This window comes from Oryctolagus cuniculus, chromosome 18, assembly GCF_051225735.1.
Source record: "Oryctolagus cuniculus isolate XC-2025 breed Fujian yellow rabbit chromosome 18, ASM5122573v1, whole genome shotgun sequence".
NCBI classification, from domain to species: Eukaryota; Metazoa; Chordata; class Mammalia; order Lagomorpha; family Leporidae; genus Oryctolagus; species Oryctolagus cuniculus.
Window position 1 is genome coordinate 46,172,570 of NC_142884.1, and position 144,179 is coordinate 46,316,748.

At 41.7% G+C, this 144,179-nt stretch overlaps 1 long non-coding RNA gene and 1 other non-coding gene across 7 annotated transcripts; one reads left to right on the forward strand and one right to left on the reverse strand.

The window, feature by feature from the left end:
* Positions 1–20,765: 20,765 nt before the first annotated feature.
* LOC149120950 (uncharacterized) lies at positions 20,766–100,499 on the reverse strand. 6 transcript variants are annotated; one of them, XR_016225491.1, is made up of 4 exons: positions 100,333–100,499; positions 86,924–87,021; positions 22,491–22,609; positions 20,766–21,379 (listed from the first exon to the last, which is right to left on the reverse strand). It is a non-coding gene; the product is annotated as an uncharacterized LOC149120950 (long non-coding RNA). The 6 variants fall into 6 exon arrangements; XR_016225495.1 differs by lacking the exons at positions 20,766–21,379; positions 22,491–22,609 and adding exons at positions 78,644–78,724; positions 85,768–85,838; XR_016225494.1 differs by lacking the exons at positions 20,766–21,379; positions 22,491–22,609 and adding exons at positions 78,830–79,464; positions 85,768–85,838.
* On the forward strand, positions 77,128–77,259 carry LOC127491425 (small nucleolar RNA SNORA1). Its single transcript, XR_007920085.3, has one exon. It is a non-coding gene; the product is annotated as a small nucleolar RNA SNORA1 (small nucleolar RNA).
* Positions 100,500–144,179: the final 43,680 nt, after the last annotated feature.

The window sequence follows — 144,179 nt, forward strand, 5'->3', positions numbered from 1 at the left end:
CAGTGCGCCAGCCACAGCGCACTGGTCGTGGTGGCCATTGGAGGGTGAACCAACGGCAAAGGAAGACCTTTCTCTCTGTCTCTCTCTCTCTTACTGTCCACTCTGCCTGTCCAAAAACAAACAAACAAAAAAAACAACAAAAAAAAAGTTCACAAGACTTCAGCTACAGCTGTATCCAGTACCTTGAACAATGTCTTTATGACGCTAAGCGTCAACTGCTCTTCTTTCCTCTAGAGTCGTTTCACTCTCAGATAACTTCTGATGGTGGCAAGAAATCAGCAGCTCCAGGCTTCTGTCCCATCTTACTGACTACCCTGGAAGAAAGAGAATGCTTTACCCCTGACAGCTTCAGTTAACAGTCCCAGGATGCAGTCAGCATTTGCTCTGGTTGGTCCAGCCCAGGTTTTATGCCCTTCCCTGTACTACAAGAGTCTCCTGAGGATATCAAGCTCTGAGTCATGATTTACATGCCAGGAGTGGTTTGAATTCCAAGTCCCAAAGACAGAAATTCTGATTCAGATGCAAGGAGTAAGGTGTGAATGCTAACCAGGCAAAAACAAAAATCCACTAAAGGTATAGTCATTGGTCTTCTTATAAATTCCAGACTAAGGGAAGAATAGTTTCTATAGTTACACACACACAAACACACACACACACACACACACACACCTACCTTACATTAGTGTCACTCTTAGATATTGAATAAGGAACCCTACCTCCTTTGGTCTCACCATCCACCACAGGCCCTCTCTGAAGTCTCGGGTAATGCAAATAGTGACAGATTAACACTTAATAAATGCAATATAAAAGCTGCTAGCAAAAGATCTGGGAGACAGGATTAGCCAAAACTAATGTCCCTAAGTAAAGAAGGTTCTTGAAGACTGGTGTTAGGGAGGAGTCTACAAAAGATTCCTTTAGGAGCAGCAGGCACACCTTTCCATGGATGGGGGTAGGTGGCCATCTTTGACTCTGCTGCCACTCAGTGTGACAGTCCCCCTTGGCAGAGTCTTTTATTTCCCTGTAGTTCACAGAGGAATTTATTTTGCAGAGGAATAAAGAACACATGTACATGATTTAGCTTTCATCTTCAAACCACGGCTGAAACTTTGAGCTGTCATAGCTGTGCCATCTCAGCAGCCCAAATCCAGTGTTTTACAAAAGAGAGGGAAGAAAGAAAACTTTATCCACTCCTTGTACTGTTGTCTCTACCCATAACAAGAAAATGTTTTTCTATTTTGGAACAAATGAAAATGCTCAGTGAGGAATCCCATTCTTACTTCAGAATTATTATCAAGAACAAACGTCTCATCAAATGCCTCTTGTATGTCTTTTCTATTCAGTAGTGCATTGTTCAAATGGGCTCCACCCCCCATATTGTTACCTCCCCCAAAGGCAGGCTTGTATTTAATTCCTTCCTGTGTGGCTGCATCTAAAAGCAGCGGGTAAAACTACTGCCTGCTATGCCAGCATCCCATATGGGCACCAGTTCAAGCCCCAGCTGCTCCACTTTCAATCCCGCTCCCTGCTGATGTGCCTGGAAAAGCAGTGGGATACGGCCTGTGTCCTTGGGCCCCCGCACCCACGTGGGAGACCCGGAAGAAGCTTATGGCTCCTGGCTTCAGCCTGACCCAGTCCTAGCCATTGCAGCAATTTGGGGAGTGACCCAGAGGATGGAAGATTGATCTCTCTCTTTCTCTCTCTCTCTCTCTCTCTCCCTCCCTCCCTCCCTTTCAAGTAAATAAAAATAAATCTTTAAAAAAATAATTCCTCCATGTATCCCCAATGCTGACACAAAAGATGGCAGTTGGTGAATATGAGTTGCACTGAATTATGGGAAAGCTGTCATGCTTCCAATCATTTTTTCTATTAGCCCCATGTTGTTGCAGTTTGGCTGTTCTCCAGTTTCTCTGAAAGAGCATTTGTTCCCCCACCACTATGCAGGTTACTGAAAAGATAGGCAGCTTCAAGGTACACCTGATGCCACCTTTTACTCTTCTACAATTTAGCTATGTAAAGATGACCTTGAGACATATTTATACCTAAATCTCTCATGTGACCACTAGAGGGGAGCAGAGAACACAATGATGGCAGCATGGCCATTTTGTCCAGCCTTTGTCTTCAGCAATCTGAGTCCTTCAATTTTCCCAGCTTTCATCCTTTTGTTAACTTTGCTGTAAGGGTACAAGTTTCAGTACAGGAAAGCCTGGGTTGTTTCAGACCCAGGAAAGCCATTCCTTTCTGTTGTTTGATGCGATTCCTCAGAAAAATAATTTCATCAATGAGCCAAATCACTGAAAGTTCACAAAATACAACTGTTTGGTTTAGTTCTGTTTTGTTTAGAAAAGAAATAAATGAAATCTTATCTACCTGCATTAGGTGAGAGCTTTCCATTCTGAGCGCCCTTTCTGTAATATCTTTAACTGAGTTGTTCAATGATTCCCTCTAGCCTCCATTCTTCTTCTGATCCAAAATCCAGTCTGGGAAAAAGCTCTCATTGGGAGGATAATTAAAGTAGATGAACGAGTCCCTCAGTCCCAGTTAATCCCAGTAAGCCTGATTCAGCTCCTATAGATCGTGGGATAAAAATGTTCCCCCATCAGGGTAACTTACAGCTAGACTACAGCCTACACCAAGAAATCACTTACCAGAGAAACACAAGGTCATGGAGACCAAGTTTCTACATAAGTCAGATTTAATTTGGTCTAAGTTTGAACCAATTGCACAGGTCAAGGAATCATTGCCACCCCCCCCCCAAAAAAAAAAGAAAGAAAGAAAAATAGGCAGGGCTACTTAGAACCATTTCATGTTCAACTAACACCTGAATCCATGACTTCACATAGAATTCTTCTTCAAGGTCCAGAAAAGTGCCCTCAATTTGGTATGCAAGTTGGAAGAGCTTTTTAAAATAACAATGTAATAATAACTATTAAGATGAACTATTCCATTTCTAGAAATCTACCCTCCATACATATAAATATGTGTGCATAATTATATTAGAATACTTACTGCAAGCATTGCTTATTATAGTGGATAACTGGAAACAATCTAAATATCCAACAATAAGAAGTTATTTCTATGTATTTTGGTAGTTTCATAGTATGAATTACTGTACAGCTAAAAAGGAAAAGAATCAGATCTATATTTAAGGAAAGGGAAAGACAGCTAAGAAATATTGTAGTAATGTACTAAAAATTCATACTTACCATTTTAAAACATATATGTATATTTGTGTATATATATATATATATATATATATAAAAATGAATGTAAATACATCTTGTATTTACAAGATCTGAAAGGATTCACATAAAACTGGCTTGGGGCAACACCACGGATCTGAAAGAGGAATAGAAAGATGGCAATCTTATCATATTTGGGTACACTTGTACAGCTGAATTTTTTTTTTAATTCTAGTGGGTTCTTTAATTCTAGTGCCCAAGTTCCCTATCAGTGTGTCTAGGTTTAATTCCTGGCTCTGGCTCCAGATTCCAGTTTCCTGCCAATGCAGATCCTAAAAGGCAGTAGTGATGCCTCAAGTAGTTGGGCTCCTGCCACCCATGTGGGAGATTTGGATTGAGTTTCTAGCTCCTAGCTCCAGCCCCTCCCTAACCCCAGCGACTCGTGGGCATTTGAGAAGTGAATCGGCAGATGAGGGGAGCTCTCTCTCCTTTCTTCTCTCTCTCTCTTTCACTCACTCCCTCTTGAATAAATAAATTAAAAAATAAAAGAAAAGTCTAGAACTTACTTAAGTAACTAGTTCCAAATTACCTAATGTCATGCTTGGTTACTTGTGCTTTTTTTATTCCCCAAAACTATATTTATTTTACACACTATCTAGCATTTGGTCTTCTTATCCCAAGAACAAAACAACAGCTTTAAGTTTTCACTCTTTGAAGATTTTTGGAAATTAAAATAACTCTGCTAGCAAGAATAAGCACAGCACATAGAGAAACTGAATACACTACTGTTCTCAAACTGAAAGTGAACAAACGTCCTCTCACTACTAGATCTGCTGAGACACACACATAAAATTAAACTCTTGAAACTGGGAAGAGAGCTTAGGGTTTTGCTCAATGCTACCTCATTCACAAATGAAGCAAAGGAGGCCCAATAAGGTCATGTGACATCCCCGGTCTAGAAAAAGCACAGCCCAGATCTCTGGATTAACTGGCTGCATTGTGAAGTGACCACATCACTTACCATCCAAAACCAGAATATTTTGAGAGTGAAAGGCAACATCAATTGTAAGTCAAGACTGTCCTGGGCCAGGTGAACACATGGTCACTCTATCAGCTCCTCTTCAATCACACTAAACTCAAAAGGAACTAATCTATGATATTTGTACCCACATCTCTGTCCAATGTGAGACCTCAATGAGATGCCTTTCCGTGCAGAAGCTGTCTAAAGCATAGTGACTCCTCATTATTCTAGTTAAACAGTCATTAACAATCATCTCCCTGGCCCCTCAGAAGAAAGAAACTATCTAGCAAATAATTTAATCAGTCCTGGGAGAAATAAAACTGTAATAGAACTAGTGTTCTTCTCTGACATTCTCTCAATTAATCTCAGGGCCCTTGCAAGATGACACGGGCATGCGGCTCTGGCATTCCAGTCTACCCTGATGGAGTCTACCAGATCTAGCAAGTGAAAACAGAACAGCGAGCTGAATTTGCCTTTCATATTTAAGATATATTTATAATAAAAATTTACTGCATCTTCACCTTAAAGCCAAGTTTAACAGGGCATCCTATATTTCGTTGGATGACCCTGTCACAGAACTAACTTTTGTCCTGCTCATTTAGAACTACACAATGGTGTCAGGGGCAGAGAAGTCACAATGGAACCATATTTTTAAAAAACTATGGGAACTGGGGCCAGCGCCGCGGCTCACTAGGCTAATCCTCCGCCTTGCGGTGCCAGCATACCGGGTTCTAGTTCCGGTCGGGGTGCCAGATTCTGTCCTGGTTGCCCCTCTTCCAGCCCAGCTCTCTGCTGTGTCCCGGGAGTGCAGTGGAGGATGGCCCAAATGCTTGGGCCCTGCACCCCATGGGAGACCAGGAGAAGCACCTGGCTCCTGCCATTGGATCAGCACGGTGCGCCGGCCGCAGTGCGCCGGCCATGGCGGCCACTGGAGGGTGAACCAACAGCAAAAGGAAGACCTTTCTCTCTGTCTCTCTCTCTCACTGTCCACTCTGCCTGTAAAAAAAAAAAAAAAAGAAAAGAAACTATGGGAACTATCACCTCATACTTGGCTGTTCAAAGTTCTGTAGAGGGGCCGGCATTGTGATGTAGCAGATTAAGCCACCATCTACAGTGCCTGCATCCCATATTGGTGCCGGTTCGAGTCCCAGATGCTCCACTTCCCATCCAGCTCTCTGCTATGGCCTGGGAAAGTAGCACAAGATGGCTCAAGTCCTTGGGATCCTGCACCCACATAGGAGACCAGGAAGAAGCTCCAGTTCTGGGGCTGGCACTGTGGCACAGCAGGCTAACACCATGGCCTACAGTGCCAGCATCCCATATGAGTGCAGGTTCGAAACCCAGCTGCTCCACTTCTGATCCAGCTCTCTGCTTTGGTCTGGGAAAACAGTGGAAGATGGCCCATGTCCTTGGGTCCATGCACCCATGTGGGAGACTCGGAGGAAGCTCCTGGCTCCTGGCTTTGGATCGGCACAGCTCCGGCCATTGCAGCCAACTGGGGGGTGAATCAATGGATGGAAGACCTCTCTCTTTCTCTCTGCCTCTCCTCTTTCTGTGTTACTCTGACTTTCAAATAAATAAATAAATCTTAAATAAAAAAAAAAAGTTGTGTAGGAGGCACCTTGGGCCAGTAAACAAGTAAAGTTTCCCTTTGTCCCGCAAACTGCTCCCACAGGAAACCAAAAAGGGCCGATTTCACTGATCAGTTTGTCAGCTACAGAGCGCTTCCTTACAAATCCTTCCCCACCTGACCTTTACATTCCAACCTCCCTATGCAATCTGCAGCCCACCCTACTCTTACCATGGGATCCCCAGGCCCGTGGACCCACCTGTGACTTTGTTCAGGCTCTCAGACCTTCACAGATAGCTTTCTCATCTCAATCTGACAATACTCAACTCACCTATCTTGGAAGCCAGCTGGAGGAGCAGCTCACTACCACAGCCTCTCTCATCCCCTACCCTTCCTTATTTTCCGCCCATTACTGTTTTAGCCTGACCTTGCTTTCCATTGTTTTTGTTTCTTCGCTTTCTGTGTGTGTTGGTGGTCTTTCCCTCTCCAGTATGGATGCTCTCTGAGGTCAAAAACTAGTTGGCCTTTCCACCATTGTGTTTCCAGTGCCTAGAATACTTTCCAGTGTTCATGAACAGAGAACCAATGGATGGCAAGTCACCTCCACTGGCGAGCCTTTCCTGACCACCCTTGGCAAAAATTCAGGAATTTCTCTTTGGCAATCCCACAGTCAGCTGCCACTCTTCATCAAGGTACTTATTCACCAATGTTATATGAAGAATTAAGCAGACCATGTAACTAAGTGACATATTTATCTAGCTCCTCTAATGAATGAAATTCTTCAAGGGTAGAAAATGACTTACTCATCTATTTAATGGTCCCAACAATTAGGATAGTGTCAAAAGGTGCTTATTAAATAAGTTCCTCTAAATTATTGGATTGTTTGGGGACACATAATTTGTCCCCTTAGTTTACTACAATTGAGACAACATGTTTTTAAGTTGCTTTTGTAATTGATTTTTGGACAATTAAAAGATCTACTTTGGGTACATTTGTAGACAACAGGAGTATTTTTATACTTTGCACATGAGTGGAGTTTTCAGGAGGCAAACTGGGTCGTTTAGTGAATCTGATGATGTGGCACCCACTGACATCACACTTTCTCCCCTAAGAATTTGTCCTAAGGGAAGAAAAAGTACACAGAAGAGATTCATGCCATCCAAGCTTGTAATGGTTTATGGATTGACATTACACAGTCACATATTCAATGCAGAAATATGCAGGCATAACAAATCATCTTTTACAATATTTAAGAATATGAAAAGACATTCAAGATCACATATTAACTGGAAATAATATTGAAGTAGTATTCTTAGGATAAATTTATTTTGATAAAACACACACATGCACATGCGTGAGTGAAATATACAGCAAAATTTATGTGTGATTAAATTTTGGGACAGGATTATAGGTGATTTTAATTTTCTTCAGTTCTTGAATGTATTACTTTCAATACTAAGAGTGAACTTTGATGTAACCTATGGACTTTGGCTGATAATGACATGTCAATGCAGGTTCATCAATTAAAACAACTAAACTAGTCACATACAGGATATCAATAACTGGGGAGGCCGGCGCCATGGCTCAATAAGCTCATCCTCCGCCCGTGGCGCTGGCACCCTGGGTTCTAGTCCCGGTCGGGGCACCGGATTCTGTCCCAATTGCCATGTTGGAAGATTCTCTCCTTTTTAACTCTATTTATTATTATTACCAGACATCTGATCCTGTTTATACGATCACTTGAACATTTAATCCTATCTATACGTTCATGTTAACACTTGATATGATCACTTTAACATTTAAGATGGCATTTTTACCAACCATCTTAATGGGATTTTGGGTCCCATGGCAAGTCTATAGGAATGTATGCAGAATTATACAGCTTTACTGTTACAAACTTCCTCCTCTTTCTCTTATTTCTGCTCTTATCTTTTAATAAGATCCATCCACAATTGACTTTATACACTATCATGAACTCTATGTTAAATAAAGATTTCAACAAAGAGTATGAAGAAAAAAAAAGAAGAAAAACAACAACAACAACAAACTGTTCCACCTGTTCCATAACAGTCAAGACAAGGGCAGTTCAAGTCAGCCCTTCTCAAAGTGTCAATTTCACTTCTACAGATGTCATTTTAGGTGCTATATTAGTTCTCACAGATCAGGGAGAACATATGGTATTTGTCTCTTTGATACTGGCTTATTTCACTAAGTATGATGTCTCCCAGAGTCATCTATTTGGTGCAAATGACCGTATTTCATTTTTTACCACTGCATAGTATTCCATAGTGTACATGGCACATAATTTCTTTATCCAGTCTTCGGTTGATGGGCATTTAGTTGATTCCATGTCTTAGCTATTGTGAATTAAGCTGCAGTAAACATGGGGGGTCAAGATAACTCTTCTATTTACAGATTTAATTTCCCTTGGATAAATTCTCAGGAGTGGGATGGCTGCATCATATGCTAGGTCTATATTTAGATTTCTGAGGTATCTCCATACTGTCTTCCATAGTGGCTTTATCAGTTTACATCCCCACCAACATCCTACATCCTCACTAGCATTTGTTGTTTGTTTATTTCTGTATGAAAGCCTTTCTGAGGTGAGGTGAAACCTCACTTGCATTTCCCTGATAGCTATTGATATTGAACATTTTTTCATGTGTCTGTTGGCCGCTTGGATTTACTCATTTGAAAATGTTTAAGTCCTTTGCCCATCTATTAACTGGGTTGTTTCTTGTGGCATTTCTTGATCTGTTTGTATATTCTAGTTATTAATCCTTTATCAGTTGCATAGTTTGCAAATTATTTCTCCCATTCTGTCAGTTGCCTCTTCACTTTCCTGAGTGTTTCTTTTTGCAGTACAGAAACTCTTCAATTTGATGCAATCCAATTTGTTAAGTTTGGCTTTGACTATCTGTGCCTCTGGGGTCATTTCCAAGAACTCTTTGCCTGTGCCAATGTCTTGCAGGTTTTCCCAATGCTCTCCAACAATTTGATGGTGTCAGGTCATAGATTTAGATCTTTAACTCATCTTGAGTGGATTTTTGTGTAAGGTGTGATGTAGGGGTCTTGTTTCATACTTCTGGGTGTGGAAATCCAGTTTTCCCAGCACCATCTTTTGAAGGGACTATCTTTGCTCCAGGGATTGGTTTTAGGTCCTGGGTCAAATGTAAGTTGGTTATAGATTATTAGATTGATTTCTGGCATTTCAATTTTGTTCCATTGGTCTATCCATTTGTTTTTCTAACAGTACCAGGCTGCCTTGGTTATAACTGCCTTCTAATACGTCTTGAAATCTGGTGTTGTGATGCCTCTGGCTTTGTTTTTGTTGTATATGATTGCTTTAGCTATTCGAGGTCTCCTGTGTTTCCATATGAATTTCAGCAACATTTTTTTCTAGCTCTCAAAGGAATGTCTTTGGTTTTTTGATTGGTATCACATTGAATCTGTAAATTGTTTTCAGAAGAATGGACATCTTGATGATATTGATTCTTCTAATCTGTGAACATGGAAGATTTTTCCATTTTTTTGTATCTTCTTCTATTTCTCTCTTTAATGTTTTGTAATTATCATCATAGAGATCTTTGACATCCTTAGTTAAATTTATTCCAAGGTATTTGATTTTTTTGTAGCTATTGTAAATGGGATTGATCTTAGAAGTTCATTCTCAGCATCGGCATTCTCTGTGTATATAAAGGTTGTTGTTATTTGTGTATTTCTTTTATACCCTGCTACTTTACCAAGCTCTTCTATGAGTTCCAATAGTCTCTTGGTAGAGTCTTTTGGATCCCCTATATATAGAATCATGTCTTCTGCAAAGAGGGATAGTTTGACTTCTTTCATAACTTTGTGTCCCTTTGATTTCTTTTTCTTGCCTAATGGCTTGGGCTTAAACTTCTAGGACTATATTGAATAGCAATGGTGACAGTGGGCATCCTTGTCTGGTATTGGATCTCAGTGGGAATGCTTCCAACTTTTCCCCATTCAATAGGATGCTGGCAGTGGGTTTGTCATAAATTGCCTTGATTGTGTTGAGGAATGTTCCTCTATACCCAATTTGCTTAGAGTTTTCATCATGAAAGGGTGTTGTATTTTATCAAATGCTTTCCCTGCATTGATTGAAATAATCATATGGTTTTTGTACTTCAGTTTGTTAATGTGATGTATCACATTGATTGAAATGCAAATGCTGAACCATCCCTGCATACAAGGAGAAATCCCACTTGGTCTGCATGGATAATCTTTCTGATGTGTTGTTGGATTCGATTGGCTAGAATTTTGTTGAGGAATTTTGTGTCTATGTTCATCAGGGAAATTCGTCTCTAGTTCTCTTTCTATGTTACATCTTTTTCATCTTTAGGAATTAAGGTGATGCTGGCTTTATAGAATGAATTTGGGAGGATTCCCTCTCTTTCAATTGTTTTTAATAACTTGAAAAGAATTAGAGTTAGTTCTTCTTTAAATGTATGGTAGAATTCAGCAGTGAAGCCATCCAGTCCTGGACTTTTCATTGTTGGGAGGGTCTTTATTTCAATTTCCAACTTGGTAACGTGTCTGTTTAGGTTTTCTATGTCTTCATGGTTCAATTTAGGTAGGTTGTATGTGTCCAGGAATCTATCCATTACTTCTTAGTTTCCCAGGTTGTCGGCATGCAGCTCTTTGTAGTAATTTCTGATGATTCTTTTTATCTCTCTGGTGTCTGTTGTTACATTTCCTTTTTCATTTCTAATTTTATTGATTTGAGTCTTTTTTTGGTTAGTTGGGCCACTGGTGTGTTAATTTTGTATATTTTTCAAAAAAATCAGCTCAGCTTTGCTGATCTTTTTTATTTTTCATTTCAATTTCATTGATTTCCGCTCTAACTTTGTTTCTTTTCTCCTACTAGTTTTGGGTGTGTTTTGCTGTTGTTTTTCTAGAGCCTTGAGAAGCATTGATAGCTCATTTATTTGGTGCCTTTCCAATTCTTGATGTAGGCACCAATTGCTATAAACTTTTAACACTGCTTTTACTGTATCCCATAAATTTTAATATGTTGTATTGTTGTCTTCTTTTGTTTCCAGGAATTTTTTGATTTCTCTTTTAATTTCTTCTGTGACCCACTGCTCATTCAGGAGCATGTTGTTCAGTACCCATGTGTTTGCATACGTTCTAGATGCTCCTGAATTGTTGATTTCCAGTTTCATTCCACTGTGGTCCAAAAATATGCATTGTATGATTTCAATATTTTTTAATTTGCTGAGACTTGCTTTATGGCCTAGCATGTGGTCAATCTTAAGACAAATATACATGCACTGGAGAAAACTATGTATATTATGCAACTTTATGATGAAAAACTCTGTAGATATCTGTTACATCCATTTGGTCTATAGTGTCGATGAACTCCATTTTTCCTTGTTGTTTTTTGGTCTGGTTGATCTGTCCACAGCTGAAAGTTGGGTACTGAAGTCTCCCATTACTATTGTATTTGAATCTACATCTCCCTTTAGATCCCTTAACATTTCTTGTAAATAGCTTGGTGCCTTGTAATTAGGTGCCTATACATTTATAATAGTGACATCTTCCTGTTGAATTGATCCCTTAATGATTATTTAGTGTCTTTCTTTGTCTCTTTTAACAGTTTTTGTGTTAAATTCTATTTTGTCTGATATTAGGATGGCTATAACAGTTTTTCTTTGGTTTCCATTGGCATAGAATATCTTTTTCCATCCTTTCACTTTCAGTCTGCATGCATCTTTGCTGGTAAGATGTGTTTCCTGTATGTAGCAAATAGATGGTTTGATTTTTTAATCCATTCAGCCAGTCTGCATCTTTCAACTGGAGAGTTGAGGCCATTTACCTTGAAGGTGACTATTAATAAGTAACAAATTTACCCTCCCATTTTTCTGAAAATATTCCTATTTTTTACTTTGAATTTTTTGACGTTTTACTGGAAGACTTCCTTCCTTTACTTTCTTTCGTAGCAATGACTATGTTTCTGTGTTTCTGTATGCAGCAGATCCTTAAGCATCTTTTGTAGGGCTGGATAGGTGGTGGTAAATTCAATTTCTGTTTGTTATGGAAGGTCTTTCTTTCACCTTCATTCATAAATGTGAACTTTGCAGGGTACAGTATTCTGGGTTGACAGTTTTTTTCCTCTTTTTTTTAACTTTTATTTAATGAATATAAATTTCCAAAGTACAGCTTATGGATTACAATGGCTTCCCCCCCATAACGTCCCTCCCACCCACAACCCTCTCCTTTCCCACTCCCTCTCCCCTTCCATTCACATCAAGATTCATTTTCGATTCTCTTTATATACAAAAGATCAGTTTAGCATACATTAAGTAAAGATTTCAACAGTTTGCTGCCACACAGAAACATAAAGTGAAAAATACTGTTTGAGTACTAGTTATAGCATTAAATCTCAATGTACAGCACACTAAGGACAGAGATCCTACATGAGGAGTAAGTGCACAGTGACTCCTGTTGTTGACTTAACAATTTGACACTCTTGTTTATGGCACCAGTAACCACCCTAGGCTCTTGTCATGAGCTGCCAAGGCTATGGAAGCCCCCTGAGTTCACCGACTCTGATCATATTTAGACAAGGCCATGGTCAAAGTGGAAGTTCTCTCCTCCCTTCAGAGAAAGATACCTCCTTCTTTGATGACCTGTTCTTTCTTTCTTTCCACTGGGATGTCACTCGCGGAGATCTTTCATTTAGTTTTTTTTTTTTTTCCCCCCAGAGTGTCTTGGCTTTCCATGCCTGAAATACTCTCATGGGCATTTCAGCCAGATCCGCATGCCTTAAGGGCTGATTCTGAGGCCAGAGTGCTGTTTAGGACATCTGCCATTCTATGGGTCTGCTGTGTATCTCACTTCCCATGTTGGATCATTCTCTCCCTTTTTTATTCTATCAGCTAGTATTTGCAGACACTATTCTTGTTTATGTGATCCCTTTGGTTCTTAGTCCTATCATTATGATCAATTGTGAACAGAAATTGATCACTTGGACTAGTGAGATGGCATTGGTACATGCCACCTTGATGGGATTGAATTGGAGTCCCCTGGTATGTTTCTAACTCTACCGTTTGAGGTAAGTCAGCTTGAGCATGTCCTGAATTGCACATCTCTTCCCTCTCTTATTCCCACTCTTATATTTAACAGTTATCACTTTTCAGTTAGGTTTCAGCACTTAAGAATAATTGTGTATTGATTACAGTATTCAACCAAAAGTATTAAATAGAACAAACAAAAAAAAAATACTAAGAGGGATAACATATTAAGTTGCTCATCAACAGTCAGGGTGAGGGCTGATCAAGTCACCGTTTCTCCTAGTGTTCATTTCACTTTAACAGGTTTCCTTTTTGGTGCTCAGTTAGTTGTCACCTATCAGGGAGAACAAGTGGTATTTGTCCCTTTGGGATTGGCTTATTTCACTCAGCATAATGTTTTCCAAATTCCTAACAGCGCTGTGGCATAGTAGGTAAAGCTGCTGCTTGCAGAGCTGGCATCCCATACAGGCACTGGTTCAAGTCCTGGCTGCTCCACTTCCAATCCAACTCTCTGCTGTGGCCTGGGAAAGCATTACAAGATGGCCCAAGTCCTTAGGCCCCTACACCCATGTGGGAGACAAGGAAGAGGCTCCTGGCTCCTGGTTTCAGATCAGCACAGCTCCAACCATTGCAGCCAACTGGGGAGTGAACCACTGGATGGAAGATATATCTCTCTCTCTCTTCTCCTCTCCTTCTCTCTGTGTAACTCTTTCAAATAAATAAATAAATGTTTTTTTTTTAAAAAAAAAAAGACTGGGAATATATCTCACCATTCTTAGCCTGTAGGGTTTCTGATGAGAAGTCTTTGTGAGTCTAATTGGAGATCCTATGAAAGTAATCTGGCATTTCTCTCACGCACATTTCAGAATCTTTTCTTTATGTTTTACTGTGGTGAATTTGATTACAGTGTGTCATAGTGAAGATCTTTTCTGGTCATTGCTATTAGGAGTTCTATGTGCTTCCTGTACTTGGATGTCCCTTTCTTTCTCCAAATTAAGGATATTTTCCGTTATTATTTCACAAAAAAAAAAAAGGCCTTCTAATTCTTTCTCTTTCCAAGCCTTCAGGAACTCCTAGAACCCATATGTTGGGGCATTTGATAGTATCCTGTAGATGACCAACAGTGTTTTTCAGTTTCCTAATTTCCTCTTCTTGTTTTTGATTTGACTGTATAATTTCCTGTGCTTTGTCTTCTAAGTCAGATATTCTTTCTTCTGCTTCACAGATCCTGTTGTTAAGATTTTCCACTGCATTTTTATTTGTTCTATTGAATTCTTCATTTCATTTTGATTTCTCTTTAAGATCTCAATATTGTGGGAGCAATTTTCTTTCGTGTCTTGCATGGATTTCAGTAATCCATGCATTTGCTTCTGATTACTTCTATGTAATCTTATGATCAATTTTTTGATTTCCATATCTGGCATTTCTTTAATCTTATCATCTTCACAATCTAGTATTGAAGTGTTGTGTTCTTTTGGGGGCGTCATGTTGTCTTACTTATTCTTGTTTCTTGAATTGGTGCATTTGCTGTTTGGCATTTGTGGAGATACTCGTTGGTTTCTTCTTTGTTTCTTCACTGTGGTGGTTTTTATCTTTGTACTATGCCTCTATAGATTAGTGGAGTGTCTGCTTTCAGTGAATATAGAAGTGTGTAGTGGGTGTGGCCTGGGAGCTCTGTTCAGTTCTTTGGGGTGAATGGCATGTCTAAGGTGACATACCCAGGTTTGGTGTGGTAAATATCCTCCTCTTTTTTTTTATCAGAGGGGAAGTTTATTCTACTCAGCTAAACTCCTCTCCCTCTTCTCAAAGGAGACTAGTGCCTGAGTGCTAGCCCCAATAGGAATAATATTCATCCACTCTGCCACAAGCACCACACAAAGGATCTGTGCAGTCCTCAGTGTAAACAGATTCCCCAGCAATGTCTCTCACCAGGTAATCAGGGAGCCATTGGCATGTGTAGTCTCCCACAGTGTCTACCCAAAGTCCTAGCCACACATGAGCCCTCCCACACAGCCTCAGTTTTTTTCACAGTCCTGGCACACAAGTTTCCCATAATCACAAGTGCCCAGCCCATCAGAGTCAGGAGTCTCTACCCAGCTGATTATTGGGCATAGACATGAGCTGGCACAACTATTATGTATGTCCAAAATGGAGCCTGCTCTATTGGCTTGTTACAGGACACTGTTGCAGGGTGATCAGGGAAAGAGAAATGGGCCTCTATTTATTTTTTCTCCTCTTCTTTGGCAGGTACACTATCCCCCATGGAGCTCTAAGCCGGGTTCCCTCTAGACTCTTCCTGCAGCTTTATCAAAACCAGCTTTATCACCCTAACCCTAACCCTAATCCTAACCCTAGGGTATACGGGCTGCTGCAGTCTGGTCTCAATTTACTCTCCAATACTGGTGCATAAGCTCTCAGCAGCTAGGGTCCTGAGTTGTGGGTGTCTATGCCCTCCACGTAGGTCCACTATGTCTCTCTAATTTGTGTAGAGTTTCCTCTGCCATTTCTCCATAACTCTTCCTTGAGCCCACCAGTTTTTTTAACTATCTTCTAGACTAGAGCAGTAAGCTCCCTCCCTACTCAGTCATCTTGGAAGCCTCCCCAACAATTAAGTCATGGCTCCTCTTCTGATACATCTCCCTGCTAATGCACCTGGGAAACAACAAGTGATGGCCCAAGTGCTTGGGGCACAGCCACCCATGTGGTAGACCCAAATGAAGTCCCTGGCTCCTGGGTTTAGCTTGACCTAGATCCTGGCTGTTGAGGGCATTTGGAGAGTGAACCAGCAGATGCAAGATTCTCTCTCCTTCTCCCCCCATTCTTTCAAATAAATGATTTTTTTAAATATTACTTTGATGAAACAATATAACCTAAATGTCTGAGATTTGGGAAAGATCAAGCAAAATTAGAATGAGTTACGTGGGAACACCACAAAGAATTCCACAAGAGCTGAGAAGAGGTAGCCTAAGTCTCCAAGCTGTAAAGTCCTGCGAGGATCTGCTGTTTGACTCTCCTACTGGAGAGTAGCCCTCTGTGTTCCTGAAAGGAGGGGAAGGTCTTTGAGATTACACAATGTGCACACACACATATGCATACACATGTGTAGCCATGTTCTCCCCCACCTCCACTTCTATTCTCTCTCCCTCTCTCTCTCTCTCTCTCTCTCACACACACACACACACACACACACATCTCAACATACTTTTCTCAGGTTCACAAAGGAAAAGCTATCCTAGAACACTCCTCCAGATATCTTATTAGAAAACCCACAATTCTGCAGGTTAACACCCTGACCTGAAGTGCCTGCATCCCATATGAGCGCCAGTTCGAGTCCTGGCGGCTCCTCTTCCAATCCAGCTGTCTGCTATGGCCTGGAAAAGCAGTAGAAGATGGCCCAAGTCCTTGGGCCCCTGTACCCACGTGGGAGACCCAGAAGAAGCTCCTGGTTCCTGGCTTCGGATCAGTGCATCTCTGGCCGTTGTGACCAATTGGGGAGTGAACCATTGGATGGAAGACCTCTCTCTCTCTCTCTGCCTCTCCTCTCTGTGTAACTCTGACTTTCAAATAAATGAAGAAATCTTAAAAAAGAAAAAGAAAAATAGTTTGGGGAGTTGCAGGTCCCAATTTTATGAGTCTACAGCCTACTTCCCTATTAACTGTTGAGATTTTGGAGGTAGGGGTTGTTTCGATTGGTCATGGAAGTTATTTTATCACTGAGAATTTCTCCCCTTTAGAGTGACCAATGAAGTTTCATCTTCTGATTAAAATAAAGTAGCAATGATGGTCAATCCTGGAGACCCAGAACAAAGATGACTTTTTTGTAACCATTAGCTTATACTCCTAAAAATGCCCTTTTGGGGGATGGCATTGTGGTGCAGGGGATTAGGCTGCCACTTGGGACACTGGCATCCCACATCAGAGTGATGGTTTGAGTTCCAGCCCCTCTGCTTTCAATCCAGCTTCCTGCTAATACAGCTGGGAAAGCAGCAGAAGATGGCTCAAGTGGTTGAGACTCTGCCACCCATGTAAGAGACCTGGATGGAGTCCCTAGCTTCTGGCTTTTGGTGTGATCCAAACCTGGCTGCTGTGGTCATTTGGGGAATGAATCAGCAGATGGAAGATCTCTTTGTCTCCTTATCTCTCTGCCTCTCTGCCTTCCAAATAATTAGGTATTAGGTAAGGTAAATCTTTCTTCAAAATACCCTTTCTCTTCCTGTTTATGCATGTTATATTCTTGCTTCAAATCACGGACAGCGCAACTTTCTGGTCAGTTTCCTGGTGAAAAGTATTAACAATCTCCTGACCTAATTGCTCACATACTTCTCAGAAAATGCACAGAAATATCACTGGAGGCAAAGGGTTACCTAAGGAGGTACTTTGAGACCTGGTTATTCTGGGAAGTAGAGAAAGGCATATCTCACCAGAGTTATTAGAAGGATGAAAGAAGACCATGCATGTGAGACATTGGGGAAGTACAAAAGAGGTACACGGTAGTGCACCTATTGAGTGGCAGCTGGAGACAGAAGTGTTATTATTACATTGCTATTGTGATTTCAGAATGCTGATGAGGTCAGGATGAAAAGATTTAAAAGACGGGATGTATCAGTACTTGGCTTTTGAGGGTCTCAATTTACTGTCTTTAAAAGCAGGGTGTTGTGTTAGAGATCTGTTCTCAAATCCAGCTGTGCACAAAATTTTTAAAAGTATAGATTCCACGACGAGACTCCACCCTCCTAAATATGAAGTTGGGGGTAAGGGGATGCTCTAGAATCTATATATAAAATGCTTAGGTGTTTTGACTTGGACACAGTCAGTCAACAAAAAAAATTGTTTGTGCACTGCTGCATTATACATCTCTCTGGCCTTTTCTACTTCCAACAGCTCCTAATTCAAAAGAATCAAAGTGATGCCCAAAGGAGCACTGTGTGCAGAGATGTGATCATCCAAAACCTTATGGATCTTAAGTGAGGAAAAACTGAATATGGCCTGAGGTGATAGAGAAAGTAGACATTGGGAGTGCACCATTATGAGGCTCAGATCTAGGGTTCAGAGAAAATAAATCCATAACTAGATAGCTGGATGAGAACAGTGCCCTTTCTGTAATATTTACAACACACTACAGTTCTTTGGTTGGTTAAAAAAATACCTGCTTGCACTTGAAACTTGTCTGATATATTTAAAATTGCAATCACTAGAATATCAAAATTATCCAGCTATGTTAATGTCAAATATATGAGAGAAAGGGCTTGCCTGGAATTTGCATAAAAATACAAAACTTCAGTCCATAATCAACACCTTTGAACCAAGTTATTCTGATCAGCTATTCTTATTCAAGATGATATTGCAATAAAGAGTCAGAGACAGTCTTTGAATGGCATTATGAATAATTCTATTCAAGAAGAATTTTGCATGAATATAGAAGTTACCACCATAACTAACTGCAAACTGAAAATTAATGTAATAGTACTGAACACAAATCTTCAAGAAAGACTCCATTGGTCCCAAGGGTGAAAGGCCTAGGGGTTACTGGGGAACTGAAGGTGAAGATCCTTGCCTGAAAGGCCCCACCTCTACGGAGTTTAATAAGTGTACATTTCAGCTCATAGTCCATACAATGCAGGTGGCAGAAAACTTAACATGCTCCACACAGTTTGTCCTCAATGGGGAAAGAGTCAACTCTTTCACAAGCCATTCATTATACTCTAGAGGGGACATGCTCTACTGAAAAGACAACCAGGAAATTAAGATTGCTTCAAGTAACCACATTCCAGATGAGAAGGTAGGCTGAATTCCTTTTCACACTTTCAAGAGCTGGGATATTATCTTAGGATTGTTCTTGCTAAATAATTTTTGCAGGTGAGAATCACTGATCTTATAGCTCTACTATGCTAGTTGCCTTTTTCCAGATAAATAAACATGAAATACTCAAGTGTCTACTCTTGCATCTAAGGGGAATCATACTTGGTATAAAAGAAGAAGTGAACAATTGCATTTATCTTTTTATAATTTCAAGTGCAGGAGCTGCATTCACTCATGAATTCATTAATTTAAGATGTTTCTTTCTCACCCTCATGTGCCTGGAATTATTCTAGGTTTCAGGTGCAAACTCTAAAAGGGTCCTACTCTCATCAGCCTTACCTTCTAATATATGGAAGATAACCAGAAAAATAAGCTAATAAAGTCACTTAAAATCAGTGTAAATGATACAAAAGAACTGGTCAGGATGATGCTGTAGAGGATGCCTGGGAGAGTGCTCCTTCTCCTTTAGATTGGTGGTCAAAACACCTGTCTCTGAAATTAGGGCAAAACCTCAGCTTTCTCATCTAATAAGCACCTACTTGTGATGGCCAATTCTGGAAATTAGTTTTGCCTTCAAGATTCAATGTTGAAAAATGCCCAGAGGGCCGGCGCCGCAGCTCACTAGGCTAATCCTCCGCCTAGCGGCGCCGGCACACCGGGTTCTAGTCCCGGTCAGGACGCCGGATTCTGTCCCGGTTGCCCCTCTTCCAGGCCAGCTCTCTGCTGTGGCCAGGGAGTGCAGTGGAGGATGGCCCAGGTGCTTGGGCCCTGCACCCCATGGGAGACCAGGAAAAGCACCTGGCTCCTGGCTCCTGCCATCGGATCATCGCGGTGCGCCGGCCGCAGAGCGCTGGCCGCGGCGGCCATTGGAGGGTGAACCAACGGCAAAGGAAGACCTTTCTCTCTGTCTCTCTCTCACTGTCCACTCTGCCTGTCAAAAAAATAAAAAAAAAGAAAAAAAAAAAGAAAAAAAAAAAAGAAAAAAAAAAAGAAAAATGCCCAGAACTCATTGATGCCCAACATCACATACAACCCAGATGTTCTCATGAAGCAAACAAAACTGCCTGAATTTGGACTTTGGTAGAAATGTGGGAAATATTCATTTGGAGACCAGCTGAGGAATAACCAACAAAACGCCCACTGTGTCATCTAACCAGATACTGAAGGGAAGAGGAAATATGAGCTGGAAAAATTAAGCATTGTAGATACTGCTATCGAGGAAATTAGGAAACACAGAATTGCTTGAAAAATTTCTACACCAAATAGACTATCAGAACAGAACTGCACATTTTAGAGTGTAATGTTCATTAAAATCCTATGAGGTTGGTAGAATATTCCAGTTTTACACAGAAGGAAAATGAGGTATAGAGGGGTTATGCTACTTATCTGAGGACTGTACCAAGACGCCTGGTCTAGACATGAATTCACGTTTTCAAAGGTTACGACGCTCCCTTCACTTCCCCACATTATACTTAATATAATAGGAGGAAAGGAGGGCTAATCCTTCACATGTTCCTTGGGGAATAAAGCATGATGGGAATACAGAAGAGACCTACCAGCTCAGGATGAGCTGTAGTCTGTACAGAAAGAGGTGAAGCCCACAGCACTGCTGCAGGGATTGCAGGTGATGTATGCCACCTTGGTCTCACAGCATCCACTGAGGTTCAGGAGTCAGTTCAAGCCTCTCTTTCAGAACAACCTAGGCTAGTGACAAAGAGCACTCAGTTCTGATCTCAGACTCTTCTACTCTGACTTAGCCTTGTGGCTGGAGTCTCACATTGTTCTTCACCTGTCCACACTGCCTCTTCCCCACTGGAGCACAGTTGACACGGGGGCAAAGCCGTGCCTCCAGTCCTAATGTAGAGCACAGGATCAACTAGAATCTGTTCATAAGAAATGAGAAGCACTAGTGTCATCACCCCCATTTTAGAGTAGAAAAGAGGTCAACAGACACAATGCAGCTTCCATGGTGATTCAAGTTCCCAGAGCAAGAAACACTTCTAGAAGTAACTACCCAGCATATACCCATTTCTCGGAATGCTCCATTGCTATAAATTCCCTCTCCTCCCAAACAGCCTACAGGCACACCAGGTATTGAGCATAAACCAAAGAAGTAAAACATCTCAAACTGAGAGTCAGGATGCCTGGGTTGAGGATCTGGTTCTATAATTGGTTTATTCATGAAACCTAATTTGTTCAGTCAAAATTTATTTATTCAGTGCCTATTACATGAGCTCAAGAGCACACACATGAACACACACATTGCACAAAGCTCTTTAGGAAAATATATTCTAATTATTAAATACATTTCATGAACCTGGTACTATGCTAAGCATTTCACATGTTTATTATTCATCTTCATAACAAGATTTTGTAACCTCATGTAACATAAAACAGAGTGGCTTGCCCAAGGTCACACAGGTGGCAACCGGCTGAGCCAAGACTGCTTCATTTCTTCAGTGAATATCTGCTCATGCCAGGCACTGGCCCAGCCCTGGGAATACAATGACTGAATGAGACAAGGTGAAATCCCTCCTCTCCTGGAGCTCACGTTTCAGGGAAGGAAACAGATAATAAACCAGTAAACCAATAAGTTAACAAGACAATTACCATCAGCTATACCTGTTATACAATCACATAAAACGGAATGAATAGTCAGGGATATCTCTTCATGTAACTGCACAGACCTGGGATCAGAACAACAGAAGACCATCGTGCCAAGATCTGGCAGAATAACTTTCCAGGCAGAGGGGACTGCCAAGTGAAAAAGGCCCTAGGAAGAAAACAAAGACGGCATATTGAGTAGACAGGAAGAAGACAAAGAGGTCTGCCTAGCAACAAATAAAGGAAGACAGAGCAGGTGAGTGTGAGGGGTAGACTGCAACAAAATCATGAGGAATAAGGGAAGAAATCTGGATTTTGCTCCAAGTTCAGCAGTATATCACTGTAAGCTTCAGATTTATATAATTATCTTTAAAACTGCCCTGGTCCTATTTTTTCTTCCTTTTCAATAAGTAAGTTATCCAAATCTGGAGTCAGTGTTCAAAGAGTAAAACAGAACAAACAAATTTCAAAGAGACCAAGATTCTACATGCCACAATTAGGCTCATTTGGTTTAGGCTTGACTTGGAATGACTTAAAGAAAAATAGCTCTTATCCTTTGCATCTTTTGACCTACAATAATGATTTGCCTTAGTTACTTCCAGAAGCAGAAGTCTGGCAATACAATTAAAAAATCATATATACAACTTAAACTTTCAGTATTTTTGGTAGACTAATATTTACTTTATCGTTGTAGACATATCAATAACTTGATAGCAGGGTTTTAAGCTGTGTGGTAGTATGAACTGGATGACACTAAAGAGGGGTCCCTCGCTGCTTGTGGTGAAATGGTCTGTAGGGCCAATAGTAGGTACAGGGTTGTCACTCCAAATCCTAGGATCTCCCCCTCAGAAACCATAAGCTCCTCCTTACACCAAGGAGATGCCAGTTCAGCAAGGCCATGTGCTACCATGAATGTCTACAGGCTGGAAAGGGACAAGCAGGGAAGCAAGCAGAGACCAAGTCCACCTGTTTTCCTATCTCAAAAGTGAGGGAACTGGATTGGGTGCCTCCCAACTCTCCAATGCCTGTTTACATTCCACACAGCTGGGAGCTCCTGAGCCTTCATGAGCATGGTGGCCATCTGCCGACCCTCTGTTACATGCTCAACTCTTGTATCCCATCATGCTTCACCTGGATCACCTCCATCCTTCCATGTTCATGATTCTGATGACCTGCCCTGTTCTTCCTATTTCCATGGGCTCATTCAGAGAAACATTGAGTTCTTCCTTCCTCACAGTCACTTGCTCTCAGACATCCAGGCACTCCTGACAAAGCCTCACCTCAGTGGCCAGTAGTATGATGTAGCAGATCAAGCTGCTGCTTGCAATACCAGCATCCCACACGGGCACCAGTTTGTGTCCCAGCTGTTCCACTTCAGATCCAGCTCCCCGCTAATGCCCTGAGAAAAGCAGCAGAATATGAGCCAATCACTTGGACCCTGTCACCCACATGGGCGATCTGGATGAAGCTCCTGGCTTCAGCATGGTCCAGCCCCAGTCATTGCAGCCAGTTGGGGAGTAAACCAGCAGATGAAAGATCTGTGTGTGTGTGTCTCCCTCTCGAACTCTTTCAAATAAATAAATACATAAATATTTAAAAAAAAAAAAACCCTCACCTCAGAACCTAAGTGGGCAGGACCCACCCAGGTGGGCTTCCTCTGCAGTCGAGAGGAGGCCATGGCACCCTTTGGTGGCCTAGACTCTGAACAGGACTGTGATCACATTGGGAAGGAAAGAGTGACAATCAGATACGGGGCTATGGCAAGTCAATGGGTAAACCCCACAATGTCTGCTTCCCAGTTGTGCCTCACAAAGCCAAATTTATCAAAATTAGAGGACCAGGGAAAAGGAAAACAAAAACAAAACCCACTAGAAAATAAGCAGGCAAAATACCTTCCTGTACAGACTCTAAAATCCTAGTAAGCTAAAGTTATCACTCAAGAGGTCAAACTCTTCTCAAATAGGATGGCCAGGGGCCATAGGAAGGATCTGAGATCCTAATCAGATGGAACTGAATGTAAATCTTCCACTGCTGTGAGCCATCTGACCTAAGACTTTCATCCTTAGTGGGGAGGTTGGAAGGCAAAGGGGCTGGATTGGGTAAAATGGAAGAAAGAGAAGTGCAGAGGATAATTATCATTACTGAATGGCATGGCAGACATTGAGACTCTGGCACATAAGAGACACTCAATAAATACCAGTCTTTATCGTTCCTCACAGACAGGCCTGACACAGGCCTCTTATCTTTCAACACAACTTCTCTAAGATTCAACATGGTATGTCATTTAGAACTTGCCCAAATTGAAAAGATAATCTCAGGGCCGGTGCTGTGGCACAGCAGGTAAAGCCACCATCTGCAGTGCCAGCATCCCATTTGGGCACCGGTTCGAGTCCCGGCGGCTCCACTTCCCATCCAGCTCTCTGCTATGGCCTTGGAAAGCAGTAGAAGATGGCCCATCACCTTGGATCCCTGCACCACCATGAGAGACCCAGAAGAAGCTCCTGACTCCTAGCTTTGGATCAACGCAGCTCCAGCCATTGCGGTCATTTGGGGAGTGAACCAGCAGATGGAAGATCTCTCTCTCTCTTTCTCTCGCTTGCTAGCTCTCCCCTGCCTCTGCCTCTCTGACATTATGTCTTTCAAATAAATAAATAAATTTTTATTTGAAAGAGTTACAGAGAGAGGTAGAGCCAACAGATGGAAGACCTTTATCTCTCTCTCTCTCTCTTGCTCTCGCTCTCTCTCTACCTCTCCTCTCTATGTAACTCTGACTTTCAAATAAATCTTTACAAAAAATACAATCTCTTCTCTCTTTACTTATACTTGTAAATGAGAAAACAAATTTAGGAAGTCATAGAAATCTGGTACAAGCTCTGGATCTTACACACCAGGAAAACTGAGGCTAGGAAAAGGAGAAACTTGCTCAGTGCCTCAGACTAGAAGCTGATAAGACAAGCACCCAAGTCAATCTATCCAACGTAACAAAGGGCAAGTAAAATAATTATAAACAGCAGCAATGATGGAGTAAGAATGCCTACAATTTATGGAACTCTTCCTACACCTTCAACATGCATGAATTCATTACATCTTCACAATAGGTTCATGAGTTATACTGTGAGACAGTCTGTGTGTAACAGCTTTCCCATGGTACAGTCAGAGGCGGACCTAGGATCCCCAGGCTCCAAAGCCCTTCTCTCAGCCACCACCTCCCTTTACAGCCTCCTGCTCTTACATAATGAGCACCAGTTATCTTCCCAACATGGAATGGCCTCTAAAGAAGATAAAGTCATAGACACCTAAGATTTTACTGTAAAGAAATATACTCATGCAATAATAACTCATAGCCAACAAAGACAACATACTCAAAGTGGTGAGACGCTAAGTTACCTAGCTTTGAGACAAGGAAGAAGAAGTGTCTGAGAAGAAAAGGAAGTCTTTTAAGACAGGGTTCCAGTTGAGCAGGCCTAGAAAAGATAGATGCCCTGGGAGTACATGCTGATGTGCCCTGTTTAGGATGTGGTAGTTTCGAAATACATTAAGTTCTTTGATACTCTTCCCTTCTAGAGGAAGAGTTTGGTGTTCCCCTTCAATATGAGTAGGATTGAGTGACTCATTTCCAACCACATGAACTTATGAGCCATAACAGTGAATGACCTCTCAGAATGGTTATAAAAGACAATGCGGTTTTCTTCCTTCTTGGATCAATTGTTCTGGGGGAAGGCAGGTGCCATGTAGGGACATGCATGCAGCCAGATGGCAAGGCCCACAAGGTGGTAAACACAGCCTCCTGTCAATCATCTGCAGAGAATGAGAACTGTTGCCAAAAGAAGAGAGTCTCCATTCCCAGTTTGACATCAAGATTTCTGCCTTTCAACTTGGGGTGGGGCCAAACCATCTATACTATTTTTTAAATTTTTACTTATTTTCATTATATTTGAAAGGCAGAGAGGGAAAGACATACAGAGAAAGCTCTTGCACCTGCTGATTAATTCCCCAGAGGTTCACAACAGCCACGGCTGGCCCAGGCCAAATCCAAGAGCCAGGAATTCAGTCTGGGTCATTCAGGTGGGTGGCAGAGACTCAATTACTTGAGCCATTACCTCTCAGGATGCACATTGGCATGCAGTTGGATTCAGAAGCAGAGCTGGGTTCCAAGCCAGTTCCTGCTGTCAAAGGATACAGGCATCCCAAGCCGTATATCAATCAATATCTCAACTACTGTGTCTAAGGTCCAACCCCCATAAAGTCTCTAGTTTACCACAGCCCTAGCCAACGTCTTGACTGCAACCTCATGAGAGAATCCAGAACCACTCATCTAAGCTGTTCCTCAATTCTTGACTACTCCTTGTCCCCACCTCAAACTCTGAGGTAATAAACATGTGCTACTTTAAGCTGCTCAATATGGGAGTAATTGGTTACTCAGCAACAGATGGACATTCTTACATAAGAGAGTATTTCAAAAATTCATAGAAATGTGTATTATGAAATAAAGATGCATGGATTTCAAAAAAGATGTTTGCACCAAAATAAACTCATCTTTCAATTCCATTGTCCCATGACTTTTTTGAGGCAACACTGAAGGGGTGTGAAAAATAAGGAGAATGAGGCAGGGAAAAGCAAATGGCAGAGTCCACATTTTCAAACTCATTCTAATGCTCCAAGACCTCAGAGGATGCAGGTTAAGCTGGAGTTAAGTGCAAAAAAACCATTTCTCCAAGTTAATAGCCAGCAGCCAATTTCCTAAAAGCTCAGTTAGTAAATCTACCAAGCAACTATCCAGGGTCACTCGGTACCATCAAGAGTGGTGAATACTAATTAATCTTTCTCCTAAGGTGAGTCAGTGGCCCCAGAATAGAAATATTTCTCTCCAACATACCCAAGGGCAGTGGGAAAAAAACCAGGCTTCTCAACGTGTGATCCGACTTTGTAATTACAATTTCAGGTAGCAATCATTAAGCACACACCACACCCCTCAATTTACAGATAAGCATCTACCTATTCACACACATACTAGCCAACAGAACAGGATTCATTGCCAGTGCCATGTCCTTCCACTGGGTCACACATCACAGAAACATCCACAACACCATGATCTTAAAGAAATTATTACCATTTGTGTTCTAAACAGGATGCATTATTTTCCACAAGTGTCAACTTTCCCTTGCAATATTACATTTCCAACATTTAGTTTTCTAGCATTTTGCCATGACTATCTGTGTAGATTAGAAAGGTTCTTAACTGTTATCTGTAATAGATTTTGCCTGTAGCAAAATTCATGCAGGCATAATAGAAGAACAAAGTGTACTCTGATGAAATTGCAACCATAATTTCCAGATGCCTGACATTTATTGCTTATTGCTATTAGAATTCAAGTGCCTATTTGTTTTGTACTTTGCTTTTATTCTTGCATCACAACATATAATGGAAAAAAGATATTTTAAATGTTGGGTTAAGTATCACAGATCAACACAAGGCACCAACATAATCAATACTACTTAAACATACTCCCAGGCAATTAATTTTTAAAGAATCAAATTGTTGTACCACATCAAAATTTATAATGATAATGTAAAGGGTGCTACATTCTTTATTGTTTAATTAAAAGCAACATTTAGCACTCATGCAGCTAACAGTTAAGACATCACAATATAAAAGGTTTGGCTTATCATTATGGTAAAGAAGGTACAATTGACTCTTCACAGTACACTTCTGATTACTAAATGTTAATTGTACTTTCTTTGCCAGTATGCACTTATCAAATTATTGGAAACCATCATATGGAAGGCTGTAAGTATCACAGTCAAATGCAGTCATCCTATAGTGACTGCTGCAGAGATGACACCTGGTAGCCAGATAAATACCAGCATCTTAAAAGAAGAAAACAAGTGAGTTTTATGACTACTCCTCTGTGGATAAAGTTGAATCCAGAAAATGGCAGCAAGTAAAACATGTGTAGCTTCAGGGAAAGATGCAAGAAAATGCACACACAGAACAGAGTGAAGAGACCTAGGAAATAAAAACAAACAGAAAATTCTGCTGACAAGACAGATTCAAACTTTTGAAAAATTTTAAAAGGAAAGAGGCATTTTTCCAATCTTGTGCACTTAGATACAAAGGGCTAAAAAATCCAAGATGGGTGGATGAAGCTATTACACTCAGTTCAGGGTGTTTGCCTAACACAGAGGCACTGCCCAAATAATAAGGCTCTCAAGAGATAGAATGGCAGGTGGACTCAGTCTGTCAAGTTCATGGACCAGCTGGGCTGAAATAAAGACAATCAAGGGAGCCTGGAAAGGACAGAGACTAACTAGGCTTCACCATATACCTCTTATTATTTTTTTTCTACAAGTTCCGTATTTGGAAAAGTGTTGTCAAACACTCTGCATTTACTCCAGAATTACCAATAAAGTGCTACTGTAGCCAAGTATACAATTTCTATTAAGTGTTTTATGCTACTAAAAGTAGCTTTTGTTCCCCATGGCTGCCACTCAGATCTCAAGCTAATCTTTTTATTTTATGGTTGGAAAAATAGTATGACATGGATGACAGTTGAAACTGAGTCCAAAGGTGGTAGTTACACCTTGGAAACAGTTGAACTTGGTCTGTAACATCTCTCCCCAACTATGTACTTTCTATGGGGAAAGCACCACTGCCCTTTAAGCTCACACTAACTCTGCCCCATTGGTCAGGATATTGCAAACGAGCTGAATGACCACAGAGTGGGAAACTAGATGTCCAGGAATCTGTTCTCAAAGGCACATTTAGGACTGAAGAACTCCAAAGAAACAGCACATTTACAAAGTTCTATAGTCACCCTCATCTTGATGACATCTGAGTCCTACTTTAAAAGAGAGGTAAAGGACTTAAACATGCCTTTTATGAGTGTTTTAATCTCTTCTGATTCAAACAGTCCCTTTTAGGTAACCGAGTCTCTTTTTTGGCAAACAAATCTTGGAAATGTCTTTGTGTACTCTATGAGTGTGTGTGTATAAACTTATACCACATCATTTAGATAACCATTAAAAATGGCTGATGACAGCATTCGAGAGACCATGAAATTCAGCTTTCTAGTGAGGACTGGACCCAATAACCATCTGAGTGTGTGAATGTGTGTGTGGAATGCATGTGTGAACGCACAAAGTAGGATTGTTTGGCTTAATCAAAAATGACTTCTTAGGCCTAGGAAAAATTTCAATCCAGGCTAAGGAAGGTGGGTTCAATTTCATAAGCAGCACCTAATGACAAAGAAACAGAATAGCATTTTACGGAAAATATTTTAGTACTTTGTGTAGAAAGGATTAATAGGAAACAAACAAACAAACAAACAAACCTTCTTATTTCCTAGTCCAGGAATAGATTAATACAAGGCCAGGATGGTGGCAGTGAGGATGGAAACAGAACAAGGGTATAGGGAACACTCATGTGGAGGCCACAGTGTAGGAAAAAAAAATATTTGGCCTGGAGTTTGGGGGAAGAAATAAGGTTGGTGTTAGAGATGAACAGCCTAGTTGGTGTGTTTCTCTGACGTAATACATTTCCAGAGCCAATAGGACATACACGTAAAAGTCTGTGTATTTTTCCTCTAGGTGTCTGGGTGTTTGTGATAAAGACTGCAATTAAAACTATGAGAAGGATGCTAACACTAAGCCACTCTATTTGATATTTTCCTTAAACTTCCAATATATGGAGAGTAGGAGAAAAAGGGACAGGAGAGAAAAAGTCTGTTCACAAATACTAACTTCTATTTCCCTAATCAGTAAGCAACTTTGCCCAGCAGGAAGGTAATTTTGTTTAAGGAAATGCTTTAGACATATATGTGTACACACACACACACACACACACACACGGAAGAAAACAGATTAATTCATTTACACACAAGAGATAATCACTACTTTTTTTTTTAAAGATTTATTTATTTATTTGAAAGGCAGATTTACAGTGGAGGTGGGAGGTATGGAGATAGAGATCTTCTGTCCACTGGTTATCTCTACAAATGTTACTATGTCCAGAGCTAGGCCAGGCTGAAGCCAGGAACTCCATCCAAGTCTGCCACATGGATACAGGGCCTTAAGCACTCCAGCCACCTTCAGCTGCTTTCCCAGACACATTAGCAGAGAGCTAGACTGTAAGTGGAGCAGCCAGGATTCAAACCAGCAATGCTCATATTTGATATCAGCATCACAAGCAGCAGTTTATCCCACTGTGCAACAATGTGGGCCCTAAGAATCACTTTCAAAGCATATACTTTGAAGGATAATTAATTCAAGAAGAAACAATGTGTCAGACCAATTAATATCAAACCTTTCAAACATCATCAACCTCTCCAAAATATCTGTAAAGCATTTTTGTGATTGCTTTACTCTTTTAAACAAAACAATGAATCAACAGACCCTAGAACTGCCATGTTTTTACTTAAATTTTAAAGGAAATAATACATATATTTGATTCACAGATAAAAAGGTGCATAAAGGTATAAAATTTAAAAGTACAGCCTCTGTTCTTCCCCAACTTGACATTTCAAAGATAGCTATAATCAAGTTTGTCATTTATCCTCCCACATTTATGTTTTTATTTTTCAAATGAAATCATAGAGACCATTCTATAGCTTATCTCATGTAATTATGCATCATGGGAGTCTTTCCATGCCTGCACACACTACTCTAACACACTATTTTCAGTAGCTGCATTGCTGTGTCTTATCCATAGGAGAAGATTTCAAAAGGGTCACAGAAAAAAATGGATTAAAAAGTAAGGGGTTTTGGTATAAAAAATATTTTAGAATCCATGCATAGTTTGTCCACAATATGCACTCTGCATCAGCTGGTTGTTACCAATGTTTTGATATTATAGTCAGTGCTAAAATGTACAATCACTTATAAATATTTATAAGAATATCTGGGATGGGCATTTGGTGAAGCATTTTTGATGCTGCTTGTGACACCTGCATCCCATACCAGAGCGTCTATGTTTAAGTTCCAGCTTTGCTCCCTATTCCAGCTACTTGCTAATGCAGACCCTGGGAGGCAACTGGTGATGGATCAAATATCTGGGTCCTGCCACCCATGTTGGATACTTGGATTGTGGTTCTGTTTCCTGGCTTTGATCCAGCCCAGCTGCTGCTAACATCTGGGGAGTACATCAATAGGTAGGCGATCTCTCTCCCTCTCTTTCCGTCTCTCTGTATCTTTCTCTGAGTCTTTGAGTTTCAAATAAACAAAACAATTTTTAAAAACAATATCTATAATGTAAGTCCCTGGGTATGGAATTATTTGGGTCAAAGGGGATATTTTTAATTTTATAAATATTGCCAGATTGTTTTTAAAATGGTTTTACCAACTTAAATTTTCACCAGAAGTTTTGAACTTATCTATTCTCTCATACCCTTGTTATTCTGTAGGTAAAACTAAGTTGTTCTCAATTTGGTTTACATCTTTAATTATAGAGTATGATAAATACCTTTTGGTGGGGAGTTCAACTCTTTATATTTCTTTTTTAATAGACTTAACAAAACTCTGAAACACGCTGTTGCAAAGCATTTTCATCAAATGCTTCCCTACTTTTATATTAAGAGTCATCACTTAGGAGGTTTCCCATAGCTTGTAAAATTCCAGAAGAGTTAAGTCTCTGGTTCAGTGAGCCCTGTCAAGAATTCACATTTCCAACAAATATGACCAGTTCTGGAATTATCTTATAAAAAGCAACAAAACAGAACCAATGACATTTACATCACCTTCAACTTATGAAACATGATAGTAGGAGGAATCACCTGAAAGGGGAGATATTTAGTATCTTGAAGGAGAAATCTGATCAAAGAAAGATGACTGATGGCCTAGCAGGAAGATTGATGTTGGAATGCTGTCTACAGCACAACTGAAAGAGAAAAGTATATACCAAATATATCTCACCTGAGCTTCCAGATAGTGTCAATTTGAGGGGGTGTAGTTTTTTTGTATTCATAAAGGAAAAAAAGAGTGACTACATGGTGGCACCAAGAGAACATCTATCTCCAGCAGGTGTAAGGAAAGACACATGCTGAAATTAGGTAGTCTCACCTGTAATTAAGGGAATTCAATCCACTAATGTCTTCAGCCCATACTGCATATCAGAATCATGTAGGTAGCATAATCATTTAAATGCCTGGACCCTAACTCAGACACTCTGAATCAGAACCCAAGCACTGGTATTTTTCTGAAGTTTCCTCTGGAGATACTAATGTGCAGCCAAATTTGAGATCCTCTCCATTAAGAGTATCCTCTCTTAGCAGTATTAGCAATATTCTCAAAGCCTGAAGGTATTCTACTAAACTAGGGATGCGTTTCCTGAAATCTCATGACTGTATCTTGCTATAACAGTCTGAAAACCAGAATTTGACACAATATCCACTGAAAAATAGATGAGGAAAAGTCAGCCATATCAGACACAATGGAATCAAGAGAATGGTAAGAATGCGTGATTGCTCAAAGGAATAGATGTAAAACACAACAGAACGAAACTATTTGCTGTACTGATGGGAATATATAACCTGGAAGTCAACTTAGATATTTAATAGTCTTAAAAATGTGCATACCCTAGCCCACCTTGTCCACAGCAGATATGTTCTAAGAACCCCCAGTGGATGCCTGGAACTTAGGGTAGTACTAAACCCAACACATACATAGATTTAATGCCCTTTCTATCTGAACTAACCACTTCAAACACCCATGGCTGTAACTTTAGCAGCTGAAGGCGAAAGAGCAAAACTATAACAAAATTATTCATCCTTCTTCACAATTTCACCAATAAAATATTTTGTTTCTTACTATAGATCTCAGCTTATTACTTTTTTTCTTTCCTTAAGTAGATAAATTTCACCTTTTCAGTTTAATGGCAGGGGTAGGGAACATTTTTTTCTGCCAAGGGCCATTTGGATATTTATAACATCATTTGTGCCATACAAAATTGTCAATTTAAAAATTAGCCTGCCTTAAATTTATTGAATTTTTGAGTCCTGCCTGCAAATGCCTTTGTCAGGGCCAGACCAAATGATTTTGTAAGCCTTATACGGCCCTTAGGCAAGACATTCCCCACCCCTAATTTAAAGAAAGCACTCAACAGTCTCTCTTTCGCATATCCAAATTGCCAGTATCAACTACACTTGTGCTTTTGAGGGTGCTAGAAAGTAAAACAACGGTTACTTTAACCCAAGCACGACAGCAGATCTAATCACTAAGATGATTACTAAGTGACTAATGGGTGGGTAACATATACACTGTGGATACATTGGACAAAGGGATGATTCACATACCAGGTGGGATGGAGTGAGATGACATAAGATCTCAACATGCCACTCAAAATGGGGACAATTTAAAACTTACAAATTGTTTATTTCTCAAATTTTCCATTTAACATTTTCTAACCACGGCAGACTACAATTGACAAATTTCAAGAAGAAAAACCACCAATAAGGAAGCACTATTATAACTCATGACCCATGAGTAGGCAGAAAGACATAGGCATGGACTGGGATATTCATTACTTCATTGTTTATAGAAGAAAACTGGAAACCATTCACCTAATGAACATTAAATAAGCTCAAATGCAGCTACACAACGGAACCATGTACAGTGATTTAAAACAATATGCTGAGGCCAGCGCTGTGGCGTAGTGTGTAAAACCACCACCTGCAGTGCTAGCATCCCATACAGGCACCGGTTCTAGCCCTGGCTGCTCCACTTCCAATCCAGCTCTCTGCTATGGCCTGGGAAAGCAATAGAAGATGGCCCAAGTCCTTGGGCCCCTGTACCTGTGTGGGAGACCTGGAAGAAGCTCCTAGCTCCTGGCTTTGGAGCAAACAGCTCCAGCCATTGCGGCCATCTGGGGAGTGAACCAGCTGATGGAAGACCTCTCTCTGTCTCTCTCTCTCTCTACCTCTCCTTCTCAATCTGTAACTCTGACTTTCAAAAAATAAATAAAATCTTTAAAAAAATTCTTAAAATATGATGATCAGTTTAATTACTTATTCATATAAAATGAATTGTATGAAAAAGTTCCAAAATGCATTTTAAGTTTGTAAAATTACATACATAGCATGATTTCATTTCTTTATAAATGACAGAACAGTGCACTTATCAAGGCTTTCCTTCTTTCTAGGTATAGTTCTAAACACTTTTTATAAAAAAAAAATATTTATTTATTTGAAAGGCAGAGTTAGAGAGAAGGAGTGACTAAGAGAGAGAAATGTTCCATCCCCAAATGGCCACAACAGCCTGGCCAAAGCCAGAAGCTTCATCTGGGTCTCCCACATGGTGGCAGGGATCCAAACACTTGGGCCACCTTCTGCTGCTTTCCTGCTTATTATCAGGGAGCTGAACTGGTACCCATTAGGGATGCCAGTGTCTCAAGCAAAGACTTAATCCAATAAGCCGCAACGCCAGCCTGATTTCAATCATTAACTCATCTATCCTTAGAACCCTAGTGATGATATTATTGTTGATGAAACCACTTGAGACACAGAGAAGTTACTAATGTGCCTCAGGTCACACAGCTAGTAAATGAAAGGTAGCCTTTCTTTCTTTTTTATAGAAAGTTTTTATTTAATAAATATAAATTTCAAAAGTACAACTTTTGGATTATAGAGGTTTTTCCCCCCATACTTGCTCTCCCACCCCCAAACCATCCCACCTCCTATTCCCTCTCCCATCTCATTCTTCATTAAGATTCATTTTTAATTATATTTATACACAGAAGATCAACTCTATACTAAGTAAAGATTTCAACAGTTTGTACCCACACAGAAACACAAAGTATAAAGTACTATTTGAAGACTAGTTTTACCGTTAATTCTCATAGTACAATAAGGACAGAGGTCCTAAGTCTGGCCCAGAACCCTTACTAATTTTTGTTTGTTTTGAAAGGCAGAAAGAGAGAGACAGACAGACACTGATCTCCCATTTTGCGGGGCCAATGCTGAAATCCCCACAACAATTAGAGCTGGGTCAGACTGAAGCCAGGAGCCTGGAACTCAATCCAGGACTCCCCTGTGAGTGGCAGGGACCCAGCTACTTGAGTCATCACTACTGCCTCCCAGGGTATCCATTTGCAGAAAGCTGGAATGGAGAATGGAGATGGGACTCAAACGCAGTCTCTTCAACACTGGATGTGGGCATGTCTAATTGCGTCATAACTGCTATACCAAACACCCACCCCAGGATCCATCCCCTGAACTGCCACACCATACTGCCAATGTATTAATGTGCACACATTGTCTGGAAAGACAGAAGGGGAGTTTTATTTTCTACCCTTTGTTAATGAATACTTTTCTGTAAAAGACTATAAGTCATATATGTGACTCACAGTTTTAAAACAGTGTATTTTTAAAGCGATGACAAATCCTTGGACAATGCTTAAAAAAATCAAATCAAAACAAACAAAAGCCTACAGGATTAGGGAATGGAATTACTAGAGGGTGACCTGCATCTGGCCAGTAGGGAAAGCTAGAGTCTGGGTGGGCATTTCCACAACCAAAGATACAAATGTGCAAAATGAGGAAGATGACAGCTTTTTGTGAATTCTACAGAGCAAAAGTTTTCTCAGCATGGGGGAAAACTGTGAATAGAGCAGAATAAGGCATAGTAGCCAGTTACGGAATATCTACATACAAAATGAAGAAACTGGGTAAGTAAGCACGTGAGCTAGCCTTAGATGGAAGGAAGGAGAGATTCCACTTATTGGAGTGGGGCAGAGTTGGGGAACTATGAAAAATCTAACTCTTGCCTCCACTCCCATCCTCTGTGAATTTTGAAGAGCAGTTAGGGCCAGTTAAATGTTGAGAGCAGTCCACTAATTGATGAAGAGATGGAGTTAGTCGGAGACAAGTGAGACTTCAGAGCAGTAATCTAGACTGCATCAGAAGCTAGACACCAGAAGTCCCTGGTGCTGCAACATAGCCCCATTACTCGCCTTCAAGGATCATTGGTTGAATTAGAATACAGCACGCATGCCTTTGGTAGTGTGCTCTCCTACTGGCCTATCCACCTGGCCTTCCAGCTCCCTGTAGCCATCAGTATCCACCAGCCAACAATGCTGGGCTGGGATTTCCCCACTTCACCCAAAGGTTCAGTGGGTAGAACTGCTAAGGAAAGCAGGGCATTCACTCTGGGTCAGGGAAACTTCGAGAATGTATTTCAAGAAACACAGCTGGCTGTGTTCCTCTCAGGAACATATGGTCATTCAAACTATAAAAACAAGTTCAAACTATTGCCTAATAAAAATACTTTTGGAATAAGCTGATGATTTATGACTGATATGCAAATTTGTGCTTCTAAAGTTCTTGAAGGTGCTAGAAAACAGAAATTAAAACAGGTTCTTCTCAGTATTTTAAGTACATCCCTTCATTTTTATTCCCACTTCTAGCTTCTATTTTAAGTAAGACTCCCTTTCTTCATAGATCCCCCATCCTTACTACTGACAAGATAAGGTTAAATAAAGTCTCACTCTACATTTTGCTTCTCTTAGCAGATGCACTCAATATTTTCACAAGTTCACACTTAGATTTACAGCACAAGACCACATTCAAGCCAAGAAAATGATTGTCTTTCACAATCGTTCTCCAACCAGAACTCTGAAATTAATGAGTTTAATAGGAGATTTTTCCTCCTTTGGACACTAACCCCTTTCTGTCTCTAGATATAACATATGATACCTGTGAAGTATATGGAAATTATGCACAGGCATGCACTCATAATAGAAAAAGCTCGTTGTGGAAATAGCTATCCCTACAGTAAGTACTCATAACTTTTTTTGCCTCTTCATTATTGCAGTACATAATTCACTCCTCTGTAAGTTCAAATTGCATATTACAGCACATTAATGTTGGTCTTCTTTTATAGCAACCTATCATATGGTTAGCATTCTCATTTATAACCTAAATTACTTTTATTTCTCCAGTCATTTCACCTAACTACTTCGAATCAAACAGGAAAATGATCACATATCACAATTTGCTAAAACATGCAGTAGTAAGAGTTGGCAGGAGTACATTTCCCATTTGTGTGGACACATCCATCTCTGAGGATGGTGGCCCTTGTGAACCTGAAGGTGTCAGGTGTTCATGAAGGACCAGCCATGCCTTTACAATAAATACCCTGGCCAAACATATTTTGGAAGGGGAGGGGAGGGGCTGGTGCCATGGCTCACTTGGTTAATACTCCACCTGCAGCGTCAGCATCCCATATGGGCACCAGGTTCTAGTCCCGGTTGCTCCTCTTCCAGTCCAGCTCTCTGCTGTGACCCGGGAGGGCAGTGGAGGATGGCCCAAGTGTTTGGGCCCCTGCACCCACATGGGAGAGACTGGGAGGAAGCACCTGGCTCAAGGCTTCAGATAAGCGCAGCACCGGCCATAGCAGCCATTTAGGGAGTGAACCAATGGAAGGAAGACCTTTCTCTCTGTCTCTTTCACTGTCTATAACTCTACCTGTCAAAAAAAGGGGGAGGGGGAGAAAAGGCAAGTATTTGGGTCCCAATAACCTGAAGATAAGGAACTCTTGGCCTTTCCCAGTCTGGCCCTCCCTGGTCTTGTCACGTACTCCTCTGCATTGTTCACTACACAGCAGCACCATTGGCCTCCCTTCAGTTCCTTGGATAAAAGATGCTCCTCTTCACCACAGGACCTTTACATGTGCTGTCCTACTTTTGAAGCATTCCTCCCTTACCTAGTCAATTCCACCCCTTCTTCCTTAAATCTAATCCAATTAGTTCCTCAGAGAAATATTTCCCTGGCTTTCTTCACTAAACCGCTTTGCTGTAGTGGTTTGCTCTATAATCTTGGATTAGATAATTTACTGAAATATTTTTGTTATGTATACAAATGAGAGTACTTCAAAAAATTCATGGGAAGATGAAATTCAGAGATAATTTTGGTGCAAAAATGTTGAAGCTCATGCATACTTTTTTAATAATACACACTTCCCAAGAACTTTCAGAATACCCTGTATGAAGTGTGTGTCTGCCTTTCTAGCTCACACTGCAGGCTTCTAGTTGGCCCTTTTTGTTCTTCTTTGCTTTCCTAGGCCTTACAAAGCAAAAAGCAAAGGTTTTCTGTCTCTGCAAGCAGTTTAAACCCATGAAGAGATCATGGCAGACATCCAGAGAGTAGAGAGCAAGAGAGAATGAGAAACCCTACAAGCAGCAGAGATCTCTGCTCTAGACAGTCCCTTCAAAGCATAGCCACACAGTGTTTCTACAGAATCCTTATGAGGCCAATATCAGCATGTCTCTGACCTTCAATGACACTTCTGCATTGGCCAAAAGAGACCAAGATCAGCGATGACCACAAGAGCTTGGAACCTAGAAGCTTCCATTACACTCTCCAGAGATCACCAGAGCACCCTGGATCTAGAGTGACCCAAGAGGAAGAGGCATAGACAGAGACGGAACTTTCCACCTACCCAAATGAGAGAGAACTAAGATGATCTAAAAGGAAGGAATGTGATAGTTCTAGCACATTTGGGTTTAGGGATGCTTTTTAATGCTTACTATACTCTCTTCCTACTCAAACTTTTCGGTCATCTTTACTTTTCATAATTTCCTGGATTTTTTTTTCTCTTCCTTTGTTCTTTAAGTTCCATGAGGGCAACACCCCATTCCCAGGATCTAGTCACAGCTTGACACACAGTGAACATATATTTGGACACTGCTCTCTTAGATATACAGTCATGCATCATTTAACAACAGGGACACTGTACTGATAAATACATCCTCAGGCAATTTTGTCATTGTACAAACATCAGAGTATGCTTAAACAAGCTAAGATGGCTACAATTTCACCAGGCAATATAATCTCATGGGACCATCTTTGTTTATGTAGACCCTTGTTGACCAAAATGTCATTAAGCAGCATACAACTGTAACTGCATGAAGTAAGATTCTGAGGTTCCACATGTACATTATGATGAATTTTGGCAAACGCAAACAACCATTTCAGCAACACCTCAATCAACCATCAGTCTAGAAATTTCCTTTCTACCCCTGTTCAGTGTTCTCTCTCTCTTCCCATCACAGGCAACCATTATTCTGATTTCTATCCTCATCAATTAGTTCTGCTTGCCCTTTACTTTCATATAAATGGAACTGTACAGTATGAACTCTTTCCTATCTTGTCTGATTCATTCATCATTATGTTTTGAGACATACCCATGCTTTTGTGTAAACAATTTTTTGCTTTTTTGTTGCATACTATTGCATGGCATGGATTTACCGTAATTTGTTTGTCTATTTTCTCATTGATGGTCACTCAAGTTGTTTTGGATTTTAACTGCTACAAATAAACCCTCAAAGAGCATTCTTTCACAACTCACTTTCCAGGAATATGCTTCAAATTTCTTTTAAGTAAGTAGATAAAAGTCAAACTGCTTGATCACAATGGTTAGTGTTTCACTTTATAAGTTAGTGCCAGTGGGTTTACCTAGCATAATACCACATGAAGAATCCAGTTGCTCTGCTTCTCTGACATTAGGTATTTTTAAATCTTACCAATTTGAGTGATATATACCTAATAAAATAGTTTATTATGATTTTAATTTATATTTTGTAGAATTACAATGTACAGCATTTTTTATTGTACTTAGTGGTTATTGATATTAATAGTTGATATTGATAGCCCCTTCTGTGACTTGCCTAAGTATTTTGCCCATTTTCTACTGGGTTGATTCCCCTATTGCCATTTACTTGTAGAAACTTTGATATATTCTTTTTATGAGTTTTTGTGGATATATATGAAGTACTTTATGGAAAACATTGTGAATGCTTTCCCCATTCTGTGTTTTAGCTTTTTGATTTCTGTAATAATGGCTATTAAGGAGCAGAAATTTTTAATTTTTATGAGGTGAAGCATATTATTTTTCTCTTATGTTTTTTGTTTTTAGCATTCTGTCTTTAAAAAAAGTTTCCTATTCACAAAGAGAGTTGTTTTTTCATGGAAGACCTTTACAGTTTTAGTTACTACATTTTCACCTGCAATCTATTTCCAGTCAATGTTTATGTATATGCTGTAAGGTATGAGTTGAAGTTCAATTTTCCTCACCATACACATAGCCAGTTATCCAGCATCATTTGCTAGAAAGATTTTCTAGTCTCCATTGAATTCTACTTGTTTTTTCTTCAAAAATATATTATATAAACTGTAGTCAACTATACCTGCAGATATTTTTCTCAATTTTCTTCTTTATTCCACCTGTTTCTCTATCCTTACATCAGTACTACAATGTCTTGATAACTGTAGCTTTACAGTAAGTCTTAAAAACAGGTAGTGTTAAGTCTTTCAAATTTTTCTTTTTTTATATTGTTTTAGATATTTTAGGTTCTTTATATAACTGTAAATTTTAGTGCCAATTAGTCTCTTTCTACCAAGCCTGGTGGGATTTTGATTGGAGATACATTAAACCAACCAATAAATTTTGGTGAAATCTGACATCTTTAATATTGAGCATTCCATGTATGAGCATTGTAACACTGTTTATTTTGATCTCCTTTTTCCACAAAGTATTTTATAGATCTTAGCATAGAGGATTGTTGACATCTTTTGTTAAATTTATTTCTAGATAGTTATTGGTTTTAATGCTATTGTGAATAGTGTCTTTAAAATTTTACATCCAATTGTTTGTTGCTAATATTTGAATGTATAGTTGAATTTTATGCATTGATTCTTTATACTTAGACCTTGCTGGTTTCACAGTTCTAGTAATTTTTGATGCCTTAATATACACAATTATGTCATGAATAGTATTATTTCATAATTCTTTATGTTTTATTGCATTGAACTCCAGTACAATGTTCAAGAGAAATAGTTTGGGGCAGAAATATTTGCCTGTTACCAATCGTAGAATGAATGTTTTCAACATATTACCATTTTAAAAATGATGTTAACAGATGAGTTAATGTTTTCAATATTTAACCATTAGGAATGGTGATTTTTCTTTCAGAAAGATTTAGGAAATATTTTCCCATTCCTAATATGCTCAAAGGTTATTTTTCCTTTTTTTATAAACAAGTTGGTGGATTTTGTCATACACTTTTTCTGCACCTCTTTGAGATCATATGATTTTTCTCTTTTACTCTACAAATGTGGTGAATTACATTGGTTTTTAAATGTCAAAACAACTACACATTCCTGGAATTAAGCCCATTTGGGTCATGAAGTACTATTTTTATATATATGATTATACTAATTGCTAATACTACATTAAGGATTTTTTTATCTATTTAATGAAAGATTATGACCTGAAGTTTTCTTGTTTTGTAATGTCTTGTCAGGTTTTGGTATGCTAGCTTTATGAACTGAGTTTGAAAATCTTTCCTCCTTTTTTTTTTTTTTTTTTTTTTTTTTTTTTTTTTTTTGACAGGCAGAGTGGACAGTGAGAGAGAGAGAGAGAGAGAAAGGTCTTCCTTTGCCGTTGGTTCACCCTCCAATGGCTGCCGCGGCCGGCACACCGCGGCCGGCGCAACGCGCTGATCCAATGGCAGGAGCCAGGTGCTTCTCCTGGTCTCCCATGGGGTGCAGGGCCCAAGCACTTGGGCCATCCTCCACTGCACTCCCGGGACACAGCAGAGAGCTGGCCTGGAAGAGGGGCAACCGAGACAGAATCCGGCGCCCCGACCGGGACTAGAACCCGGTGTGCCGGCGCCGCAAGGTGGAGGATTAGCCTAGTGAGCCACGGCGCCAGCCCCCTCCTCTATTTTTTAAATGAGTTTGCATAAGATTAGAATTACATCTTCTGGCCAGCCCCCTCCTCTATTTTTTAAATGAGTTTGCATAAGATTAGAATTACATCTTCTGGCTGGCGCCGCGGCTCACTAGGCTAATCCTCCGCCTAGCGGCGCCGGCACACCGGGTTCTAGTTCCGGTCGGGGCGCCGGATTCTGTCCCGGTTGCCCCTCTTCCAGGCCAGCTCTCTGCTGTGGCCAGGGAGTGCAGTGGAGGATGGCCCAAGTGCTTGGGCCCTGCACCCCATGGGAGACCAGGAGAAGCACCTGGCTCCTGCCATCGGATCAGCGCGGTGCGCCGGCCGCGGTGTGCCGGCCGCGGCAGCCATTGGAGGGTGAACCAACGGCAAAGGAAGACCTTTCTCTCTCTCTCTCTCTCTCACTGTCCACTCTGCCTGTCAAAAAAAAAAAAAAAAGAAAAAGAAAAAGAATTACATCTTCCTTAAACAAGTAACAAAATTCACCAGTCAAGTTGTTGGGGACAGAAGCTTTCTTTTAATTAAGACTTAAATTTTTACTTAATATTTAAAGTTATTCATTTTCTCTTATTTTAAAAAGTCTACTTGTCTACTTTGTCTGATATTAACATATTTATATACCAATTTTTTAAATTAATTTGTTTGAGAAGCAGAGAGAAAAAGACAGCTCCACTGCTTCACTTCCCAATTGCCTGCAATGGCTGGAGCCAAAGTTGAGCGCCTAGAACTCAATCCAGATCTTCCACGTGGGTAGCAAGAGCCAGTAACTTAAGCCACCACCTTCTTCCTCCCAGGATCTGTGTTAGCAAAGAGCTGAAATCAGGAGTGGAGCCACAGCTCGAATCTAGCCACTACAGTGTGGGATACGAGCACCGCTAGGGCAAATGCCCTGTCCCTAATTTTCTTATTTGTAGTGTAACAGCCAAAGCCCTGAGAACTGGTGGCAGAAGGCTGAGGGGGAATTGGACAGTGAGTTCCAGAGTCTGAGGACCAGAGATCCTGCATGTCCAGTGTTGCAGGCCACAAGAAGATCATCTTCATAATTCAAGAATAGAAAGCGAATTCACCCTTCCTCAACAGCACGCCAGTGAAAGCAGAATTCTTCGGGTTCACATTGTGATCCAAAGAATTCTTGTCTTGAGTGCAATACAACCACTTCTTAATCTAGTTGCACTTTGGTGCCTTCCTGTAATTAACTGTCTTTCTGACCAACATACTTTTCCTTCTTTTGCTATGTGTCAGAACCATCCTTGAACATCTGAAAAAACGACAGAGGCCTAGACCTTATCTAAGACCCAGTGAAAGAAGATCGTCAGAGAACTTAAAAAAAAAAAAGATTTTTTATTTATTTATCTGAGAGGTAGAGTTACAGACAGTGAGAGGGAGAGACAGAGAGGAAGGTCTTCCATCTGTTGGTTCACTCCCCAAACGGCCGCAACGGCCAGAGCTGTGCCAATCCGAAGCCAGGAGCCAGGTGCTTCTTCCTGGTCTCCCATGTGGGTGCAGGGGCTCATACACAAAGTAGGGGGCCACTCTATGACTGAATAGCCACTTGATTGCAGATCTAGACTCCCAGCACTAATCCTTTAATGCCTCCCCCTACATTACACAGAGCAGATTCCCGAACAGCAGGATCAATGTACCCAAGTTCCTTGTCTCCCTATCTCTACTTATTATGCAAAAGCCAGAAAAGGCGGCGGGGGGGCGGGGGGTGTCAGAAACTAAAATGGCTCATCAGGTTTCTAATAGTTGTTTTTTTCTTTCCATTCCTTTTCCTTTTTAGAGATAGGCCCCCTTGAGGTGCATCAGAACTCAGAAAAACTCCCATGAGAGACTGGAGAAGTACACTGGAACTTCAATGGCAGAACCTAATACCAGCAAATAAAAATAAGGAAACACAAAAAAGAAGAAATAAAGACTTACCAATAAAGTACTAGGAAAGATTGAAAGGTTTGTTTGAAAGGGTAGGATTACTTCACATGTTTGTTCTCCTGTGTGTTCTGTGGATACAGCAGGCTATGGCTTGTGATTCTTGGAATGCCTAAATTATTTCTAAGTCATTCTCGACCCAGTATAAGCTTCATTTGGTCATCAAGACCAGCTAGTAAAGGCCAGTTAACATACCCCACAAGGCTATGAGGCAGCTCTGCAGCCACAATCATACTCTTCTGTTGGGAGAATGCCTTCTTCCTTTCCAAGGGGCAGAAGGTTGCTTCAGGGCTTATACCATGCACTCTGAAAAAACGGGTTTGATTACATCTCTCAGAGGCCCTACGCTAGGGGAAGAATGCAAGTTTGTTGCTCTGGTCGGGAAACCCACAACATTTTCCTACTCATTTTCTGTGGCCCTGAGAGTTGGACAACCCAAGAGAAGGAAAGAAAAACAGAAAACTACATCCAGGAGTGTTTCGTGGAATGAGTAACTGGTATGTGAAACCATACTCGAGAAATGTATCAGTGCCTCTAATGATAGCTTAGGCACTTGCTCCTTTCCAAATTACTAGCATTCTGTGTGCAGTGCAGAGAGTGTTCATAATGTGTAATTTTACCCTGCTTTTGCTTTTGTTCCATCCTTTGGGTTAACAAGAATCATGTGAATTGATCTGCATGGCCTCCTGGAAAATGTTGCAGTTCATGAAAACAGGTACCAGGTAAATAGCACCTGTTTAGAAGTACCCAAAGCCAGAATTCAAAATGCCCACCAACAGCTTCCTCATCCCCTGTTGGCCTGAATGCTGAGATTAAGAGGAGCAGAGCTTCACACCCAGGAGAGAGAGCTGATTGTCTTGAACTGGGTGTGCCTTGTGAGTTGTTCACACCAGGTTACCCAAAAAACGCCTACTGGGAGCAGAGAAAAGAAGCTGCTCCGAAGCCAAGCTTCACGCTGGGTGGATATGGTCTCATGGGGCTTCTGCAGCTCTCGGTGCACCTTGGCAGGAATCTCTTCCTCTGGGCAGACCTGCTCAGGACTCCCAGTCACAACACGACTTCCCAAATGTACATCATGGCTCTGTGCAAGTGCCAGCTGCTGTGCTTCTGTCTGTTTCTTCTTTCTTAACTCACACTATTTTATAAAACACACACACACACACACACATTTACATTTTCCCTTTAAAAAAATGGAATTGGAATTGTAGAACAGTGACCCCACATTCCTACATGACAGCTGTCAGTTAGGATGAGTGGCAGCTGCCCATATGAGATGGGCCACGTGCTCTTCACCACAGTCCACCTCCACATCTTACTGTCCTTCACCTGGCTCACTTAGCTAACTGGACATCAACAAATTCCAGTCAGCACTGGGTTTCCACCTTTCCTCCCTAAAACAGTGAAAAGCCATTACCTTGAATTTTAAATGGCAGGATCTGGAATAAGATAATCCCAAGTTTAAAGACCTCTTCTGCCACTCCTTATCCAAATAACCTCCACCTGAAATATGATTCCAACTCTCTTCTGATTTTCATTTAAGGTTTAGCCTAAATATCACCTCCTCCAAGAAGCTCTTTCAGGCAACTTCCACCCCTATGGATCAACTGGGGCCCAGTAAAGGTTCATCCCCTGAACACTAAGGCCACATAGCAGCTGCTGGTGAAAATGAGTATCAGCTTCCTACTTGAGATGGGCCATGGAATATACACAGACTTGAAGGAATCCACGTACCCAAGTAAAATGGAACATGAAATATTGTGTATATTCTGCATTTGGGTAGGAAAAAGGTTGTGGTGTTCATCAGATCTCTAAATGGATTCGTGAACACAAATAACATCAAAATCCATGATTCACAGCATTTATCCACACTACTAATTTTCCCCATAGGACATGCTAGAGTCTACATTTTTATATTTTGTCATCCTTAATTATTATGTTTATGTATCAGGCAATATCACAGCCATCCTGCAATAGCAAAAAACTCCAAAAACTTATGCATTTAAAACAATAAAGGTTGGGGCCAGCGCCTTGGCTCACTTGGTTAATCCCCTGCCTGTGGTGCCAGCATCCCAAATGGGTGCTGAGTTCGAGTCCCAGTTGCTCCTCCTCCGGTCCAGCTCTCTGCTGTGGCCCGGGAGGGCAGTGGAGGATGGCCCAAGTGCTTGGACCCCTGCACCTCTGTGGGAGACCAGGAGGAGGCACCTGGCTCCTGGCTTTGGATCGGCGCAGTGTCGGCCATGGCTGCCATTTGGGGGGTGAACCAACGGAGGGAAGACCTTTCTGTCTCTTTCTCTCTCTTTCTCTCACTTCTGTAACTCTACCTGTCAAATAAAAAAAATAAAATAAAACAATAAAGGTTTAATTTTCACATTAAACTCTCTATGGGCCTAGATGATTCTCCCATGCTGCTGTCTTCCATGTAATGAGTCAGCTCACACTTTTTATAATAACTTATGCTTCAATAATTGACAAGTCAGAAAAAGATTAGGATAAAAAAGCCTCACACAAAACAATCAAAACTTACTAGAAACAACACGTGTCACCTTCTCTTGCATTTCTCTGGGCAAATCAAGTAACTCTTTTCTATCCTTGTGATAGCCAGTAAGTTCAAACCTCCCACAAACCTGAGAACTTAAAATATCAGTGAAGAGCACTAATATCAACCATAATGGATGTGCTTCCTAGTTTAGCTTTATTCACCCCTTTAAAGAAAATAGTGTTGACCTTATTATGTATGATAATGGTGATTTGATTGGAAACTCTAAGGTTAACAACAAATGAAAACTGTAGTTTTATCTGCTATGCCACAATACTGCCCCTGTCCATGAACTTTTAAAAGTCTGTCTATGTACTAAAGTTGAACAAATATAAAAATATGGAGCCTAGATTCCTTACTCGTGGAGAAAGAAGTCTGCAAATAAACAACGGAGGAAAACCAGAATTAAATCTATGGTGCTGACTTAGCACAGCGGCAGTAAAAACTCATGTAAATATAACATGTTCAGATAGAGAGATTCAGAAATAATTATAAATACGTCTGCATACATTGGTTGGTAGACATAGATGTATTTCCCAGCTCTGTCCACCAAGAGGGCCTAGAGGCAGGAACATGCCAGTTAATGACGAACACACCTAAAACCCGGATTTGGGTTTCTAAATATCATTCGTCATTAGAAGGAAACAGAGCTGCTTGGAGAAATGGTTGATTCTAAGGATGGGGCACAGAAAATAAAAGTTGAGTTTGATCATCTTGTGGTACCAGAGAGCCAGGAATTTCTCAAAAAAAAAAAAAAAAAAAAAGTTGCGAACATGTCAGAACACAAACCCAAAAACACTCTCATGACCTAACTCTGAGGAATCTGAGTTACAAAATAATGTGTTGAATTATAACACAATGCATAAAAAATAAATATACATGACTCTATTAAGGTATAAAGAAATGCTTGCATAAATAAATGGGGAAGAGTAAAAAATATTGCCTAGTAAACATTTACAAATTTGATAGATAGATACTACACCCTCATCCAGGAGGTGGAGCTTAATTACCCACTATTTGTGTATGGGCAGGATTTAATGATTCAGTTCCAAAGAACCGACTACGGAAACTGAAAACCAGTGTAGAAACCTAGCAAACACAGCCTTAAACAAGTGATCTACATCAATATCACCAGCAATAAGTCATGTTGGTACCATACACCAATATGATATACGTGAAATGACACAGAATATGATGTAAGAAAAGACTTGGGATTGAATGCGAAACCTACCACTTATTACTTGTGAGGCTCTGAATCTCTCTAAGTATCGTTTTCTCACCTGTAGCATGGGAGAAATAATAGATCTTTTCTCAGAGGATTACTATGAGAAATGTGGTAAGTAGGAACTTTAGAACAGTGTTTAACACAGAGCAAATGCTCAATACACACTGGATATCACCATAGTTCATTACAGTTTTTAGCACGGAGAAACCCTCAATACCTTTTTTGCATCTGATGGAGTGGTTACTAAGAGTGGTTACTCTAAGCCAATCATTTCAGAGATTAAGAATTGCATTTCACAACTCCCAGTGTAGGACTTTTTTCCAGGAAATCTCATCACATTAGGTAAAAGAAGTATCTATTTTGGCATTAAGGTGTGAGGGTCAGCATTTGGGGTACAGAGAAGGTGTAACAAGAGGGTGGTTAGAAGCACTAGCTCTGAACTTCAGATACTAACTGCCCCTACCACAGCTGGGCAATTATTTAACCCCTTTGAACTTCTTCATGGGCCAAATGAGTATACTGGCAAGTCTCAATGATAATTCAATAATCCACTCTTCATAAACTGCCTGGTGCATAACTGGTATTCAACAAATAGCATCCAAGATTTTAAAATGTGGAATCCTGCTATATGTATGGGCAAACTGCCTTTGTGCAATCAAAAGTCTTCTTCCATTTTAGCTGGGAGGTTTTCCGAGGGTCCTGACAGTCCCTGTAGATAAAGGGAGAGACAAAGGTTGCTTCTTCCTCCACCTTATATTAAGGAAGAGGGTGGGGAGCTAGGGCCTGAGTCCCAGCCTTGGGTTCTGGGTCCCTTGCCTCGCAGAAACAGCTGCTCCCCCGGCCCCTGCCACTCACAGGCTGGAAGGGTTAGGGGAGGTGGGTCTGAGCCCATGACCCCTGGGACCCACAGGTCAAACACAGGCCGGGAAACAGAGGGACTCAAAGAGCAGCAGCTGCTGCTAGTGGGCTGGGTCCTCCGGGGATTGTTCAAGTTTCAATGAAATGATTTTAATTTAGTGCATCTATATTTTATGTTTAGTTTTTTCAAGAAAAGATTTTCAATCTGCAATGTATTTCAGGAAAACCCAGACCTCCCTTGAGGTTGTTGATAGTAATTTAAGTACTCAATTATTTGGTCTGAGATGAGAACCATTGTTAGAGGTCACAGGCCTGACCAGGGAATCTCAGCATCAGCTATCAAGATTACTGCCTTCTGCTTCTGTTATTATTTTACTTGATTCTTTTAAACAAACACTGTAATTACAGGATTTAAAATTCTAAACCTACCAAAGAATTGTCTCCTACTTATCCCTGCCCCTTAGTGCATTCCATAAAGGCAGTGACTTGATCAGTTTCCAGGTTTGCTTTTTTGATCCTTCCAAAGACTTTTATGCCCAGCCAGATAAATATGTTGAATATACACACTTTGTTTATTGTCCCTCTCATTAATAGGAAATATTTCATAGGTCCCTGTGATAGCTGCTGTTTTATATCTATATGCCAAAATACATACTGAATTTAGTGAAATTTTAAATGAACTAGTGTTTTATTAATAATAACATCTGCATTCATTTTAAAATGCACTTATACATGTTTAAGGATGCCTATTCATCAGCTAAAAGAAATGATATAGCTCTACCTGCATTTGTATTGAAAGATCTACAAAAAGGAAACAAGTTTTAGAGTAACCACTTATACTCTCATACCACTTTATAAAAGCCCAATATACTCCAAAGTCACCGGGTACCTACATAAAGCAAACAATGTTCTCCAGAATATGCCAAATAAAGAACAATGGGAAAGGTAAGCAGATGGATGGGAGTCAGCAGTAGGTAGTCAAAGGGCTCATTAGCAGATTACACAATGCACTGGGACAGACCATTAGGCCACACCATGAGATGAGTCAGTGCACATGCTGAACTGTTTGTTGGGTATTTTGAATATCATCCCTGGTCACTAGCCTTATCTTTACTGTTCAAATACTTTTGGCTAATGAATTTGTGTATTTATTTTGAAATGAAAAGAGTTTAAATTAAAACAAATGCTTTCATTATACATAAGAAGAGATTATTATATGCAAAGATATTCATTACATTCACAAAAAGAACTTAGAAGATATGGCTTTATGAGCCCAGGGATGGCTGCCCACTGATCCATTCCACAAATCATAATTTCCCAAAAGCAAAGGCTGCTTCAACACTTTCAGTTATACTCAAAATATATTAGGAATCCCACCTGCAGCCTGGGATGGCCTCTCAATGTACTAAGGTGGACAAGCTCCCTGGTGTTCAAGCCCCAAACCCAAACTTCCTTCTCAACCCAACCCACTTGGGCCCTGACAAACAGGGGAAGAGGTTCTTTCTGGAGTCATTCCCAACTCACAGGGTGCAAAGCAAGCTCATTAGAAGTCTTCTCTGACAACTTACAGAAGTCAGCATACTTACTTATAAATAGCCAGCTCTTAAATGTTCCAGGTTTGTGGGCCAGAAGGTCTCCATAGAAACCATTCACCTCCACCATTGTAGCAAAATATGGACATAAACAGGTCTGGCCGTGTTCCAGTAAGACATTCTTGACAAAAGCAGACCTTCAAGCGGGCCATGGTTTTCACATGTATGAGGCTGACAACTGGCATGGCTAATACTTTGCGTACTCATCACTGGCCTGAGGCTCCAAACATGCAAGGTCAGATGGAGACTCTGAATCCCAGATAACCTTATTCAGTAAGAGATCTATGCAGAACAAGACTCCAAAGTGATTCCATGTCAGCACTGCCCAGAGACCCTAGAGATAAAGGACTCTTCTGTATGTGATGCTCAACTTTCTGTACTCAAAGAAATTTGAGTCCTCAGCATGCACAAATTCACCCCCCGATTCTTGACTGAAGAAGGAGGACACAGGACCTAGATGGAGAAGTTTCCATTTTGGTTCTCAAATCTTTATTTCCCTCTCTCTGCGGTGAACTCTTGTCTTCTTAATTTAAGTAGAAGTATAGAGAAGTGAAATGTAGAAGTCAGTCACAAATCCTACCTGGGTTAGGCAGACTTTCCCTGATAAGACCCTATCTATTGTAAAGCTTCCACATCACACAAGAGATCTATCTTTATCTTAAGTAATAAGCATCATGCCAGTCAATCTTTCCGTGGCAGCTTGACACATCATTAAACCAAGGCGTGAGGATTAAAAAAAAAAAAAAAAAAAAGCCCGATGAACCATCACACCACCTATTTCTTTTACATGTAACTACACAATAAAGTCAACCCCTAAAATTACTGGATGTCTTACATTCAACCTCACCAGGTTGGGAGGTTGGGATTATTTCAGGCTTGTCCAAAGTTGCCACACAAATTGGAGGTGCCCATTCCAAAGACCAGACTGAGTATATAGTTCAAGGAACAGCAGAAACAAAGCAAGAAAACATAACAGAATCAATCATTTCAAGTCCTCCCAGCAATTGCTGAAAGGTGTGTTGTTTTTTACCCAATTAGATATTAGGGGAGGCGGGAAAAGATCTAAAAAATGTGATTAGTGTGTTATTTTTTCCTCCTTGCTCCCAATTAAAGAGAGGTTTCTTCTTTCACTAGAGATGCACAGTTATTAAATCATGATGTCTTTCTTTAAAAAACCAATTTATAGCAGAGGGCTCCATACTGCTGCCACTTCTGCAAGGTTGCTTATAATTGCTCCATGCAATGCTTTGACTAATTAAATCACACAAGAGATTGTTTCTTAGTAACACACCTGGTCCACGCTTTGTTGTTGGCTTTCATTAAAACACTGTGTCTCATGCTGCCTTGTAGCATGAAAGGATATTAATCAGGTAAATGGCCATTAAAAGTCATATCAATGTTTGCTGTGCAGTGATTGTTTTCTTAAATCTTGAACAAAGGAGGTTTCTTTGAAATCTCAGGGCTGGCCTCCAAACACAGGAGAGAATAGCCACATTGAAACTCTTTGCTTTTCAACCTTACCAAGAAGAGAAAAGAAGCAAAATGCAAGGTGTGGCGAGAAGTAAGATTATATTCTCTCTGTTCCACTGGGCTTTTGGGGCAATGAGGGACAAGCTGAACAAGCTGACATCAGTGTACAGCAAGTAGGGGGAAACGGGCAGGAAGAGCTCTCAGTGGCCCCCATTCCCTGAGAGACAAAGCTCCTCTTTGGAGGCAATATTGCTAATTAGGTTGCATTTCAGAGCTACAGTTAAAAATGCCCAGGGAATCAAATGCTACTTGCGGATGAAATTGAAAAGGAAAAATGTTACTCAATGTTTCCTTCTGTCAACAAAGCACCTTTTATGGTTTCACTGATCAGGTACTGCATCAGGAGTGTTCATACCAGTTTCAATCCTGAGATCCTCTGTTCCTCACCCTTCCACCCCCAGAGCAGCCCCTTCAAATCAATATATATATATATATACATATACACACACATATGTATATATATGTGTGTGTATATATACAAACATATACATATATATATGTGTGTGTGTGTATATATATATATATATTTATGTAACCCAGTGCAAGTCCAGCAGAGAAAACATCCCATCCAGGAGGGTTGGGAAATACCTAGACACTGTAGCTAAAGAAATGACCAGCTTGCCAAAAGCATCCATGTATAACCCTGTATCCCTTAACTTTTTCTTTTTTCTGCAATAAATGACTATTAGTCCTGGGTCGAGCAAGTGGCCTCATTGAGGCTGTGACAGAGTTTTGCTTCAAGCACTCAGACTGAGGAATACAAATTCTAGCACAGGAATACCACACCTACAACATCATGACACTGACCATGAGCAAATTACTTAAATTTGGGCACAGAATAGCAGTAATTACCTCCTCCAGTTGTTATGAAAATAAAGTGATTTTATTCTATGTTATATATAGTCTTATATACATAACTACATAAATAAACACACATATATGAGTATATAGTTTCTGGAGCACAATAAGTCTTCCCAATGTGTTAGCTACAACACCCTCGGTGGCTGCCAAAGGGCTGACATGAGATAAGTATATGCTTTTGTTCCAAATATAGCACCAAAATGAAAACTTAGTAACTAGATACTCTTCCCAGGAGGCCCTTTGTGACACTGTACCATGAGAGAGGAACGTGAATCTAAATTGGTTCTCACTGAATCAACAGGATCACTAAACCAAAGCTACGTGTTCTATGACTCTCCCCAGCGGGTTCCCTTGGGAGATGCCTCTGTCCACAGCCAGACTGCTAGAGACATTCATCCACGCTGTGCCATGCACCCGAGCACCGGAGGAGAAACGGGGACTACAATCCAGCCAGCACCCCAGTAGGCATGCAAATAGACTGACTGCAACCGATTTGTCCAATGTAGGGGACCTCTGCCCTCGCAAGGGACTTAACACCTCGCATAGGACGGAACCGGCAAGTCAGTCAGGACGCTCAGCTGTGACAGGCCAAGGTCAGACAAAAACAGGTGCAGGGCTTCCAAACTAGGGAAGCGCCGAGGTGGCTCCAACCTGAATACAGCGTCCTCCGTGGGACTGCGTGGTCTCCGGCTGCCTGGTGTCTCTCCCCTGGCAAGGTCTCCTTGTGCAACACCAGCTCCGCGGCCACACGGGCTCGACAGGAAACTACAGCTCCACTGCGCAAAAGCGCGCCTGCGCAGCTTTCGGCGCTCCAAGGAACTTGGCCGTTTATTGGCTGGGATTCCGTCATGTGCCAACTTCTGGCCCAATCAATCGGGGCGAAGGGAATTCGAATTCTGATTGGCCAAGTCGGGGTTCCCATGATACACCAGGCTCCTTCGGTGGACCCACAGCCTCCTCACCTTAATGGCTCAGATTTGGAGAGAGACAGTGAGAGGACAGGTTAGACGGAGAGCTCAGGTACTAATGCTAGACATAGTCTGGATGGGTGCCGGCACAGTGAAATGGCACATGTTCACTTGAATGGCGGAAAGAAGGCAAGGCTGTTCAGGACCAGGCTAAGGATTTCAGGAAAGCAAGAGGGCAGCTGTTTGGTCTGAAGTGGGCTGCTGACCACTGAGTTGACATGGACACCCCTGAAAGGCCCCATTATGGGACCTGAAACTGACATGAATCTCGATGGCTGGAATTTTCGCATTGACTGCACATTAAAATCACCTGAGAAGCTTTCAAACATCTTGAGCCCTGACCTCCAATTTCCAGAAATTGATTTAGGTGTGGTGAGGGATAGAAGGAAGCTGGCTATGAATTTTTTTTAATTTATGTGTTTCCATTTTATTTGAAAGAGAGACAGGGATAGACAAAGATCTTCCATCCCCTAGTGTACTTTCCAAATACCCACAATAGCCAAGGCTGAGTCAGCCCTCAAGCTAGCTGCTGAGAATTCAGTTCAGGTCTCCTACACGGGTGACAAGGACCCAAATACTTGAGCCATTACCTGCTGCTTTCCAGGGTGCTCATAAACAGAAAGTGAGAAGTGGGAGCAAAGACAGGACTGGAACCCAGGCATTCCTACGTGGGATGTGGTTATCCCAACTGGTGTTTAACCACTGTGCCAAAGACCCACTCCCTAAATATTTTTTTAAAAGCTTCCCCTAAATGATTCTCCTAGCTGTGATTGTTAACCACTGTTCTGGAGCATCTGCCTTCCATTTTTAGTAAACCTAAATTTTAAAAACAACTCAACTTTTGAGCAGCCTCATCCTGATTAACCAAGCTGATTTTCCCCCACCCCAGGTAAATTCTAAGCTTGGACGAATTGAGCCAGGGGCGCTTGGGAGGAGGCTGAACAACTTCTCTGTTGGATGGTGAGACAGTACGTGTATTAAAAGGTGCCACACTTTATCTTCTCACTGTTTTGCTTTCATACTGCTCCCTCTGATATATTTTTATCCTGGTCTCAACAGCCAAGATATCATCGTACAAGTTTACAAAACAAATTGCTGAAAAAAATGGAACCTTTCTCCCTCTCTCTAATTCTGCCTTTCAAATAAATAAATCTTTAAAAACTGTTTACATTTATAAAGAGTATGTCTATACAGGTTTGTTAACAGAAAGTTAAGAATGCCTCAGATATGTGTCTTGGAATCACCACCAGTGTGGGCAACTGTTATATTCACCCACACTGATCATCCCTTAATATTGAATGAAGTGCTAGAACATTGTCTGGGGGCCCCCTTCCCCCCAATACCCCAATTTTCTCTGTACAATCTTTGTACAATGTATTAAAATGTACTGGATTCCTTTAGAGGCAACTCTTTCCCCTGTTTTCAAGGGGCAATTTTGCTCAAATTTAATCTGTCATTAAAATTTTACTGCATGTATTGTTTTGTTCTTCACATCCTCTTTGTATTTGTGAACCACATTCCTTTGACATAATATTTTTATATCTGTTACCGTATTTTGATCCCCACAGCCACCCTGGAATAATTAAGAACACAAGTGCTGCTAATGACTCCCCTCTTTAAGGTTATGTCTTAATTAATCTGTATATGCACAATTCCAAAGCAGATTTTTAATACTTTGGCATATGACCACGTGTTAATGGTCTTCCCTAATAGGTACATAACATTTTGATATAACCCAAAAACAGAGATTGTTATTACGGAGGAGTGTGTTGCAGACATGCTCAGCTGGTCATTGACCCACCATCCCATTAAATAAAGATCAAATTCAAATCCACACAGGGGCCAGGAGAGAACAGTTGCATGACCAGGGCTGGATAGGGATTATAGTGAACCAAAAACACAATCTACTTGTTGCCATGAAAAGAAGGCCAGGTGTTGGTAGATCTTTCACTGTCTCAAGAGATGCTGTTAATCCAGACCTTTTTGTAACATCCCTAATTTTAAATTGTAACTCCTCTTTTTTTACTCTTTTTAACTCTGTGGATCAAATTGATCATATTTGTCTGGCTCGATTCAACCCACAAGCTGTCCCTTACTTATTCCCTTTTGATTAACTCAGGATTGGCAATAACAACATCACTATCCAAATTACTATGTCCCAGGGTACCAAGTGGCCATAGGAAATGATCTTTATTTATGCCTGACCATCCCTGTATCAAACAGTTTGGATCATCATTTCCATCCTCGTTCCTCCTGTTCCTTAAATGTGAGTCATCTTTGAAAAGTTCATGGAAAATGTGGGTTATGAAAAATCTACACATGGATTCAAAATTTCTTTGTGCCCAAATAAACTTACCTTTTAATTTCATTTTCCACAAACTTCTTGAGGCATACTCATAGAGGTCTGACTCCATACATATTTCATTGGTTGATATTTTTATAAATGTTTCTCTCCCATTACATAGTAAGCTCTTTAAAAGCTACATTTTTTTTCCTCTGTCACCAGTTCCTAGTTCACAATGGGCACTCAATTTTTACTTGATAAATGTAGAAAGAGTGTACCTCTATTTCTAAAAGTAATGAATCCAGTAATTTTAGAGAAGTGAGTAAACATTACTATGATGGTTTGTGCTTGCACGTGAACATACACACATTCCCCAGCCCCAACAGTGTCAGCATCACAATAAACAAATTCTATGGTTGGCACATCAGGAAAGGGAAGGTCAAGGTTCTTTATATTCAACAGTAACAATGAACGTTGTTCTGGGAACAGAAGAGGTAGGCAGAGAATGGGAACTAGATGCTATTCCAGGTACTTAAACATCGTTATTGAGGGAATGAAGAACAGGCATTTAGCTCACTGGTTAAGACACCAGCATCCCCTATTGAAGTACCTGGGTTTTGATTCCCAGCTCAAACTCCTGGTTCCAACTTCCTGCTAAAGAAAACCTGGAGAAGCAGCAGGTGATGGCTCAAGTAGGTGGGTCCCTGCTACCCATGTGGGAGACCTGTATTATACTCTCCACACACAGCCTTGGGCTTGGCCCATCCTTGGCTATAGCAAGCACCTGTGGAGGGAACCAATGGATGGGACCTCTTTCTCTCTGCTGCTCTGCCTCTCAAAATTAGAAAAAGAAATCTCTGCTGGGCTCTTTGGAATGCATTTCCTCTTCCTTCTCCTGTCATGTCTGATCCCAGCCATGACATGCTCAGCCAGAGGGGTATGGACACAGCTCCTGTTCTGGGTTTCTCTGTTACTTCCTTCACCTGAACACCTGGTTCCTCCTCACATTCTATTTGTCCCTCACAGCAGCTCAAACTCCACCTTCCTTGGGAAATTTCCCCGGATGCTTCGGCCCCAGAGGAACTCTTCCTTCTCCAGATTTTTATTGTATCTATAATCTAGTTTTTCCCCCTCTCCACTTTATTATCTTAATTCTTCCCTACTTTCATGAGTAGTTGCATTCCTAAGAAATAATCCTTATGAAAAATACCATTTGAAAAATTATCGTTTTAATAGAAGAAAATAGAAATTAGGGAATAGAGAGCTTCACATTCACAATAATAAAGTCACATTCTCTACAGTGTTTTAAGAATGATAGATGTTCATGCAATGACAAGAAATATAAATATTATCAAATCCAGTTTGAAATAAGTTTAACTTCTACTAAAACAAATGCCTTTGTCTTTTTGTCATGTATACTCTTGATACCTTTTCCTTGTTCATTCACCAAATATTTATTGAGCATCTACTATGTGCCAGTTTCTTATCTAGGATCAAGGAATACAGCAGTAAACAAGAGAAGATCCCTGCTCTAACTCAGTTGCTATTACATTAGGACAAGTGAACTATTTCAAGTAGCAGTTAGTACCCTGAGGAAAACAGGCTGCCAGGCTAGAGACTACCTGGGCATGGAAGTGAAGGAACAAGGCTGGTATGTCAACAGAACATACAAAAGGCAATGCACCCTTGGAAGCCCACAGCAAGAGCCTCGCGTGATCACTGATGTCATGAATAAGAGTGTCAATTGTTAAAGGAACAACGAAGTCACTGTGCACTTGCTCCCCACATAGGACCTCTGTCCCTAATGAGCCATACTATGAGAATCGACTGCAAATTTTGTCCCCAAACGTTGCTCTATATATTGTGTGTGTGCATGGGTGCAAACTGTTGAAATTTATGCTAAACATGGAGTTGGTCCTCTGTATATGAAATCAAACTAAAAATGAACCATATTGAAGAAGGAAATGGGATGGGGAGAGGGAGATGGTATGGGATTTGGGTGGGGAAAGGATGGGTTTGGAGGAAAGAACCACTATATTCCTAAAGTTTTATCTATGAAAACATGTATTCTTTGGGGCCAGAGCTGTGGCACAGAAGGTTAAAGCTCTGGCCTGAAGTGCCAGCATCCCATATGGTCGCCGGTTCAAGTCCCGCTGCTCCTCTTCTGATCCAGCTCTCTGCTATGGCCCCTGGGAAAGCAATAGAAGATGGCTGAAGTCCTTGGGCCCCTGCACCCATGTGGGAGACCTGGAAGAAGCTCCTGGCTCCTGGCTTTGGATCAGCGCAGCTCAGGCCGTTGAGACCATCTGGGGAGTAAACTAGTGGATGGGAGACCTCTCTCTGTCTCTACCTCTCTGTAACTCTGTCTTTCAAATAAATAAAATTAATATTTAAAAAAAGAAAAATGCATTCATTAAATAAAAACTAAAAAAAAAGGTGTGGGGAGCAACTGAGACTAAATTACTGGAACTAGGACTAATTCTATGCATCTGCTCTCCCACAATATGGCGCTGGGGAGGAGCAAACAACTTTTTTTTTTTTTTTTTGACAGGCAGAGTGGACAGTGAGAGAGAGAGACAGAGAGAAAGGTCTTCCTTTTGCTGTTGGTTCACCCTCCAATGGCCGCCGCTGCAGCCGGCACACCGCGCTGATCTGATGGCAGGAGCCAGGATCCAGGTGCTTTTTCCTGGTCTCCCATGGGGTGCAGGGCCCAAGCACCTGGGCCATCCTCCACTGCACTCCCTGGCCATAGCAGAGAGCTGGCCTGGAAGAGGGGCAACCGGGACAGAATCCGGCGCCCCAACTGGGACTAGAACCCGGTGTGCCGGTGCCACAAGGTGGAGGATTAGCCTATTGAGCCACGGCGCCGGCTTGGAGCAAACAACTTCTACGCAGCTGCCTCATCAGTTTGACTGATAAGCTGCAGGAGCTGATCCTGCTCCTGATTGGAGGAGAGCAGCGTGCTCGGCGTGTGGGTATCAGAGCATGGATTGGTGGAAGAGGACTATAAAGGAGGAGAGAGACAACATGCACCAGGAACATCTGAGGAACATCTGAGCAGCCCCCAAGAGAGCGGGCCGGTGGTGTGCCGCTCCTCCGTGGAAGCGGGGAAAGCGGCGGAGGGTGCCGCCCCTCCGCGGAGGCGGGGGGGGGGGGGGGGCAGCTAACCCGGGACGGCATTGTTCCTCCGCGAGTGAGGGAACAGCAGCAAACCCGGGAAGAGCCGGGCAGAAAGAACAGCACAGGGTTTAGTGTCATTCCTCCGCGAATGGGGGAGCGACTAAAGGCAATGCAGAAAGTCACTCAAAAATATTATATCACAGATACAGCCACATTTTGTCTTTCTATGTGCAGGTTCCAGGTTCTGCTGGTTGCCTAAATTTTTGCTTAACATTTTACCTGAAGTATATACACAGGCAAGTCACAGGAAAGTGCATGATAATAATTATACAATTATACAATAATTATATAGTTACTGAATTTTGTCCAAGTCAACACACCCACCTAACTACCAGATCAAGAACCTGAATGTCACTGGACACCAGCAACACCTAGAAGTCCCTCTGGGGGCCGGCACTGTGGTGTAGCAGGCAAAGCCGCCTGCAGTGCTAGCATCCCATATGGGCGCCAGTTCTATTCCCGACTGCTCCTCTTCTGATCCGGCTCTCTGCTATGGCCTGGGAAAGCAGTAGAAGATGATCTGAGTCATTGGCCCCCTGCACCTGCATGGGAGACCCAGAAGAAACTCTTGGCTCCTGGCTTCAGATTGGCGCAGCTCCAGCTGTTGCAGCCAATGTGGGAGTAAACCAGTGGATGGAAGACCTCTCTCTCTCTCTCTCTCTCTCTCTCTCTCTGATTCTCCTCTCTCTGTATAACTCCGACTTTCAAATAAATAAATAAATCTTGAAGAAGAAGAAGGAGGAGGAGGAGGAGGAAAGAAGAAAAAGTTGTTCCCGCTGGCAGCCCTTTTCATTGACTAACTTCCTCCTTGTATCACCAAAGATTAGTTTGCCCGCTTTTTAAGTTTATATGGAATCGTGAAGAATTACTTTCTAGTTCTTTATTGATTTTCTCCAGTTTATTTCTTCATTCTATTTGAGTTATTTCTATTCATGAATAATTTTGTATAAGCTTTTGCTTTTGATGTATATGTGTATTTATATGTGTGGACATATATTTAAGTTTGTTTTTATATATTTATATATTACATATAAATATATATTTAAGTTTTTTTTTTTATTTATTTGAAAGTCAGAGTTACACAAAGAGAGAAGGAGAGGCAGAGGGAGAGAGAGACAGAGAGGTCTTCCATCCAGTTCACTCCCCAGATGTCCACAGCGCTGGAGCTGTGCCAATCCAAAGCCAGGAGACAGGAGCTTCTTCCGGGTCTCCCCTGTGGCTGCATGGACCCAAGGACTTTGGCCATCTTCTTTTTTTTTATTGACAGGCAGAGTTAGACAGTGAGAGAGATAGACAGAGAGAAAGGTCTTCCTTCCATTGGTTCACCCCCAAAATGGCCGCTATGGCTGGCGTGTTGCACCGATCCGAAGCCAGGAGCAAGGTTCCTCCTCATGGTCTCCCATGCGGGTGCAGGGCCCAAGCACTTGGGCCATCCTCCACTGCCTTCCCTGGCCACAGCAAAGAGCGGACTGGAAGAGGAGCAATTGGGGCGCCCCAACTGGGACTAGAACCCAGAGTGCCGGCGCCGCAGGCGGAGGTTTAGTCTAGTGAGCCACGGCACCGGCCCAACTTTGGCCATCTTCTACTGCTTTCCCAGGCCGTAACAGAGAGTTGGATCAGAAGTGGAGCAGCTGGGACTCGAACTGGTGCCCATATGAGATGCAAGCAATGCAGGCAGCAGCGTTACCTGCTATGCCACAGCGCTGGCCCCATGTTTATTTTTACTTATTTGAAAAGCAGAGTTCAGGACAGAGAGACAAAAAGATAGTCTATTGAGTAGTTTACTCCCCAAATGCCTGCAACAGCAAGGGTTGTGAGCAGTGGAAGCCAGGAATTCCATCTGGATCGCCACATAGGCAGCAGGGACACAAGTACTTGAGCCACCATCTGCTGCCTCTCAGGGTCCTCATCAGTAGGAAGCTGAAGAGAAGCAGAAGGAGGACTTGATCCCAGGTGGGTATCCCAAGTGGCAGCTTAACCCACTGTGCCACAACACCCAGCCCCACATGCGTCTATTTCTGCTTAATATATAGTGTGTATGTTCAGCTCTAGTGAAGAGATGTAGTTGGACTAACTTATACTTGCAAACCAGCAGGTTATGATAATTCAATCATTCTTCATCTACCTTAACCCTTGGTGTTTTCTACTGCATTTTAGTCTCTTATGGCTGATGCATTGCAGCTTTCCTTCTGCTTTTTAGTCACTTGGATCTTCTCTGTGTAAAGTTTACCTTTAAGTATTCTGCCCATTTGCAGTTGAGTTTTTTTCTTCTATGTGGTTTGCAGAATTTATTTATATATTCTTCCTATTTATCAGATGTCTTAAAAATCAATTATCTCACTCACTGATTATTTTTCCATTCTCTTGAAGTTGTCTTTTGATCTGCAAAAACACTTAATTTTTATATAATTAAAATATATCAGTTTCTTTCTGTTAGAGTTGCTTTGCATGACAGAACTCTTTGTCTACCCAAATCTCACGAGAAAGCAGAGTTGTGGTTATACAATGACAACCATGAGTAATATATTTGGTACCAGGTATGCACTTCAATGATGCTTGTTGGTCTCCCTTGACTGATTTTATTTATAAATCCAACAGGGTGTGGCCATGGCTTGGGAAGACATGGTGACCAGGATATTGGACTGCCCAGTTGTAAAGATCTGGGCCACACCACCAGCTAAACCACTGAGTCCAGCAAAGTTGCTAGCTAAGGTGGTGGGGAGGGGACAGAATGGCAGTGTAACAGGGAAGTGTATTAGTTACAGCCCTGAGACCAAATGCAAGAGACAGTTGCTGCAAGTGACCTCAGTAACCTTCTTTGAAGTTTTTCTCAGGGAAGGTTGTCTGCAAGGATTCTAGGGGAGTTTGAGAAGCTCTAAGGGCACTTCCAAAAGTTTGTGGAAAAATTAAGTTAAAGGAAAGTTTATTTTGGCGTAAAAAGCAACAGTTGAAATGCATAGTTTTTTCAAAATATACTTTTCCACAAACTTTTGGAAGATGTCATGTAGAAGAAGAAGAAAATCTGAGTGGTATGTGGAGTGGACTGTAGCAGATGTTAAGATCTGCCTCATTTGGTAAATGGTACATCCACTAGGCCTTGTCTTACCCTGGGACCACAGAGAGAAGATTGATTTCCTGGCCTTGTATCTTAAAGTCACCCGAAATACCCAATTCTTTCTGAGACTTTTGTTCCATCCTTTGCCTGTCATGGTGATTCTTTACTGGCATTTGTAGCTCTTTCACAGTGGGCCATTGCTACATGTACTTCTATCCTAGTAAAATTCACCCTGCCAGTGTGTTTTGTGCCATTGTACCAGGAGACTCCACTCTGTGCCTTAGTAGAGTGTTCCCCAGTCACTAAATTCTGTCTCCCAGAACAGCATCCTCTCCTGGATCCAGAACCTGAGAATAGAGGCCCACCTGCATCTTCTGGTTTCTGCTGGACGTTGACTCGATGTATTGCCCTTCTAGGCTAGCCCCTTTCCTCCATGATCAGGCCCAGCACAACCCTACCCAGGGTGTCCTGGACTCAACCTTTGTTATTTATAGGCTTATCCGCCAGGATGAAACTGGGACACATCCTGGGGAAGGGCTGGCAGGTGTCTTACATGGGAAAGATGCCTGCAATCCTCAAACAAGGAGCAGCAGTGGCCTATTAAGGGAGCAGTGCACCATTTCTATAGATTGAGAAGTTGAGGGAACCTAGATACCCAGGTTTTAGTCTGCTTTAATTCTCCTATTTCCTAATAAGGCCCAGTCATACCTGCATTCAGAGCTTAACATATGGAGCTCTGTCATTATTATTAGAAAGGGCTGGGCCCCAGCTTTCTCTGTCCTTAAACTCTGCTTGCTGCCAAGAATGACCCCTGGATTTCCTCTTTACCTTTTCATTATCAATTAATCACTCTTAGCCTTTGGTATCTTTTTCCAGAGTAACAGCAGAACTTAGCGACAGCTGTCCAAGTCCACTCTCCCTCATGTTGGGATCACCATCATCTTTCTCAAATGCCTACTCTCACACCAGCTTATGAATTCCCTTCTGCCAGTAAACTGTCCCAAGACATCATTAGTAAAAACTCTGGAAGTGCATTGTTAGCTCATGCCAGGAGCTGTTTCCCACTTACTACTGCTATTGAGTCCTCGTTGCCACTTAGGGAGCAGGTGACTCACCTCCAAAATCCCACGCAAGTATCTGCTTCCTCTCCCACGTCTGGTTCCGAGTACTGCAGGTTTGAGTGTGCAATGGAGATGGTTGTGAAGGAGGTTTATCAGGCAGTTCAGGGATCATCACTCATGGAAGGGATGTAAATGAAGGGACTGAGGGGGAGGAGGAGGTGGCCTGTGAGGTAGCCTCGCAAAGGCTTCAGCCAACTCTATATGGAACCTTGAGGCTAGGACACTCAAGTTGGAGGGAAAGAGCTAGGGATTCTACAACCCACATTCACGAGTATTTGGAGGAGGGTGTTCCAGCAAGGGAACATAGGCTGGGACCAGGTGACTTCCCCTGAATGAGGCCGCCATGTACAGCACTGAGAGTGCTGCCCGCAGAGAGCTTCAGCCGCCAGCCCGCTTTAGAATGAGACGTCATTTATCCCATGAACCGAAGAGACTAAACTGACACTTGTATTTCTACTTCTGTCCAGATTCTTTTATATTTTCTGTCTCTTATTACCTAGGACCTCTGATATGGTATTAAATACAAAGGACCATAGTGAACAGTTTCATCTCATTTTTTTTTTTTTTACAGGCAGAATTAGACAGTGAGAGAGAGAGAGAGAGACAGAGAGAAAGGTCTTCCTTTTTCCGTTGGTTCACCCCCCAAGTGGCCGCTATGGCCGGTGCGTTGCGGCTGGTGCACTGCGCCGATCTGAAGCCAGGAGCTAGGTGCTTCCTCCTGGTCTCCCATGCGAGTGTAGGGCCCAAGGACTTGGGCCATCCTCCACTGCACTCCCGTGCCACAGCAGAGAGCTGGCCTGGAAGAGGAGCAACCGGGACAGAATCCGGCACCCCAACCGGGACTAGAACCCAAGGTGCCGGCGCTGCAGGCGGAGGATTAGCCTATTGAGTCATGGCACCAGTCTCATCTCATTCTTGATCTCAGGGAAAACATGTTTTACATTTTACCCTTAAATATCATATTTACTGACATGTGATCCATGTGGGTTTTTTTTTCTGTATGTATATATTTATATATAAATATTAATTTCTCTTTTCTTCTTAGTTCTTAGAGAATAGATGGTGAACTTAATCAGATACATTCTCTGTACCTGATGAGATAATGACATTATCTATTGAGATTATCCCGTTTTGTTGTATTCATATGGTGAATTATACTTACTGGAAACTGTAAAACAGATTCCTGGAACAAAGCCAACTTAGTTTTTTATTCTCTTTATAATCTTCTGAAATTATTTATTATAATTTTGAATTAAGATTTTTGCATCTATGTTTTTGAGAAATTGCTCTGCAAATGTCCTTTCTTGTAATGCTTTGTTAGATTTTGGCTTTCAAAGTCATGGACACTTCATAAAATGAATCTGGAAGTATTCTGTTTGCATAAGACTCATATTATTTATTCCTTAACTGCTTGGATCAATTCACCAGTGAGCTCATCTGGGGCCAGAGTTTCTTTATGGGAAGGTTTTCATTGAGGACTCCTTTATTTACTAGATACCTATGTGAGACTATCCACATTTCTTTCTCCTAAGTCAATGTTAGTAGGTTCTATTTTTATGAATTTATCCATTTCAACTAAATGGTCAAGAGTTTCTATTTAGATGCTCATCCTTCAAGAGGCTTCCTCTGCCACTTTCCACTTGGTTTTATCTCCTTTTTGTCTTGAACTCCTTCTGAATTGAAAATTGCCTTGAGTGCAACAATGGCTTAGATGTTGGACTCAGTACCCTGTATTTCCTTTCTCTCCAGGATCTTGACCCTTCACATCCTACCTTGATATCTATCCAATGCCTTTAAAAGGATTTTTTTAACTTTATTCAACTTTTCTAGTTGTTCTTAGGAGGATTGATCTGCTCATACATGATACCTGAAAATGGAAATACATTGTTAAATACCTGATTAATAAATATAAATTATACTCTATACTTAAACTATTTAATATCTAAATATTGTTATGAATATCAATGCCAAAGGTAAAATGCCATATATTGTACTGTATTTCTCTTGTACTATGTAGTAATCTCCAAAAAGGAGGAGTCATGTATCTTTGAATAAAGGAATTAATTTGATTCCAGGTACTGAATGCTGTTCAAGAAATTCACAAAATGCTAAAATTCTGATCACTTTCAGCATATGAAATGCTCTCAATTAATACAACAATTATTGTCACTATTATTATAAATATATTATATTTCTCCAAGCAAATTGTCAAAACTATGAAACGAAATTGTCTCAGTAATAAAACTGGCTAAGAGTGCCTTAGCTGTTTACAAAATTCAGCAAACAATTTAATGGACAATGCAATTATCATGTAAACAAAATGTTCAATGCTTTCTTGCCTAAAAAAATTAAGCTATAATTATCACCACTTATCTTAATTTCCTTAGATCAGGAATAATTCAGTTTAGACCACACACACATAAAACAGGATGACACTGTCATAAAATACATAGGGTAGCAGAGGAAAGTACAAGAAGAGGCTTGAAAAATTATCTGACCAATTCAAAATGTAACTAAATTGTCCACCTAGTTAGTATTTTAGAGAAGAGTAAATTTGAAAGATGTAAACTCTGGTTGTTTGTCTGAATATAAGCCAACTCCATCAAAGGGTTTCCTTTCAGTTTGCCTTGAGAATCTATAGTATGAAGGAGATGTACTAACCAAAATGGCACATGTCGTTTAGAGAGAAATTAATTCATATGGACCAGACTTTTTAGAACAGTCATTCTTTCAGGAACTAGGGTAGATTCTGGCTATAGGTAGAAATGATAGCGATAGCAAAATTCAGCTGCCAGATAGCCTGGTTGAACTCTGCTCTGCAATATCTTTTGTTAACCTTGTCTCTATTTAGAACTCCATTATCCGGTGTTTAAAACAAAGGCACCCCATTCAAAGCAGGCTATAATTGCAGTCTTCCAGCAAAACAGCATTTACCACAACATGCCTTTTAGAATGTGGTACAATTTATCACCCCCATGGTGCATGACACACAAGTACATTTGTCACTGCTTTAATTGGATGTTACATGTCAGTAATGACTCATCAGCCCCAGAAGTTATGAACGATGGATTCTTGACTGCATACTTCAGAATTTGCTCCAAAAATAAAACTAAAGAATAGTTTATTTCTCACTCAGACTAGAAGCTACATTGGGGAGAAACACTAATCCCTGTTTTAGAAAAATAATGATGTAGTTCATTTATTGGCAGCCAGATGATTGTGTGCAATGTTTCTCATTACCGCTGGATGACAAATGAGTAAATCACTGTCAGACAAACCAAGGTTAACATGGAGTGTGTACATTTTAACAAAGTGCAACTAAAAAAAAAATTTAAACTCCATCGCTTGGAGAGAATTGTTAATTCAGAGAATTTTTCAGATTCTATGATCTGATAAACTCTGCAACCCAGTCATCGCTGAAATTAAATTAGGTTCCAGAAAATGAATATTTCATTTTTAAGATTCTGTTGCTTGGAGACCTGGGAAAAGAAGGCTGGTTTAGCCCAAGACAGGGGAGATGTTCTGATGGGCAACATTTTCTACTGCTGGAAACTGGCGGAGAATGCCTAGGAAAGATTACACGAGGGAAGCAAAACAATGATGATGGTACAAGGAAATTCATTTAAAAAGCCACAATGCAGGTAATTCCTCCCAAGCTATGCAGGTCTGTCTCCACACTTCAGCCCTGTTACTCAGACTTACATTGGACAAAATATCTTGATATCATAGATCCAATCTACCTTTGGTTTTAACAGACATATTAAAAACAAAAGCAGAAAAATAAATGTAACCTCAGTAGCAAAGCAAAAGATGTTTTTCCTACCAAGGAAGTTGGGTGAGTACTAGGGATATACAAATTCATATCTGCATGTTGGCAAAATCTATACCCACTGGCCACATGTATTTTAATCAGCAACATAAATATTGAATACATTTTCCTTTTAGCATCATTGAAGCTACAGTGATTTAAGAGATCTTCCGCATTTTGGGTGTAGTAGGATGCTAATTGTCTCCAGAATAATAACAGATAATAACAGAACTCCTGAGCTTTACCTAGGCACATGATTGCCCATCTAAAGATTATTTTTCCCAGTCTTGTAGGCAGGTGTGGCTGTGTGACTACGTTCTGACTAATGAGATGCAGAAAGAAGCCATGTGTGTAACTTGCAGATCATGGTGTTTATCAGAATGCTTTCCCTCTACCCCTTTTTTTCCCTTCCTGTGGGTTGGAGTGTTAAGGCAATGGTGTGAGCCAGCTTTAACCATGTGGAGCTGGTGTAGTCAGGATAGCAGTGAGGAGGAGCTGAGGACTGCACCTCCCAAACCCCACCTCCTTCCATGCCAATCCAGTATGTTTACAAGCTCAGCACACCCACTCCCCATCATACAACATATTCCATTGCACTTCCTAGACTCCAAGTCTTATTGTGAGGCTACACGTGCACCAGATGCCATCAAAATCCTAGAGATCACCACATGCAAGGCAACCCTGTCCCAAACTCTGCCTCCTTTTGGTATTCAACCAGGCCTTGCCCTGGGCACCATCCCTATCCTATAAAATGACGACCATGATCCTGTAGATTACAACTCTCATTTTCTCCTAGGGTTGCCTCCCCTCCCATCTAAGTGTGTATTTTGCCTTTTTCTTTAAATAAATCTTATGTTCCTGATCCCTTATCTATATCTCCTCTTTGAATTCTTACATGCATGGAGACAAGAGCCTTGAACAAGTCTAGCAGGGGGTCTCCCTACTCTGCAACAGAGCTATATCTAGAACATGACAGAGCAGCAAGATAGAAGTGACCTGGGCTCTTAGATGTTCTCATGAAACAATGTAAACTAGCCTACCTGAATCTTCTACCCAACTCTAATATGCGATAAAAATAGATTTCTATCTTATGAATCTGTATGGGGTGGAGGGGATCTCTTTCTTATCACAATATAGCCTTTACCCCAGGTAACACATTAGATGCTGGTAGACACAGACTCAAGGATAGTTTTTTCCTCCTATCATTTCTTCAGCTTCATCACCATTCTAACTTGCCCCTGATTCTGCTTCCTTTCTCAGTTTTGTTGTACATACAAGTTGGGGTGGTAGCCTAAGTTTCCAAGGCCTGTTTAGGCCATCTCTGTCTTTTTATTCCTACTATCCCCTACTCAATCTGCAACAAGAAGTCTAACGTGTTCTAAGTGTGAAATGCATCAATATATTCTACCTTGATTCTATGACCACAGTGATTGTCCAAAAAATAGACATGTGGCACAAGCTGGGACAAAGTTCTTTGCTAGGATCTTCCTAGAAGAATGGCCACATTCTCTCTTGTGAAACAGATTCCCTGATTTATGATTACATTTTTTAAAGAATTATTTATTTAGGGTCCAGCACTGTGGCAGAGCAGATTAAAGCCCTGGCCTACAGCGCTGGCATTCCATATGTGTGTTGGTTCCAGTCTCAGCTGCTCCACTACTGATCCAGCTCTCTGCTATATCCAGCGAAAGCAGTGGAAGATGGCCCAAGTCCTTAGGCCCCTGCACCCATGTGGGAAAGCCAGAAGAAGCTCTGTCTCCTGGCTTTGGATCAGCCCAGCTCCAGACGTTGTGGCCATTTGGAGAGTGAACCAGAGGTTGGAAGACCTCTCTCTCTGGCTCTTTAAAAAAAAAAAAAAGAATTATTTATTTATTTGAAAGACAGAATGACAGAGAGGCAGAGGCAGGGAGAGAGAGAGGTCTTCCATCTGTTGATTCACTCCCCAAATGGCCACAATGGCAGGAGCTGGACTGATCCAAACCCAGAAGCCAGGAGCTTCTTCTGGCTTTCCCACATGGGTGCAGGGGCCCAAGGGCTTGGGCCATCCTCTACTGCTTTCCCATGTCATAAGCAGAGAGCTGGATCAGAAGAGGAGCAGCCGGGACTCGAACCAGTGCCCATATAGAATACCAGCACTGCAGGCAGATGCTTAACCTACTATGCCACAGCGCTGGCCCCTTATGAATACTTTTGCAATGGGAAAGAATGAGAACAATTCATAGACAGGAAGAAGAGAAACTGCAATGCTTTTCTCCGACTTCATAGACCATAGGGAAACACACATACACACACACACAGTTATTTTGGTATAGGCTAATTTGAGTGGTGATCTGCCGTTAGCCATTAAAATAATGCTGATTGATAACAACCTCATTTTCACAGCACTGTCCGCCTACTCTTAAAATGGATCTTTGGGTTTCTTTTGCCCCAGAAACATCAAGAATCAAGCAGTAAAAGATTAAGAAAGCCCAATGCTATATAATATCTGATGATATGTTCATATCCCATCTCTGGACAAATTTCACTCTTCAAAGCACGATTTTCTTCTTCTAGGCTAAACATAAGTTGCTGGAATCCATCAATGCTGCTCTCATTTTGTTTCTGCCATGCTACACCAAATGGTTAGTTCAAAGCAGCAGCAAGATCATAAGAGAAAAGTATTTTTCTGTTATACTACTCAGCACATGACATGGAGGTTAACCACCTTGAAAAAGAAAGAAATAATATTAAACCTAAAAGCATGCAGCACACTACAGAGATGACAGGTCTTTTCAGTGTATCTGAATATTAGAAAACAAAGAGACTGATCGGCTATCTGTTCATAAAGTGAGGGCCATCTTACAGGCCAGTTTTGATTAAAGAATCAATCTCAGTGATCTAACTACATCATTTTAAAAAGAAATTGAAGGGGGAAGAGGCAGACCCTTCTAACTTTAGAGAGAGGCACTCCAGGAAGCTTCCAGAGAGGGATGTGACTTGCCTGCATTCATGACGAATGGGTGTTTCTATATTGCCAATGCAGTATGATCATGTAAGAAAAGGAACTCTCTTTGAACAATTGATGAACAGTAATTCTTCCTGACTGATTGAGACTCAATTTTAACCAAATAGAACTACTTTCTGGAGAGGGTGCATAAGCCACTTCTAAGGTGTGAGAGTATATGGGCAACATACATTTAAAGAGGAATTTCTTTCATGTTCTTTGGCACCAGAGCTACTCCCAAGAATCAAAGTACAGAATAAGTTCTATGATGAATAGGGACTGACAATGGCCACCACATCAAAATTCTCCTTTGTGTAGCTGCCATTCATCACTGATTGACAGAGTAGACATTCCCTGTTGGTAGAGACTCAAAGATGACCTTATTTTTAATCTAATATCCAGTGGGAATGTGTTCTAGGCTTTCCCATGATTTCCAGGCTCAAAGTATCATTGTATTACCAGCAAGGCCTAACAGATTCCTGTAAGGAAGAAAAGTATCAGTAGCTGAGTCATGTTGCTCATTTTTATGATGATTCTTAATTGTTTACTACATAACTATTTTCCTTCGGATCATATTTCCAAAGCTAGGTCAAGAAATAAGTCACTCTTTTCCTCAATCAAGTAATGAGTAGCTAGTGTGCAAATGAAGCTGCAGACTCTTAGAATCACAAATAGAAAGAGTCCCAGAAATTCTCTTCTAAGAAGTTCACAATCCATTTGAGAAGAAGGGACTCAGAGTTGGAAATGACCTGAAAATTTGCAGGAGAGCTGCCCACTTGAATGGACTTCTGCATAAGCAGAACGGATTGATTTTTCTTAAATTTCAGTAGCATGCATGATAATCTTACGTGGTTGTTCTTAGGCCATTTTTACATGCCACTGGAACTATTGTTATTTACTCAACAGCTTTTGTGCAAATGAAATCAATTATCCTTAAATAACCCCATAGTCGAAAGAAACTCTAGATCATTACCATAAAAAGAAGCACAGCATAATTTTCTATAACTTAGAAAGTATAAAATCAAACACACTAAAAATAAGCCAATGTCATAAAATTCCAGGTAGATACATTTGCTTGGTGAAGGCTGAGAACTGTCTGCATCTATACATTCTCAACTCATTCTTCTTTCACCCAAAGTCATCCTGGCACCACCAGTAGCATGTGTCCTATATGAGAGAACTTCAAACAGTTTATAGAAAAGTGGAATTAAAAGATAGGCCAATTTTGGTGCCAAAAAAAACCCCTTGAAATCCATGCATAGCTTTTCATAATATGTGTTTTTCCAAGAACTTTTTGACGTACTCTCACTAAATAGATACATGTTAGAAATAACAGTGAAAAAGAATCAGAGGAGGGAGAAATCTGCAGGACTGGTGATCTGCTAAAGCTTCATGGAGAATGCAAAATTTGAGTGGAATCTGAACCCATGCTGGATTTTCCAAATATTGGGCCCAGGGACAGAAATGATCTGGGCATCTACAGGGAAGAGTTGAGACACAGGAAGAGTGTAAGTGCTGCAAATTCTCCTTCTTAATGAGCCAGATCTCACCTAGGATTTCAATAACAGAAGACAATTAACACTTACTAATGGCTTCCATGTTCCAAACACTAAACTAGGATTTTCACGAAAGTTGCCTCTTTGGATTCTAGTAACACAAAGAAGCTGCTATTATTCCCATTTTATAGATGAGAAAATTGAGGCATGATTCCAATTAAAGGTTACATAGCTTTGAAAGGGGCAGAACTGGGGATTCTAATCTAGTTCATTCTGTGTCCAAAGCCCTTGTTTCTATTTCATATTACAAGTCCACTGAAACTGTGGCGTGACAGCTGCCGGCCATCCTGGGCAGTTCTCATAAAAAGGCTTGGAAGCGGGAGCTGAAAATTAGGGAGACAAGGGTGGGGAAGCTTCTCCTATGTGAAAGCCTGGAATGACAAAAGCACCCCAGGAGATGTGTGAGCACCCCAGCCTTCCCTTCTCTTCAGGAATGTCGAAATTTGTCCTTCAGCCATAAAAACAAGAGTTTCAAGTTAGGCCTCCCACCTCTGAAACTGGAAAATATCAGCTGTGCCTATCAGCAGCATCAGTGACCAAAAGCTGACCTTGCTAAGTTAATCAGTAGAGAAACTAATCAGTTGGAAAAATGCAAATTTGTTTTCTGCAGAGTTGGAAACTCATTACAGTGAACCACTCCTTAAATTAAGTTCAGAGTAGTGACTGGAAATCTGGGTCAGATAAGGAACAATGTACGTCTGTAACAAGCAGGCTTGGGAGCAGCAGCACCCTTTGCCTCCCATCATTGTAGGCATTTGTGCTCATATCTCCTTAGTCCTCTGAAATGCGTCTACAGAACAGAAAACGACCAACTCAGTTTGGATTGGACTGCCTTTTCCAGTTGTCACATATTTATGTGGATGAACATTTCCTTGTAACGCATTTTGGTTCAGAGTTTGAGCCATGCACCTGCTCCTTCAGTCTGGCTGTCAAAACGTAAGCATCTTCATCTTTCTAAATAAGCAGTGGATTGTGATCATTGGGCTAATCCTGATCCCCTTGGTCACTGAGTCTGAGAAAACACAACTGAAGTGTTTTTTTTTTTTAATATCAATTATGGTTTAAAACCAATGACTATCATTCAGCACACCAGTGAGCCAAGCCAACAACGGTGCTCCATTTCCATTCCTCACTCACTCTCAAACAATCAAACAACTTCAAAAACACTGGCTCTGCCACTTCTTACTATTGCTGACTTTACCTACAGGGTGTCTTGGAAAACCCCATGTGATTGATCCCCATGCACATCCACTTGGAAGGCACCTGTCAGAAAGTAGCACTAAAGGAGAGGACACTTAACAAAATGTACAGGGTTTGTGTGCACTGTCTAGTTTTGCACTTCTGTGTTATGGATAATTAATCACCAACAAGATAGAATTGTCTAGAATTTTCAAAAGTAAAATACTTGAAGATTCCAAATAAAGGCCATGTTGACTAAATCGTCTGTTTCTTTATGCACCTGCTATGTTTCTGACATTGGACCAAACCTTTGGAGATGCAGTAGTTAATTGGACACAATACCTCGAAAGGCTCATGATGCATCTAGCAGGTTAGGTAGATATTATGACCTAATAGTGGGACAAACGCAATTATAGAAGTGTCTAGAGTTAGTGCCATTGTTTCTTCCTACTTCAGAAGTCTTAAAATTAAGAATAACATAGTCGAGACTCTAATTTGGAGAAGAATTGATAGGAGAGGCAGTGAAAATCAAATTGGTGTTTTCAGATAGTTGAAGAGCTGCCGCCAAAGAACAATAGTGTTTTTCTGCATAGCTCAAGAAAGCATAGCTGGCTAAATACTTACAAGACACACTGTAATTTGACATTGAAAATAACTTTCTCCTAAGTAGGGTAAGAGGATGGCTTTTGAAAAATGTACCAAGCTATCCAATTTTTATGCTACAAGTGGCTGCCAGGCAGGTTTTCACCTTCCTAGGCGTGTTTCTTGTTTTTGCTGTCAGCTTACTACTTCTCTGGGAATGTCTTTTATTCTGATACCCTCCCAAGAGATTGACCCCCATAGCCATGCCATACCAAATGATGCCACCTGCTCTGGCTAACTGATCCAGCATCGGCCGTATAATCCAGGGTCAGCTCTTTATTGGCTGACTATCCACCACTCACGCTCTTCTTGCTGAGAACTTGAATTCAGAGGCCCAGAGACTAACTTTCTGCTACAGGCTCTGAGTGTGTCCCATTTGTAGACGCAACTTGGGGCACTGTTGAGTTGTCTGCCTACCGACACAGCTCACCCAGAGAGAGGCCACCAAGAAAAACAGAACCATGACACACAGGGTGGCTGATGAGGGAAACATGACCGAGTAGCTCCTGAAACTGAGGCGGGGCTTTGGTTTCCACTGCTTTCTAATGTCTGGTTCCTCGGGGCCTGGCTGGGATTCTTGAGTTTGGCTATCAAATATTTGCTATCAAATGCCTTCTTTCCATGTGTCTACTTTCAAGCTAGTTTCAATGTATCTGCTTTATACAACAGATGATTCCCATTTGGACATGAACAAATATAAACAAGTATGCATTTCTCTATCAAGAGTTAAACAGCATTTATACACACCCATGATTGCAAACTTTACCAAAATTAACAAAACTGAAACAAAAAGTTGCTTCCTGGACTTTGTATTTATAATCATGTTTATGTTATCTTCTTTTTCTTTTTTCCTTACATGTGAAGAATGGTGTGAGAGCACCCAAGAATGCTGAAATCAAAAACATTTTTCTCCAGAATTGGGGAATGAGTAATCTAGTACTGTGCATGTTTTTGTGCTATATAGGAATCATCCAATGCCAGACTGATTCTTTCTTTCATAGATACCACATTCCTTTCTCAACTCTGAAGTTGTATAGGTTTCTCTCTACCTACCCCAATAATTCAAAAATAACACTAGTAGACTTCTACATGTGTTCCTCTTCTAAACACATATCTGGCATTTAGTGTGTGCCTTTGAATTAGACTCAAGAATTTCTTCATCTAAGGGAATTTTATCAATCCATTTTATTATCACTTTTTGAAAACTTCTTCCCCATTTATGATTTCTTTTTCCATAATGTCCATAGATAGCCCATTTCTAGATTTATTTCTGGTATCTTTTCTTTTATCCATATTATCAATATTTTTACCTTTTGTCCTTTGGCTCTGTGTTTTGAGATAAGGTCTTGGGTTAACTTATCAGTTCATTATTTCACTGTTTAGCTGTTGTGCGTCTGTTCTTTTTCCAGCTTCAGTAAACTTCTCTTTTCTATGCACCCTTCCTGTCCTTCAGTTGCTCCTCTTTTAAAATACATGTTGCTCTTTTAATCATTATTTTTCAATCATAGTAAGATTACGATTTTAAAATTTTAATTTTTTCTTTATTTCTTATTTATTTGAAAGGCAAAGAGATAGAGACACACAATACAAGATCTGTCCCTTGCTGGTTTATTCACTAAATGGACCAGGCTGAAGTCAGGGTCCCAAAACTCAATCCAGGCTCCCATATGGGTGGCAGTTATCCAAATGCTTGAACCATCACCTGCTGCCTCCCTGGTGCAGCTGGAATTGGAAGCAGAGTTGGGATTCAAGCTCAGGAATTCCAATATGGAATGTTCACATCACTCTGGAGTCTTAACTACCGTCAACACTCACCCCTACTCATTTAAAACTTTGACTTGTACTCCTGTTTCCTCCATTAGAGCAGTATTACCTAGCAATAAAGCATGAAGAGGAAAAAAAGTAGAAAAATAAAAGATATAGTCAGAGACAAAAACAAGATTAATATCTATTTGGCAGAAGAGAGAGACAAACGTAAAACTCCAAATAAGGTGAAGTTGAGCCTACGGCAGTGGCTAAGATTTTGGCTACCATCAAGCACTTGGGTCTAAATGTAACTCAGGCAAGAGAGCAGACCAATATCAGCAAGGAACACCAGAAGGGAGAACAATAGACTCAAATTGAAAAGGAAAAATATATTTATGCAAACAATTCCTGACAATCTGAAATGTTATATTTTCCTAAGTTTTCATTCAATTAGAAAGCCAAAATAAATATTTTCAGACATATAACAAGAATTTGACAAGATGTTCTTCTGAGAAGTATTATTAGCAGAATACTGTATTGGGGTTTAGGATATCAAATATACATAAAAATCCTCACATCCCCATTATGCTATGTCTGCTAGTAATGACTTTAGTGGGAGTGGGCATCAGCCTAGTGTTAAGATGCCTTCAGCCCATGGTGGAGGACATGGGTTCAATTCCTGGCTCTGGCTCCTGACTCCAGCTTCCTGCCAACGTAGATACTGGGAAGCAGCAGTGATGGCTCAAGTTTGGGCCCCTACCACCCATGTGGGAAACCTGGATTGCCTTCCTGGCTCTCGGTTTCAGCATGGCCCTACCTTCGCTGTTGTGTGGGCACTTGGACAATGAATCAGCAGATAGAAGATGTCTGTCTGTGTCTCACAAATTACGAAAATGACTTCAGCAAGTGAAACGTTTAGTCAATTACATATGTATGTAATTACACACCTATGTGTATTTATGCATTTATATATGTGGACATAAACACACACACACACACAATGGTCTTCAGAAAAGTTCATGGGAATGTATATTATGGAAAACCTGCATGGACTTCAAAACTTTTTTTGCAACAAAGATGTTTTGATTCTATTTTCCATGGGCTCCTTGAAGCACCCTCGTCTATGTTTATGTGTGTGTGTAACTGTGTGCATTCATTAAGAAACGGTGGATCTGAAGAAAATGTTAACATTTTCACATTAGTGAGATCTGTTTGGATAATGGTGTCAGACATGGCATTCTGTTTTTCTGTGTTTGAAGTATTCCCTATTAAATGTCTTTTAATAATTCCAAAACAGAAAGTCAATGAACGTGGCCCGTACAGGAGCACAGACTCCAGGCATCTGAGAATAGCACTGCTTGTTCGCTCATTAGATCGTTGATGTCAAAGCTGTTTTTTATGCCCATCATCGTGAGGCTGCCTACTGTGAATTGTTTCAAAAAATAAGGACAATTTTAAATCCAGCCTTGTATTTTTGGAAAACATTTTCCCTCTATTTGAATTTAGCTTTACTCGAGTTGTAAGGCGTTTCATTTGGGGGGAGGGGCTGGGTTTGGTCAGAGGATTGTCACAAGAGAATGGCGAGAGAAAAGCAAGTGCCGTCTCCCCTGGCGAAGAGGGACTCTCTTTAACAGTCTCTTTCCTTGGATTCATAAATGGATTTCTGCCTCATCTTGCAGTAAATCTGAGACCAAAAGAATTCATAGGGCCTCCTAATGCACGTAATGCGGCATGACTGATGAAATGTGGCAGGCACAACCCAATATCTAGTTTTCTGAAAACCACACTGAAATGAACCATCCTGGCCAGAAAGTTAAAACAATACACAGACTTGAACAACCACCAAAGTTATTTTCCTTGATTCAGTTGTATTCTCAGGCACTTTGCAATTTGGATTACAAAGCACTCTCTGTGTATTTTCTGATGGCGGGTGACAGCTACTGTTTATTCCCAGAAACTCAAATTAATGGTTTTGTTAAATCGACTTTCACCACTGCACACATAAGTCATCCCCTGGGGATCTGTCTAAAGGTCTAAGCCAGTTTCATGTACTTCAAAATGAGTGCTCTTAAGCAAACAGCAAGAAAATTGGTTACCTGAATCCTGAAAGTCAATTGAGGTGCTGCCTACAAGGACATAGGAGGGTCAGAAGAAATAGGTATAAAATAAGAACCAACTTCATTGGCCCTTCCCTAGCATAACAATCATGTCTATAAAATGGAGCTGTGACTCTGACTCCAACGCAATGGGGAGGTCTCATGTAAAGCCCAGTTTAGTTCGCAGTCTCTCTCAGCCTCTGTTACCCACCCAAAACTGTGGGCCTACTCCCTGATGGGTTGTAATAATTGTGCCCGATGGCGCTATCACACAAAGTAATTTATTCGCAGAAAATAAAGAGTACACAGGAAATTTCCAAGTTGATGACTTCATAAGCAGGGGAAATGGGTATCTATCAGAAGGAAATGAATTTGTAAGAGGGGAAGTTCTTGTCATCACATGTAGGGTGAGCACAAATTCAGAGAGGCACAGTTGCACACATGCTCCGGTTTAGATTGTATGCTATGCTAACAAGACAGAAGCCTTTCCTAGGGCAGAGATTTTAGTATTCAAGTAAAGCAGTGGGGTGCGTAGATCCAGCCATCACTCAGGACGCCCTCGTCCCGTCTCAGGGTGCATTCTTTTTTTATTATTATTTTATTTAATGAACATAAATTTCCAAAGTACAGCTTATGGATTACAATAGCTCCCCCCCCATAACTTCCCTCCCACCCACACCACTCCCCTCTCCCACTCCCTCTCCCCTTCCATTTACATCAAGATTAATTTTCAATTATCTTTATATACAGAAGATCAATTTAGCATATATTAAGTAAAGATTTCAACAGTTTGCATCAGGGTGCATTCTGGTCTATTTTCTGCTGATGCATTTGGGAGGCAGCAGCTGATGGCTTGTGTGCCAGGGTTTCTGCCCTGTGTGGGAAGCCCGGATGGAGCTTCTGGCTTTGGCCTAGCCTACTCCGGCATAGCCTCAGCTGTGGTGGACATTTGGGAAGTAAACCAATAGATGTAAGTTCTCTCTCTCTGAATGTCTTTCCCTCTCTTGGTTACTTTACCTTTCAAAGAAATAACTAATCTTTAAACATGAGCAGGGCCTCATTCTAGATGAGAAGTGGCACTGTGGATCATGGTGTCCAAAAAAGGTTACTGTGGCTAAATTGAGACACAGGCCATGCTTCCATCACAGTAAATGTAATGCAGTGGTGACAATGAGAATTATATTTTTGCAAAAAAAAAAAAAGTTAAATTTTTTTTAAATTAAAAAAATAAAAAGGTAGCAAAGGGTAGCCTTTGGATGCTTTTTGACCCATCTGCAGAGGTTGCTTTTACAGTAGGATCTAGACTAGTCCAGGCAGTTGCATCTCTCCCTGAGATCATCAACAGCCATCTCCTGTTGCTTTTTCAGGCACATTAGTAGGGAACTGGATTGGGAGTTGAGCAGCTGGGACTCGAACTGGCACTCATATGGGATGCTGGTGTCACAGGTGGCAGCTTAAACCACTGCATCACAACGCCAGCCTTGTGATATATAATTCAAGGAGTTATTTCTACCTCCACTCTGCATTAGCCATCTATGTAATAGGGCTTCAGATACAAAAGCAAAATTTAACCACCACACCCCATCCATTATGTACTGGCAATATTTTGCACAGAGGTCTTAACCTGATGTCCACAGTCCCTGTGGAGGTCCACGGATCACTTTGGTTTTGAGGGGGGGGGTGTCTCTGTTTCCTCTAAAATTTGTCCTGTGTGTTTCTTCACATGTAAACATGTGTGGTTGTACGTAGACACACACACACACACACACACACACAGAAACCTGTATTTCATGTGACAGAAAACCTGAAAGATAGCTTTGGAGAATGTCAGGAGCCTTGAGGGTCTTGAAACAGTCACAAGTCTTTTGAGTTGCCTGGGGCATTTAGCTGGCGACAAATTGTCCCATCTGCAACATTTCACTCCAGCTTCCTGCTTAAAGATTCCATAGAAGATGGTGAAATTATAATTGTGAAATTATTTTGTAGATAGTAAAATATCCTAAATGTGTTAGAGGCTCAATTACCTTTTACATCCTTGGTTAAATTTTTCATTTAAAAATATTTTGTAAATATGAAAAGAACAGATGTCATCTATTTCATAGGTAAAAGATTTTATTTACTTATTTGAGAGGTAGAGTTACAGATAGAAAGAGGAAGAGGCAGAGAGAAAGGTCTTCTATCTGCTGGTTCACTCCCCAAATGGCTGCAATGAATGGAGTTGAGCTGAGCTGAGCCGTCCTGATCCTAAGCCAGGAGCCTGGAGCTTCTTCCAGGTCTCCCACAGGGGTGCAGGGACCTAGGCACTTGGGCCATCTTCTACTACTTTCCCAGGTCATAGCAGAGAGCTGGATCAGATGAGGAGCAGCCAAGACACGAACCAGCACCCATATGGGATTCTGGGGCCTCAGGCAGAGCCTTAGCCCACTATGCCACAGTGCTGGCCCCACAAAGGTACAGTTCTATGATAACCATACTTGCCTCCCTCCTCCTTCCTCTCTCCTTCCCTCATCCTCCCTCCATTCTCCCCGCCCCCCTTTTTTTTATTTTTGCAAAGAGGCAATTTGGATTTTTCATTTTTCAACGTGGTGGCTTGAACTCAGTGAAGGCAACAGACTGAACCGCATCTGACTCATCAGAGTCTGAGAATACCCTGTAAAAGGAGAGTAACCATCCTCAGTGGAGAGTCCCTTATAGCTCTTGTAAAAAGCAGGTGAGAAAATACATGCACGATCACATTGCAAAGTGAAGGGGATGGAACAGACATTAAGTATGGTGGGGTTTTTTATTATTTTTATTATTTGAGAGGCAGAGAAAGAAAAAGGAAGAATCTCCCATCCACTGGTTTGCTCCCCAAATGTCCCCAGTGACCAGGGCTGGGCCAGGCTGAAGTTAGGATCCCAGAATTCAATTTAGATCTCCCATATGGAGGAAAAGGACTTAACTGGAGCCATCACCTGTTGCTTTCCAGGGTGTTCACTTTCAGGAAGCTGGAATCAGAGCAAGGCCAAGGCTTGAGCCCAGGCACTCCAATATGGGATGTGCTATCCCAAGTGGGGTCTAAACTATTATACCAAATGCCTGTCTCAGATGTGGTTATTTGTGATGAGCCTTCTGACTTCTTTTGTAAACCAGCACTTCTCTGTAATATGTTGGTGAAATAAGCAAGGAAATATGAGTTCTTAGTAGTGACTCCAGGGAAACAACTGTAGCTCTCCTCATGTGGGGCAGATTTGCCTCAATCATTTAGATATGTCAGGTAGACGTTCTGATTTTTTCCCCTTATGTTCCTTTTTTACTTTATCTGAGTCAGCTGGAAAATTGACATTGTCCTCCATTTCACTTTTGTACTGGGTACCACATAGGGGCTGCATGCTCATTTAGGGGGATATTCTGAAAACAACATATAAAGAAAGATATAGACATTAGGTAACAGCAAATTTCTTAGTTAGGGTGAAAATGACATATTTTCTTTGGCTACTTAAATTCCCCAAATTCCATCCTAAAACATCTAAAATCAACGTCACCTACTCAAAGATGGTAGGAAAGAGCAAGAGTGGGTTATACCAAGACTGTGGACCTACTTCAAGTGCTTGATGATTAAGAAAGAAAAGTCAAGGTTGACAAGGATTTAATTCAGAATCAAATAAAGCCCTTGTCAGAGCAGTGAAGCAGCAGAAGTACAAGGATAGGGATCATTGGCCTAGGAGCAGGCACTCAACTCCCATATTTGTTTATTCTCCTGTAGTGTGTAGAGATAATACTACAATACCTGCTGTTGCTGTATGAGGCTATAGATGGAAATATGGTTTCAAAATTATAAGCCCTATGGGCATGCAAGTTATCTTGGTTACAAAAATGTATAATTGGGGTTGGCGCTATGGCATAGTGGGCTAAAGTTTCTACCTGTGGCCCCAGTGTCCCATGTGAGCACCAGTTCAAGTCCTGGCTGCTCCTCTTCCTATCCAGCTCTCTGCTATGGCCTGAGAAAGCAGTGGAAGTTGGACCAAGTGCTTGGGCCCCCGCACCCATGTGGGAGACCCAGAGGAGGTTCTTGGCTCCTGGTTTCGGATCAGCCTGGTTCTGGCCGTTGGGACCATTTGGGGAGTGAACCAGTGGATGGAAGACCTCTCTCTGTCTCTCCATCTGTTACTCTACATTTCAAATAAATAATGAAATCTTAAAAAAAGAAAAGATATGTAACTGTTAAAAAAAAAAGATTTGTTAATTTAAAAGGCAGAGTTACAGAGAGAGAGGGACAGAAGGAAAGAGAGATCCACTGGTTCACTCCCAAATGACAGAAGCTTCATTCAGGGCTCTCACAGAGGTGGCAAGGGCCCAAGTATTTGGGCCATCTCCTGCTGCTTTTTCAGGCACACTAGTAGGGAACTGGATTGGGAGTTGAGCAACTGGGACTTGAACTGGCACTCATATGGGATGCTGGTGTCACAGGTGGCAGTTTAAACCACTGCATCACAATGCCAGCCTTGTGATATATAATTCAAGGAGTTATTTCTACCTCCACTCTGCATTAGCCATCTATGTAATAGGGTTTCAGATACAAAAGCAAAATTTAACCACCACACCCCATCCATTATGTACTGGCAATATTTTGCACAGAGGTCTTAACCTGATGTCCACAGTCCCTGTGGAGGTCCATGGATTCACTTTGGTGGTGGTGGTGTGTGGGGGGTGTATCTGTTTCCTCTAAAATTTGTCCTGTGTGTTTCTTCACATGTAAACATGTGTGGTTGTACGTACAGACACACACACACACACACACACACACACAGAAGCCTGCATTTCATTAAATTACCAAAGAGATCCAGGGTCCAATCTTTCCCTCCCAGTATGAGGTATCACATCCTTTCAGTAGTAATACATCATCTGCATACTTTGCATCTCACTGTAACTGTCACAATATGTTCAATAGGAACAAATAGCATGCTACAAATCTGAAAGGCAAAGACCCCATTGCAACCATGATGCAAACTGCACTGTGGACAATTCCTTTCTTTCAACTGACATATTACCTGCTTGGTTGAGTTCCTGTTAATACTCAGAACATAACAATCCTCCCAACAGTAGTAATGGGCCCTCTGCCATACTACTGCTGTATTAATAGGCAATTATTTCTAATTTCACTAGAGGACTCTACCCCCATCACAAACAAATCTGAAGCCAAATCTGTGAAGGACTATGTTTGGTTCTTGCATTCTAAACTGTAATCATTTTTAACCAATGTCACACACACACACAAAAAAGATAGCCAAGTGTCCTTTGGTTCTCAAATTCTACGAATGTCATGTTTACTTTAAAGAAGTATGTTTTACTTTCCTTCTATTAGCCACTTGGTAAATAATACATTTTTGTGAACTAAGGCTGATTGCCATGGAAGCAGCTGAGCCCCAACAATAGAGACAGAGTTTGAAATTTAATGATACTTAAGATCTCACCAACATCAGAGTGAGTACTTCTTTTTCTTGATCACAATAATCAAAATGGACCCAGCCAAGGCTTCTTAAGGTAGAAAGAACTGGATAAAATGCCATTGTTGAGGCCTTTTTTTCTTAAGGGATTATATGCAAAATCTTCAGCTTTTCCTAAGCAGTAGACAAATGCCTCCAAACTCCACCCTTCAGTGCAGAGGAATATTTTCATGATTTAGCAGAATTTTTGTGCATTCACTGTTAGTTATAATAGGTATGCTTCTTTTTATACACAAAAATGAAGCTTTAAAAAATATTCCACAAAGCTCTTTGTGTCACAATTTATGAACAGGATTCCTTTTAAAAAGCTAAGAATGTGTCTACATTAAAGCTTAATAAAGTCAACTTCTGATCAAGTAGCAATAAATCGACGACTAATGCAACTTTTTACAAAATCTGCTGAAAACATCCTTTTTATATACACATGCAATCCATAAAGAGGAAACAGGGTAAAAATGCCTTTATTCATTTATTTTCCTAAATTCCACCATCTATGTTGGTTTTTGACGTGAAAATGTGATGGTCTGTTTTGAAAATCAGACATACATGGATTGAATTCATGGCCCAAATAGCAAACAAGGGTTATTTTTACAAGTTTTAAGGTTTAATCCTAGTATTTGTTTTCTTTAAATGCAAATATATGTCCATGTGAGTGTGTGCACATATGTCAATACTTATGTACTTACTTGTGATATTCACAGACACATAGACACAGAGAATTTAATCTCAAGTCTCCTTGTGTTTTCATTTAAAACCAAAAAGTTTAGCTAACATTTCAAGTTTAAATATCAGATTTTTTACAGCCAGAATGCAAACAGCAAGGGGGTTAAAAAGCAGTTGCTTCTTGCATACATTTGCCTCAAAAGCGTCTTATCTAGAGCCGACCTCATTGGCTGAACCGGTCTTCTCTTGTGCATTGTACATGATTCGGTGTGTCACCTGTCTCTTGTTTGTCTATAGATTAGCACAAAAATGTCATTGCAAACTAAGTGAATAGGGCACAGCCTCAGCACCTGCCACTTTTAAAACTCTTTAGAAGATTCCCTTGTTTATTTTGTAGGCACCCAGGGGGGCACTTAAATAACTGCATTGAAACAAACAATACTGGTGATGATTAAGGAGGCTTTTCACATGAAAATTCACTTCAGAAAAATGTTTTGCAGATGTACTGAAGAAAACTGTATCACTAAGAACCACTCAAAATACTTTGGTGGACCAAAACACCTTTATATTTCTTCTGGCAACCTGCCAAGTTCACTGCCAGCTTGAAAAGAATTCTATAGCTGGAGGCTAGAGCAGAAACTGCAATGATTTAAAAGAGAATTGGCTACAGTAAGAACGATAATGCCCTATATCGTTAAAATGCAACTGGCATCTTAGCCTCCCTACAGCTCTTTGAAAATGTGCTTACTCTTCAACTATTTACAAGGAAAAATGTGGAGACAATTGAAATCACAGGAAATAAAAATTATTTTAAAGGGCTGAAAAGTATTTGTCAAATGATTTATCAGTAGTGCTTATAAAATAATAGCATGTTCTCAACTGCTAAATGAGTAAGAAATCCATACAGAAATTCTGCTCATTATAAAATTCACCCATCAAACACAAATCATTTTCATGATGCCCTAAATTAACTAATGCAGACAGTAAACACAAAAATAGTTGGCTTAAGATTAAGATGTGAACACAAACAGACAATGACCTGATGTTGTTGGTTTGCTTCAACGTCTGATAAAAACAAAGAGATCTTTCGTTACTTTTCTTTTCCGGGTGATTTTTAAAGGAGTATTTGGTCCAGCAAGCTAAGGAAAATCAGAGGCCATGGGCCAATTAAAAGGGATCTCCTGGGTGTTTGCACAAAATCCAAGAGAACGTCTGCTCAGTGGCTTAGATTTAGAATAGGCAGCGGGGACACACCTATAGATTTTGCATTCACCACTTTATGCAACAATGCCTTATTTCTTCCTTATGCAAGAACAAGTAAAATTCTTTCAGTTGTATAGAAAGACCTCTCCTTTAAATTTGCTCTCATGAGTATGCATATATCAATAGTGATGTCAAGAGCAGCATGCTACAAAATGCAATCGGGGAACTTTGGAAAGGAACCCCTGTAGGTGCTCAAATACACCCTTCAAGAGTCTCAAAGCACTACTTGCCTTGGAGCTTAACATTCCACCACTCGAGACTGCTGCTTTCAGGTTGCACGTGTCTTACCCAGGAAATCTTTATCAAATGTAGATATTATAAGGCCTTGTTAAGTCTCCAGATATCTATCGAAGCGATTCGCTTTGCCAATCCTTCACTTCACGCCAGGACTTCAATTAGTCATGCTGGTGCCTGGCCTCAGGAGACTTACTGCTCAGGAGCAACAGCGGTGTAAACATACTACCAGGCAAGGCTTCAACAGCGCTCTCACGGAGGTGTGTGTTATGTGCACCGGGCACACTGAGGAGGGAATATTTTTGAAAGTCCTACTCAGATCAAAACTGAGGGATTGAGACTTTGGTCATTCTAACCCAGACTCCACATTTCTGTTGTCCAACAACCACGCCCATCTTTACTGTTCAGAAAGAACAGGTTCTCAGTTAAACCTGGCACTTTTTAGGGGCTTTTTCCCTGTTGTGCAAACAACAGTCACCTGTGGAAATGGAAAAGATTTGCCTAAAATAATCTAACACTGAGAATTCAATTCAACATGCGTTTACTATTTCATCTTTTCCCTAAGGCTTCCAACCCTATCCACATGCTGAAACTGTTATTTCGCTGCCTGAGTTTCAGACCTATGAAAATGGAATTCCCTCTTGACTTACAGATGTATCTGACACCACCATCTCCACATGTCCCAAACTCAACTCAGGGTCTCCTCTAACCCCACATAAACCTGAACCCTTCAACTAGTAACTAACCATGTAGTTATCTATGGACAAACTTTGAGCATGCTTGCTAGCTTTCCCTTCTCTGTGATTTCCACTCTCATACCCAATCAACCTGTTAGATCTAGTCCTGTTGATTGTACTTTCTTAACAGCTTTCAGGTAACTCCTGTGGCTCCGTCTGCCCTCCTGCCCCTGAGTTCAGGGTACCTTATCTTTTGCTAGATCCTCACAGCTGTGTCTTAACCAGATTCCCAGCTGCCACCTTGTCTGCACGTACATTCATCTGTCGGAGCCAACCTGATCCTTCTAAATTCAAACTTTTGTTTTCTGCTCTGTCCTGTTTGAACCTCAGGAAGGCTGTCTACTGGCCATATGACAAAATCTAGCCTTGCTGTATCTTAAATAGGCACTCTGCAACCTAATTCCTAAGTCTTTCTCTAGGTTCATCTGCCCCCCAGGACCCCCTGCAGATTCCAAAACTATCAATGCTTTCAGTCTCACAAATCACCACTGCCAGAAAAGTCCTTTTCCTATCTCATTGCTGATCCTTTGGATTCAGAAGAGCTATTATCTCTTGCAAGAATTTCTTACTGACATATACTGGTGGCCAACTGGCCTAAGTTCTGTTTTCCTGTGCTTACCACGACCATAGCATATATTTCCTTTCTTGACAATGGCCCACTTACTGTGCTACATTCTCTACTACATTTTTGATGCCCCTGAATCAGGGACTATGTCCCACTTTCATTTGTATCACTATTTCCTGGAATAGTTCAGAGCACATTGGTTATGAGCACACAGTAGGGAATAAGGTTTATTTTGGTGGTGAATGAATATATGCAACACATAGTGTGCCTGCAAAGACATTTTTATTCAATGAGGTATCCATTCAGATATTGTCTTTGTGAGTCAAGGCTATATTTTCAAATATAAATTATATATACATATATATGTATCACACATGGCACATATGGAAACAGAAATAAGTATAATAAGCCTAATGAAAACAAGGGGTTCCAGGAACACAGAAGGAATCATTAATTCCAACATTTGACAAAAGTGGTCAAATATTCTCCTAAAAGAGTCTCAGAATACTCCTTTGACTAGGTACCTTGGAGCTTAAAATTCCACCATTAAGAAATAGATGCTTTCAGATTGACAAGACTCACACCCAGGAATTCCTGGTAAAATGTAAATACACTTAGGCCTCATTAAGTCTCCAGATACCTTTGGTGCCAATTAGCCTATGGAATCTCCTTCTGTAACAGGAACCCCAGGATGGGTGTAGGGGTGAGGATTGAGTTTAAGGAGCACAACTAGAACCAACCTCACCTGCACGATTGTATCTGGAACTGCTGTAACCAGGGCCCCATGCCCTCCAGACTTTGGCATTGTTTAGTTAGCTTGAATTGCAAAACCAAAAATAAAAATTAAGGGCCCACAAAAGGTCACCACCTTGTTTTAACCTTACTAAGGTCTAACTGAAATACAATAAGCTGCATAGATTTTAAGTAAATCATTTGATCAGTTTTGAAGTATGTAAACCCCAGTGAAGCCATCACTACACTCAAGACAACATTTTCATCTCCTTGAAAAATTTCCTGTGTCCCTTTGTGTTCATCCCTCCCACCACCCATCCCCTAGCAACCATTGATCTGATATCTGTCACTCTAGATTAGTTTGCTCTTTCTGGAATTTTATATGAATGCAATAAAGCAGTAGGTACTTATTTTTGCAAGGTTCCTCTCATTCAGCATAATGATTCTGAGATACCCTTGTTGTTGCCTAATCAAACTTTCTACTTTACCAAGAGGTGACATCATTTAACCATTCCCTTTGCTATCATAATCAGTTCATTAAAAAATGCATTTTAACGTTCCAAAGAAGAGGAAGCATGTGTTCTCCAAATAAGAACAGTTGTTCTCCAGAAAGACAAATTGGCAATCTTATGCTGACAGAGTGGGGTCCTTAGGCAAAACTGTACAAACCCCATCAACCAAAGCCAGGCCTTCTCCTGGCCACAAAGGGGGAAGCGCTGCCCCTCACAAAGCTCTATATTCCTCCTCATTCAGGAAGGGAGAAAAGCAGATCCCTCTTGAGACCTGTTTCCATGGCAACCAGCTAGCAATTGACAATGTGGCAGCAGTTGGGCCTCCTGAGGGGGAAAAATCTTCAACAGAGATCAGGCCACTGAGAGGTCCGACACAGGACAGCTTGTGCCCCGGCTTCCCAAGGAAGGCCCAGGACTCACTGAAAAAGCCTTCAATGGGGTTCCAGAGAAATGGATGGAGAAAGCAAGAGGGACCACTTGGAATCAGGCCCTCCAACAGAGGTGATATCAGAGAGAGCGTCTCAGGCGCCAGCCCTTAGCATCCATGCAACTTTGAGAAAATCAGTCACCTCTCCAATGCTCACTTTCCCCCACCAAAGGAAGCAATAGCTCTGTGCTGGACAATTCCAGTTGAGCTTATATTTTACATTTGCCTACCTGTAGTCCAGTGAGCATGTGCACACTTTTGATGCTGTCCCATGGTTGACACGGCAGACTTTTGTGGGTGGCATTTTAGGCCCAGGAGTGGTAGGAGCCTAAAAACCACAGGAATATTGCAGGTGAGTAAAATGCTTTAATCCAGATACCCCTTTTTCCTCTCCAAGACACTCATCATGGAGACCCCACATTCTCAGCCTCCACAGCTCTATGGGAGAACAAGGGTATCAGTCTCTGCATTTCACATGTTGTTCCCTATCCACTCCCAAACACGGTCTACCAAATGTCACCAGTGGTTCTGTTCAATGACAGGCTGACAGCATAGCACACCCAGGTTTTACTCAGTTCTACTTGGATGAATTACTTAACATTATTAAGCCTCATTTATCTCATGATCATGTGTTTTGTGGAGTTGCTGCAAGAATTGATGTGCAAAGGTGCATAATGTGTTGAGCAAATATGAGTACAATAGTGTTCATAACACGAGATCTATTATAACTCTTCCCAACTTTCTTGGGGACTTTCAGTTTCTCAAACCTGCCCCAGACATCCCTTCTATTTGAAACAGAAGCTGGGATTAATCCAATGAACACCCAGTAGTCCACGGTACTGTGCCAGGGTCTGTAAATGAACTTCCTTTAAAACGTAAAAGGTTGACATCATTCTCAACTGTGGTGATATCAAAATTATCTATAAAGCTTTAAGAAAATGAAGACATTTTGTAGCTTCTAATAACTTAGTTTAGGGTTATGATACTGTGACTTACAACCCAATATCAGAATATGTTTTGTCTTGGTCCCTGTTCCTGACACAGAACTCCTAAAATCCTTATAATTTCCTAAGTTGTGAGAGCCGACAAAGCTGAAAGGTACATCTTTTGTTACTTAAAACAAACCCCTTTCAATCACATCTGAGTTCATGTTAATGGGTTGACTTTGGGAAGGTAGTGTTGGTTGCCAGGTGAGCAACCATGTGACTAATGGGTTAAAACTTTCAATCCCTCCTCTCTGACCTCTTGGGCAGGGAAAGGGGCTAGAGTGAGTTAATCACCAGTGGCCAATGATTTAAACAATCATGCCTAGGTAATGAAGCCTCCATAAATGATCTAGACAGAAGGGGTTCAGAGAACTTCTAGAATGTTGACCACGTGGAGGTGCTGGGAAAGCAGCAAGCCCAGAGAGAACTCAGAAGCTCTGCACCCTTTGTCCTTCTTTTTCCGTCTGGCTGTTTCTGAATTGTATGTGCCCTTTATAATAAACAAGTAATCCAAGAAATGAGTTTTTCCTGAGTTCCATGAGCCATTCTAGCAAACAATCAAACCCAAGGTGGAGTAGGGTATGATTGTGGGAACCTCTGATTTTTATACTCAGTTGGTCAGAGGTGATGGCCTACAGTGCTGAAATGGGGGAGATCTTGTGGGAGTGGGCCCTTAACCTGTGGTCTGATGCTAACTCTGTTAAGTGTCAGAATTGAATTGAATTATTGGACACCCAGTTGATATCCATAGAGAACTGGTGTGGATCTCACATTTGGTCATGTAAGTGTTCTTGGTTGATTGTGAGTAACACAGAAGAAAAGTATGCTTTTCCTTCTTTGTGTTGTTCTGTTAAAATGCCCTTGGTGATCCTAGTATATGGCTAGGATTGAATGCCCTTGGTATGCAGCAGGACTTGGCAAACTTTGCCTTTAAAGGGTCAGACAGTAAATATTTTAGGTTGTGCAGGTCACATGTTTTCTGCTGCATACTCTTTGTTTTTGCAACACACCTTTAACCATATAAAAATCCTTCTTGGGTTGCAGATTGTACACAAATAGGCCATGGCTGATTTGGCACACAGCCCATAGCTTGCTTTCTCCCTGGTCTAAAGATCTTAGCCCTGAAGATTTCATGATCTAATAATACATTATTTGGGTTTACCCAGAATCCAGTGACCACATGGACCCCACACTGCATTTGGCTCACAAGGTGACTCTCCACCTTTTATTTGCCCACCTCACATTGCACCTGCAGCAAAGTTCTACCGAGCTGCTTTGCAAGTGAGAGTAGGCACTCCTTGAAGGCTGCAGTGAGGAATGTTGGCAGAGCTGTTGGGTTTCCCCTAAAGAGCAGGAGTCAGCACCATGCTGCATTCAAGCATGGAGATGTGTTGCTGCTGTCAGCGCATCATCATTTACAAGCATTGTTCGAGTGCCCTTCATCTAACTCATCCTGTGGAAGCTAGAAATTGCTGCACTTGCACACAGTAAACTCTTGGCCGTAAGCCTTCTGAGTTGGGACTCTGCACCATTTCGGGATGGAAAGGAATTTCTGATGGGTGAAAAAAGGGCCTCTAGTTACTGTATTTGTTTTAACACAATGTACTCCATAGAGTCACTGAGTTTCCCTTTCGTGGCAAACTTCCAACCTACTTCTGAAGGTGCAGGTAGGAGGTTCAGGGACGACCCCATCAAAGCTAAGGCACTTATTTGCTCCAGGCTAAGACCTTAACCCCACATACATGGCTCTTTAGATTTCAAGCTGCAGGACTCCACAGATGTCTTGGGCTCTGCCCCACTGAAGCAGAAGTCAAGGGAAGTGGTGTTGAGCAGTCTTCTGCTGGAGTTAGGATGCTAAAGATCAGATCCTTCACATGTTTGGCATTTGGTGTTTCAGTCAGTCAGCAGGTTTCATCCAATTTTTGGCATATTGTCCTTTGTAGGAGTAGAGTTTCAAATGATAATAATTGCATTTTAAGCTCATATTAAATATGAGAGCCCCATGTTCTGTGCCATCAGACGGAGAGATTTTCATTTTACCAGCACTGGTAAGTAGGTAATCACTTGGAAAAATGCTTTATATGAATATGGGTGGAAGAGTCCGTTATGAGACAAGCAGAAGAATGAGGTGTATTGTCCACTGATGGAGAGAGGAGGAAGTCTAAAAGGGGATGGCTGTATCCAACAAGACAGTACAACACACTCTCCTGTGACTTCCATCTCAACTGCTCTGATGCTTCAGTATTGTTACCAAATCCACAAAATGCTGTGGGTAAAGGAATTTTTAGTGGGAAGAGTAAAAACACTCCATTTCATGCTGAGGTTGATACAGAGTGGCACAGACCTCAGGCAGCATAGGCAAATGAGGAAATGAAGAAGTAGAGAAAATAAAGAGCTAAACCCTTAAAATCTCCCAAAAACTATGGAATGGGTTCTAGACTTTCTCAAGGTGGTGTAATTAGCTGTTGTTTAATGTTTACTAAATCCCCACCTGATGTTGTTCTTTTATCTTAATGATTATAATTTCAGAAGGGTTCCATGTGACTTCTGAGTTACATCTGGCTATCCTAGCTCACTTTTTAGTGGAAGAGTAAGTATCAAGTGGTAGATTTAAAAACAAAAATCAATAACCAGTTTGCAATGTCTTTGATAGAAAGTCAATGACTAACATAAAGTGCAACTTTATCAAGAAGCTAGGGTATTGTCAACAGTCATCCAAGAAAGTCACCAATTCAAAAATCCAATTACTGAAACATTCACTGGGTACTCGCTGCATGCAAAACAGTAGGTTAAGTACTGGGAGAATTAAGGGAAATACAACAAAATCTCCCTGCTCAGGAGGAGTGTCACCAAATAGCAGTCCCAGGATCCGTGGAATGGCTCCAACGTACATCATGCAAACACAGCAAAGGCTATGTCACTTAGCAGTTGAAACAAAGGCAGGGCTACCTAGGGTTATACAAACTATATTGTTGATTCTGGAGGCCCCAAAACCAAAGCCTCCCAAAGCCACAGCAACTTGGAATTAAGTGGAAGAGTAATTCTTTCAGTGGACACTCCAAAGGCCTACAGCCTAAAATAAACTACTACTATGGGCAGAGTGATGGGGGAAAGGTTTAGGAAGGAGTTATCACATGGCAAACTCAAAATTTCTCTTGAGTGATTCCACTCCTAGAAAATTCAATGGGATTCCACTCCTAGAAACTCTCAATGGGATTCTAGGAAACGCAAGTGATATATTTTTCCAATAGCCTGATGTCCTAGTGGCCTGGAAGGCATTCTGGGAATTCCCTTAGAAAGGTATGCAGGCATACTACAGAGTGCACAGAACAGTGAGCAAGGTGGGAATAAGAAGCAGGTGCCCAAATGGAATTCCTCTACTCCTACCAGAGGGAACCAGGTGTTAGGGGGAGTACCTTGAACAATGCAGCATCTATGGCACATAGTTTATGCCCAAGATATACATCGGGGTAGGCATTTGGTGATGCAGTTAAGTCATCCCCTGGAATACCCACATCCCATACTGGAGTGCTGGGTTCAAGTTCCAGCTCCACTTCCACCTAGCTTCCTCTAATGCATAAGTTGGGAGGCAGCAGGTGAAGGCTCAAGTACTCAGGTCCCTACCTCCCATGTGGGAGACCCTGACTGAGTTCCAGTCTCCTGGCTTTGGCCTGCCCTAGTCCTGGCTGCTATTGGAGCAGGGTGTGGTAAACCAATGGGTTGGAGCTCTATCTGTACCTCTGTCCTTCTGCCATTCAAATAAGTAGTTTTTAGAAAAGAATGTACAGTAATTGATCATAAAGATAGGATTAAGTGTCAAAGGGATCACATTAACAAGACTAGTGTCTGCTAATAATAACTGATAGAATTAAAAAGGAGAGAACGATCTAACATGGAAAATGGGATACACAGCAGACTCATAGAATGGCAGATGCCCTAAACAGCACTCTGGCCTCAGAATCAGCCCTTAAGGCATTCGGATCTGGCTAAAAAGCCCATGAGAGTTTCTCTGGCATGGAAAGCCAAGACACTGTGGCAAAAATAAATGACCTAAATGGAAGATCTCTGTAAGTGAGATCCAAGCGGAAAGAACAGGCCATCAAAGAAGGAGGTACCTTTCTCTGAAGGGAGGAGAGAACTTCCACTTTGATTATGGCCTTGTCTAAATAAGGTCGGAGTTTGTGAACTTAAGAGGCTTCCATGGCCTTGGCAACTCATGACAAGAGCCTCAGGTGATTACTGATGTCATAAATAAGAGTGTCAATTTTTAAATCAACAACAGGAGTCACTGTACACTTACTCCCCATGTAGGATCTCTGTCCTTAATGTGTTGTACTATGAGAATTAATGGTAAAACCAGTACTCAAACAGTACTTTATACTTTGTGTATCTGTGTGGGTGCAAACTGTTGAAATCTTTACTTAGTATATACTAAGTTGATCTTCTGTATATAAAGATAATTAAAAATGAATCTTTTTTCTTTGCCTCTCTCTCTCACTGTCTAACTCTGCCTGTCAAAAAAAAAAAAAAAAGAATCTTAATGAAGAATGGGATGGGAGAGGGAGTAGGAGATGGGATGGTTTGTGGGTGGGAGAGAGGTTATGGGGGGGGGGAACCACAATAATCCAAAAGTTGTAATTTCAAAATTCATATTTATTAAAGAAAAGAAAAGAAAAGAAAAGAAAGAAGGAAGGAAGGAAGGAAGGTATAGGATGTCTGAAAACACCCCTTGAATGCCATAGGACACCATTTGCTCTTCAGAGCCCAATTATATGTACAGTGTCACTTTAAAAGGCAGCAGCAACACCGCTGCTGAGCCCTTTTCCACTGGGAGAGTAATTCTGAGGATTGTGAAAACCTGTACGCAGAGACAGGCAAAACTGGAGATCATGATAAGTAAAGTGATTAACTGAGGAGCTGGATGGGGGAAGAAATGTCTCAACTTAACCAGGGTTCAGAGATAACAGAAACTTTTCAGCAAATGAAAGGTGACTGAATAGACTGACTGTCATTGATCTCAGGGACAGAATAGGTAGGTCCAGACAGCGCTTTCAGGTGAAGGCCTCAGGAGGATTCAGCCGGTTCAGGCAGCCCCCAAATCCCTTGAGAATCTGGCTTATTTCTGGGAAACCCAAACAGTAAAGAATTCATAGCTCTCAAAACTACACAGAGAAAAACTCCCCAATCAATACAAGGAAGCTGCAAATTTCCTAGAAATATCAGCTCCCAAAAAACACATTTTCAGATGTGCGCTGGAGTTCAGGTTCATGTGAGCAGGTCAAGAGATGGAAATATGGTTATTATTGGTGGTGGATGTGGTGGTGTTGGAAAGGAATTAAAAACTAGTGCAAATTGTAACTGCTACTCTCTTTTTTCACGCATAAGGAAACTAAAACCCAGAAAGACAAAGTGACTCCCTCAAGGTCACAATCCTAATCAGTAGCAAGCCTATCTTCACAGCTGCATGTAATACATCACTACCTGACATACTGTGCGGAGTCCTTCAAAGTTCATGGAGGGGCTGACATGGTGACATAGCAGGTAAAGCTGCCACCTGCAGTGCCAGTATCCCATATGGGTGCCAGTTCGAGTCCCGGCTGTTCTACTTTCGATCCCGATCTCTGCTATGGCCTGGGAGAAAGCAGTGGAAGATGGCCTGTCTCTGGGTCCCTGAACCTGTGTGGGAGACCCAAAAGAAGCTCCAGGCTCCTGGCTTCAGGTCAGCCAAGCTCCAGCTGTTGCGGGCATTTGGGGAGTGAACCAGTGGATGGAAGACTCTCTCTCTCTCTCTCTCTCTCTCTCTCTCTCTCTCCTTCTGCCTGTCTGTAACTCTGCCTTTCAAATAAATAGATAAATCTTAAAAAAAAAAAAAAAGTTCAAGGAGGGGGTGGGTGCTGATCAAGTGATTAAAATGATGCTTGGGAAGCCTGAATCCCATATCAGAGTGCCTGGATTTGAGTCCTGGTTCTCTCCTGATTCTAGCTTCCTGTTAATGCAGACCTTGGGAGGCAGTAGGTGATGGTGCAAGTTGTTGGGTCCTGCTACTCAAATAGGAGACCCAGACTGAGAGCCTGACCCCCAGCTTTGGCCTGGCCAAACAATTGGTGTGGGCGTTTGGAGAATGAATCAGCTACATAGACTCTTTGGGGCACATTCCCTCCCTCTCTCTCAAATAAAAATATGAATTTTTTAAAGTTTGTGGAAAACTAATTAAAAGGCAAGTTTTTTTCTTTTTTCTTGCAAGAGCTTTTTGAATTATGTGCACACAGGGATTCAGTAAAAAAGTGAAAATGTATAATATGAAAAAAAGACTATGCTTGAATTTGAAAGTCTTTTTATGCCAAAATAAACTTATCTTATTTAAAAAAAATATTTATTTATTTGAAAGTCAGAGTTACACAGAATGAGAAGGAGAGACAGAGAGGGAGAGAGGTCTTCCATCCGATGTTTCACTCCCCAATTAGCTACAATGTCCAGAGCTGCGCTGATCAGAAGCCAGGAGCTTCTTCCCAGTCTCCCATGCAGGTGCAGGGTCCCAAGGACTTGAGCCATCTTCCAATGCTTTCCCAGGCCATAGCACAGAGCTGAATTGGAAGTGGAGCAGCCGGGACTCAAACCAGCATCCATATGGGATGTAGCACTGCAGGCGGCAGCTTTACCCACTAAGCCACAACACTGGCCCCAACTTATCTTTTTTTTTTTTTTAAGATGTATTTACTTATTTGAGCAGAGTTAGAGAAACAGAGAGGGAGAGACAAAGAGAAAGAGAGAGAGAGAGAGATCTTCCATCTGCTGGTTCACTCCCCAAATGGCTACAACAGCTGGAGCTGGGCCAATTCAAAGCCAGGAGCCAGAAGCTTCTTGTGGGTCTCCCATGTGGGTGCAGGTGCCCAAGGACTTGGCTCATATCTGCTTTCCCAGGTGCATTAGCAGGGAGCTGGACTGAAAGTGGAGCAGAGGGCAGTCGAACTGGCACTCATATGGGATGCCGGCACATCACAGAGGCTTAACCCATGACACCACAGCACTGGCCCCATAAACTTATCTTTCAATTCACTTTTTCAAGAGTCTTTTTGCAGCATTCTCTATACTCTCCTCTTTGTCAATATTTCCACATAAATGGTTAGTTGTTCACTTGTTCACTGCTGTAACCCCATACCTAGAACAGAACCTGGCACAAAGTACTCAATAAAAGTGTATTAAATGAGACAATGATTTAAATCTCTAGATTCTTATCCCAGTGCCCTTTATCCTGTCCTTTAAGCCTGGGAGACCTTGGAACACTCTGGTCATGCATTTCCCATATACAAAGGTCATACCTGGCTTGCACTAGAAAGGTTGCTTGGCAGGAAGAGAAATCTATTGATAAGAACTCTTTCCAAAGCAAGATGCAGAAACTCATCTGAAACCAGATTAAATGTAAAGGAGTGTGTGTAAGGGGGCAGGGAGCGGGGAGAATTGCTGGTTCATATATCCGGAAAGTTTAAGGATAATTTTTTTAAGGATAGCTGAGTTAGGACACAAACAAGATTGTCTGGATTGTATTGTTCTCTCCATCACTCAAGGCTCTGCTCTCTAAATTGGCTTCATCCTTGGTCACGATTTCTCTAAATGGCAACCCCAGTGCATCCAGGCTTGCATCCTACTCACCTAGCATTTATCCTACGAGTTGCAGCAAAATTAGGTAAGGCTCTCATTGGCGCAGCATGGATCATGTACCCACTCACACATGAGTTACATTGACCAGCAGGAGGCAGTCATTAGCTCGCCCAGGTTTGGGTCAAGCATCCATCCGTGGAGGTGGGAATGGGATCTGTCCCATCCAAACCACATGGGCTGAACCAAACCTAATTCTCTAAAAGGAAATTGGAGTACCCTGCCCCAGATGAGAGATGCTATGAAGGTACAAAGCAGATAGAACCTCCTGCTTCCTGCAAAGAAGGTCTGGGGGTCAAAGCAATAAGAAAAGTCCCTGAGCTTCAGGAGGTTAATATTTTGTTGGGGGAAAAACAGAGATTAATGTATAAATATTAAATAGCATTCGATTAAGATAAAATCTGAGCTTCTACATACAACAGGAGTACGTCATATTATACAAAACCATTCTGCTAACTTCTAAAGGCTCGACTTCCTTTGAACGTACAACTTTGTGCTCTGTAGGAGGACAGATTTCCAAATGCCCTAAGGCATCTGGGGCTTGATATTTGCGTATCTGTTCTCCAGCAAACTTTCTAAGCTTTCAACATGGCCCCTCTAGGCAGCCAGCCATCGAGGTCAGCCTTGCAGCCATCATTTACAGCAGTGTTCATGCAATTGGTGGCTACTTTATCGAATTTTGTGCTTTTAAAATAAAAAAGAATGGAGGTGGCATTGTGGCCCAGCCAGTTGAGCCACTGTTTAAGATGCTTGCACCCCATATCAGAGTGTCAGTTCAAGTCCTGGCACCTCTGCTTCTGACCCAGCTTCCTGTTAATGCATCCTGTGAGTCAGCGGATGATGGTTCAAGTGCTTTGGCCCCTGCCACCCATGCGGGAGATCCAGACTGAGTTCCATGCTCCTGGTTTTAGCCTGGCTCTAGCCCTGGCTGTTGCACGCATTTGGGGAGTGGACTTACAGAAGGAAGATCTCCCTCTCCCTTTCTCTGCCTGTCAAACAGATGAGGAAAAAAAAAAAACCCTTAAAAACATAAAAGCAGATTTTAAAAATACATGAAATGGTTACATAGTTCTCCTGAACTTATGAGGTTTAGGTATGGACGTCATTAGGTATAACAGAAGTGACAAATCTTGCTCCTCAATTGAATGTTCATTGGGCTACATTTGAATGGGAGCTCAGAAGGAAAAAAAAATTAAAGAATATGTGTCACACTCTGAGTACAAATTTGTTAGTTCTCAAAGTAAGTCTTCCTGTTGCACTTATTTGTTTTATCTACCTTTCAAGACAGTTATATATGAATATAGAGAACTGTCTATCTGTGCATCAGGGTGTAAGTGTTCTATCTGTGTTCCTTAAACTTTGGTTAGTCACAGTGTTTGTCTACTATCACTTAGCATTTCCTACTAACTCTTTTTTTTTTTTTTAACTTAATTACATTCAGTTTTAAAGGAAGATCTGTATCACAAGCAAGAGGAACACTGGCATCCCTTCCCATAAATAGAAACTACTTGGAAAAGAAAACAATGTTATTAAATTCTAGCTAGACACTGTTGGCTGCCAAGGCAATAAGCCCAAGTCCTGCTCTCTCTTTATTAAAGAGAGAAAGACTGACTAGCAAGTTTAGAGTTGTTAAAAACATATTAGCACCAAGCTTGAAATGTTTTCCTTGACACAGAGATAAGGATTAGAAGAATTGGGAGAGCAATAACTTGCTCACTGGGGGCTGTTATGTGATGCCTCGCTGGTGTGCTACCTGCTATGATCACATCTTACTAGTGCTCCAGGAGTGAAGGACATAGCAGAACAGAAAATTAAAGAGAAGTGAACAGAACAAGAGGTGTTGCTGAAGACTTCCTGGAAGCGGCGACACTTGAGCTTGGCCTTGCCAAGTTGGGTTGGTTTTGACCTGCATTGACCTGCATTGATGTGCATTGACCTGCGTACTGTAGGAAATGCCACATAGTAAGCTTGTGGGCACAGAGGGACACAAGGTTAGGTACGCCTGAAGGACGAATGGCTGTCCTTTCTGAGTGTCCTCTGGGCCACAGTATCCGTGCAGCATAGAGGGGAGGAGCAGCCAGCCCTTGTTCCGTTTGCCCACTGATGTTCTGTGTGTTCTATTCAACTCGATTTCTCAGCTGCTTCTCACGCCAGTTGCATTACTTTGAGAAAATCACTTTTGCTCAGCAGAAATCTTGGTCATTCACAGCAGAGCTCTCACCAAGGACCCAGTACAGAGCTCAAATCACATCCTTCTCCCCTTACAACAAAGTGCTAGCCAAGCCAACCAAATGAGCAGCTGGGCGACAAGGCAAAGTGTGGAACTGAACCGGGACTAGGGTCTTGAGGAACTCAGCACCTCAATGAGTAGAGAGAATGCACCCTGGGTGCTCCACGAGGATGCTCCGGGGACGAATCTCACTCCACGGCCTCACAGGGCACCCGACCCTCCTTTTACCAGGAATAAAGAAAACACACTTTACAGAAAAGACAGTTCATCTATGAACATATTGGCTAGGAAAACACATCTTAGAGTTAAATGTGTTTCTGTAAATGGACTCATTTTATATCTCCACATACTGTAGATGTTTTCAAAAAAGGCACACGCACAGAAACTATGGGAACCGAACTGGGGTAGGAGCCAATTAGCTAGACTCTGTTGTCATCTGACTTTTGTGTGGCACATTTTTTTTTTCCTTTTTTCCTTAGTGGGGTGAGAAAGGAGGCAAAAGGAAACAAACTCACAACAGTGTTTTGTTAGACAGATGGAAACATTCAGCATATCTTAATCTATCATGGCCAGTCTGACCTGTGATATATAAAGGTGTTTTGTACGATAATATTGAATATTGCATACACTTAGTCACACCATCATAATTTTAAAGGTGCATTTTTTAAAATCTATTTAATCACCAAGTTCAGTTTCTTCCATCATTAAAGTACATCTGAGATCAATTTCCTTTTTAAAAATTCTTTATTTAGTTTCATGTTTTATTTGAAAGGCAGAGAGTCCAAGAGAGTGCTACCAACTGCTTGTTCACTCCCCAAATGCCTGCAATGGCCAGAGCTTGGCTGGGACCAAGGTCAGGAGCCAGAAACTCAGTCCAGGTCTCCGATGTGGGTGGCAGGGAACCAAGTACTTGAGCTCAAGTACTTGGACCCAAGTGCTTGAGCCAATTGGGAGCAGAACTGGACCGTGAACACAGGCACTCTGATATGGGCACCTCAGGTGGTGTCCTGGCTGCTGCAACAAATGGCTGACCCCTGCCTGAGATATTTATCTGTTCCCATCTCTACTGTCACAAGCCTAGTCCAAGTCCTCATTGGTTAGACAACTGTGATCTTCCTCTTTGCATACCGGCCCCCTAAGAATCCCTTGTCGAAACAGCAGCAGGAGGAAACGCCTACTCCTGTCATTCCCTCGGTTAAAGCCCTTAGAGGCTCCCCACTAATCTCAGAATGAGTTTGGGTTTCTTATGGAAGCTTACAAGGCCCTGCATATTTTGTGTCTGTGTCCAGCTCCAAGTTCATCTCTCAGCACGTGCTTCCTTGCTTATCCCCTGCTGACCTTGAGCTCTGACCCAGGGACAAGCATTCCAGTGGTAGGAAGCATGAACTCTGGAGCTGGATCTCTGAGGGCCAAATCCTAGCTTCCCAACGATTAGCTGTATGATGTTGGGTGAGTGACCTCACCCACTCCTTCACCTCATTAACAAACACAGGGCAATATTGCTCCCTACCTTGTAAGGGTATCCTCAGGATAAGGGTTCAAATAACTTGGAGCAGGGTTGAGCTAGAGAGGCTGTGGAGCATATTAAGATTTTATTCCCTGTGGGAAAGGAACACTCTTTCCCACTCTCCTTCCCACTTGGCAAATCCTAGCCACCCATTAGATCCTGTCTGTTGTGGGCAGAATTGTGTGGCCTCAAAATTCATATTTTGAAGCTCTACCCAACTCCTGATACTTCAGAATGCAAACATATTTTGAGAGAGGACTTTAAAAAAAGATTTATTTATTTTGTTTGAAAGGCAGAGTTATAGAGATAGAGAGATCTTCCATTTCTGGTTCACTCTCCAAATGGCCCCAGTGATCAGCTGGGGTGATACGAAGCCAGGAGCTTCTTCTTGTTCTCCCATGTGGGTGCAGGGGCCCAAGGACTTGGGCCATGTTCCACTGCTTTCCCAGAGAGCTAGTTCAGAAGTGGAGCAGCTGGGTTTTGAACTGGTGCCCATATGGGTTGCCGGCACTGCAGGCAGCAGTTTTACCCGTTATGCCACAGCGCTGGCCCCTGAGAGAGGATCTTTAAAGGGATGATTAAGTTGAAGCAATTAGAATGGGCTCTGATGCCCTCTCTCGGGTGTTCTTATAAGAAGGGGAAAGCCGAGCACAGAAGGAGATGTCAGGACTGAGCACACACAGAGGAAAGAACATGTAAAGGACCCAGCAAGAAGATGGCCATCTGCAAGCCCAGGAGAGCAGCCTCCCAAGAAACCAAGCCCACTGACACCAGAAAAGCTGACTAATGGAAACTGCCTCCTACAGATGGTGAACACCCCCAGAAATTTCGAGCCCCCAGAAATGTGAGAAAATAAATTTCTGCTGTTTAAGGCACCCAGTCTGTTATATTTTGTTATGGTAGCCCTAGAAATGTAGTACAGATTTGCAGATTTTGGACTTACCAAGCCTCCACAATTATGTGAGCCAATTTCTAAAAGCTCTCTATATCTATCTGCATCCTGTGGGTCACGTTTCCCCCAGAGACCTGTGCGCGCTGCACAGAGAGCAATTTCCTCGGGAGGATGTCCCTCCTGAACCCTGAGGTCGCTTCTCCTCGTGTGACGCTCAGGACACCTGCGTGTTTCCTTCCAGCATGGGTGGAAGGCAACCGCTCCATGTGTGAGCAGGTGTTCCCCATCTCTGTGAGTCAGCCTGTCATGACCCTAACTAAAATACCCAAAAGAACTTTTGGGGAGGGAAAAGATTTATCTCCACTGACCTTTTGGACATTCGCAGTTGAAGGTGATGTGGCCCCACTATTCTAGCATCTGGTGGAGGCTGGCTGTGGTGGGGTAGTTGTGGAGAGATAGCACTCCGTGAGCCAGCGAGCAGAGAGAGACACCCGGCTGAATTGGGCTTAAATAACCAACCCTTTCTTGAGAACTGCCTTCCAAAGGCTGGGCCCCAATGACCTAAAGACTCCCACCTGTGCTACCTTCCAGGCGCCGTAATTAGATCAACCATCATCAATTAGCATTAATCCATTGACTGTTAACTCAAGACTCGAGGGTTTACACATCTTCCCTGTGAGATACCAAGTCCCATTAAGGCCACACAGTCCATCTTCCATCAGACAGTAACTTCAGATCTACTCATAGCTGTGCCCCAAGAACATCTAATGCCATATTAGTGTTGGATGAATAAATGTGGAAGACCCAGTGAAGTCACAAGCTCATAGTGTCCCTATGCTCTTGTAAATCCCAAGGAAATTAAAAGCACTCATATTTTTGTAGAGATGATTAATACACTCACCAATATTGCTAATATATTAGTCACTCCCGAGTCTGTTATTCTAAGCCGATATTTTACAAGGTTGTTGTAATCAGTGGGAGAAAACTTTGACTCCTAATCTCCTATTACCATGGCTCATATAGGTGCACTCAGTATAAATGCAGGCGGCTGAGAGATGGAGCAGTGGTGATTGGCAACAGTGACAACAGACTTGGGAGCGAGAAGCAAGGAGAGTTTGCTGACGGACTGGCTTCTATATTTAATATTTCCAAGCATAGACATTCTGTCATTTCTGTGAGACTTAGTTACATTTCAGGGCATGCCATTTTAGACATGAACATTTTTTCCCATATTTTTTTGTTTTAAAATTTAAAATCCAGGTTCTTAAATGAAAATAAATGCAACTGTTTTTATTCATAAGTTAAATACATGGCCCAGGGGAAAACGCACAAGCGGCATGAGTTGTGTTCCTTTCTTGACACCTTCCATCTTCTCATCCCTTTCCTCAACTCTAAAACGTCTGCAACAATGAGGAGAGGGTTTATTTATTTATTTAAAGATTTATTTATTGATTTGAAGGGCAGAGTTACAGAGAGGCAGAGGAAGTCTTCCATCCGCTGGTTCACTCCCCAGATGGCCACAGCAGCTGGAGCTGTGCCAATCCAAAGCCAGGAGCCAGGAGCTTCTTCCAGGTCTCCCACACAGGTGCAGGGGTCCGAGGACTTGGGCCATCTTCCACTGCTTTCCCAGGCCATAGCAGAGAGCTGGATCGGAAGTGGAGCAGTCGGGTCTCAAACCGGTGTTTGTATGGGATGCCGGCACTGCAGGTGGTGGCTTTACCCGCTACACCACAGTGCAGGCTCCTCAGGAGAGGGTTTAGATATTTCTAAAAGACTCTTAACAAGTGTAACTTTTGATTAAATAATCAACTCATCTGGCAGGTAAGATGTCCAAGAATACCAGTGCCTTTCATGCCATGTCTCCCAGGATTTTCAGAAGATACATATGTATATTTATCAAATAAATTTATATAACATGTGTTATATGCAAATTGATATATAATTTATACAATATTATACATCTATGTATCAAATATATAAAATCTCAGTACTTTTGAAGAAGCAAGTATTAAGGGCTGATTATGTTTGATAGTTGCTGGGGAAACTGGGGAAAAAGAGAGTCATCTGTCTTCCAGGGCATGGGAGATTCACTGGGCATTTCCACTGCTGTGTGATGAATTCTCTGATAACAGAAACCCTGGGTCTCCCGGAGTTCACCCCAGGAACTCCTCACACAGCCTTGTGTGGAAAGAAATCAAGGAATGCTTCTTAGAGAGGGTGAGGTCTAAAATGAGACTCAGAGGAAGAGGAACATTTTGCTGGGCGACAGTGCAAAAGGTGTGTGTGTGTGTGTGTGTGTGTGTGTGTGTTGGGGAATAGTGAGGAGTAAAGGATATATTCCAGACAAAAGATTCCAGCCATACTGAGCTCCTCGCTGTTCCCTGATCTTTGCCATCTTGGTCAGTTCACTTGTTGCTTCCATCAGGAAACTCTGCCCCTCATTTCTGTTGAGCCACATCCCACCTATCTTTACGGCCTAGGTAAAACACTGTTGCGGCCGGCGCCGAGGCTCACTAGGCTAATCATCCGCCTTGCGGCGCTGGCACACCGGGTTCTAGTCCTGATCAGGGCGCCAGATTCTGTCCTGGTTGCCCCTCTTCCAGGCCAGCTCTCTGCTGTGGCCAGGGAGTGCAGTGGAGGATGGCCCAAGTGCTTGGGCCCTGCACCCCATGGGAGACCAGGAGAAGCACCTGGCTCCTGCCATCGGATCAGCGCGGTGCGCTGGCCGCAGCGGCCACTGGGGGGTGAACCAACGGAAAAAGGAAGACCTTTCTCTCTGTCTCTCTCTCTCACTGTCCACTCTGCCTGTCAAAAAAAAAAAAAAAAAGATTAAAAAAAAAAAACACTATTGCTTTCAAGGCTGGCCTTATGGCATAGCAGGTAAAGCTGCTAGCAAACCACATGGGCACCGGTTCATGTCCCTTGCTCTACTTCCCATCCAGCTCCATGCTTATGACCTGGGAAAAGCAGCAGAAGATGGCCCAAGTACATGGGCCCTTTTACCCATGTGGGAGACCTGGATGAAGCTCCTGGCTTTAGTCTGGCCCAACCCTGGCCATTGCAGCCATGTGGGGAGTAAATCAGAAGATAGAAGCTGAATCTGTCTCTCTCTCTGAAACTCTGTTTCAAAAAATAAAATAGATCTTACAAAAAAAAAAAACTGACCCTTCTAGAAAGTCTTCTCTGATGCCCCAGACAAAAAATTAATTCTCTTTCTAATCACTTGAACATGCAAACCCACTTTAGGCAAGCCACATGAAACTGGGACCCATGGTACATGAATGGATATTCCAAAAAATAAGGGCACTAGAGAAAAAGTCTGAAGATATTTTCGGTTATTGTAAATGTTGTATTAGTACACACACATTTGTACTCTTGGGAGAGTACAGAATGAAGGAAATTGCAGGGCTACACAGAAATTCTCTTTTTAAAAAATTTTCTTTTGTGATCTTCTCATATGCACTATCATGTAGCAACCAGACTACCAAAAACATATCCAACTTGGCTCTGAATCCTCGCTGGTCACTTTTCTCTGTTTCAATAAATCATTTTCTCTTCTTTGCAGAATAATAATAGGTAGTCAGTGAGAGAAAAGGGGGTGCTACTACTCATGCATTTTCCCTTTCACACTTTTATGGGAGTTTGTGCTATCAATACCTTATCTCTCTCAGTAGGCCAGTGATTAATGTTCAAGTCAAAGAGTTTCCCAGCCTGAATTTTTAAAATTTGTGCCAAGAAAGATTCCCAGAAACATAAAAATATAGTTTTCTAGTGGAAAACAAAAGAGAAAACCTCCTTTCCCAACTTCCAATTTTTTTCCCCATTCGATCAATTCTTTAGCATTTTTAAAATATGGACTGTGATACAACACAGGGACACCATCTTACTCAAGTTCAAAGGCCCTCCAAGTATAAAGTTAGGTTTTCGGAGGAGGTTGCCTTAGGGAAGGCCCTCAGCTGTGCTTCTTAACCTTGAGAGTGTGCTGCAGAATTGCTTAGGAAAAGCAGTTAATGAGGCCAAAGTCTATATAAAGTTTAATTAGGTTTGCACAAGGAGAAAGTCTTTTCTCCAACATGGGTCTGTCTTTGGATACTGCCATACCGCTGAGAAGAAAAATCAGAAAAGAATTCTTGATGCCTTCGAAAAAATTTTAAAAATCCCCACCTCTGCTGAAACGGCAAAGCAGGAGGCCCCATGGTGGGGGTGGGGGAGTCAACAGGTCATCTTTGTACACAAAACAGAGCATTTTTCTGATGCAGAATCTCAGAACTCCCCAGAAGGGGCCAACTATCAGGCCCAAGAATAAAGCGACTATATAAACACAGGAAAAGCTATTGACCTGTAGTTTAAGAAGGAGCTAAAGGTATTTCCTTGAGAATTAAGCAAGCAATAAATCTTCTCATTCACAAGAATGACCCAGGTTCCATCACCCTTGATATCTATGCAATTTCTCTCATCCTGGCTAAAAAAATTATCAAAACTTAGGCAAGAAATATTATAAGAAGCTGACATGCCTGTTAAAAATTGCTCCCAAGAGGAATCTAGACAGCAATTCAGGACTGGCTAGAAATGTGATTGGATTAATTAGACCACATCAGAAAAATTTCGAGTGGGGAAATATAAAAATTCTGAAGGAAATTATTCCCAGGAATGCTGTTAATAGCTCAGAGTTACCATATGAGTATGGAGATGGTGGGATAATTCATTAATGGTCTAACAGTGTTCATGGTAAATTGGTGCATAGCTAAACACATATAATCTATTCATTATTTCACTCTCAAATACTTATTTATGGTCTCATAGGAATTGAGAGAGTCTAGGTGCAGTGAATATGGTGGTGAACAAGTAGACAAAATCCTACCCTCAAGGGCATATATCCTAGGGGGAGACAGAAAGTGTTTTTTTATTTTCAATACACTGTCAATGTGCACGAAGGCCTATGAAGCAAAATAAAGCAGGGTAAGAAGAGAGGGAGGGCTAGGGTTGGAGGGGGATGGCTATTTTATATAAGGCAACAAAAAGACTTCTCCAAGGCAGTTTCCTTTTAAAAGAGACCTGAATAACCAACAGAACAAGCCATGACAGATCTGGAGACAGTGTCCGGGATTAATGAAGAAGGGGGATGCTGAGCATTTCAGGGTCCTATCATGGGAACGGCTGACTAATTCAGGCAGTGTGGAGAGGAAAGAGGAGGGAGTGAAGCAAGAATGGGAGATGCTAACAGGTTGAATGCATCGTTCTTGTAGATGTCAGATTCCCCCAAAATGATAGAGACATGATTATAGGCGAGACATAGTGAGCTGTTTAAGTTGTTGATGAATGGGATATGAAGTGGGTCAGATACTAAGATGACAGTGTCCAAGGGAAATAGTGCTGGGTGGTCTATGAACATACATCTCTCAAAGAACTGGTGTTTCTAGAAGAGGAGAAGAGGAAAAGATCTAGAGAAAGCAATGAGAAAGAGGAGATAGTCTATCTTCAGTTTCTGGCCCAAGATTCAAAAAAAGGGGGAGGTGCACTTCTTGGGAAGCAGGGTGAAATGCAAACACAATATTCTAAAAGGGCAGCCAGGTCTCAGAACACAAAGCTGAAGCGCATGTTTGGAAATGAGGAGACAGGAGGTTTTGTTCATGATCCCAGCTCTGAGAAAACACAAGCAGAATGAACATTGGGCCATGGGAATTTTGGGCTCTGTTGAGTCACATGTACCATGAACTGGGATGGGGAGGTGCCTTGGGAGGTGATGGACACATTTGTGGCCTCCATGGTTGTGATGGTTGTTTGAGTGCATACTTATCCCCAAACCTATGGAGATGTATACATTAAATGTGTCCAAATTCTTACATGCCAAATAAAAAAGAACACCACAAACTACAAATAAGGCATCAATGCATAACTATCTATCCCTTGATAAAAAAAGCTATTATAATGGATAATAACAAGCAGTCCCCAGGAAGACGTGCTAAAAAGACAAAGCATTCTAATTTTTTGTATTTTTCTTCTTATCCCTTAGCACAGAATTAATTGGTATCTAGCCTTATTAGCTACTCTAATATAGTTTTTGAGGTTGACATATTATCTAAATGCATATTGAGATTTCAAAGAGCAGCTGCACTTTCAATTGATAGGATTTGGGGGAGCTGTAAGATAAAACTGACTTCTCACACAACAGCTCTTAACCTGGCTAAGATGCTTTATAGTACAAAACCAAGGGCACATCACCCAAATGCTCTGGCATTTTCATTTTGGTGAACAGAGGTGGGAACCAGCACTATCAGATAAGATAATATGGTGAGTGTTCCCGGACTGTAGGCATACTTTCTCAGTCCTGGGTCTCTAAAAGTTCTTTGACTTAGCCCAAGATTCTGAAATTGGTTGGAACTCAAGTTGGGTACTTAACGTGAAAGGAGACAAGCCCCTCCCATCCAGTGATTCAAATATATTTTTCAGACCTATCAGCTAAAATTTATCAAGCTCACAGGTTCCGTGTTTCTCTTTTAAACTTCAAAGGTAGTATTTTGACATTGTGTGAGGAGCTCTAGACCTTATTGCCCATTATTTCATTAAAGAGTTCCCTTCCACATACTGGTGAGGCTCAGCTTCTGCTGCAGTTAGGGAAATAAGGGAAAAAGAGAAGAAACAGAAGGAAAAGAAAATCGAAGGTACAAACCTAACCAATATACTTACAAGGTATTCAGGAAACAAGGAGATAAGTATAATGAGAAAAGGCCAGAGTTCATTTATGAAGGCAGGAGATGTCTTTTGCACAGCCCAAATGATTCACTCCATGTTGGATATTAACTGTGCTCATATTGAACTATGAAGCTTAGTTCTAAGCACCTTTAGGAAGAATTCATTGGCAAAGAACTTCACACACATCATGGGGGAACCACAATATAGCAGTCCAATGTCTATGCTAGTTGATGGTTCTTCCTTTGAAATCAAAGGGAGCAATGGGTAGAAGACTTTATAAAAGTCTTCAATTCAGTGTGTGCCATCTCTAGAAACTTAAAGAAATAAAAGCTGTTGTTACTTTTGTTTTATTCAAGAAATACCTACTAGGTGCCTGGAACCTATTCTATGTTGGGACTTTATAAGTATTTGCATTTGATCCTGAAACTGTATCATTCAATAGATAGAACTATTTTCTCTGCCTTATATATGAAAAAGCAAAGGCAAAACAAGTTATAGAATTAATCCAAGGTCACGCAACTAGTAAGTACCAAAGCTGGGCTTCCAACCTGGTTCTGAATCCATACTCTTGACCCCTATACTATGCAGCCTCTTTGCTGCATGAAGGGCAAGCTTCTAATTCTCCGTATAAAGTTTTTAAGTAATTAACGCCTTTGTTATATTTATTTGAAAGTCAGAGAGAGAAAGAGAGAGAGAGTGAGAGAGAGAGAGAGAGAGAGAGATCTTCTATCTGTGGGCTCACTTCCCAATACCCACAACAGCCATATTGGGTGTGAGCCGGGTAGAACTCAGTCAGGGTCTCCCAGGTGGGTGTTAGAGACCCAGATATGTGAACCATCACTTCTTGCCCTCTATCCAAGTTGCACATTAGCAGAAAGGTGGGTCAAAAGTGGAGCCAGGACTCAAACCCAAGTAATCCAATGTGGAATACAAGTGTCCCAAGCAGTGTCTTAACCACTGGATCAATGCCTGAATCAGCCAAAATCTGGGAGCCTTTCTTCTGCAGGAAGTGAGGCACTGAGTAGGTTACAACACGTTGGGGGAGTTTGTTGTTTGGAGGAAGTCCTCCGAGGCATTATCTGGCCAAGATGCTAGCTCTAGTTCTTATGGTTGACAAGATGGCATCCAAGATCTATCTCTGATCCCTGGATCTGCTTTGCTATTCACATACCAAAGCCAGCATTAGCAGATTCAGGAAGAGGCCCATTGTACAATTTTTAAAATGATTTCAATCTTCTGTTTAAATCTTTCAGCTTCAAATCATTTTCTCTTATCCATTCTTCAGAGATTTCTGAGGGACTGCTGATACTTGACTCTGCTTTGACAAAGCTGTCCTTGGATATCAGGTTAGATAAGATGATGATTTGTGCTTAAGATGCCACATAAGTTAAAAGCCCAGGAGTTTCTAGTGGGAAACTTTCTCAAACACAGTTAAATCTCAGAGCTTGCAAAGAAAGAGGAGTTGGGGCCAGCGCTGTAGCATAACAGATTAAGCCTCCAAGCTGGCATCCCATATGGGCACTGGTTCAAGTCTCGGCTGCTCTACTTCCTTCCAGTTCCCTGCTAATGCACTTGGGAAAGCAGTGGAGGATGGCCCAAGTGTTTGGACCCCTGTATCCATGTGAGAGATCCAGAAGAAGCTCAGGGCTCCTGGTTTCAACCTGGCCCAGCCCCGGCCGTTGTGGCCATTTAGAAGTGAACCAGCAGATAGATGAATCTCCCTTCTCTCTTCCTCTCTCTAACTGCCTTTCATATAAATAAGAAATAACTCTTAAAAAAATAATGGAGGGGTTGGATTTGCCTATAAAATAATCCGAGTCATTAATGTTGTTGCTGAGATTACTAAAACCCCACAAAAGGAAGAGGTGCTACATTTTACCATTAAATAGGCCTACCTAGTCAGTGGAAATCCCTTAGGTTATGGAAGGTAACATCTAGATTACGATCTGGGAGAAAATTCTCTTACTCCATAGATTCTAAAATGTGTATTTTCACCTTGCCACACTCACTGTTGACCAGGTAGTAGTCACCAAGGACTTTGACCATCTTCCACTGCTTTCCCAGGCCATAGCACAGAGCTGAATCAGAAGAGGAGCAGCCTGGACTTGAATCAGCACCCGTATGGGATGCTGGCGCCACAGCGCCTGACCCTTATTGTTTTTATTTATTTATTTTTTTTTTTTTAATTTTTTTTGACAGGCAGTGTGGACAGTGAGAGAGAGAGACAGAGAGAAAGGTCTGCCTTTTGCCGTTGGTTCACCCTCCAATGGCCGCTGCGGCTGGCGCCCCGCGCTGATCCGATGACAGGAGCCAGGTGCTTCTCCTGGTCTCCCATGGGGTGCAGGGCCCAAGTACTTGGGCCATCCTCCACTGCACTCCCTGGCCACAGCAGAGAGCTGGCCTGGAAGAGGGGCAACCAGGACAGAATCCGGTGCCCTGACCGGGACTAGAACCCGATGTGCTGGCGCTGCAAGGCGGAGGATTAGCCTAGTGAGCTGCGGCACTGGCCCGACCCTTATTGTTAATAAGCAAAATAACCCAACTCTTAGAAATCTCTCCACACACTCATATTTGAACTGTTACCCTTTTAGTTCAAAATCTCTTATCCACATATATCCTAATTTAGTTCCACAGCCGTTGTTTAAGTCTGTGCTATAAAGCTAGCCTTTAAAGAATTCCTTTCCGTGTTTCAATGACAAAATCATTTTGGCTAAGGAATTAGAAGGGGAAATGGAGAAAGTAAGTCACATTTCCTTTCACATTTATTGAGCACTTATCATTATTCAAATTTACAATAATTGTGTCATTTAATCATTACAACCAACTTATAAACACTATGGAAACATAGTTTTTTTTTTCCCCCCCCTAGATGACCAAAATGAAGTTCAGTCAAGAGCTGGTGTCTAAAAACTCTTAGCCAATGTGAGAATTTGGGATACAAATGCTGGTGTTCAAAATCAAATACTAAAATGGTTTTCCTTGTTCTCAATTGAATTGCAGAGCAAGTACTATATGTAATAACAGTCTCATCTCTTTCACAAGTCAACAGTTTCAAAACGATAGCATGAACATTGAAGGATGGGTCCTCATACACTGAGGCTGCATGGTCCCTCCAACCTGGTTCCTTGATTACTCACTTAGTGCTCAATTTAATAAATATTGTTTGGCATCTACTATATGCTAGATACGGGACCCAATGGTGACAAAATACGACTTTACAGAGCTTACAGTTTCATGGGAGCTAAAGCTTTGGACCCACAGGGAAAACCTGCGTTTTGCTTGTGGTACTAAGGAAGAGTCTGACTTTGGTCAAATTAATCTAACACTCAAACAAAAGCCAGGGGGGAAGCAGCAGCATGCACACACCTGATGTGAATCAGTTTCTATAGGCCACCTTGGCTCACAGCTCAGTGAATGATATTGAGAAAGAGAGAAAGGGGTTGGAAAGAGACAGAGCACACAAGAGAGCAAGCATAAAAAGAATGCTCATGCAGGAAACTGAGGGTTGCAAGATTTCTTTTATCCTATCATAGGGGACAGTTGAAAAATGAATCCTGCTTCTAAATGCACAAATACTGACCCACTTTAATCATTCAAATCAGAGTACAGGTTCTCAGATCTTCCAGAATGCTGCCTTAAAGTCAAAGATATGCGAGGCAGGAAAAGGTGCCATCTAATTAGTGGGCACTGAAGCCAGCCAGCATGGGTTGGATGGGGAGGGTAATACGAGGTCACCTTGCAGGACTCCAGGGAGAAATCTCTGGTTGATGTCAGCGAACAGCAGCTGGAGACAGGTCGGAAGCGGAGGTGGTCCGTGGCTCTTCAGATGAGTTCAGTCTTCCTTTCTGAAGGTTCGTAGGCTTGTGAAGACTTTGAGATCTTTTCTGTCCTTTTGTCTCCTGAAATTCATGAACATTTTCAGTATAATTCATTTGTCATCAAGGCAGGTAAAGCACCTCTTTAGGCAGCCAAGAAAAATGTAGTGATGACCCGGTTGTGTCTGGGTCTGCATCTTACTCGCTGTTTGTGGTTCTCTGAACTGGACAAGCTCAGAAGAACTTCCTGCCACTGAGGCTCACAGATCTGAAATAAAGCAAATGATCTGCATTCCTGGTCATTGCATGTTTGTTTGTAACAGAGAAAGTGGGGGTTGCCCTAAAAGTGGACAAAAGGGAATGGATGTATATACCATGTAGGCTCAAATAAAGTAGCATCATTTAGATGTTCAGGCAAAATCACCAGATCCACACATTGTAACATGACTATATCACAGACTCCTTTTTAAAGACTTTTCTTCATTTATTCCTCATGTAATTATTCATGTGTGTATTTATTTATAATTACACATAATTAGCCATTCTAATATACATTTTCAAAAACCTATACTAAACTAGAAAAAATAAGGTAAAATACAAAAAAGCAGGCATTTAGCCTGGTGTACCACTGAGAGTGCCTGGGTTGGATTCCCATCCACCTTCTGACTCAACTCCTGCCAATGCAGACTTTGGGAGGAAGGAAGCAGTGAGGGATAAAGTATTTGGGTCCCTGCCACACATGTGAGAGACCTAGATTGAGTTCTTGGCTCATGGATCTGGCCCTGGCCCAGCCACAGCCATTGTAGACATTTGAGGGTGTGAACTAGCAAACGGGTTCATTCTCTCTCTCTCTCTCTCTTTCTCTCTCTTTCTCTCCCTCATGTGTGTGTGTGTGTGTGCATGTATTTATCTCTCAAAAAATAAGATTTTTTAAAAATTAAAATGATAATATGGTTTTCTGGAACCCAGATCACTTTGCAGATACATACAATTGGAAGACCAAAGCTCTAAATATAGTGTTAGCCGAAAAGAGCAGAACATCCACCATTTCCTCTAGAACAAGCATTGACAACTTTTTTTCTATGAAGAGTCAAATAGTAAATATATTTTTTTAATTTATGGGTCAGTCTGTCTCAACTGCAATTACTCAGTTTTACCTTTATAATCAAAAGCAACTATGATAATATGTAAGGGACTGGGCATGAATGAATTCTAATGAAACTTTATGTAGAGGGGTGAGCATGGTGGCACAGTAGGTTAAGACAACAGCTGGGATACCTGTATCCCATATCAGAGCACTGGTTTGAGTCCTGGGTACTGTGCTTTGATTCACCCTTCTGGAAAGGCAGAAGATGATGGATCCCTGTCGCCCAACACAGGAGACCCAGATAGCATTCTGGGCTCTAGGCTTGGCTTGGCCCAGCCCTTGCTGTTGGGGACATTTGGGTAGTGGAACAGCAAATAAAAAATGTGTGTCTGTGTGTATGTGTGTGTGTGTGTGAGAGAGAGAGAGAGAGAGGAGAGAGAGCCTTTAAAATAAATAAATATATAAATCCTAAAATTCTTTATTTACAGAAAGAAAAAGATGGTCTTTTGAATTTGGCCTGTGAGCCATAGATTGTCACTCTGGTTCTAGTAGGATATAATTTATTTAAAAGCCAAAACAACCCATATCACTTACCTGAAATTTTCACAACATTAGAAATTTTTGACACAGATCTTTGGCAGAAAAGGGCAACAGTTCATTGGACCAAATTCGTGTCTGGCAGCCATAGTAGTCATTTGTGTACTACGTGATGGCTTACATGGTGTTACCTTCTCAAACCTTATCTCTCTTGATCCTGATTGTGGCATTTCAAGGATAAGGAAGGTCGGTAATATCGTTTCCATTAGGCTGATGAGAAAGATTAGCCACGTAGTCAGTAAGGTCTAGGGTCAAAGCTTGAATCTGGGACACTTGGCTCCACAAGGTCATCTGCATTTGACTGAACTAGGTGGCCTTGACTCTCCAAGGCTCCACGTGGACTTTACATCATAGCTAACACAGGTGTCGTGGGAATGTGCTGTTAGAGTCGACCACCCGAAAAACATCACCAAGAGACACGTCTCTTATGCAAACAGCAAGGGGAAGCTTTATTGATTATCCAGCATGCTGGGGCTGTCTGATCATACATGAGCAGAGCAGCCCCGAATAACCAAAGGTTAGGGTTTATAAAGGCAAAAACCGCAAAACCAGGAAGGGGGGAATACATGGTTGCTATGCATGGTTGCTATACACAGTTGCTAAGATCAAAAGAGAGTACATAGAATCAAAAGAGAGTATATGGTTACTGGGGTCAACATAACCTAAAACCTAAGTGAAATTAATATTTATCATAATGTTGACAATACCAGTTACAATCTTACAATTAGCAATTAGGACTTGACATTAATGTAAGACACAGACAAATCACATCTTCATTATTAGCCCAAGTAACCCAGGTGCAACCTTTCTACTTTTAAGCTTGAGCAATCATGCTAGGGGGGTTTTGTGCTCTGCCAAGGGTGATGTAGTGCACTGCTATTGTCCGACTATTTGAGATCATAGTTTCAGACCAGAGTCTCACGGTGTGGGGGTGCTTTCTCAGAATGGAGTCTCAAGGGACTCCAAAATGGAGTCCCTACTGTCAAAGTGCTACTTCACTCTGTCTTATTTTTACAGCTGTACCAGGAAGGTTTAAACCTGTAAGCTTAAGCTTAACTTTTTACACCCGCACATATACAATTTTAACTCTTCAGTGCTGAGTACTCTAGGCAAGGATGCAGGTGCTGATCTTCGATTATGGAGGAGCATATCCATGGTGACGGAGCTGGGGGCACAGGAAATGGGGCAAAACATTCAATGAGATAGCTTCCTAGAGGGGCCCCCACTTCACGGGGAGCCACGATGAGTAGATGAAGGCACCACAAAAAGTTCATGGAAAAATGGAATTTAAAGATAAGTTTATTTTGGTGCAAAAAAATTTTGAAATCCATGCACAGTTGTTTTTTTCTTTTTTTTTAAGATTTATTTTATTTATTATTTGAAAGACAGAGTTACAGAGAGAGGTAGAGACAGAGAGAGGTCTTCCATTCGCTGGTTCACTCCCCAGATGGCCAAAACAGCCAGAGCTGTGCCAATCCGAAGCCAGGAGCCAGGAGCTTCTTCTGGGTCTCCCATGAGGGTGCAGGAGTCCAAGGACTTGGGCCATCCTCCACTGCTTTTCCAGACCATAGAAGCGAGCTGGATCGGAAGAGGAGCAGCTGGGACTAGAACCGGAGCCCATATGGGAAGCTGGCGCTTCAGGCCGGGGCTTTAACTTGCTGCGCCACCGCACCAACCCCTTTTTTTCCTTTTTGTAGTACACATTTTCCATGAACTGTTTGAAGATCCATCTTATATGAGCTAAATGTTCCAATCACCTGGGTTTTCCCTGGGAAAAAGACAGAAAGATGGGTAAGGTCCTCTAGATGGTGGGTGGAGGGGGTGATCTGAGATCCCTAAAATCAAGTTTTCTGATTCTCATAACCAAAATTTAAAAGACACACATCATATTTTGGTTGATCTTTGAAGAATCAAATGTCTTATTTTGTTTTGTGCTTCTAAAGATTTATTTGTTTATTTAAAAGTTATAGAGAGTGAGAGAGACACAGAGAGAGAGACAGAGGGAGAGAGAGAGATCGAGATATTTCATCCACTGGTTCACTCCCCAGATGGCTGCAACAGCCAGGGCTGGGCCAGGAGCTGGGAGCTTCTTCCAGGTCTCCCACATGGACTGCAGGGGCCTAAGCACCTGGGCCATCTTCCATTGCTTTTCCCAGGCCATCAGCAGGCAGCTGATCAGAAGTGAAGCAGCTGGGACACGAATGGCACCCATAAGGGATGGTGACATTGAAGGCAGCAGGTTTACCCGTTATACCACAACGCCAGTCCCAGAAGCAAATGTTGAATCATCCCAAGAATATCATTTTACCTTTCTGAGGAAAGTCCAGTAGGAAATGCCCTGAGTAAGGTAGAGTGAGCTGTCCCAGGTCAGGAGGCAGGAAGTGCTGCTTTCCTGATAGCCAGTATACTGTTGTAGAGTTTTCTGCTCTTTAATCATGCAATCTGCATAACTTATCCTTTTAAAATGAACCGCAATTCCCAGAGTGCTTCCCTATTGATATCCAACATAAGAGGCTATTTTTGAAGGCCATGGCAACATCATTGCTATACATTAACTTACACAAAATCAATCCATTTCCAAGTTAAGCACAGCCTTCAGAAATCACTAATGGAGCTCAGTGCAGTTCGTTGGTGCAATGTGCAGTCAGGAATCATGCATAATGTAATCGTGTAAATGCTAAAAGCAGCTCCCACAAACTAATTTAATCTTGGTCTAATGGACATAGGGAACTGATCTTCAAAAGAAACAGCCAGTGAAATTCTTGAGGGCCTCCCACAAGCCTGAGTGCAAGCTCCAATATTAGCTTTTGGTTAATTCACTCTTTTAACTAGAGTATACAAAGGCAATCCAATATGGTTCCTGCAATTATGAATAACTGGTGTCAACTTTCATGGGGTATGGAGCATGTGATATAGATGTCTTCATGCATTTGCATAGATCTCGGGGATTGAAATCTTGATCTACCTCAGTCAAGGAACCTTTCAAGATCTGCAAGATCTCAAAGCTAAGTGGTACCCACAGCCCCCAAGCCATGCCAGAGCCGGTGTGAACAAAGAACTGCGATGTGCAGGCTGCAAACAATGAAAGGGATGAGAGTCCCACTGCTGTAGCTCCTCTCCCAGGGACCACCACCCCTCCCCCAGCCATGATGAGAGGAACAAGAGCACTTGCTCCTGCAAACATGAGTGCGCATGCACACATGCACACGCACATGTGCAGAGAAAGACTGTGTCCCTTCCTACCACATGGTACAACACCACATCCAGCTAAGCAGATTGTAGGACAGCCACATTTAGGGACCTTAAAGCCCATTTACTTCAGGCCACATACTTTGTTTCAAAAGAGTGTTGCTCATTGACTTGGACTTTTAGTATCCACCTGGGCAGAAAGCATGGGAGATGCAGATCTGGAGAGCAGACAGGACACACAACACATGGGTAAAAGGTGGCGGTGGAGGTTGGAGCTGCGTTTGGGAGGAAGGTAATGAAAAGAGGGCCAAGGGCTGGTGACACAATTTTACAGGTCAACGGGAAGTTGATGAAATCAGAAACAGTGGTTAAACAATGTTATTTAGAGTGAAAGAGGAGTCTAATAACTTATAATACTATAAATTTCAAATGCTAGGAGGAGGAAACAAAGGGGAGAGGTCAACATGAGCTAGCTTAATCCTCATCTTTCATATTGCGCAGTTAATAGATATTGACCAAGTGGCGAATCAAGAAACAGAGTTGTGAAAATCGCCATCAGATCAGCTCAAAACAAACAGGAAATAGTCTTTTGTCTCTGCACCATAGGACCACAGGTGGTGAGACGTGCTTCTCTTGTGTTTCTGTACTAGTTAATTTGTTACAATGCATAAATTACAGTACCATTTTTCAAAACTTTAAATAGGTGCTTCTGTGGAGCTGAGGTGGGAACAGGGAGGGATAGAAGAGGACAATGTTGCTTTTCATTGGAAGCAGCTGGGCTACTTGTGAAAAACCATAAGCATGCATAGTGGGATGCCTTATTTCCTATGTACAATTGAAAAGAATTGAAAATGTATTATGATTATCCAATGCTTTCTATGATAAATAGAACTGTTCTGTTTCTGCATGTTCAGTATAGTAGACAGTAGCCACAGGTGCCTTTTAAAAATTTGCACATTTATGTATTTATTTATTTGAGAGGCAGAGAGAGAGAGAGAATCACACTCTTATCTCCTAGTTTATTTCCCAGATGACTGCAACAAGTAGGGCTGGACCAGGCTAAAGCCAGGAGTCAAGAATTCAATTCAGGTGTCCCTCGTGGGTGGTAGAAATAGGACTACTTACACCATCACCTGCTGTCTCCCATGGTGTGCATTAGCAGGAAGCTGGAGTGGGGAGCTCAGACTAAAACCTAGGCACTCAAATCTGGGATGCAGGAATGGTAACAGCTAGACCAAATGCCTGCCCACACAGGTGACTTTGCTTAAAATCTGGCTAATGCAACTTAGGAGCTTAAATTTTAATTTTATTTAATTTTAAGTAAATATGAATAGCAACATTTAGTTAGTGGATACTATCCTGGGTTGCACAGCTACAGAATGAAATGGAGGTGTAGGGGATTCTTTTTACTACTTCCTAAGTGTCTGTATAATTTGAAATGTTTGTAGTATGAATATGATATTATTATCATCTAAAAAATCCAAAACTTTCACATTTGAAGCAAAGATGGAAAAGCAAGAAAAGGAAGCAAACATAAAATAATGTATTGGTAAGTAGGAATTCTACAAAACACATTCAGATATGAGAAAAGCAATTAGAAAAGTAAATACATATTCTTTGGAATGCCTCCAATGTTTTAACTTTTACATGAATCTCTGAAACCCTTATCCTTGCATCATCTTATCATATTGTAAGCACTTAGAGTTCAAGCCCTGCTCTGCTGAGTTAATTTCTGCTTTCAAGCTTTCAAAAACACCTTGACATCTCTTATTTGTATCACCTCCCCTTTTCTGTCCTTGTTGGTATAGTTTTTTTTAAAGATTTATTTATTTACTTATTTGAAAGGCAGAGTGACAGAGACAGCAGGAGAGATTGAGAGATCTTCTGTTGGTTCGTTCACTTCCAGTATGCCAGCAACAGCAAGGGCTGGACCAGGCCAAAGCCAGGAGCCAGGAGCTCCATCCAGATTTCCATGTGAGTGGCTGGGACCCACATAGTTGGGCCATCATCTGGAAGCAATCCATAGGAAGCAGTGGATTGGAAGCAGTGCAGCCAGGACTCAAACTTGCAGTCTGATAAGGGATGCCAGGGTCCTAAGCCCTGGGCCATAACACCATCCCCAGCGTTTCTATTCCTCTACTATCACGTGAGTGAGAGAGTGTAATTACAAGTACACAGTTACATTCCACCGACCACATTCACTCCGATGCCAAAGGAAGAAACTTACCAGGAATTACAGGTGAGGTGACCAAATCACCCAATTCCCATACCAGCTAGTTTCCACTCATTAAGCTTTTCTACCATTAAGAATCTTGTCATCTCTTTATTTTCAAGCAAAACAATGGCTCTGCAATTTTCTAACTATGGAAGCTCAGTAAGTTAATCAGTTTCTTCATCTATAAGGTGGAAATAAAAACTGGATTGACCTCATCACATTGTAGTGACAATGAAACAAGATCCTGCACAGAAAGTGCTTATCTGAGACCTGTCAAACAAGAAGCTCTCAATAAATGGCAGCTATTACTATTTAAAAGAAAACCAACTGTTCTCTCCCTGGGCCTGATAAAGCAAGAGATCTCCAGTCTTCCGATTCTTAAAAAATCAATCCATCTTTTTTCTTTTGTGGTCTGCCAAACTACTTCAGACTTAGTATAAAATTAGAGGAACAATTCCCTTTAGGGGAATCATAAATAACACTAAAAAGGTAAAATTATGGTGGTAGGCAGGATTCTCCAATGCAGTGTGACTGACATGAGCTGATGTGCATTTGGTGGTGCATCTCATCTTCTTACACCAACAATAGACGCAGCCGGGTTAAAACAGGTTGTATCCATCCATTGTGCATGGGTGAGGCAGTTGGGTAAATGCTAATATGGTGTGGGTGTTAGTTAAAAAGTTGAATATCACCTCTCCCAAAGGCCCCTGTGTTCAAGATTTGGTTCCCAAAGTCTTAGATCAATCACACTAAGAGGGCTGAACCCTAATCCAGTTATGGCGCTTTAAGGTGGCACCTTTGCAAAGTGATTGGATTGGGTTGTTAAGGTGGAACCCCCAGGACTAAATCCTTGTGGCTTTATAAAGGACCACGTAGACACATATGTGCTGCCTCCTGCCATGTGATGCTCTGTGTCCCCTCAGGACTACACCAGCAGGAAAGCCTTCACCAGAGGCTAAATCAATGGGGGCCATCAGATCATGGACTATGAACCTCCAAAACCATGAGCTGCCATTACCCCTTTTCCTTTAGAAATTTAGTTAGCATCATTATAATAATAAAAAGCTGATCACGGGAGTATGTGCTTACCCCAGTGGTTAAAATGCCAGTTAAGGGGCCGGCACCATTTCATAGTAGACTAAGCCTCCACCTGCGAGCCGGCATCCCATATGGCTCTGGTTCATGTCCCAACTGCTCCTCTTCCAATCCAGTTCTCTGCTTATGGGTTAGCAGTGGAAGATGGCACACTCATGTTTAGTGTCATATTATTCACAATAACTATGTATAAAATCGAACACCATGTTCTTTGATAGATAACTGGATTAACAAAATGTGGCTTATATACACAATGGAATATTATTCAATCATAAAAAGGTTGAAATCCTGTCATTTGTGGCAACATGAACATGGAAGACATATGTTAGAGAAGTAAGTGAGGTACAAAGTGAAGACAGACACTGCAGGTTGTCACTCATTGGTGAAAGCTAAGAAAGTTGATCACACAGAAGTGGAGAACAGAGTAGAGGTCACTGAACACTAGCAATTTGGGGGGGGAGAGATAGTGAGAGTGTGGATAGTGGATGTCAAAACACAGCTTGGAGGAGTAGATCTAGTGGGATATAGCACAGCAGGACAGCAGTAGTGTGCAATAATGAGTTATACATTTCATAATAGCTTGAGATGTAAAGTTTGATGCTTACCAATGCAAAGAAATGAGAACATTTGAGGAGATGGGAATGCTAATTGCTCCTTACTTGATCGTTACACATGGTATACATGTACCAAATTATAACAATGTATCCCATAAATAATTACAGGATACAAATATTGTGTCAACTTAAAAACCATTTTTAGGGGGTGGGTGTTTGGCATAGCAGTTGAGACACTGGCTGGGATTCCCTCATCTGATATCAGAGTGCCTGGGTTTGAGTCCTGGTTCCTTTCCCAATTCCAACCTCTTGCTAATGCACACCCTAGGAGGAAGAAGCTGATTGATCAAGTAATTGGGTTCCTGGCACCCACTTGAGAGACCCAAATTGAGTTCCTATTTCCTGGCTTCAGTCTGGTCCAGTCCCAGCCGTTGCAGGCATCTGGAAAGTGAACCAATGAATGGGAGATCTCTTTCTGTTTCTCTCTCTCTCTCTCCCTCTTTCAAATTTTTTTTAAAAATTCACTTAAATTCAGTGTTATATGAAAATCAGAAAGAATATATATAGAGCAATTAAATCTGTCAAAACAAATATATATATATATGTTCAAATATAATTAGACATATAATTATGTAAATTATAAATTCTATAAATGCAAACAATAGATAATTCATAAATACAAATGACATCATATATTCCCTAATTTTTAAGATTTATTTTATTTATTTGAAAGAGTTACAAAGAGAGGTAGAGACAGGGAGAGAGAGAGGTCTTCCATCTACTAGTTCATTCCCCAAGTGGCTGCAATGGCTAGAGCTGAGCCAGTCCAAAGTCAGGAGCCAGGAGCTTCTTCCGGATCACTCATGTGGGTGCAGGGGCCCAAGGACTTGGGCAATCTTTTACTGCTTTCCCAGACCATATCAGAGAGCTGGATAGGAAGTGGAGCAGCCAGGACTCAAACCGGTGCCCACATGGAATGCCGGCATTGTATCCCAGGACTTTAATCCACTGCACCACAGAGCCAGCCCCAGTCCATAATCTTTTAAAACATTATTTTGTTTTCTATGTTGTAAACTTATTATGTCAATAAATGTAATTATGTGTCATTTTTATTCAATGTAATATTCCCATATCTATCATAAAATATTCCCCAGTGCCCTACTGATGGTTGTTTGAGATTGTTTCCTGCTCTTGTGGGCTGTTTTGTTTCTTTTGGCCATTTTAAAACTTCTTGTGATTAATATCTCCATGCAATTGTCTCTGTGAAATGATTCTAAATGTAAAGGTTAAGCATATTTTTAAAGGCTTATTATACGTACTGCCCAAATCCTCACCAATGTAATAAGTGACCCTTCCACTGGAGGTCAATGGGAATGCCACATTTCCACTCTAGCACCTGCAATGGGCACTACTGGTCTTCTCATTCTGGCCAACCTAAAAAAATGAGACAAAACTGCTATCTGCTTCTTGTTTCAACATGGCTTTGCTTGGATTTGATTATTTTGATTATTTGTTGGGATAAATATCTTTTCAGATTTATTTCATGCATTCCATTTCTTCTTTTTTACTAGAGTTAGATGTTGTTCTCCATCTTTGGAGGTGGAGTGGCATGATAGGGGTTGTGGGCCAAGAAATGCCTCCACACCCCTAAACCTGCTCACCTCAATGTCCCCTGTCCTTTATCACGAGCTGAAGGGATTCCACCTCCACGTGGTATTTTGCAGAGCATCTAATTTATAAGAGAGCTCTTCAAACTCTTAGAGGTCTTTTCCTAAGAATATCTTTGTGGCCTGAACAACTGACTTCAGTCTACAGTTATTTGTATCATCTTTCTTTACCCCATAAAAATGTCTCTACTTCCTACTCATTTAGAAATACTGAAGAAGAGAATAAAATAGTCAGAAGTTCACATGCCATTTAAATACATATTTATCGGGTACCTACTGGTAGCAAAGTATATATGTGTGTGTGTGTGTGTATAAATTATATACACAAACACTTACTAATATATGTTTTAGTTTTAGCTCTGCTATGTGCAGGAGGAAAGTAACATTAGACCCAACAAATATATCTTCCTTTCTCATGGGAAGTAAAACATGGGGCCAGTGGCCCTTTTTTTTGTTTTTGTTTTAACTATTTCATCTGGAACACATCAATTCCAAGACTATCTAGTCAGGGAAAGAGAAAAATGGAGGAGGCACACCAGCAGTTAAATACCTTGCTCAGAAATGACATACATCCCTTCTCTTCACAACCCATTGGCCAGAACGAGTCATGTAGCCTCAACCCAATTACAAAGACATCTGGGGAATGAAAGGGGATGCATGGCTATTCAGTGAGCATTACCTGTCTCTGCCATAATTGGCTTCAATGTTTCAGGAACTTCACAAGCCAGACACTCATGTCTCTCTGTGATCCAGGTGGTTATAGTTATCACAGTCTCCTAGATGAGAAAAAGATGTCCAGGGAAGTTAAGCAACTTGCTTTAGGTCGCTCAGCCAGTAACTGGAATCAAACCATCCATCTGATTCTGAACTCTATACTCTTAATGAGTAGGTTATAAAAAATTGATTTAGTAAGTAGCATAAAGAGAAGCTTCAATTAAAAAAAAAAAAAAAACTAGGAGGTCTTAGGCTGTGGAAATGCAGCTGGACTCAGGGGAGGAACCTCTTACTGACCGAAATGCAAGTTAAACGCCTCTGCACACACTTCATACATACCCATGGTTTGAGTGGTAAGGTCCAATCCAGTCTGTGCATTTAAGAAAATAAATCATGATTCCGATTCTATTAGGAAACTGTGTATTTATCTCCTGATAGCAACTAAAGTGAAAATGCCTGAGAGCAATAAAAATCCATTTTGCTATTTAGTACAGTTTGTCAGACTAGAGAAATGGGATTGAATTTCAAAGCCACAGGCAAGCTGGCTGCAATCTGCAGCTACACAGTTGATGGGTTTTTTTCTTCTTTATTTACAACTCTTTTGATAAGCCTTCAGCAAGTTGCATAGGTTGTTCTAGTTGTATCTCGTTTGACTGGATTAGAATACTTGATGACAGTTTGGATAAGTTTGAGGCAGATGGTTCTTGACATTTGTCATGGCATCAGTTACAAACCATGCAAGAAACTCTTTCATCCTTTGTTTATCCTTCACTCCGAAGTCACTATAGTAGATCGTTAAACTTCCATTTTTCACAGTGCTGATTAAGGCATACTCCAAGGCAGATGTTACCCTGAACCATTTTTAACAATTTACATTTAGCACCAAAGCTGCCTTTGTACTTGTTCCAGTGGATCAATTCGCTTTTTTAAAACTTCAAGGTCAATCTCTTGAAACACTGTGACTCCCTTAACAATTTAATGTTTCGTAAACTTCTTTTGGTTACAGAAGCCCTGCTACTTGCTATTCCGCTTATATGTGTTTGCTAGTCAACACATCCAAGACAATTCAATAGTTCTCTTCTCTAACAGAGTAAGAGCATTATTTAAGAGGCAGTTCATTAAACAAAGAGAAGAGTCTCAAAGAGAGAGGGAGGGAAGGGGAAGGAAGAAGGGGAGAGAGAGAGAGAGAGAGGAGAGAGAGTCTGAATATAATCTGTCAGAATATCTAAATTTTTACCAGAGCAGTTCTAGAACCAGAAATGATTGGCAGTCTCAAGGTATAAGATTCATGGCACCTCACAGCTGAGATGCAGAACAAAGAGAAAGACATGTTTCTCTTTCATTTTCCATGTTGTACTGATTTAGTAAATTACATACTACTTAGTTCAACCTAAGACAAATAGGAGTGGGTAAAAACATCTTTAGATACAATGCAATGTTGACAAATAGGCTCATTAAATGGAAATTGTGACAGAATTCAATTGTACTTTAAGAAAGCACAACCTTTTACTTTTTCTCTTCAGGAATAATTTGTCTCCTTTGCTACAAAAAAAAATAACATCCTACTCAGGTAAACAAGTGTGTGGGAAATGTGAAAGATAATCTACGTAGTGCTGAAACCAGGGAGGTTTGTCAGAACGAACAAGGAACACACCTGGGGACATTTCAGTTTTGAGCGTGTCAACAGGAGACCCTGTGAGGGGACAACCGCTCCCTGCCCCACTCGTTAACAATTGTTTCCAGCCACACAGTCCGGTTACTAAATCGCTGTTTCTTAACTTCTTTTTACAGGCTTGACTACCAACCTAGCCTACATCATTTTTAATGAGCTCGGGGTGACAATTTAAACTGCACATGCTACAGATGACGCCCGGAACCAAAGTTCCACCCCCTCCCCACCGGCGGAACCAAATACTGGAGAACTAGCGGAAACGGAAGAGTGCAGGACTTGAGGAAGCAAGGAGTCCAACACGTCTGGGCATCTTCTGACTAGACTCTGCCGTTTACGAATCCACAGTTTTGCCTTGAACGTGTGTGAATGTCGAGACTTCTGCTTCCTGATCCTGTAGAACTTTACCCAGTCTCCTGATGGGAAGGACATGTTGGATTTTACCTCTGTCTTCATTCTGCTTGGCCTTGCAGATAAAGTGTGTCACGGACTGGTTCTGTGTGCGTTTGGGCAGAGAACCCAGCTCATTCGGCGATCGTGTATTCTTGAATATGCAGGGACCCTCAAAAAGATCATGGACAATGTGTATTATAAAAAAACTATGCGTGAGGGGCTGGCGCTGTGGCTCACTTGGCTAATCCTCCACCTGCGGCGCCGGAATCCCATATGGGCACCAGGTTCTAGTCCCAGTTGCCCCTCTTCCAGTCCAGCATTCTTCTGTGGCCCGGGAGGCCATGGAGGATGGCCCAAGTGCTTGGACCCTGCACCCGCATGGGAGACCATGAGGAAGCACCTGGCTCCTGGCTTCGGATTGGCGCAGCGCCGGCCATAGTGGCCACTGGGGGGTGAACCAATAGAAGGAAGACCTTTCTCTCTGTCTCCCTCATTATCTAAATCTACCTATCAAATAAGTAAAAAAAAAAAAAAAAAACCAACAACAAAACTATGCGTGGATTTATTGGCACCAAGGTGAACACGTTTTAATTCGGTTTTCCACAACCTTTTTGAAGTACCCTCATATTCTGCACCTCACTCTCCTCGCTACTCTGACCTGGGATACAGCTTCCTCAGGCACACCTTGGGAGGCAGCAGACAATGGCTCAAGTATCTGGGTCCCCAGGACACATGTGGGAGATCAAGAGGGAGTTCCAGTTTCTGGCTTCAGCCTGACCCAGCCCTGGCTCTTGCAGGCATTTGTGGAGTGAACTTGCAGATAGAAGGTCTTTGTCTTGTCTCTGTATTTCAAGATAAAGCTTCTCATGAGTATTCAATAAATGGTTGTTACAAAAAAGGAAGGGGAAGGTAGAAGGGTGTAGAGAGCAAATAATCTTACTTGAAAAGATATTTCCAGAGCTTTAGACCAGTCTTTATGTAACTCTTAGAGTAACCACCTCTAAGGAGCCCAGTTTCTTAAATCCTGGGGAGCTTAAGGCAGAAGCTGAAAGTTGTAATAAACAAAGGAGAAGAGATGCTGATTTGCATATTAATAGACAAGGAAATCTGCTCAAATCAAGTGCACTTACAAAAGTGTTTCTTTCTCATTGTGCTGTTAGCTAATGTAGATCTCTGTGAAATACTGTTTGCCTTTGGTTACCTGTTATCATGGCCATTCACTTACCTGAACTGGTCAAGGAAGTATCGAGATGAATAATGCAAGCAGGAGTCAAGCGAGTTGTTTTAATACTGGTGTGCTTGTTACTCAACTATGATGAGGCCAACAGAGCAGAAAATGATTGCCAGTGACAAGACAGCTTGTTACACTCACATTCAAGAGGAAGAGGCACATCATGCATAGTGGGGGACTAGATGGAGAAGTCTAGGGATGGGTCAGGAGACAGAGGGATGGAGAAAATGTGGACAACAACCTTCATTGTGGTTTTCTCGGGATGAAATCAAAAATGGAGGAGCAACAAGCATAGAACTGGCAAATTTGAATGCTCAGTCTCTGGAACACAGGGTGCTCTTCTAGCTGTACAGTACCTGGCCCTTGGGCAATTACGGCAGGAGAATAGTAGAAGAGATGGTTGGAGATAAGGGCTGTGGAGGGGTTTATTTGCATTTGAAAAACATGTTTTTTTTTTTTAAAGATTTATTTATTTATTTGAAAGACAAAGCTACAGAGAGAGAGAGAGAGAGAGAGAGAGAGTATTCCATCTGCTGGTTCACTCCCCAAATGACTACAATGACCAAAGCTGGGCCAGGCCAAAGCCAGGAGCCAAGAGCTTCACCTGGGTTTCCCATGTGGGTGCAGGGGCCCAACCACCTGGGCCATCTGTTCCTGCTTTCCCAAGCACATTAGCAGGGAGCTGGATCAGAAGCGGAGCAGCTGGGACTCAAACCAGCATCCATATGAGATGCTGGCAGTGAAGGTGGAGGCTTAGCTTTCTACTTCGCGGTGCCGGCCCCATGAAAATCATGTTCTTGACTGAGTCTTTTTTGCTAACCCTGGAAGGAACAGTCCCTCCAGAGTCAGCAAGGTTCTAGATATCAATACATCAGAATACAGAAAATAAAGGGCATGGCCAGTACAAAAGCATAGTTTTCCCTCAACCTCTTTGCTGAGGTTAGGCCACATACATTGAGTCCAGAGCCTGAATTCTGGTGGAGACCAATGATGATGGAGGAGTGACACATGGCCAACCAGGAGCAGGAGGTAGGAGCTCACAAATATTCAGTAGTAACTGTCATAAGGATAATCCAGCTGTTGTGTTGGTTACCTGTTGCTGCGGAACAATACTGTCTTAAAACAACAAACATTTATTTTCTCACAGTTTCTTAGGGTCATGGATCTGGGCACAACTCCTGCATGTGCCTTCACTTGGCGTCTTCCACTCACTGCCTCTAGGTGTTGAAGACTGGGGTTACTGACATCTCCAGGCTGGACCAGGGAGGCATATGCTTCCAAGCTCACTCCCACGGCTGTTGGCACCCACCAAGTCCCAGCTGGTGATGGACTGAAGATAGCAGTTTTTTGCCGTATAGACCTCTCTGTGGAGTATTCACAGCATGGCAGCTTGCTTCCCCAGAGCCAGGATTCAAAAAAAAAAAAAAGATGAGAGAGGTTGAGGAAGAGGGAAGCCGAGTCTTTTGGTAAACCAACCTTGGAAGTGGCATCCGATTATCTTGGATGGACTCTGTTGATTGGCAGTGAGACACTAGGTTCAGCTCGAACTGAAGGAGCGATCACACAGGGTGTGAATACCAGGAAGTGGGGATCACTGGGGGCGATTTTATAGGCTGCCTACCCCAGGGGTCCATAGAACTTTTAAAAATAAGCCAATGAAAATCCAAACCAAAAGCAAACAAATGTAAAACCTTCCCTTCTGATTACATAATGGTAGAAGGTAGGTTCTGGGCTGTGCTTGGGTTACAATTTCCCTCATTTTGTAGATGCACCTAGGGAGGAGAAGTAACTAATCCCTGAGCTAGTATCACAGGATTCAGTGCTAGGCCTGCTAACTCCCAGGCTGTATCAAATGAGCTCTTTAAATATGAAGGTACTTTAAGAAGTTCATAGAAAAGGAGTAATAAAAGTTGTTTATTTTGGGTGCAAAAAAATTTTTTAAAGGGTTATTTATTTATTTGAAAGGCAGAGTTACAGAAAGGCAGAGGCAGTGGGAGAGAAGTCTTCCATATGCTGGTTCAGTTCCCAAATGGTTGCAATATCTGGAGTCAAGTCGATCCAGAGCCAGGAGCCAGGAGCTTCTTCTTGGTCTGCCACAAGGGTGCAGGGGCCCAAAGATTTGGGCCATCCTCCACTGCCTTCCCAGGCCATAGCAGAGAGCTGGACCAGAAATGGAGCAGCTGGGACTCGAACCAGTGCCCATATGGGATGCTGGAGCTGTGGGAAGAGGCTTAGTCCACTGCACCACAGTGTGAGCCCTGCAAAAGTTATTTAAATCCATGCATAATTTTTTCACAACTTACGTTTGTCATGGACTCTCAAGAAGGAAAATAGAACTACAGTAAACAGAAGTTCATAGAGCTTATTAGTATGTTACAAGATATACAAACCCAGTAACAACTTTCAATAGACAGATAAGAACAACAAGTATTGCTGCTCTGGTTATTTTAGCCTTTCATGTAGGCAAAGATGAACTGGATTGATACTGCCCAGTGCTAGGGAGCATATGGAGAAAAGACACCCTCATGCCCTGTTGAAGGGAATGTACTAGGTAGAGAATTTTGGCAGGCAGGTAGGCAGTGCCTGTAAGATGTTAAACTTGTGACCTGTTGATCTGGTGATTTTACTTCTGGGAACTCAACCCAAAGAAATAATTAGGCAAGTACACAGAGAAGTACACGCAGATAGTCATTGCTATGTTACTGAAAAAATTAAAACTGATAGATAGGATGATAGATAAAAACAATCAGTGTATGCAAATGATGGGCAAGTTAGATAGGTTATAGATTAAATACAGGCAGTCATTAAACTTTGCAATTTAAGAGTAGGCATTTGGCCTAGGGATGAAGACACTGGTTGGGACACTCACATCCCATACAGAGTGCCTGGGTTCAAGTCCTGACTCCATCCCCACTCCCAATCCCAACTTTTGGCTAATGTGTGCCTTGGGAAACAGCAGATGATGGCTCACATAGCTGGGTTCTGCCACTCATGGGGGAGACTTTGATTGAGTTCCCAGCTCCTGACTTTGGCCTGGTCCAGTTCAGCCCCAGCCTTTGTGGGCACCTGGAGAGTGAGCCAGCAGATGGGAGCTCTAGTTTTTTTTTTTTTTTAAGTTGGAAATTTATATCTATATTTATTGACAAGAAATAGCCTCTACAACATACTGATGGACAAAAAAAGCAGGAATCTATAAAAGGATACACAGGAATTCCACAGATGACTGGGAAGTTTTTGTAAGATGTCAACTGTGATTCTTTCCTGATAGACGGATTTCTCGTGCTCTCAACTTTTTCTGAATAAATTCTCTTATGTTGTCTATAATAAATTTTCATCAATTTTGCAGCAAGAACTAAACACTAAACACTAGAAGTTATTTTTCTTGACTTCTCTGTTAGGACCCAAAAATTGAGTATAGAAGCTGATTTTATTTTTCACTTTTTAAGGAAAGGCTTACATAGTAAACACCTATTTCTAGTTTATAAAATATCATGGTGACAACATTTGTAATGAACAAAGGGCTCAGGGCTCCATCAGAGTAAGCTTTTTTTTCTTCTTCTTTGGCTAGAGCAAGAGCTACTGTGTGTAGATGATCTAAGGACACTATGTAGCTCAAACACCATTGCAAAAACTTTTCCCACTCAAAACATGTGTTTGAAGTAGTTAGAATTGCATGTTGTAATATTGTCTTGAGAAACACCCGTTAAACCTTGTGCACTTGACTTTTCTTCATGTATCTGAATGTTTCCTATCAAAGACTCAGCTACAGAAAGGGCTTCTTCCAGTCTGAACACAAGCCAAAAAGACATCTGTACCCTCAGGCCTTCCAATATATTCCATCTGTTTTTTCTCTATGTCCAGGGCAGTATGGAATTTACAGTGCTTGCTTTTGTATATATCCTTAAGTTGTGCGGTGTTTTTTTTTAGAAATGTGACTTTTCTAGGGTTACAATTTTTTTATAAGGAAATCCCAGCACTTGCATGGTGCCATTTGAACAATAATAATAGGAAATCAGCTGGGAACTGTTGGTTCTGTGAGGACTACCATCAAGACTTACCTGCTCTGCAAAGCTTTGTGAAGTTACTCCGGGGGCTGGCACTGTGGTGAAGTGGGTTAAAGCCCCAGCCTGCAGTGCCAGCATCCCATATGGGCACCAGTTTAAGTCCCGGCTGCTCCACTTCTGATCAACTCCCTGCTTATGCACCTGGGAAAGCAGCGGAGGATGGCCAAGGTCCTTGGGCCCTACACCCATGTGGGAGACCTGGAAGACGCTCCTGGCTCCTGGCTTCTGATCAGCTCAGCTCTGGCCACCTAGGGAGTGAACCAGCAGATGGAAGACCTCTCTCTGTGTGTCTCTACCTCTCTCTGTAACTCTGTCTTACAAATAAATAAAAGAAATCTTAAAAAAAAAATAAAGAAAGAACCATGGTCAGGCAATTTCCTGCTGTGAAATAAAACCAGCAGCATCCTGTGCGTAACTAGAATGCAGCAGTGTCTTCAAAATGAAGACATTTGTTTGTCATCCAGTGTGCCGTGCAGAGAAAACAGGTCAGGCCATCCTTCTGACAAATTGACCCTAAAGAACAAATCTTAGAAATAATAAATACATCATGTGTTCCATAACGGACTAGAGAAATGGCCTCATTCACAGATCTATCTGCTTTGTCAATAGGAATAAAATACACACATTTATATGAAGAGTGGAATTTAACTTATTTCCATGATTAGATAACACTCATAATTTCTCAAGGTATCATGAGACAAGTTGATGTGGATTAATAGATGCCTGGCTTTTATCACCTGGATGAAAAGAAGATCTATCAGTGCTAAGATGGGGATAGGAGACATCTCATGATTTAATTATTCTAAACAATCTTGTGCTTTAGTACACAAAAGATAACAGTTAACATACTGCTAAACATTTACTGATACCCAAGTCAAGACAAAGATAAAAGATTCAATTCCAAACAAAAAATACACTTAAGGAAAAACTGCTTTCATGGGGTTGTGGAACAGAAGTTAAAGAAAGAAAAATTAATGGTGGAGATTTGAAGAACCTATGTGAGAACATGATGGTGGGGATAGAATTTCTCCTTCATATTCCATCATCTGCTTCCTTTTTTAAGATTTACTTATTTATTTGAATGGCAGTGAGAAGGGAGGGGGGATAGAGAGAGAAAGAGCGGGAGAGAGAGAGAGAGAGAAAGAGAGAGAGAATATCATCTGTCTGTTAGTTCACTCCCTAAATGCCCCTAATAGCCATGGCCAAACCATTCTGAAGCCAGGAGCCTGGAAGTCCACCCAGTCTCTCATGTGGGTGGTGGGGGCCCAAAAACTTGGGCCATCATCCCCCTTTCCTCAGTGCATTAGCAGGGAGCTGAATCAGAAGTGGAGCAGCTGTAACTCTAACTGGCACCCCCATGGGATGCCAACATCACAGACAGTGGCACAACCCACTGAGCCACTACACTGGCCCTCTGTTTCTCCTTTTTAAAAATTTTATTTGTCTTCATTTTATTCGAAAACTGGGGGTTTGGGAGGCATGGGGCAGAGATAAATCTTCCATTTGCTTGTTCATTGCCCAAAGGCCAGCAACAGCCAGACCTGGGCCAAGCTGAAACCAGGAGTCCAGAATCAAACCAAGTTTCCTCCATGAGTGGTAGGGTTCCAAATTCTTGAACCATCACCCAGTACCTCCCAGGATCTCAGCAGGAAATGGAATTGAAAGTGGAGCTAGGATTCGGCCAGCACCGTGGCTCACTAGGCTAATCCTCTGCCTGTGGTGCCAGCACACCGGGTTCTAGTCCCGGTTGGGGTGCCAGATTCTGTCCCAGTTGCTCCTCTTCCAGTCCAGCTCTCTGCTGTGGCCTGGGAAGGCAGTGGAGGATGGCCCAGGTGCTTGGGCCCTGCACCCACATGGGAGACCTGGAGGAAGCACCTGGCTCCTTGCTTTGGATAGGCGCATCATGCTGGCTGCAGCGGGCCGGCCATAGCGGCATTCTGGTATGGAATACCAGTGTCCCAAGCAGCAGATTTACCTCTACACCAAACACCCATCCCCATTTGTCTTCTTTATCCCTACAACCTAAATTCTGCATTTGCTTCTCCTACTAGATTCTTACATTCATATCCCTGCTAATTCAATTTTTACCTTTAGAATAGGCCCTATTTCCTCGTCAGTTACATTCTCAAAAGCTTTCCCCAAAAATTCTCTTTACTGCAGTGAAAATGTGCAAAATTCTCTGATGGCCAAAGTGTGCTTAAATGCACAGTCTCATTCTCTTACCTTTTGATACTTCCTAGGCTTAGGAAAGCTACACTGAGCCCATTCAGACTACTCCAACCTTAGAGCATTATGATCAGATGAAGTAAAAGACAAAGAGGGGATAACAGTCTCCAGCTTGTCCTAACTTTTGCATTCACACAGGTCCTCCTCCTCCTCCTCCTCCTCCTCCTCTTCTTCTTCTTCTTCTTTGACAGATAGAGTTAGACAGTGAGAGAGAGAGACAGAGAGAAAGGTCTTCCTTCCATTGGTTCACTCCCCAAATGGCCACTATGGCTGGTGTGCTGCACCGATCCAAAGCCAAGAGCCAGGTGCTTCCTCCTGGTCTCCCATGCAGGTGCAGGGGCCCAAGGACTTGAGCCATCCTCCACCACTCAGCCCTTCTTAACTGCTAGCCAGACTAACCAGACTCCCTAGAGACAGAGACAAAACCTTCCAGAAACTTCTTCAGACTCTGGCAGTTGGACATGCCTAGATTCCCAGATTTCCCTGTAAGTTCTGCCTTGTTCCCCTGCGTCCATGCGTTGGGAGAGCTGGTGACATTTCTGTGATCCAACATTTCTCCCTTCTGGACTTGTCCAGCTCCTCCCACATTTTATAAGATTGAATCCCCCACTAAATCCCATATCCCATAGTACTGTTATTGATTCTCTTCCCTGGTTAAACCCCAAGTGGTACAACCATTGTCCCATTCTGACTATTATTAACTCAGCCAAGAAGACAAAGTAGGCATGGAGAATGCAAATTAAGTCACTTTCTGAGCCACTGCAGCCATGGAGAGTGATCAGCTTGAGAAATAACAATCGGGGAAGACTTGAGAGCTGCTATGGCACCAGGGATTAGTTAGCTAATACATAGCCAATCCCACCCTCCTTCCTTTTTGTCTTTATTGCTTTTCCAGTCCCTATCTCATGGTGCAGGTTGACCATTTCACCTTGTCTTGCCTGTAAAAGATAAGCAAAAGTCTGCAGGAAGCTTCGGGGAATGCTACTCATAATTTGCTTCCTGAGAAAACGGGAAAGGAGTAACAGGAGATATTGTAGGTCCTGCTCCTCTCTCTTCCTGCCTTGACTTCATTCATGACGGCTGGAACTATGGGAGCCATATTGCAACTATACTGCAGAAAGCACTGGAGAAAAGCCAATGAATGCTAAGAAGAGTGAAGCAGAGAGCAAAATTGGGTTCTTGATGGGATCAGTGAGCCACCTGCTCAAGCCAAGGCTTCCCATCTCCACACTTTCTATGAAACAAACAGTAAACATCCTTATGATTTAAGCCAATGTTATTCAGATTTCCTAATGTTTGCAGCCAACTATACTCCTTACTTATATAGATGGCTCTTGACTTGCCCCATATGAGCTGAAAATATCTTAAACCTAAAATGCATCGACTACACCTGATCTATTGAGCATTCTGGCTTAGCCCCACGGAACACTGCAGTGTATTGCTTTCCCCCTCATGATCCCATGGTTGAGTGGGATCTGTGTTCACTGCCGCCCCCCAGCATCTTCAGAGAATGCATACTGCATATCGCTAGTTTGGGAGAAGAATGAAATTCAACGTATATATAGTTGTCTGAATACACGTCACTTTTGTAGCATCATAAAGTTGAAAAATCATATGCGAAACCCTTGTAAGTCAGGGCCATCTAACTGGGCACAGCTAACTTCAAGCTCTTGCGGTAACCATGAGCAAAGAAAACAGGATGGAAAGAAAATGCATTGAGCACCTGCTGTGTGTTGGACTTGTTAGGCCTTTTCACTCATGCTTCCCTTAGTTAATCCCCACAACTGCTTACTGAAGAAGTACTATAAACAGCTTATAGAGAAGGGAATTGACGATAGAGTTTAAAAACCTGCTCAGGGTCAATTAGTTTCTGGAGTCAGGATCTGAATCTTCTGATTTTGGTTTTAATTAGGCCATAGACAAGGCATGTTCCTTACACTTTCAGTCTGCATGCTTGGGATCACTTGGGAAGATGTTAGAAATGTAGGTTCTGTCTCATCGAAGTTTGGGGGATGAAATTGGTATGAAAATAATGTATAATAACTAGAGATTGCTAAGCATCAGAGTTCCATGGAAGATACTAAATTCTTCATCAAGGGAAGTATTCATGTAGATGTATGACATATAAGTGGTCATCTTTTTAGGGTTGTTCTAAGCAAATTCCAGCATTGGATCAGAGAGTGACCTAAATGATTTCTAAGATTCCTTCCAAACCCAAGATTTTACAAGATCCCGAGTGTGGCAAAGATATTTTCCACTTTATTCTGGCCACTACAGATTTCTGGAATTGGAATTGTGTTTTCTACTACCTCAATCTTAAAGCTGCTATCCCTGATGGATTGATTGGGCAAAGATCTTTCCTAGTTACTGATTTAGAAAATAAAAACCTTCCCATGCCTCAAGGCCAGACCATGGAGAAAAGTCAACATGACTGACAAGCAACTCAGTAAGTTGGGAAAATAGCACCAGCTCAATGTAGAGTCATGCAGAGGTGATTATAGGCTGGGAATATCCTGTCGTCCTATGTTATAATAAAGAAAACACTTCCTCATCTATCAAACAAACAAACAAGGACTACAGGCCCAAGAGAACACTAAAGAAAGAAACTATGCCTCTTTAACAGAACTTCAAATTATTTTTATAAGCATTCCATATTTTTGTTTTTGAATAAATCAAAAGACCTTTAAAAAAAGACATTTTGCCACAATGATTGGACTCTATCTAACTGGATTAAATTTTTAAATTATGGTAGTCTTTCTTTCTTGGGCCAGGTTAAATATCTAAAAAAGAAATGATTTACAAAAGAAAAAAACATTTTAGTATTCAGTCCTGAAGATCATTTTGGAAATCATCTCTGGGTCTTTGGTAGGCATCTTTAGTAGCATCTTTAGTAGGCATCCGGTCTGTTGGTTAAGATGCCACTTGGGATGCCCACATCCCATATTGGAGTGCCTGGGTTGAAGTACAGCTTCATTCCCAGCTCCAGCTTCCTGCCAATGTATACCTTGGGAAGCAGCAAATGATGGCTCAAGTGGGTGGATTCGCTGCCTCTCATGAGGTAGATCTGGAAGATCTGTAGTGTGTTCCCAGCTCCTGGCTTTAGCCTAGTCCAGCCTAGCCACTATAGGTGATTGGAGAAGTGGATGGCTTCTCTCTCTCTCTCTCTCTCTTTGTCTCTCTCTCTCCCCTCTTCCTCCTCCCCCCCCCCCGCCACTAGCGGATGACAGCTCACTCTCAAATCATAATAAAAAGTTATAAAGGTAAAGTGCGTTTTCCATAAAATTTTTGAAAGCCTTTCATATAGGCACATGTAACATTGACATACACACACCCATGAACACATATATTCATGTACTTAATATGCATAACTGCAAATCGCTAACAGGCAGAGAGAAACTCCATGTTCACAATAAGAATGAGGAGGCCCCTTCTGCATTCACCATGGGAAATCCCCATGGAATCTGGGCTTTATCACATTCCACTCAGAAGGGTGGGGTTCCCTCAGGAACCTCAGAAACCCCCCGCTTTCACAGACACTACTGTAAAAGGTGATTTAAGAGTGACACACTTGATCGGAGATGCCTGGATCTATATCTGACATATCTTCACATACAAGGGGTTTTTCTTCCAAGTCCCATAAAAGTCCTCTCATTGCTGTTCACTTTAGGAATGGACTCTTTGGGAACTCCCAGCCTCATTCAGTGCCCTTCTCCAGTCTGGCCTTCTACAGCCTGCAACCATTCTGTTAAAAATAATTTTCTGAGTTCCTGTGCAGCCAGTTGCTCTAGGCAGTTGCTCCTCTTCATAATTCTTAACCATCTATAGCTCATCTTTCCCCCAGTGCTTTGTAGCAACCAGGGGAATGATGGTCTTGGAGGGAAATGAGAGCAGTCTCAGAAGCCAGGCCCTGAATAGTAGGAGAGGTTTCCATGATTATGTCAGCATTACGCAAGGTTCATTCTGCTATGTATAAAGTCCTCAGAAATAAACTCAAGCTCTTCCAGTAAAACAAATATGTCCCAGTTGACTTAGAAGAAGATAGTGAAAGGACCTGTAAAACCTCAGGGTTTCCATCCCACGGGGATGCTGTTGTAGTTGAGTCAAGCAGATGCTGTCCCTTTGCCAGCTCTACAGCTACTATGTCCCCACCTGCCTCCCTGCTCTTCTGCCTGTTTCCTGGAACCACCATTGGATCCAATGTGAAGAAGGCTCTTTTTGTAGGTCCCTAATCATGGAAAGCCATTGAAAACTGAGGCTATGGAATAATATGGGTGCCTCCCCAATATACATGTACTTTACTGATCAGTCATTATTGAATGCTTCCAATGTGTAAGGTTCCATTCCTAGTGGTAGGAATATAGCAGTGAAGCTGACAGGCAAACCTCCCTAACTTTATGGAACTGATGTTATAGTGAATGAAATGGGTAAGACAATATGTCATATGGTAATGAATGTTATGAATAAAATTACTACGGAGTGTTGGGGGCTTTTTGGTTGGAGAAGTACAATCTTAAGTTAGGTGGACAGAGAAAGACACTGTATCTAGTAGGGCCATTTATCCAAGATTGAGAAATTTGATCTTGAATTATTATGGCTCTAAATACATTTCAGAAAAAGTTTCAAGGCAAATTTCAGCTTTAGAGTAAACATCTAAGGCAATATCCATTTGTACCCCAACCCTTCTTAGTCTTGAGAAATGTCAGTGGTCTCCATTGATGGCTGCCAAAGAAGCTGCCATGTTCCTATGTGGCACTGGCCACATTTGGTCCATTCAGTTGGAGACATCTGATCAAGAATAGGCTACTGGGGCCGGTGCTGTGGCAAAGTGGGTAAAGCCGGCGCCTGCAGTGCCAGCATCCCATATGGGCATTGGTTCAGGTCCCAAATGCTCCACTTCCAATCCAGCTCTCTGCTATGGCCTGGGAAGGCAGTAGAAAATGGCTCAAGTCCTTGGGCCCTTGCACTTGTGTGGGAGACCCAGAAGAAGTTCCTGGCTCCTGGCTTCTGAATGATGCAGCTCTGGCTGTTGCAGCCAATTGGGGAGTAAACCAGCGGATGGAAGACCTCTCTCTCTCTTTCCCTCTCTCTCTCTCTTTCCCTCTCTCTCTCTCTCTCTGCCTCTCCTTCTCCCTCTGTGTAACTCTGACTTCCAAGTAAAATAAATAAATCTTTTAAAAACAATTTTTAAAAAAGAGTAGGCTACTCAGACTTCCCTCTGAGTACTCAGAGAGTACATGTCAGACTCCCTGTCATGGCAGAGGCTCTCAGGTGTAAAACTCACCATAAAATCATGGATGGTCATATGTTCTACATAGTGGATATGATGGAGCACAGGACCAACCTACACAGGGCAGCAAAAACAAGACCAGAATGTTTCAAGCTGTATTCAAGTTCATGGTAAATCTCAGTCATACACTCACCCATCCCCATGGTTAGCTTATGAAACTTTTCCTTGGCTGTTGGGAGACATGGGATTAATCAACTAGAACTTGCTGAACACAAAAGCTAGGTCTCATAGGAGGGGAGCAAAGGACAAATCTACAGAGCAGCTGAAAATTATTGTAATCCCACATTGTGTTGCATTTCCTGGCCATATAATACAAAAATGTTAACCAGTCATCACATGCCTTTGTCCTACTGATAAAAAAAATTAATTCAACACTACTCATACTGGCCTCAATGTTTATTTCTCTGAAGAGGGAGTCCATAGATTCTCTAGTCATAGAGCTCAAGATGGATTATATCTAGCGAGCTGTTCCCCTACATATCACTCTCTACAGGCTGGACCAATAGGTTACCTAGAAACTATCTACAAAGACAAAAGCATGGCCATAACCTCAAATTTACTCAATGAGAACAGCTAGGGACAGGATTCATCAACCTCTATTTTCCAAGTCCTCCAAAGGGTTTGGGAACATCAGTGGATATATGGAACCCCAATAGGTCTTACCTTGGTTCTTGTTCACAGTGCAGAGAAAATGTGAAAAGTAGCTGTAGACAAACACTCCATTCCAGTCCACTGATTTGTTGGCTACTTCTTGAAGGTGTCACCTCAGGGCATTTGCATTTGCCTGGGACCTCCTCCTACTACTTATGGCTTGGTCTCTTGCCTCCTTTGCATATTTCCCAGAATGTCACCTTATCACCTGGTCTTCCCTGGTTTCCCTATCTAATATTTCTTTTTTTTTTAAAGATTTATTTATTTATTTGTTTGTTTGAAAGTCAGAGTTACACAGAGAGAGAAGAAGAGGCAGAGGCAGAGGCAGAGGGAGAGAGAGAGAGAGAAATGTCTTCCGTCTGCTGGTTCACTCCCCAATTGACCCAACAGCCGGAGCTGTGCCGATCCAAAGCTAGGAGCCAGGTGCTTCTTCCGGGTCTCCCATATGGGTGCAGGGTCCCAAGAACTTGGGGCATCTTCTATGGCTTTCCCAGGCCATAGCAGAGAGCTGGATTGGAAGTAGAGCTGCCGGGTCTCGAACAGGTGCCCATGTGGGATGCCAGCACTGAAGGCCAGGGCATTAACCCACTGCACCACAGCGCTGGCCACATCTAATATTTCAAACTCCTTAACCCCAATTATTTTCTTTCCTCCTCTCCCACTTTTTCCTCACTTATTAATATTAATCACTTTCTAATTGTTTACCTATTTATTTATTTACTATACTTACTACCATCTCTCTCCCTCTGCTTCATTAGAATGTAGTCTCTACAGGGGCAGAAATTTTTGTCTATTTTGCCCATTGCAATAGCTCTAGGACCTATAGACACAGAGGAGGTGGTTAAAAGGGTGTTGAGAGAAAGACCACCATCTTGGCTGTATTTCTGCAATGGTTTAATGGCCCTTCTCTCACTGATGGATGCTGAGAGATATCTTGAGCCTCACAACTCGGAACCAGGTTTCCAACAAGTTAGTTAATTTCCTGTGCAAACACAAGCTGTGCTGCATCCAAGCAGATTTTGACCCGCTTGAAGAACACCTGAAAATGTTTATCTGGCTGAGAAAAGAAAGACTGGACAAAGCAGAGGCCAAGGCCAGGTGGTAGTGAGCTGGCAGGAAGATGAAGTGAAAGTGTGCACTTTTGTCCATGCTATCTGGCTCAAGAAGCAGCCCTGCACAGACACAAAGCCTCCAAAGCCAGCGCCTTGGAGAGAAAAGGGGAAAGAGCTTGCTCTCTGTCAACTCACCAGGAAGTTTCTGTTTCATTTCTGAGTCTCTATAGCAGAATGAGAAGCACCAGGGGAAATGCGTGCAGAAGGTGAACTGGAGGGATTCAAGGGCGGGTGGGTTACATGTGTGTCTTTTCTATAAAGTGTCCCACGTCTGGATAGAAAACTAAGTATTATCCAAAAGTTTTCCAGCTACTAAGATAAAAACACAGTCTCAAATGCCTTTGCAAGGGGGAATTAGGAGAAAGGTGATTTTTCTGCTTTGGAAAAAGATAAAGAGAAATTATTTCCACAAGTTCACTACTACCCTGCCCCCAGCTTTTCAAAAAATGTATGTATGTATACACATATTTATTTTTAATTGGCAAAATTATATGTATTTATGTTGGACAACATAATGTTTGATACATGTGTACACTGTAAAATTTCTACATCACACTAAATATATCTATTACCTAGCATACTTAGCATTTTTTATGGTGAGAACACAGCAGTTTTCAAATACACAATACATTGCGACTAATAGATCTCCTGAAGTAACCTAAACCTTGCATCCTACGACCAACATCTTCCCAATCTCCATCCTCACCCCGAACCCCAGGAACTACGTAGAATGGTTTTGACATTTTTAGATTCCACATATAGTTGTGATCATGTGACATTTGTCTTTGTTTACATTTCACTTAGCAGAAGATCCTCTAGTTTTAATCTATGTTGCCACAAATGGCAGGATTTCATTCTTTCTCAAGGCTCAGTAGTATTCTATTGTGATTATGAATATCTACCACATTTTCTTTATCCATTCATCTGTTGATTGATGAACATTTTTATTATTTCCGATCACCTCCTCTTCCCTTCCCCAGCACATATAAAGAGGTCCATCTCTCCCCATGTTCCCAATGAGGAACTAAAGACAGGGAGCGATCCAGAGTGGAAGTAAGTCCTTAAGACCACTTCTTTTGATCTTCCACAATGTAGATGAGATAAAAACTATTGAGAGCAATTCCTTCTCATAGCAAAATGTGCATGGTTACAAAACCCAACTCTAAGCTGGAAGAGTTGCAAGACCCAAAGGTTAACGTCTTATTCTTTGTATCCAAGGGGGATCTGGATTAGCCATTGATCCAATCCACCAAGGGACCCAAGGGAAAGGACATGAAATTATCTCCTTCCATTCCTGCCTCACCAATGAACAATGCTGATATTTTGACATTAGGTTCCAGTTATTGTTCCTTCCAAGCCTTCATCTGAATTTCCTCAACTCCGTCTTTGTCCTGACTGTTCCATTTCTTCTCCTCAACCTCTCCTTTTTCTTCCTCATTGTATTATCTACAGTGTCAGCAGACCAACATCTCAAGCTCAGTCCTGATTCTTTCCGCTCCTCAAAGCGTCTATGACTTTCAGTTGCCTACTAAAGTTAAACAGATGTCCTGCATTTTATCCTTACTTCTTGTTCCTCTCCTACAGACAGGGTGTACATACAATTTATTGTTCACATCAGAGCACTTCCATCCGGGACAAATGCTCTGCTAAATGTAATTATTGAACAATAAGCATAAGCCAAGACGTTCCAGAAAAACCGGCATGTGAGACCCATACCTCCTCACCCTCCAGATATATCTGGTCCCTAGGAAATGCGAGTGCTCAGTTTGGCCTCTCTGTAACTTGGCCTCTCAAATAAATAAAGTAAATCCTAAAAAATAAAAAAGACTACATGAAACACCAACTAGAGAGCTTATACTAAAGACCTTGGACCTAGGAAGAAATATAAATATATAATGTGAGTGTATGGATATATTTATATATAATAAAGAGTTTGAGGTATCTAAATTATCAAATGTTTTATGGTTCCTGGAGATTACTAATTTTTTTCAACTACTTGAAAAACTTACAAGTCCCTGTCACAACTGAGTAAAAGATGAAAATCACATTTTTGTTCCTTCACAGAGGTTCTCAAAATTCTGCCTTTATATAGTGAACCTTCCATGCAATCAGGTTTTTTACCCAGAATCCAAATAATTTCTACATCATCAGTTCCATATGGTAACAAAGGGTTAGAATCTTGCAATGGGACAGATACCTGGGACATATCAACAGGACAAGATGAAATCATATTAGTACTAATATTCCTCTTATATTTCCATTAGACAACCAGCATTACATAGATATGTTTCCTCTATTAATTCCTTTATTTTTTTTTATTTGTTTGAAAGGTGGAGTTACAAAGTGTGAGAGAGAGAGAGAGAGAGAGACAGAGAGAGGTCTTCCATCTGCTGGTTCACTTCCCAAATGGCCGCAGTGACCAGAGCTGGACCAGGCCAAAGCCAGCAGCCAGGAGCTTCATCTGAGTCTCCCACATGGGTGGCAGAGCTCAAGTACTTGGACCATCTTCCCCTGTTTTCCCGGCCAGGAATGGAAGCAGAGCTTGTACGGGATGCTGGTAGCACAGCAGCTGCTTAACTAAGGCCGCACCACAATGCCATCCCCAATTAAGTATTTTTAAAAGCAAGAATCTACCACATGGAAATGGTACATTGCATACAGTTATTCCTTTAATCTTATGGAAACTATTATCATTATTTTGCAGATTCTCAAGTTCAAGTAGCGCATGCTTTTTAGTGTGGAGCTACTTCAAATAGTGTTCGAAATAGTATGTTCCAGTCATTGCTGCTGTCTGTGGAGCTATCCTATTACTTACCAGCTTAAGATAATCATTTGCTTATATTTACTCATTCTGTGGGTCAACATCAAGACAGGGCACAGAGGGAATGGTTGATCCCTTCTCAACAATACCTGTGCCATTAACCAGGAGCTCTTAATACTTGAAGACGATGTGACAGCTAGAGTCTAAAATCATCCAGAGGCATCCTTACTCATGTCTGCAAATTCATGATGACTGATGGCTGGTCCTTAGGTGAGACTGTTGACCACAGCCTCTGCTCCACAAAGCCTAAGCTTCCTCCACAACCTGTCAGCCTCAGGATAGTTGAACTGTTTAAATGGCAGCTCCAGGGGCCAGTGTTCTGGCTCAGTAGGTTAATCCTCCACCTGCAGTGCCGGTATCCTATATGGACACCAGTTCTAGTCCTAGCTGCTCCTCTTCGTATCCAGCTCTCTGTTGTGGCCTGGGAAAGAAGTGGAGGATGGCCCAAGTTCTTGGTCCTCTGCATTCATGTGGGAGACCAGGAAGAAGCTCCTTGCTCCTTGCTCCCAGCTTTGGATTGGCTCAGCTCCAGCAAGTTGTGGCCATTTAGGGAGTGAACCAGCAGATGGAAGACCTTTCTCTCTGTGTCTCTACACTGTCTGTAACTCTACCTCTCAAATAAATAAATAAAATCTTTTTTTTTTTTTTTGACAGGCAGAGTGGACAGTGAGAGAGACAGAGAGAAAGGTCTTCCTTTTTCCGTTGGTTCACCCCCCAGTGGCCGCTGCAGCTGGCACGCTGTGGCCGGGATCCAAAGCCAGGAGCCAGGTGATTCCTCTTTGTCTCCCATGCAGGTGCAGGGCCCAAGCACTTGGGCCATCCTCCACTGCACTCCTGGGCCACAGCAGAAAGCTGGACAGGAAGAGGAGTGACCAGGACAGAATCTGGCGCCCTGACCAGGACTAGAACCTGGTGTGCCGGCGCCGCAGGCAGAGGATTAGCCTATTGAGCCACGGCGCCAGCAATAAAATCTTTTAAAAAATAAAAAAATAAAAATAAATGGCAGATCCAGACGTGAAAAGTTGGCATCTCAGCAAACATGAAAAGCGTTTGACCCTTTCTTACCTAGACTAGGGAGGCACTCAGTGTTACTCCTACCACTCTCTGTGAATTCCAGTTGATGTTCAACCCTGCCCACACTCAAAAGGATGAGAAAGCTAAAAAAGGACATAGATTCCTCCTTTCATTAGGAGGAATGGCAAAGATTTTTTGGACATTATCTGAAGCCACTACTAGGCAGAAATAATAAGTTTAAAGAGCTTCTTGGAGCAATTCTGTCGCAGTGATGTATTTACAGTACTCACAGTATTTTAGGCATTATCTTTATTACAAGAATTTTTCAATGAACAATAAAATAGGGAAAGTGAAGTACCGATGAAGGGGTTGCAAACTCTTATGAATACATAGGCCATGCAACTAATGTCAGTGAATGAATGAAAGTAGCCCAGTACCTTACCAAGGAGAAACTACAAGTCTGGATTGTATGTGAACTTGCTTGATTTTTTACAACACTTTGTGGACAGAAAAGATACTACATGCAAGCCACCAGTTTGCTAGTTGAAAAGTTGATAGATCATAGTAATTTATTTGATTAAAAAGCTATTAAAGTAACTACTGTTTGCCCAGGAATCTTCCAGGCCCTCAAAGTTAATGACAAGATAATTCTCATTCTTTAGGAGGAATGAGTTTTCCCATGTCACAAAAAAAAATTTCCCTGGCTAGAAGAAAATGAGTTTATTCTTAACTTGAGCATCATTTTGTAGAAAAAGAAATAACTGTCTGTTCCAGAAAGTCACAGAATCACTATTTGTTCCATTCGCACCATAAGCGGGCTGTCACCAGTCATTGTCCTGTGTACAGAGAATATTTTCACTGGTGCTGTGTCAAGTTTAACTCACAGATTCTTGAAAGATCACGCTTTACTGTGATGCTCACACACCTTGCACCTTAAAACGAGAAAATTTTGAAGGTGAAGTGTTCTTTATCTTTTGTAATGAGCATGTCTTCACCCATCACATTAAGAGACCTGAATCCCGGCCGGCGCCGTGGCTCACTAGGCTAATCCTCTGCTTTGCGGCACCGGCACACCGGGTTCTAGTCCCGGTCGGGGCACCGGATTCTGTCCCGGTTGCCCCTCTTCCAGGCCAGCTCTCTGCTGTGGCCAGGGAGCACCCCATGGGAGACCAGGAGAAGTACCTGGCTCCTGCCATCGGATCAGCTCAGCGTGTCAGCCACGGCGGCCATTGGAGGGTCAACCAATGGCAAAAGGAAGACCTTTCTCTCTGTCTCTCTCTCTCTCTCACTGTCCACTCTGCCTGTCAAAAAAAAAAAAAAAAAAAAAAAAGAGAGAGAGAGACCTGAATCCCAAAGATATCACACAGTATTAGTGACCCTTTCTGTAATTATGAATCATTCACTTAAAAAAATAACTTTCAGGGCTTTTATTTCCAGCCAAGATGAAGTAACAAGGACCTTTGCTTCTGAAGCCATGAAAATACAGGCAAAATATCTGAAACAATGGCTTTTGATACGTTGGGCATAAGTCAACAGAGAATAGTGCTCCCTGAGAGGAAGGGAACAAATTCGGGAAGTCCCAAGTCGCTGCAGGTGACTCTATTGAAGGTTTCTATGTCACGGCACAGGAAGGGGAGATGCAGGGGAGCTCTGGGAATTCCTTTCAGAGGATATGGACTTGATTCCAAGGAGAGCAACAGGGTAAGAGCTCACAGGACAGTGCTAGGGTGGAAAGAGTTAAACAGAGCCCCACACATCTGCAGAGAATATCATTGGAGTATTCAGCATATTACTGGCAAATATCTAGCATCCAATAAACACTCGGCAGATTTGCAAGGAAATGAGAAAATAGAATCCATAAAGAGAAGAAAAATCAATCCACTGAAGCCAACCAGAATTGACACAGATGTTAGAACAGAAGGGAACCTTGTAACAATTATACCTGTGTTCTAAACATAAAAAAAAAAAAAAAAACTACAGGAAAGCATGGGCATATTTAGTGGAATCATGTATGGTATTAAAAACACCCAGATCAGACTTGGAGAAATAAAAAGCATATATGTATATGAAGAAAATACACTGGCTGAGATTAACAAAAGATTAGACCTTGGGTAAAAAAAA